Genomic DNA, 115,444 nt, shown 5'->3' with positions numbered 1-115,444 from the left:
TTTCAGCAAAGGAAGGAAAAGAGTTAAGGACTTTGCAAAAGAGTGGAGTTTAGGTGTAATGTAAATGCATCAGAGTTTTGATGGGCTCAAAGCAAAGTAGTGCTATCTGTAAAGAGGCCAAAATCAGTCCAGAACTAAAATGGACCTTTCTTGGAAACATTTTAAAATAGTTGTCAGATGTTATGTGCAGAGACCCACTATCTGAAACTCTACAGATGGCCTGGAAATCAAGGCTGCTTTGCTGCCTCACAACTTAACTCTTCCAGACAAGAGTGGGATGTTTTTTCCTACTGAAATCATTTCAAACAAAAGTGTTTCTGATAATCTGTGATTTTAGAGAAGATTTCTCGGTAAGAAATCAGGAGATACTCTAAGAATTGGGCTTATGGTTGCATCGTGTATTTGGGAGAAATATTATTTTCCGATAAAGTTGCATTTGACTTTATGGCAGAGAAGATTTTTGTGTTATTTTACTTTCTTAGCTGACATTATTAAAAGTTCCTAGAGCTTAAAATATTGATGCACAAGGCGTGGTCTCCTCCTGGGTAATCTTGTTCAAGACACTTAGTTTGTACCTAATAAGGAAGTTGGAAAAAATCCTCACCAGTCTTCGTATATAAAATTAAACCTCTTTTATTTTTAATACCCAGATTACAGTGTCTCCCACACTATGTTTACAAGACCTCAGCATCCAAGAGTCTTGCAGTTTTGTCTGCCAATCTCCAAAGGGAGCCTCCCAGGTGTTCACACTCCCAGTGTGACATCTTTCTTATTTCTCCTTTCTTGTTCTAGCTTCCCCAGGCTAGCCACCAAGTAGTCTAAAAAAGATCTCCTGTTGCTGTGACTGATGAGTATGTGGCACCATAGCCATGTTCTCATAGCTATAGCTCACCAAGGGAGCAGAGTGTTGTTGGTTCTAAAAGGACCTCAGAGGATGTCTCTTCTCTATGATATGGGTGTTGGAGTATTCTGTTCATGCTATCTTCTAGGAAAGCTACTTCTGTCTTCTGTGACTCATCTCTTACAAGTAGTCCTCAAAAATGATAATAAACAATCCCCCCCAAAAAAACAAAACAAAGAAACAAGTCAACCAGTAATAATAATAATGATATTAAAACTAATAAAAAAATGAAATCCATATTCTCACAGATCTAGCTCTGATTCTACCTTACATACTGACTGATCGAACCACAACACTTGACTTTGGCCTATAGGTCATCACAATTTTGTTAAGAACAAAGGACATGCCTTAAATTTGTATCATTGGAGGGCTCACCTGTTGATTATCTAAAAATAAGGGAACAGTTTATCTAGGTAATTTAAAGTCTACATCTTTAGATGATGAACAACTTATTACAGTGCCACATTCAATTAAAAGTTTTTACTTAGCTTTACTCATCAAAAATGTAGTATCTCTTGAGCCCGATCTTAGCCAGGATATCCTTTTGCATAAATCATCTTTAACATGTCCTCCAATGAACATGTATGGCCTCTCATACCTTGATGGTTGGCATGACCATGCGATTTTTCTCAATAATATCTCACAGTCAACGTAATACTTACAGTGGAATGCCAAATGAGAAGTGTTATTGGGGGTGTGGATGAAAGTCACAGAAAGGAAATGAAAAACTGCATGATCTCACTTTATATGGAATCTAAAAAAATCAAACTCAAGGAAGCAGTGTAGAATGGTGGTTGCCAGGACCTGGGGGAAATGTTGGTCAAAGAGTATAACCTTTCAGTTATAAGATGAGTAAATTCTGGTGATGTAATGTACAGTGTGGTGACTAGTTAATAATACTGACTTGTAAATTTGAAATTTGCTACCGAGACTTTAAGCATACTCACCACACACACTCACAAAAAGATACTGTATGTATGGTGATGGATATGTTAACTAGCTAGATTGTGGTAATCATTTCACAATGTGTATGTATATCAAATCATCACGTAACCAGAAATATATGCAATATTTATTTGTCAATGATACCTCAATAAACCTGGAAAAAATATAATAAAAAGAACCCATGAAGGTGAAAAACTTAACACAGGCAACAAATCCAATATGAGAATAAATGTAGTTCCTTTAGTTTTGTCCTTACTAGATTTGATTTTTTCTCTCCACTGCTGATAAGAAGGAAAACCTTAACTTTGATTTAAATCTTAGTCTGATTGTTCATTTAAACAGAAGCTTTATCTAATACTCAGTCCCTCTTAGCAAAATAAAAGCCATACCAATAGTGCTCAGTTGATCAAATAACCTCCCCAAACCTGATTTTCTCTCTCCCATGGTGTCTCTGTAGATGGGGGACGTGTCACCTTATAGGACATCATGAATATGGATAAGTCCAAGTCCTAAGATGTTACATCCTATGCATCCTCTGGTTTCCAGAACTGTGTCCCATTTAATTTCAGTCTTTTCTCCTGGCATCCATGGCTAAAGTGTTACTTTCGTCTTTTGCTTCCATCATTTAATGGAAACTGTCAAAATCACCAATGGCAGCCCCATTGCTAAATCCAACAATTACTTCTCTGTCATTATTTATGTGACCCTTCAGCAGGATCTGTCACAGCTGATTTTCCCCTTCTATTTGATGTTTCTCATTGATGTGGCTCCCAGAACACCACATTCTCCCAGTTTTTCTCCATCCTCTAAAGACTCCTTCATCAATCTGGTTTCTCATTTCATCCCTGACCCTCAATATTGGAACACCCAGATTGCTCTTCTGAAATCCAATAACTTTTTGAATAGCTTACCTGACATATCCACTTAAATATCTGAGATAAAACTCAAACTTACCCCAACTCTGCTCTACTCACAATCTTTCCTTTCTTGGTCAATAGCAATCTCATTATTCCAGTTGTTCAGACCAAAAAGCTTGGGGTCCCAGGGCTTTGTTAGGTCATGACCTTGTGTCTTGGTCTCTTGCCCAAGAGAGCAGAGACATAGATAAGGATGTTTTGCTCCTAAGGTCTTTCCTTTCTGATTCCCAACCTTTTCTCTTCTCCTACCTCACAATGCCACTATAGCACATAACCGTATTAAATTGTGCATGCTTGTCTTGAACACTGAAATTCTAGATAATCTTAGGGTAAAATTATACATAAGTTATAGTTTAAATTTGCAATTTATAGTCTGAAGGGATCTGTTTCATCAGAATCAATGATATCCAGACATTGTCCCTGATAGACCTGATTGGTAATTTTAACAGGCCATACTTCCTTGGTCACCTTTTGGCCCTGCACAGGCCCCAAATTCAATGTGTTTAAAACAACATCTTCCAGTAAGGGACACTGATAGCTTTATTTGTCCTTCTTCTGGGAGTACTACTTCTTGGGATTGTTCCTGTGCCTCCCCTTAAGCTTCCCTGAGTGTTGCTATTTTCTTACAGGAATTTGCCCCATTGGCCTCATTTGATTGGTTCAGGGATGTCAGCCTCGCCCATATTAAGTCAAACAGAATATTTCAAAACCCTAGTTACCACTGATTGATCTATTATTCTATGACCTGAAGTGGGTCAATTAGAATCCTTTCTTAGAATTTTTGAACTTGGAAGCACAGAGACTAAAAGGCAGAGAGTAAGACTGCATGTAAGTGGGCATGTAAGATATCCCCATTTTTGAACTTGGAAGCACAGAGACTAAAAGGCAGAGAGTAAGACTGCCTTTTAGTCTCTGTGCTTCCAAGTTCAAAAATGGGGATAAAACCTATTTAAAAATAGAGATAGAACTAAGTTCAAAAATAGATAGAACCTATGTAAAGTAAAACTAGGGAGCCATTGTGGTCACATTTCTAACGATGTAAATGAAAGTGGTCTGTAGTGAGAGAGAATGAAACCAATGTCCAGAGAAAGGCAGGTGAAAGGTGTAGGACTAATGATATTTCAGTCCCTGGATGTAGTTTTCCTGAGGCCTAGTTGTATTTCTAGGCTTTTGGAGGTCTTAACGGAGAATCTTACACTTTATATCACAGAGACCCATTGCTAACTAGCTTAGGGGAGAAAAAAGAATTTTTTATCTTATATGATGTCCACTTACATGTCCATATAAAGTGATATTTATCTTACATGCCCACTTATATGGTTGGGAGAGAGATTAAAGTAGCTAACATGATCATTTAAATAACTGCATTAACCAGGCCTCTGTTTATGCCTGGAAGTGACACTTCAGAACTGCTGGACCTCTCTCTCTCTCTCTTTTTTATATTATTGTTTTATTTGAAAGAGAGAGAGAGAATGAGAGCGAGCACAAGTAGGCAGAAAAGCAGAGGGAGAGGGAGAAGCAGACTCCCTGCCGAGCAGAGAGTCCAACGCGGGGCTTGCCTGGATCTCTTTTTAATCCATCTCTCATCTCTGCTTGTTTCAGCGTTTCAGTTAGTCTCAATTGAACTTCATGCAATTAGGCAATTTCTAGGTTGCTGAGAATGAGAGTTGCAAGCTGCCCCAGTCTTTCATCCTTCCTACACAGTGACCCCAAAGACAAAAGCTCTCTGCTAATTTTAATAAAAAGTCTCATGAGGGCCCTTGATTGGCTCAGCTCATGTCTTATGAGCTACCACTTCTGAGCTAATCACTCTGGCCAAAAGCATGGGGTACTCTAATTGGCCAGACCCAGTTCACATGGTACATCTGTGTGCATGGGTAGGTCAGATAGGGCTGTGCTCAAAAACCTGAGAACCTTATTAGAAGGGATATTAAAATATGTCCTAAGAAGACAACACTGTAGCTATCATAGTTCACTACACTATTGTCGTACACTACTACACTATTAATCCTTTCTTAGATTTCATGCAGCAAGAAAAACCACTTTTTCCCCTAAGCCAATTGAGTTATTTTCTCTCATTTGCAATCAAGATTCCTAATGAATATACACTTCCTCATCTCTTTTTCTTCTTAGGTGCCCATCCCCCTGTTTGCTGAATCACCTTTTTTGGACATGTGGCAATCTTCTTCAATTTCTGCCTATTTCTCCCTCTCCATATTCAATCAAATACTCTATATGACTTCTAACTCTAAAATATTTCTAAAACCAACCTCACTATCCCACCTTATTGTCACAGCCATTGCTCATGCCTTTATCGGCATCTGCTTCATTTGCTCCCTTACTTTTCTGCCTTTCAGTCTTGTTTCTTTGCATTCTATCCTCCACTCTATTTTGCAAGTAGAATGGTGGTGTCATTTCCCTGTATAAAATTTTCTCTTGGCACTCACTGCCATGAAGCTGAAAACTTCTTGGTGATGTGTACGGGAGTTTTTATGTAGTTTTGCTAAGTGTCCCTTATGTGTCTCTTAGTGTTCAGGTCTCAGTGTCAGTTCTTGTGTATCACATTTACTTGGCTGCCATATTATCTTTGCTCCATTCTTTTCAGGTATTGCTATCCTGGTCCTAAACTCTAATCTCATAATTAGGTGTCTTTTATTTTGTCTTGGAAAGCCTTGATAACCTGAGTCCTCTTGCCTTTATTGTTTACCAGGTTAAAGCTAGTTATATATATATATATATATATATATATATATATATATATATATAAGTTTTTAGGAAGGTCCTTACCCAACCCAGACACATTGCATCATAAAGATCTTTTAAAATGCCTTTTGGAGATTCAAAAGCAAATGGTTTGGAGAAACACTCATTTGACAAACACTATGCTTGAGCCTCTTTTGCTACTGCCTGCTCTTGAAGTTTTCTGATTCCTCTCTGCTACATTGACTGCATTCCTCTAATTACTCTTGAGACTTCTGACTGGCTGAATCCTGCATCCTAGTCATCTCTGCTCTGGACCCTTCTTCCATCAACCAGGAATCAGCTATTTCAACCGCTGACCTCTCCTATAGTTATATAACCCCTTCATTATTCCACATTCTTGATTTTTTTCTGTCTATTCTTGCTTTATCATCTACACTTCAACTTCTAGTTCAAATGAAATCTTGCCATTTGCGACAATATGGATGGAACTAGAGCGTATCATGCTTAGCGAAATAAGTCAAGCGGAGAAAGACAACTATCATATGATCTCCCTGATATGAGGAAGTGGTGATGCAACATGGGGGCTTAAGTGGGTACGAGAAGAATAAATGAAACAAGATGGGATTGGGAGGGAGACAAACCATAAGTGACTCTTAATCTCACAAAACAAACTGAGGGTTGCTGGGGGGAGGGGGTTTGGGAGAAGGGGGTGGGATTATGGACATTGGGGAGGGTATGTGTTTTGGTGAGTGCTGTGAAGTGTGTAAACCTGGTGATTCACAGACCTGTACCCCTGGGGATAAAAATATATGTTTATAAAAAATAAAAAATTATATTAAAAAAAATGTAAATTATTTTTCCCAGCTAGTTTGGTTATGTCTCCAATCATAAATTCTCCTAATTTGAGAGCCCTGAATTACCATTGCTAGATATTCACTAGCATTTAAAAATCATTATAAAGGTTCCAATTAGTGGTGTGCTATAGCTGAGGGCAAACTGTGTAATCTCTTCTAAACTTCATATTCAACAAAACTATGTTGTTTGAAATGGGCTATGGTGAGGATATTTGCATCACAGAAATCAACAAATGCTCAGAAAATGCTACTCTCTTCCCCACCGAAGGACTGGTAAATGTTCCCAGCATGCCACTATTTCCAGTGGAAGCTGAAGCTGTGGGAGTCCTGGTGCCAACCTAGAGTAGCTGGTTTAACCCTTGTAGGTAAAAAATGCATATACCATGAACTAATAGCAGCTAAAGGCAAATGTGGGCTGAGTCTGGATGGTTAGTGATCTCTAGACCTTAAAAAGTAGAAAGATAAGCTTCTAATGCTGTTCCAAATTCATCCCACTCCTACACTGATCCATCTGAGTTAATAGCAACAACATTCACAAGGACCTTGCACAAGTTATGTAAGCAATCTGCATAGCAACTTCCTTATCTATAAAATGAGGATTCTAATAACATCTGTCTCAAAGGGTTATGAGGATTAAGTGAATTGTGATTGGCAAAAGGCTTAGGATAATGCCTGACACAATCATGATTTCCTGAAATAGTATGTAAGTGTTTAAATATTTGTTCAGTTCAAAACCTATAGAATCAGCCTTCCTTCCATTCTTTCTCTCATACCCTATATTCAAACTGTCAGGAAATTCTTTCAGCTTGACTACATATATTTGGATCTGACCTCATCCTATCACCTCTATTGTGACTGGTGTGGGAAACAAAGACAAAAGAAAAATTCAATTTCCTTACTATTTACCACCCATTGACAAGTCCTTGAAATGGGCAGAGTGACATTCCTCTAGCAACTCAGCTGCCTTGACATTACTACTTTGCTAAGGGCAAGAGGAAATCTTAGCCCAACCCCAAGGATCCTGTAAGTCTACTTCAACATATAAAAATTCCTTTGGAAACTTACTTTATCTCTACCCCTCAAGATGCATGTTGGCAATCAACCTTCAAGCATATGGCCCACTGATATACATCTGAAGAGTCTCATGACTAAGTGTTTACTAAACAGTAATAAATCACCTTTCCTAACAATAGATAGCTCCCTCAGGATCCTGGAAACCATGTTTTTAATCAACCTGGGAGGCTTATGCTATCCCTAACCCCCTCCCAACTTGAAAGTATATGATGGGCCACTCCTCATGACCTGATTGCAGCTCTTTCTGCCCACAGGTCCTATTACCATGCTTTGATAAAACCAGCTTTTTACACCAAAGACATATCAAGAATTCTTTCTTTGCCATCAGCTTAGAACCCTGACATCTTTTCTACATCATTACTACCTTGGATGGAGACTCCATCATTTCAATCTGAATTATTTTGGTGGCTTACAGATCGTTTTCTGGATTTCACTCTTGTGGCCCCACAATCCCTCAGACTGTTCCTAAAATAACAACCAGAGTGATTCTTTTCCATCATTTTTAGATCATGTCTACTCTTTATCTGAAAAATTTTCAGTAGCTTCCCATTTCCTTAGGAGTAAAAGCCAAAGTCTTTACAATGGCCCATAAGATCTTGAGTTGTCCTCTGACATCTCCTTCTACTACATTTCCTCACTTAATCCAGTCTAGCCCCCCCCCCCCCAGCCATTATATAATGGACTAAGAGAAGGGAGTAGAGTAGGATTGTGAGAATAAGAATGGGTGAGAAGGCAAGAATGGACATAGTGAATGAAGTGGTGGCATGTGTGGGGGGTTGGGTTTAAGTAGTATAGGGCAAAAAAGAAAGGAGTAGAGAAGGAGCAGGTCAACAATTCTGTCCAAAGCAAATCAAGTAAGAACAAGATCTGTACCCAGCCACCTGGAAATGGGCCTAGTATGAAGGAGCCAAGAAAACAACCCCAACTAATACCCTGCAGAGAACCTGGCAAACCTTAATGCCCCTGAGTCCTAGATAGAAACGGGCCAAGTGTGGGCTGGCTTTGTAGTAGACGTATTCAGTGTGAGAAAGCCTATGCATGTCTTGACAAAAAATATTTCCAAACCTGGTGCTATGTAGAAAACACTCCACTAATAATATTGACCTCCTTCTTTCCAGAAAAATGATGGGAACTGAATGTTTCTTGGGAGCAGCTGGGAGGGGGCTGGGATAAGGGCAAGTGTTTACACAGTAAAGAACAAAACTGTGGTGAACAGGGCAGTGGGAGAATGAGGCTTGATCTAGCTCATGGTTAGACTTCCCTTTTGAAAGAGACAGGGAAGGCACAAACCAAGAACAGACAACACTGAGTGTCATCTTTAAAAAATCATTTTGGGGGGCGCTTGGGTGGCTCAGTGGGTTAAAGCCTCTACCTTCGGCTTGGGTCATGATCCCAGGGTCCTGGGATTGAGCCCCACGTTGGGCTCTCTGCTCAGCAGGGACCCTGCTTTCTCCTCTCTCTCTACCTACTTCTCTGCCTACTTGTGATCCCTGTCTATCAAATAAATAAATGAAGTCTTTAAAAAAAAAATCATTTTGGTAGGGCCAGGACTGTAAACCAAAGAAGCAGACAGTTAAAAACAAAACAAATTCTAAAAACAAATCTTTTGCTTCTCCAACTTAAAAATATGACATAAAGGAATCTATTGGAATCCTACAACAGAATCGTGGGTATCCTGACTATTGTCTTACAGTCCAAACTCACTCCCTGGCTCTTCTTTTCTGGTGCTGATTTCAGTCTATATACCCCATTCCAGTTGGTATGTGTATTTTTTTGTTTTGTTTCTCATCCATGTCCTCATTGTTATCTCTTCATTTCTAAAAGATTCAATGCCCCTTAGGATTAGTAGGCTGTGCCTTGTCTATTCACAACCCACTTTGCTTAGGTCACTGCACTTTAGATACTGTCGATATCATTGCATCTAATATTTTAATCTTTCTCTCACAGCCTTGTCATCACCTGCATCTTCCCCATTTTGGCTTCTTCTGTTCCATGTCCTTGAGTTAAGCCAGGTTACCCACAGATATATACCCGTAGAGATAGACTATGTAAACATGTATCTCATGGAAGGATGGAAAATTCCATCATAACAAATATGTCCACCAAATAAAAGATCCTGTAGTGCTGACAGGTCAAAGCTTCATTTTACACTATGAAGATCAGTTCCAGCCGAGAGCTTAGGACCTGGTAATTAACCATTTCTGCTCATATACAGTCAATGTTGTTGGTTCCCCACCTAGCTTCCACCATAGCCAATGTATCCTTCTCCCAGGTGCCGAGAGTACTAAAGCTAAAGCTTAGATCTATAAATTGTTCAGAGAAAAGATCTTGGCTGATGGGAGTTGCCTCAGCAAGATATACTTGGGAAATTACACTTCTCTTCCTCTATCAGTCTACCTGGATTTGATTCTAAACCTCACTTTTTGTGTAGGGTGGAGATGGGAAAGAAGCATCCCACGTAATCACCACACTTGGTTCTCCGACAAAGGTTATGTGTCTGTGACCTTGTGCTGAATGAGTGGTGCCAATGAAAATGATCCTTCCTCCTATCTTGAAATAAAATTTACCTTGTGACTTGGAATTTTTAGTCAATTCAAGTATGAAAACCTTTTTCCAGCTCTGATTAGGGGATTATTTCCAGATGAGAGCTCTGATACATCTCTTGGACAAGCTGTCAAGCCCATACTTTATTGAGTATGCCTTACCCCAGTAATGACTTACATCTTTTGAGGTATTATATCTCCAGACTTATAAAATACAGGTAGGAGGTAGTATGTTAGTCCCCCACATCAAATTGCATTGATGTGAGGCTCTAGAGAGAGGTATTGGATTCCGTTTCCATGGCAACTGCTTCACTGCTCAAGGGGAAAACAGGACAGGAATTGAAGTCTGTGTTAATAGCAGCTCTAAAAATAATCGGTAATGTGTTGAAACAAAGTGAAACACCCAGAAAGCAATAGGTAAAAATTATAACCATGCAGGGTGGGATTGAACAATATGGTGTTGTGCAAATATTATTACAACTGCAATACGTTATAAGAATTCTGAGATTGTTGATGACAAATACATTTCTGAGAAGAATTAGTTATTAGTTATTTTAGTTGTTCATTCATTCAGGTGACTATTGAATACTGATTATATATGCCAGCTCTGAAGTAGGACCTGAAGATACAGAGATATTTCAGTACTGTCTCTATCTTCCAGGTTGTCATGGTTTTACAGAGACAATAGAAAAAACAAAATCCACCACAGTTATGATGGATGTTTTGCATGTCTATCTAATGCCATTTTGTTTCCCATTGTGTAGCAGCGAGGAGATTAAGGATTTGTGTGGGATGAATATCACACCCAGCTCTAGAGGCAATTCAGTATCATTTACAATGGTTATCATTTCAATAATAAGCATGTAACCAAGGTGTAAACCTATATGACATTCTTTTATCTATAGTGATTGTTTTCTGTACAGACCTGAGAGATCTTGTTTGATGGCTGTGAGATGCTTGTTCTTTTTTACCTAGATGTGAAAGAGGGATCAGACAGAGTCCATTGCTTCATGAAGCCACCCTGTGATAAGGAGGAAAGTCAGCCAAGGATGTAGCCAAAAGGACTACAGAGAAACTTAGCCAGACCTGAACGAACTGCATGGAAGCCTACTTTACCTCTGGATGTTTGAGTGAAACTAGTCAATAACATTTCTTTTTGTGGAAACTTCAGTAGGGTTTCTGGGTTTTCTGTTGCCTGAAACCAAGAAGAGCAACCAACTAATTTCAAATGACAATACCAGTGGTATTAGTGAAAATAATGGAAATAAGTAGAGGGAATTACTGAATTTACAGAGGAAGAATATATCAAGGGAGGAAGAGGAGGTAATCTTTAATCGTGGAGAAAAGAGTGCAAAAAAAATCAATTTTTCTGTATTGTGCGGTAGACAGTTCAACTTTTCTGTCAGCATAGTGCCTGATTATCTAACTTTCTAAGATTGCTAACTACTGGTGAAATGGGTCTCTTCTAAACCATGAACCTAAAGAAGCTTCAGCTCAAGTGCCCGTCACTTACACTTGCCCCTTTAGGCTTGGGGTCAGAGTAGCAGTCCCAGCTGCGCATTAATGATCTGACTGCTCTAACTTAAAGATCACCCTTTAAAATCTGGCAGTGTCTCTGGGCTGTGGAAAGAGCCTAGAAGTCCATTAAGAGTTGAATGGATAAAAAAGATGTGAGATATATATGTCTCTCTCTCTCTCACACACACACGTGCGCATGTGCACACACACACACACCACACACACACACACACAGGAATATTATGCAGCTATCAAAAATGAAATCTTGCCATTTACAATGACGTGGATGAAACTAGAGGGTATTATGCTAAGAGTAAAAGTCAATCTGAGAAAGATAATTATCATATGATCTCACTTAATATGAGGAATTTGAGAGTCAGGGTGGGGGATCATGGGGCAATGGAGGGAAAAATGAAGCAAGATGGGACCGGGGAGGGAGACAAAACACAAGAGACTCTTAATCTCAGGAAACAAACCGAGGGTTGCTTGAAGGTAGGGGGTGGGAGGGATAGGGTGGCTGGAAGATAGACATAGGAGAAGGTATAGGCTATGGTGAGCTCTGCGAATTGTGTAAGACTGATGAATCACAGACCTGTACCCCTGAAACAAATAATACATTTATGTTAAAAAAAAAAAAGACACAGTGCACCACTGATATTAAAAACCAGCAACATCAACAAGCTGGATGTGAAAAATGCTCTGTGATTGGAAGTTCAATCTTCTGAATTTCTGTCCCCATTCTACCTTTAACACAAAGCAGCCTGAGGGAGTGATGGACTTTGAATTACTTTTTTACATTACAATCTGTTTGGCAATATGGAAGTCAGCAAGAAAGATTTAAAAATAGTTTAGTTAACAAAGTATAATTTTAAAATGATAGGAGGATCAATATCTTTGGATAATGCTGCTGACATACAAAGTTAAATAAAAGAGAAAGTCTTGTATAGTGAAAACATCACCTAATCTAAATTCAAGAATTCTGATTCTGGCTGTGCCTTATCTGTGCCGTTCCTTAGGTCATTTGCTTGTGCAGTTGTTGATCTGCTTCCTCAAATCCATGTGTTATAATAGTTTATCTCTCAGACCTCTCCCAGTTTTAAGATTCCACTGTAAAGTACAACTATGCTTCAACTGTTCAAACTTTATAGTGATTCCTTTATATAAAATGTTTGTCTGTAATAATCCTTCCTGAGGTTTGTAGCGTTTCTTAAATATGAAAAATCATAGCCATTTTATTTTCAAATACTGCTTTAGTCAGATTCTATCTCCTTTCTTTTACACCTCAGGTTATTCTTGTTTTAAATCTTGTCTCATCCCTCTGTCTACTGTGTCTCATATCCTCCTTTCTAGATTTCCCATCCTTTTAGCTCTTTGTGCTTCTGTCCATCGGTCGTTGACCCCCCCTTTCCATTTACAAATTCTCAGCGCCATCTGGTCTCATTTTTGGTAAGTCAACTCTGAGGTGTTTATTGAGTTTTCTTTGACATATCTTTTCTTGATCTCAGTGCATTTTTTTTGGAGCTTTGAATTGATGTCTTTTGCCAGTTTGAAAGTTCTCTGTCATTATCTCGTCCAGTATTGTTTCTGCCACATTGTTTTTCTCTTTTCTTCTGGACATCTAGCTATACATTAAATCTTTGAAGTTTGTCCAATGTATCTCTTAAACACTGTTTTTATTTTTTCCCGTTTTCCTCTCTGACACTTAGTTTTTTTATATTTCCTAGGGACCTCTTTCTGATTTTAGAAACCTTGCATTTATTTTATTTAGGACCAAATAAATTTTTATTGGATATATATATATCATATATATTTATCATAATTATACATGATACATGCATATATGTATATATATGTGTATATATGTATGATATATGTATATATAATATATATATAAATTTCAGATTAAGAATGTCCATTTGATTTCTTTTTATAGGTCCCAATTTCCTGTCGAAATTTTCTCACTCCTCATTTTTTGCTTTTTTAACTTACCAATCCTACCTAATATTTTAAAGACTGAGTCACTTGTGGATTCTTTATTTCTCTCTCTCGCTCTTTTAAAAATCATTATCTCTGTTTTATAGCTTAGGAAAATAAGACATGTCATGAAAAATGAAATCTGCTGCATAAGTAATATAGTCACAGGTCTTGATATAGAATTTGGTTCCTAACCATTGTTTCCCACACTTTTAAAGAGAATTTATTTATTCATTTTAGGGAGAGAGGTGGGGCTGAGGGAGAGGGAATCTTAAGCAGACTCTGGCTGAGCATGGGGCCTGATGCAGAGCTCTATCCCATGACCCTGAGATCAAGACCTGAACCAAAATCAGGAGTCAGCCACTCTTGGGACCCCTTTCATTTCCCACATTAAATCAAAACATTATTCCTCTTCCTAAAATGTTATCCATATTAAATATACTGAAATAAACATTAAATACTATTAAATGATGAATATCTCTAAATCTCTCTAACCTATTTGTATTCATTAACTAGCACTCCAGAGTAAAAATAATCACAGTTTCCTATTTCCTTAAAATATTGACTGAAAAAGATTTCCAATTCTGGAAGCAAATTAAAAACTAATGGCATGTGGTTTTAAACAGAAATATTCCTTACTTATCAAGCTAAAGCCATGACAAAAAAAAAATGACATTGTCACTTGATGTTTGTTTAGCATCAAATCAGACCCTCCTAAATTAATTCCAGCAGAAATTCTGCTAGTTCATGGATTTGCCCACAGCACATCAGGGAACCACTAATATGCTGGACGGGTAGAAAGAACAATAGTAGCAGAACATCTTATTTTATACAGAAGCGGGAATTGTTTTGAAAATTTTTTCTTGTTTCAGCAACAAGATTATAATCCTTCATAATATGGCATATTTTATTGTTTAAAAAACAAAAGAAGCAAGTGAGCCCCATATTACAGTTGAAATAAGAAAGATTGCTATAACTTTCAGAGGAACCAAGTTCCCATTTCAAGCACATCTAGTAACTCTCATTATTCATTAGGACTATTTCATATACGTCAGCTTACAAATAAAAGGCTCTTACTTACTACATAGATCTCAGGATAAATGTGTTTATACTTTGAACAGTCATGTGGATACCATAAAAACTATAGCACATTATAGCATTATAGTCATGTGAATACTATAAAGATTCCTATACGTGGTGAGATTTCTTGCCTTACCTCATAATTTCTTTAGTCTCTTTTTACAGTGAACAAGTAATTCTAAAAAGTCTGAATCCTGTAAATATAGGTCAGTGAACAAGTAATTCTAAAAAGTCTGAATCCTGTAAATATAGGTCATCTCCTGGTTAAAGCTGGAGCACCTCTCAGCAATTAAAAATGTGATGGACAGCCATTTTCCCCCTGCCTTCTAATGTATGGTCCAAACAAAATTTATATAAGTCTTATTGTATAGGACAAGGTTTTCAAGTCTTATTTTACAGAACTTATTTATGCTGGCCAAATTTCTTCTGACAAGAATTTTCCGTTGCTTTTGGGGTTGATGACCACTGGCAGCCTACCATTGGGGCCGTTTTGGTGCAGGAGGGCCCTGACTTGCACAGGCACATGGGAAGAAGACTGGCCAAGAAGTAGCCTGGGCTAAGGGAAGTCCAGTGTGTAGTGAGGTGCCCTCCCAGATGCTGAATGTGGCCAAATAGCATTGGACTGGCCTTCTGCAGGTGGCTAGGGCAGTAACACACCTGCTCTTGTGGTGACCATATAGATGGCACCTATATCTCTTTATTTCTTGCCTTTTCTCTTTGGTCATTTGCTTTTGTTTTTAGTATGCTTATAATTTTCAGTTGCTTTTCAGATTATGGATGATAAACTGTAGAGACCTTAGATGACATTCTTCCAACAAGTGTTAAGATTTTTAGTCAAAGCGTTGTAGTGAATGACCTTGATTCAGTCAAAACTTGTTTTTCAGCTTTGTTATGCCTTTTCCTGTTCTGCATTTTCTCACAGGGGTAGGTCTCAGGCCTGAAGTCTCCTCTATCTTTAATAGCAATCTTTTAACACCCCTGTGCTGTCTGGTTGCTGAAATCCACCTCTGTTCTTGAGCTTCCAGTCTGCCGTTTACTACAGTTCCCCAGGATTGCCTTGCACATTCACAACTCAGAAGCTGACCATCCAATTGAGGGCATTTTTGAATGCAGTTTTGGGGATTCCTTATGAAGTTCTAAAAATTTTATCCAATAATTTTTAAAAATTTTATTTATTTGTCAGAAAGAGAGAGCACAAGCAGGGGGGAGAGGCAGGCAGAGGGGGCAATCCACTCCCCGTTGAGCAAGGATCCCATTGTGGAGCTCCATCCCAGGACCCCAGGATCATGACCTGAGCTGAAGGCGGATGTTTAACTGACTGAACCACCCGGGTGCCTCTATCCATTAAATTTTAATTTCGACAGTCTGTTTTATCCTCTCTGAGTGTTATTTTTTAAAATTTCTCTTTAATATGTCTCATTTAATTTTTTTTTGTTGCATACTCACTTTGTCTTCCTTTAAACATTTTGTATATACACTAAATTTGTATTTAGATTCTGATAATTTAAAAATTTCTGTTTTCTTTTTTTCTTCTTCTTTGCATGCTTATATTCACTTCATACAAAGTGATAACAATTTGTGAAAGCTATAAATTGGAGAGTCCTTTCTTTTTAGAAAACTTGTAAACAGTGGGTTATGTATTTTTTTTTCCTTATTTATCCTGGGTTTAGGTTTAAAGGAAGAAGGCCTTTGAGAGTATCTAGCCTGACATACTGTTGAGGCCGAAGTTATATATTTTGATCTTGAATTATGTTCTCCATGGAAAACTTAAGGAAGCAATACAAACGTTTTGTGATATACTTAGATTCAGCAACTTCTTGGACATTTAAAAGCTTTAGCTGCAGAAATTCTAAACCCATCTTATTAAACTTATTTATTTAAAAATATGTATTTGAGAGGGAAAGTTACCTACTTGTTAACTGTAATTCAACTAATTTTAAAGGATTCTTTTCTTACTTAAGGAAAGGAAAAAATGCATTTTTTTCCCCAGGATCCAATAAGGGAATAAGTGAAAATAAGCTTTGGTTCAGTTTGAAATTTATGATGGATGGTGGGTGAATTATTCATTAAATGAAAATGAATAATTTATAAAACGCATCAACCCAGTCTAGTACCATTACTTGGCAGATGACAGATTTGGTCAGATTAGAATTGTCATATTTGATGCTGTGTGTAGGCATGCTCTACAAGACAATGGGGAGACTTGAAATCTGAAGGTAGACGCTGTGTCTGTTGGGTGTGGGCAGGTTCTAAGGGTGGTAAGTGGGCAAGAAGTTTTAGAAGACAATCCAGTCTGGAAGGTTGGATCCTGTATATTCCTTGACTGCTAGCCCACTGAGTATCTTTTTTGGTGCTATACCCAAAGTGACTTGATAATGCTTGTCACATAGTAGTTGCACCAAAAGGTTTTAAATAAAAAGCCCCCAAAAGAATAGAAGTCTAAAGATAATTAGACTCAGTCTCTGAAAATTAGAAGTTTCTCCATAATAGGGAGATACCTGGCAGAAGAACTGGCGAGATAAAGTGAGCCAATAATTGAATGACCTCTTCCCAGATCAGTACGTAAATGGGCACAATGAACTCTGAATGTCTCTTTGTCCATAAAAGGTGAATATTTCTAAGGTCTATTTTCCCTATCACATGTCCCAGTAGTGGAAAAGTTAACATTTTATTGTTGCATGATAATGGCTTTTATTTATGGATTCATCTAATCCTCATACCAACTCTATGAAGTGCTGTTATTAAACTATTGTGCTACTATTATCATAAGTTATTATTGTTCTGGGAATACTGTTAGAGACCTAGAGGGGGTACGCCTAACCAGGCTGAAAGTGTCAAATTGCCTGAGGTCAAATCTTCAAAGTATGATCTACACTAAATACCTTGTATGACAAATGTCCCATGATTTCAATTACATTGTCAAGGACCCACCTTACTAGAGCCTCACCATGGTTACCATAAACTCATTCTCAATACCAATGGCAAAAATGACCAAAGATTTTAATCCAAGGTAGCATGCCAAATATGCTCCTGATTAATTTTAAGTACTTTGTCAAGAATAGAAGGAGATAATAAGCAAATTCTGGATAATATGTTGCATTGGTAACTTGGTAAGATGACAACTATTTTTTAAACCTGAAATTATGTATTGATCAATGTTTTATCCATCAGCGTTTTCTTGGGATCTCTTTAGAGAGATCTTAATCATTGGCATCATCTTGCAAGAAGAAAAGAGCAAGTGAATGAGCCATTACTTCTTTCTGTGTACAAGAACTGTGTTAAGTGCTTTATGTATAACAGATTTTAGAATAACCCTATGAGCTGGATATAATTTTTCATAAGGTGAAACTGAGCAAAATAAAATATTTTGGTGTTTTAGTTTGGACTGCAATAACAAATTACCCTGGACTGGATGGGTTAAAGAACAGAAATTTATTTCTCACAGTTCTGAAGGTTGGGAAGTCTGAGATCAAAGTGCTAATATGGTTGGCTTCTGGTGAGGATCCTCCTTCTGGTTCCCAGATGGTTACCTTCTTGCTGTGTCCTCACAAGGCAGAGACCAGAGAGAGGAAGCAAGCTCTCTTTCGTCTCTTCTTACCGGGGCAGTTTCCATCATGAGGGCTCTACCTTCATGACCTGGTTACTTTCCGGAGGCCCTGTCTCCATTTACCTCACATTTACCTCAGGTTGGTAATTAGAATTCCAACATACTAATTTTGACAAACATTCAGTTCATAACACTTGCCAAAAGCACCCAGCTAAGAATATTTGTTTACAAATTCCTTAAATCAATAGAATTAAATGTAGATTTATTGTCATAAACTGTATTTTTGGATATTTCTATACTATGAAAAACTAGTACAAAGATTTAAAAGAAAGAAAAAAGAGTGTTGTTTCCAAGCTGGTGACTACTCAATAGTTTACTTTATTACCCAACACAAAGAGCTGCAAAATAATGTGCATTATTAACCGAAGCCTTGGTTACTTCCTGGGAAAAAATGGTTGAGGTGTGTTATATATAAGGAAGCAACTTGTTAATTCTTATGCAAATATCTAATTTTCTTCTATGTGTGATACTGTTTTATATTTGCTCACTTTTCACAATTCAGAACCCATTCCAGGCTCCTTACCAAAGCTTTTTGGCTTATAATTGCTGTCTATGCTACATATTATGTGGCCCTGGGAACCCTATGACTACGTTTTGGAAAACAGTGTGATTTTTCTATCAAAGGTTTCTTTATGGGTCCAGAGCTGGTGATGGCTTGTAGAGGATTTCATTTCCTCCTGTAATTTTCCATAGAAAGTTCCTCCATACCCAGGAGTGTTCCTGGTTTCCATTCTATGGTTTGTGATTGTTGTCTCCCAGACTCCTTCTTTTCCCAGTATCTACATGCTATAACCCTGCTTTGAGAAAGAGGCTAGAATCAATGGGGCTGGGTAGGTGGGGTGCCTGGCTGGCAGAACATGGGGTATTAGTGTATTCTGTCTTTTCTCAACCAACGGATGAGGTATCAAGGAGGAAATGAACTCTCGTAAAGAAGGAAAAGGTAGAGAATAACTTCACATAAATTACAAATGCTGTTTCCAATCTTCTTACAACTTTTTGCTTTATTCTATCATTTTTCTTTTGGCATTTTCCTGTCTTCTTCCTGGCCTGCCCCATTCTTTTTGGGGTTCCTCGACCAGAGTGATGGTTCTCAAACTTCAGAACACCTTGGATTACCTGGAGGGGTTGTCACAATACACATTGCAGAGCCTCTCCTCCAGAGTCTCGAGGCCAATAGGTTTGGGGTGGGGTTTAAGTATTTGCATTTCTAATAAATTCCCAGGGGAAGTTGATGCTGATGGTCTGGGGCCACACTTTGAGAAACTGTGTGGTCTAGAGACTGTGTTTTATTATCTTAATAGTTTCAGTTTCATTCATTCATTCACTATTTCATCCATTCACTCACTAATTCATTCATTCATTCAATATTCATTGGGACTTTACTGGCATTTAGTGGGTCTTTAATAAATGTTAAGTGGCTGTGCCTTTCCCTGAGTCTCAGAAGCATGTGGGTCCCAAGCACTCTTTAGTGGGAGTGACTCAAATTGCACTGACTCTTACCCTCTCCTGCATAAAATACGATCTCCAGCACCTCTCAGACAAGTATGCAGCTGTGTCACAGGATGCCAGGGCTTCTCACTTAAGTGCTTATCACCCAGTCAGTTCTGGTTACCATATTCCAGCTCCTCCTCTATGTTTCCTGTCTGTGCAGCTACTTAAGGCTGCCGCACCACTGAGCCTGCTGCCGCCTTCCATGGGAAGCCTGAGGTCCATGTGCTGCCCGACAGTGTGCCTGAAATTGGAAGGGTGGGGACAATGGCATGCTCCCAGACTCCACATCACATTTCCTTGCTTGGAAACAAAAGCAGCCTGCTGATGCCTTGATATCTTCCAGAACAAGATGTGAAAAATATCTCCATTTGTGTTTGCCTGTAGTTATTTCCCAGGGCTTGAATCTCTAGATCTGGGAAGGTGACAATAGGTGGATGGGCAAGGAATGTGACAACACTTTCTTTTTGAATCCAGCTAGTCTCAAAAGTTCATGAAAAATGCATGTGCAGTTTTCACAGTCCAACATCTTCTCAGATACGCCACACGTGCCTGAATCCCAGTGGAGACACAGCTGAGTCTCAAAACTACTAGTGCAGATGAAAATAGGACCCCAAATTTCTCCTTCCCTTCTCTTCCTCTTTGAAGGTGTTTGTTTATAACCCCATTGCATTTCTAATAGGCCAAATTTAGTCTAGCCAGGGAGACTTCCTTCCTCTTGACTCTGCAACTCATTTCTTTCAGGCAAATGATGCCTTAGATGAAGAGAAAAGAAATCATTTGTAGCCCTGCGTAATTTTCTGCAAGGAGCCTAAGGATTAAGACAGCTTTACCCAATCTTTACGCTTTATAGAAGTCCCAAACCACTGCTGCTTTGGTTTCCGATCCTAAGCCAAGAACGATTGAGGGCCGCTGCATCTGGCCTCGTTTCTGTGTGTGTGGCCTGGGAGTGGAGGTGGGAGGCAGAGCGTGGGGGCTTTCAGCACTCACTGCTGCAGAAGAGGAGCTCCATTGTTTAGATTGTCTAAGGGGATTTTAGAGGGAACTCAGGGGCCTCTGATTTACCTGTCTTCTCTTATTCCATGAAGAATCTATGCATTCTTGGGTTTCAGAACTATGGAAAAATGCTGGTTATTAAAACATGCAGAAATGATCCAATTATCCAGAAATGAAAGAACAATATAACAATATAATAATATAAATACACTATTTCAAACATATGTCAGACATATGTCAAATCGGCTATCAGACATTTTATTTGTTTCCTGTATTACGCTCATTTCATACAAACGTTGCACTGTTTCTCGTCCTGTGGCAGAAACATCCTGGCCCAAACAAAACTTTATATAAGTGCAACAAACACTCCCAGGGAAGAGAAGCTAAATGGGTGATTGCAGATTTCCACACTGGCACGGAGGCTTGTGTTTCTCTTTTCCAGGTATAACAGGGATACAGGGGAGAACACCCAAAGCAATAAAATATCAAGCACTGCGACCCCTGGAGCTATGCTTATTTGGTGCCCGTCTAGTCACACAGGAGAGATCAAGAGATGGCATGCAGCGTCACTTCACAGATTTGAAAGGCTAGCTCTGAGAAGACAGCTAGTTCTTTTTCAAAGTGCTTCTCCTACGTATGGTAAGTAGATGTAGTGGTGTAGGTCAACCGGGAAGATGTCCTTTGGAGTGACCAAATAATCAGGTGTCCGATGAAGGGGCACACTTTTTTTTAATACAGCAGAACACTGTGATTTCTTTTGCATAAGTTCTGAAGACCTATATAATATAGAGCACTATTTAAGGAACTACAAAATTCTTGGTACCAATCAAACATCTTTTTTTTTTTTTTTTTAAGATTTTATTTATCTTGAGAGAGAGAGCCTGCAAGCACGGGGTGGGGCAGAGGCAGAAGGAGAGGGAGAATCTCAAGCAGACTCCACCCTCAGTGCAGAGCCCGACGTGAGGCTCGATCTCATGACCCTGAGATCATGACCTGAGCTGAAATCAAGAGCTAGATGCTCAACAGATTGAGTCGCCCAGGCACCCCAGTCAAACACCTTTATGACAACATTTCACTGAGAATTCTTCAGTGTCTGGACAGGCCAGGTTGGGACTGCCCAGGCCTGGTGTTAGAATGGATAGCAAAAATATTGCAAATTTCATATCACAAGCAAGACAGAGGTGTTACCTAAGAACCTAGGCTCAAACCAGGATTATAGTTCTAGAACAGCTATAGGTCCTAGAGAGTGGGGAAGGCTGTGAGCAAGGGTTAGGGACCCTGGGAAAAGGTCTGGTCAGCACAGAGCTAGGAATAAGGTGTTCCTCTGTAGGTCTGTAATCTATGTAACAAACATGAGTCCACAAAAGCAAGGAAAAGCGTGATACTTAGTTTCTCTGTGACTGGAGCCCTTAGATATTTTTCCTCTTCATTTTCTGAATGGCTCTGAGAAGGTGGCTGAGCTTGAGCCCACAGTAGGCACCAAAGGTACACCTGACAGGAGTGGAGAAATGAGAAATGTGAGTAATGTGAATGACAGATCTGGAGCCCTATGCACTGTCCAATCTTATCCTGGAGTTCTCCTAGTCTGAAGGAGAAGCAGTCTTGACCGCACTCAGTGCTTACAACTGGAAGCCTTGGAGGATTTAAAGATTATTTTACTGCCAGTGAAACCTTAGACTTATCACCTGATGGCAAGAAGGTGATAATTTCCTTCTGAAACTAACCATTTAGCTTTTAGAAAAGTGAATTATAACCCCACACACTGGAAGTCTTTCCAAGTTTGGATTGCTGGGTTCTACCTCAGATCAATTAAATTAAAATCTCTGTGGAGGTGGATGGGGCCTAGGTATCTATATATTTTTAAAAATTTCAATGATTTTATTTTGCTTTAGCTTCTTTAATTTTAAATGTTGAAGATATCATGAACTCTTCATTGTAAATAAAAATATGTAAAAAATTATTACTTCTGGGTGTGGTGCATAAACAATGAATCCTGGAACACTGAAAAAATAAAATAAAATTAAAAAAATTATATGAGATCTAAAAAAATTATTACTTCTACCCCTTTTCTATATAGACGTAGAACATAAGCAAGATACAAAGTATATAAGAAGAATATTTATTTACCTACCACCTGTTTCATAAATTGTAAGTGTATAGCCAACAAAAGGTCTCAAAATAAACATCTTTTCCTAAATACCATATAGGTGGAGAAATCGAACACCACCAGAGGCTCTGGACCCTGCTCCCATTGCTTCTTGTTACCCTCTCTTGCCTCCATAAAGGTACAAAAAGTTTCCCTGGTAATTTTAATGAGCCATATCATTGTCTTGCTGTCTACCTTTCTGCTTTGTTTTCCTCATGGATTTTTTTTTTTTTTAATGAAGAGAAAGTACTTTATGTATGAGGATATGATCTCTCTGATCCAATATTAATACCAACAACAAACATTTGCAGTGTTATATGTGAACACATATATATGTGTTACATGTGAATGTTATATTGTGACAACAAACTTTTGAGCCATTATGCATTCAAGGAATTTAGGTTTATTTTTCTTTCTTTCTTTTTTTTTTTTTTAAGATTTTATTTATTTATTTGACAGACAGACAGTACAAGTAGGCCAGAGAGGCAGGCAGAGAGAGAGGAAGGGAAGCAGGCTCCCTGCTGAACAGAGAGCCCGACTCGAAGCTTGATCCTAGGACCCTGGGATCATGACCTGAGCCGAAGGCAGAGGCTTTAACCCACTGAGCCACCCAGGCATCCCGGTTTATTTTTCTAAAATGAAATTAAACTTCTCTCTTGAGCTTGGGGGTAGAAAATACCTTTCGGTTCAGTTTCAACCTGGACCATGAGCAATAGATGGCAGTTGCTTCCCCATCCCAAAATGAGGGTCCACCATGCCAAGGGAAATAGATAGCCTAATGTCACTGAGGCAAAGGATGGTGACTCTGTGTATCAGACCACTTGTGGGTGATGCAGACAGGCCCACATGAGAAAGCCACCCCACTGGCCATTTTAAAAGCTGTCCAAGAGAACGGTCTGAAGAGAGAATGTGACCTCAACAGGGCAGAGAGTTGCCGGAACCCAAAAGGCTGAGGAGAGACAGTCACAGTGGTATTTTTGAAGAAACTGCAAAATGCTCACCAGATGGTCAGCTTTATATACCTATGCTAAGCCCGGAGAGCTTATAAACCAATTCATGACAATATAAGGGAGTGGCAAGAATCTTTCCACTGTAGTTACTACTTTTACATCTCCACTACCCTTTAAGTCTGGAATAGCCAGAGACAGACACAGAGTGGGGTAAGTGGGTATGTAGGTGAGGTAGAAGGTCTAGACAGTAAAAACAAAGAAACAAACAGTGCATGGGGGATTTCCTCTCCCCCTTTTCAGTAGGCTTCTGCTATGCTTTTTGAGGGACAGCTAATTTCTGGAAAAGGAAAATACTTAAAACTTAAGAGAAATTTAAAAATTTTGACTATGTTTAGATCAAACATTTGTTTAGTTTTCATGCAGTTTGTGTGTGTGTGTGTGTGTGTGTGTGTGTGACTAAAATAAATGGAGACATTTTAAAAAATCTTAGTATGACTAGAAAAACCACGTCTGCATTTTTATGCAAGGAAGTTGGAAAGTGCTACTAGGACACAATTCAAGTTTGAATAGGTAGTGGGGAGAATGAGGAAAATGGGTTTTTTTTTCTTTTCTTTATTTTTTTAGAGAAGGGGAGAGACAGGAAGTGAGTGAGTCGGGGGTGTGGGGATGGGGAAGGGGCAGAGGCAGAAGGAGAGGGAGAGAGAATCCTAAGCAGATTCACCACTGAGAGCAGAGCCAGACACAGGGGCTCAATCTCGAGATCCCGAGACATTGACCTGAGCCTAAATCAAATCAAGAGTCCAACCCTTAACTAGCGGAGCTACCCAGGCGCCCCAGTGAGAATTTTTTCTGGTAACATCTGATGAATATTCTTGTCCACTATATTGGTTATATCCATATATTGACTATTCCAATGATTCAGTGAGCATGTTCCTAATTATATGATGATAGCTTGCCCTTTGATGAGGTGGTGATTCCCTGTCAAGCTGCCTGGGCTGGGAGAAGGGTCTCTGAGAAGTTCAGTAAGGTGCTGGGGAAATAAAAAATATTGACTAATCTTTCAAATGATCATTCTGTCACCGTTACCTCATTTAACCATCACAAGAAACTTGTGCGGTAAGTGCTATTATTAGTCTTCTCTTAGGGAAACTGAGGCTAGAGAGGTAAGGCTATTTGTCATAAGGGACTACAGTTAGAAAGCCAAAGATGATTAGGAGCCAGTCTTTTTCCCTCTAGAGCCCATTCTTTAAATAGCCTACCCTTTAGCCTCTACTACTCATTTTTTAGGCTGTAAGAGGAGGCAGTGTGCTGGTCTTCTAAAAAAAAAAAAAAAAGACTTCTGTTGGTGTGAGGGTCAGTCAAGCAAATTTACCAACTCATACAACTCTCGTCTATTTCCGAAACATTTCTTTACTAAAGAAGTTGATTTAGAAATAGCCAATGAGGCTTTTGCCTGTTATAACTTGGCTTCTGCCTTTAATTTAAGAAGCACTTTTAATTTTTGGAATCAGGCCAGTTATTCTTCTTGGTATGTGAGAATAATATCATTGCAATATAATTTTTAAAAGATTGTACTTGTGTATTTGAGAGAGAGAAAGTGAGTGAGAGAGAGAGAGAGCATGAGCAGAGGGAGGTGCAGAGAGAGAAGCCAACTCCCCGCTGAGCAGGAAGCCTGACGTGGGACTCGATCCAAGGACCCTGGGATCATGACCTGGATGGAAGGCAGAGTCTTAACTGGTTGAGCCACCCAGGCACCCCTAATATCATTATAATAAAACAACTCTCTCATGGTTTCCTTTCAAGAAGTTAACAGTTACTACCTAGAAAATAACTTAAATGAGCTTTAAGAGTTTTGGAACACAAAGAAAAATGCTTCTGGAAAAATGCTTACAGTCTCATGAAGTTTAGCCAGAATCCACAGGTACTTCTAGACCATTGTCAATATTGGAATTTTTCCTCTCTTTTCTCCATGTGGCAGAACTTTTAAAAAAGAAGACGGGAGAGAGTTCTAGTGTTAAAGTAACAGCTGTATTACACTTTTTGAGTATTTTAATCACTTGGAAGCTTATTCTTTCCTTCTCTCTATGTTTCAATCCCCTTGATCTGTTTTTTTTTTTTTTTTTTTTTTGCATTATAAAATGTAGTATTTTTCCGATTCTACACCATATGCTGATCTCTTACTGGCCTCCCAGTATCACAAACTTCTTTTCCAGTGAGACCCACAATCCCTGTCACCTTCCTACCTTCTGATTCTATCTGCCTTTGAAGCAAAAAGAATGAGCTTAAGTGAGACCCAGAGGTCATCAACCCTGCGTTTGTGTCAGGACATGCAAACTCCCCAAGCCAATTACTAACCTGTTTTTAAAGACAACCTCCAATCAGAGGGAATCCATGACTTCTTTTTGTGAGCTGTTGCACCGTGTAAGAGCACTCTATAAATGTCTTCCTCTATCTGGGTGCACTCTTATCTCACCGGTCTATTTTTTTCCTCATTTAAGTTAACCCTTTCTTACCTTTTTATGAGCCTCTAGGCCTTCTCAGAAGTGGTGGGAGACAAATGTTCTGTGAACAGTCAAGATGGTAAGATGAGTCGTAGTCGCTGGGAACTTTGGTGTTCTATTCCCCCGCTACCCGGGATGGACAGCAGGGTTATGGCATTCCTCCTTTTATAAGGTATTTATCCTGCTGCTGCTTAGCAAACACTTTCAATCCTTTTTAACACCGTGAGACTGAAATTTCTGAGTCTGTTTCCAAACAGGACACTAGAGGGCTCCCAGGGGTTAAAAATAAGTGGAAAATTATTTGAATGAACACTGCTTCTGTACGGCTTTGGCTTTTGTTTTTCCAGATCTTAAAATTAAAGTTTATTTTTTAAATTATATATAAAAAAAAAAAAAACTTGCGTGTCTTAAAACTGGGCTACTAACAGCCAGTTGACAAGTAACCGTTTTGCTTTGCAATCAGGAGTTTTCAAGAGAGCTTTTAAAGCTGAGCTGAGATATTTGAAATGTGGAACACTCTTGACCATGAAATATGTTCTACTTACATGCCTCAGCCTTTAAAAGTTCTTTGCATTACAGTCAGGGATTGCATTCTTCCTGGAGCCAAGCACGGGGCCAGCTGTGTAAGTAAGGTTGCTTATGAGTTCTTCTTTTTAGTAATGTAAAAAAAAAAGAGAGAGAGAAAGCTAGAGATCCCTTTATTTTCTTTCAGCTGACTTTTGTGGGAAGAAAAGGAATGAAAGGCAGTTGGATTTGTGTTTTGTGTTTCTGTGTGTGTGACTGAAAAAATGTAACTTCTTCTGAGATATATGGACATTTGGCTTTATATTGAGATCATTCTTTATGTAGAGATGATGAAACTTACAGTGAGGAAAAAGTTGTACCATCAGATTAAGAGAACCTGTTTCTGAATTTGAATGTTAATACTTGGTGCTTCTGCCCAATCTGTAATGCAGAACTTTAAAAAATAAAAATGGGATGCCTATAGATTGTTTTTAAACACCGTCTATCCCTTGTCTGAAATCATTTCTAAATTCCAAAAAGGGTTTGTCAGATTTTAATGTTTTTCTTTCAGAGTCAAATTAAACTACTCTAGCTACAAGTTATAAAATATTCTTGGATTTTCGTGGTTTGTTTTCACTTGTTTAAACTGAATATTGACTCTATATTGGCCTGTTTCTCTTTTTAAACATAATTTTAAAAAAATTCATGGTGGTGGTATTTATGAAAGGAAAGGGTTACTCTTTTTCTTTACTGTTGAAGAGGAACTGAACTAGTTTGAGATTGTGACTCAGTTAACTCTGTTTCCATTCATTCCCAGAAACAAGCCACACTTCTCCTTGGGGAAGCTGATAGGAGTTTAAAAGGTTTGCTGCCGCGAGTGTCAGAAACATTCCCAACTTTGTCACCAACCCTTTACTTCCACCTCTACCCCACCCACTGGAGATCACTTATATACCTAAGAGGAGACGACAGCTGAATTCAGGAAACCATGCATCATGTCAGCAAGAACCAACTGCAGACTTTAAACTCTGTTCAACATGTGGATGCAGCAGAGAAATGACCTGTCCAGACAAGCCAGGGCAACTCATAAACTGGTTCATCTGCTCCCTGTGTGTCCCGCGGGTGCGTAAACTCTGGAGCGGCCGGCGCCCAAGGACCCGGAGGAACCTCCTGCTGGGCACTGCCTGCGCCATCTACCTGGGCTTTCTGGTGAGCCAGGTGGGACGTGCCTCTCTCCAGCAAGGAAGGGCAGCAGAAAAGGGGCCGCACCAGAACCACGACACCGTCGAGGCACCCGTTCCTGAGATACCCTTGGATGGTACCTTGGCCCCTCCAGAGTCCCAGGGCAATGGGACAACGCTGCAGCTCAATGTGGTGTACATTACGCTACGCTCCAAGCGCAGCAAGCCTGCCAATATCCGAGGCACAGTGAAACCCAAGCGCAGGAAGAAGTACGCAGTGGCCTCGCCAGCCTTGGGACAGGAGGCTTTGGTCGGACCATCCCTTCAGCCACAGGATGCTGATGCTGAAGTGCCTGGGTACGTCCAGGGAGGAAACCTGGCCAAGGTTGGGGAACGGCCCTGGCGGTTGATACGGGGCTCGGGAGTGCAAGTTGGGGGCTCAGATTTTCAGCGGCCCAAGACCCAGGAAAGCAACATTAGGATCTACAGTGAGAGCGCCCCCTCGTGGCTGAGCAAAGAAGACATCCTCCGAATGCGCCTGTTGGCGGATGGTGCAGTGGCAGGTCTTCAGCCGGTGTCCTCTAAAAGTGGAGCGCACTTGCTGGTGCTGGAGGGGAGCTCTGCTGGCTCTGTGCCCCGCTGTGGCCCCAGTCCCTGTGGACTACTCAAGCAGCCTTTGGACATGAGTGAGGTGTTTGCCTTCCACCTGGACAGGATCCTTGGGCTCAACAGGACCCTGCCGTCTGTGAGCAGGAAATCAGAGTTCATCCAAGGTAACAGCTTCACATGCTTCGTGATTTGCAGCTGTTGGGGATTTGGGTTGATTTTCCTCTTTTCCCTCAGTCTCTCTTTCGAAATGATTTTCTCCACCCACGTCTCACATTTGGACAGCAGCAGCATGTCTTTCCATAGGTTTGGCGTTCTTTGTTTTCCCAACTTTGGGAGGATATGAACGTTCCCGGGAAATGCTGTATTCAACATGCAAGGGTAAGCCCACACTGTGTAATCTTTGCTCTCCTTTTCCCTCACTGCACTTCCCAGTGGCTTATTAAATCTAATTAAAGCCAGTGGCAATTTGCATGATGAGAAGAAGAAGCCGGGTGGAGGCAAAGAACTTGCTGACAGTCAGGCATATTATTAGAGAGGTTACTATGGAAGTAAGTAGAATTTCATTCCTTAGGAGTTTTTAAAAGTAAAAGGGAGAGGGGGTTATCTTTCTCCAGCAGATGGAAACTTTTTAAAAGGCCCAGAGTCAGACCATGTTAGATTTGACCCTTTAATTTTTTTTTTTTTAAGATTTTATTTATTTGGGAGAGAGAAAATGAGAGAGACCACAAAAGTGGGAGAGGGTCAGAGGGAGAAGCAGATTGGAGCCTGAGGCCAGACCAGATCTAGGGACTCTGGGATCATGACCTGAGCTTAAGGCAGTTGCTTGGACCAACTGAGTCACCCTGGTGACCAGACCCTTTGTTTCTTTTACAATTGATTTAACTCCCTTAGTTTTACAAAGAAAATGAAATGAAACTAGGTAATTTGTTCAGTATATACTAACTAGGTATATGGTTTCTTCGAGCCCATGACTAAAATTTATTGAGCTTGATTTCGAAGACTCTGTCAGGTGACATTTTGGCAGGTTCTGGGTTATATAGCCAGTCACTTGGGTGTCAGGGAAAGGGGGTGGTCTGTGGCTGTGCTCACACTGTATGAAGGATATTTTCTGAATCCTGAGGCTGTTCCAGGCTTTGAATACAGTGTGGGTCAGCGGTTTGTGTTTGAAAGCAGAATAAGCCCAGAATTTGCTGGTATGAATCGAGACTGGCCCAAGAGATTAGAAAGGACCACAAGGGAATTATAAGCTCAAAGAATATTTTATTTTTTTGTCATGATAAAATTTTGCATTTTATGGAATCCAGAATGGAATGGATTAAAATTCTTGGGAGTGGCCAAGAACTAATCTGTATTTTCAACGGCTTTAGGGTTTTAATTTAGTCTTACAATGGGTACTTCTAGAAGTACCAGTGATTTACTTACAAAGACTTGACATTCCTTACTTATCCTGGTCCATGTCTAGGTGCTTCAGTCTCACAGTTATGTTTTGATGTCTCAAGTTCACAAAATAGTCCACCATGATTAGGCAGATGTGGAATACCCTCCCAAACATTTAATAAAAGATTGGTTGAAACTCATTTTTCTTGAGTGCTCACTATTTGCTAGGCATTATACTAATTGATTCATATAGCTGATACATGCCTATATTTCTCACAACTAAGCTATAAGGTAGATTCTGCTTAAGCAGAACTTAAGCTCTAAACCACTGGGTTTAGGTGACTGTATAACTTATCATCCAAAGCAGACCACCCTGGAGTAAAAGAAGATACTGGTGTGCATGGAGATAACAGGCATCTACCAAGTCTGTCTTGGCAAAGTAGGTCATAGCATAGGGTCACTCTTATTACCCATTCACTATCATGTCATAAAGGCCCCTGGGTAGAGAAGGTGAATAGATCCTGAGGTATGATACTCCAATATGGTACTTCCTTGGGATACTCTTGGGTGGAAGTTGGGAGAATGAAATAATGGGTAGGAACTTGGAACCGTTCTGACTGAGTTTGAATTTACCAACCATGTGAGCCAGAAGTGTTACAGTATCTCTAAATGCCTCAGTCTCCTCAGCTATAAAAGGACAATAGTACTTACCTGATGAAGTTATTGTTAGTTAATACATGAAAAACAAGTGGAATGAGTGATTTTCACCTAGTAGATCTTCAATAAATATTGTCTGTTTATGTTACTACACTATATACATGAGGTACCAAATTCACTGAGTTACTTACATGGCCTCCAAGCCTCACATGTCTTTATATGACATAACCAGGTCTAGAACACTGGTCTCTTGATTGTTGAATTAAACTTTTCAATATTGGGATTCCTTATATATATTTTTTGCTCTTAATATCCAGGATTTTTAAAAAATATGTATTTTATACACACACACACACATTTATTTATTTGTTTTAGAGCGAATGAGATAGAGAGGTGGGATGTGGGGCAGAGGCAGAGGGAGAGAGAGAATCTCAAGCAGACTCCCTGCTGAGCATGGAGCCTGACACAGGACTTGATCCTATAACCCCCAAATCATGATCTGAACTGAAATTGAGAATTAGTTGCTTAACCCTCTGAGCCTCCCAGGCACCCCTGAATATTCAGCATTTGTCAGGATCAAGAGGGCAGTTGTATTCAATTTAAAGGACTGGTTTTATAATCCCAATATATCTTGGTATTATTCTCTCATTTTTGGACCTAAGCGGTGATGAAAAGAAACAAAGTTGTATCAATATGACTCTCAGTGTGATGAGTTACCTAAGATTATTTCTCAAACAATACTAAATCTCTCTTTGTTTTTTTTTTTGTTTTGTTTATTTATTTTTTTTGATACCTTCTATGTAGTTATTTAGAGACATAAAATCAGGCAAATTTCCTCAGGAATCTGTGACATGATTTAAATATAGTTACGAACACTCTACACAATATAATTCTACTCATGTAGGCTATTATATTGGTGTAAAGTGCATAAATAGATCAGTGCTGGTCATGGTAGGAGATATATAGACAGTCTTAGGTTCTTGGTATCTCTCTCTATCCACCGATTTCTAGGGTTTTCTTGACATGTCTTTCCTCTCCTGATTTCCACAGAAGGGTATATTTTCCTCTAACGTTCTCTTATTCTTCTTTTGGTCCAAGCTTAGATTTATTTCAGGCTCCCTGTCTACCTAAGGAGATGATAGATCTTACCTAGTTGCCCAGGACCTATTTTTGGTTCATTTATTTTTTTAAAGATTTTATTTATTTATTTGACAGACAAAGATGATAAGTAGGCAGAGAGGCAGGCAGAGAGGGGGGGAAGCAGGCTCCACACCGGCGGGGGGGGGGCGGAAAGCAGGCTCCGCACTGAGCAGGGAGCCTGATGCAGGGCTCAATCCCAGGACACGAAGTTCACGACCTGAGCTGAAGGCAGAGGCTTAACCCACTGAGCTACCCAGGTGCCCCACTGGTTCATTTTATATCATCTCTTTGTATTTTAGTTACTTGTTTAATCATCTTTTCATTTCCACTAGTCTCTAGGTTTGTGAAGGCAGAAACATTTCCTGTCTTGTTTATTATTTCTAGATCCTAGTGGAGAATCTGGCACATAGTAGGTGTTCAATAAATAATTTTGAATGAATGCAGAAATACATCTTGGCTTGTTCTACTGATTTTTTAAAAAAATATTTTATTTATTTATTTGATCGATAGAGATCACAAGTAGACAGAAAGGCAGGCAGAAAGGTGGGGGGTAAGCCGGCTCTCCACTGAGCAAAGAGCCCGATGTGGGGCTTGATTCCAGGACCCTGAGACCATGACCTGAGCCGAAGGCAGAGGCTTAACCCTCTGAGTCACAGACGCTCCCGGTGTTCTACTGATTCTTAACAGTACATCTGTATTTGCTTCCACTTCCAATACTCAGGAGACAAGTACGACCATTTTTAGACTTAAAGTCATGCTGAGATTTCTTTCTCCTGGAGGATCTTATAAAGAGCTCACTATAGAGGTAATGAAAAATGTCTTTGGCAACCTCTGTGTTATGCAAATAATGAGATTTATAGAGCTTATTCTTGTGAGGACCATCAATGTGGTCTGCGGGTCTTACACTGTAATGTAATTTGATAGTGGGTTTTCTGTAGGAGGAACTCTTGGATTATTTTAGGTATGTATTTCCTCTGATGATCTGGCTTGGTCTAAGAATAAATTTTTTAATACATGGGAGATTGAGTGGCCAGAAAATCCTATAAGTAATCCTGCCCTAAGTGTTGTTTCTGTTCTCTGAATTTTGATTAATGTTTGTGAAAATAAATTCAAGCCCAGAACCAAGAACATAGCTGGTCTGTATTATGAATCAAATACAGATATTTGGCTTATCTCAGTAAATCTTTTTAAGAAACCTTTGCAGTAGAAAATTTTTTTAATGAGAAAATCCAATGCTACAATTAAATGGTCTACCTGCCCCCAACCTCTCAGGTGAATCTTTCTGTTGATTGAGTCTGAAGTCTCAGCTATAAAGCTCATCTTCAGGTTTTGTTTGTTTGTTTTTTTAATTAATAAAACTGTTGTGGGTGATCCTACCAGCAGAGATCCACTAGCTCAGGTTAGCTTAGGACAGGTTTTTGTTGTATAACTTGATGAATTGTATCTGATTCTCTTTGAATACAAAAAGTATGCATGTGAAATCCATGGACTCACTGACCTGGTGCTCTATATCAGACCATGTTCTGCGACTCCAAAGATAACCCAGAAAATGAGAATGGTGTCCTTAGGGAAAAGCAAGGTTGTAATTAGATAGGGAGTACCAGTGGTGTACCATGCTACAAAATGTAGCAATTGTCACTGGAACAGAGTCTCCTTCTTGTGCATATCTACGTGGGAAATGCAAAATTGAATGGAAAGACAGCATCAAAGGACTTTTTAAAAAAATCAATTTCTGCAACAATGATATCTTCTTGAACTGTGAATTTGTAAGGAATCTACTGCTATACATCACCCAGTTCCTACAACACATTTGGTATTATAAGCCAATGCATCACTTTATCATTCTGTAAAGAAGATACTATTGATACTTTACATATGAGAATACTGAGATTCAGAAAGATTATGAAATTTGCCCAAGGACAATAGTGAGCAATGAAACTGAAATGTGTAACCATTCTGTCTGATACCTAGAACCTCCTTAAGTTGATTCTTTTAACCCACATCACCTCTAAGATATAACTTGGTATAGTTATGGGATAGTGGCAAAAATGGGCAAATTTTAGCCTGGTTATTTCTGATTTATCACTACTGTTTCTACTCAATTTCTGTTTTCAATTCAACAACTGAACATGGGTGATATTTTGTTAAATTAAGTATGACATACCACTCTGAATACTTTTGCAAGAATTTTTTTCTTTTTTTTTTTTTTAAATGCAAGCCAATGCTTACTAGATTTTCTTGTTTTACCATAAATGATTATACAAACATGACTGAACATATTGGTGTGTTTTCTGCCAAACTATCCTTGCAAAAGTTTCAAGGGTCACCAGATACTCTATGGTGCTGATACATTTAATTTTTTAACAAAGTATTTTTAACTGTTTACCTAAGATTAGAAAAGCAGACTACATCCACATAAAAGTCAAGATCACAGCACCCCTCTGTGATCTTCGCTTGAGCAGCTTTGCCAAAGCTTCCCTCAAAGTCTGCTCAGTAATGTGAATGGATCCCAAGGGACACCATTTTGGTAGCATTTAAGCATTGTACTATTTTTCATGCCCAGTATGGGAGATACATTATGTATGCTTTATTTTTAAGATGCTGCTTTATTGCCACAGAGATGTCACACCGAATTAAGGTAGCCCAGTTCCAGGAATTCTGTATGTCAAGGCTGCTTCCATGACTAACTGCAGGCGCCCCATCCACTTCCATTTAAATTCATTGTAGATCCCAAGTTGCTCACTGTTTTCCAACTGGCATCTCCTCATTTTATGATAGAGTAGGAGAAATCCAGTGCATATTTTCCACTCTCTTTTTGAGGCCATGTGGGTAGAACTGCATTTGCTGGGTAATGGGGCGGTAGCCAGAGCAGGGAGATGGCACCTGCCAATTTCATGTTGTTTCAGGCTCTCAGGTAAGGACAGAAACCTTTTGCAGAGAGTTATGAAAATAATCCAGATGCCCCCACAATCTGGAGCTACAATGACTCAAAATCCTAAAGCCTTGGACATTTGTACAAACGTTCTTCAAAGATTTCTTTGGGAGTCTAGGAATCATGTTTCATTGTTAAAATCTGGATTGAAAGCACATTGCGTTACCAGGAAAGTCCTAAGAGTATTTCATTAGCAATCAAATTGAGCTGGTGAGCTTAATACTTTTCATTCACTGGTGAACAAAAGTTTGCTGAGCATCCACTCAGGGTGGCACTGTGTTCCAGGATCCTCTTGTTTGTTTACTACATACTTTCCTAAACAAGTGAGGGGACCTGGTAACCTTCTCTGCCATGTTTCTGCGGCTTGTCCCTTGATCCCACACATGGCCCAGACAGAAAGTACAATGAATAGTTACCATGGCGTGAAGAATGCATGTGCTTCTCAGTTCTGTGCAATCTGCGCCCTTCTCCAGTATCATAGTCATCTTTTCTTCTTTTAGGAAATATATTATTGAGCACCTGCTCTGTGCCAGCTGCTCTTCTGGTCACTGCGGGCTACACCAGTGAACACAAAAGTCAAGGATCTCTGCCTTTTTAGAGCTGACACCAGTGGGCCGTGTGGCAGTTGGGTGGCCGGAAGGGAATCTTCATCCACTACCAATGCCAGGACCTACTTAGAACCTTCCTGAGCTCAAAGTTATGATCTTTCCATTAGGACTGAATCTGTTATTGTTTCTGGATCGGTCTAAGGACCATGAAGGTGCAGAGGGACTAGACAGCCTCACTCCGATTTCATTGAATAGGTGAATATTGCAGTCGTATCCCATTGTAGTTGATAACATTTACTTTCTGTGTGTGTGAGGCACTGTTCTAAACATGGAGAAGAAGCCGCACACTCTGATTCAAATAGTTGTGTCGTTCAGGACATGGATTGTCATATTAGGTTTCTAGGGTTGCCATCACAAAATACCATAGGAGGAGTGGCTGAAACCACATAGTTTTATTTTCTCACAGTCCTGGAGGCTGGAAATCTAAGATCAAGGTGTCCACAGGTTTGTTTTTTTCTGAGACCTCTCTCCTTGGCTTGCTGATGGCTGCCTTCTCTCTTTGCCCTCACATGGCCTTTCCTCTGTAAGTGCCCTCATCCGTGTCTCTCTGTGTTTCAATCTCTTTTTATGGCAACACCAGACATTTGGGATTAGGGCCCACCATAATGGCCTCATTTTAACGTAACTGCCTCTCTAAAGTCCCTGTCTTCAAATACCATCACATTCTGACGTATTGAGGGCTTTCACATATAAATTTTGGGGGAACACAATTCAGTTCATGCAACTGACAATCCAGAGTAACTGAGTTTGAATCCCGATACTGTAGTCATTTGTGATCAAGTGGCTGTGTTACCTGGGATAAATTAACTTAATTTCTGTGCACCTTATTTCTTCATTAGTATATCGGGGATGATGACAATAAAAATAATGATGGTAACAGAACTTACCTCATGAAGTTGTGAAAATTAAGTGAGTTGATATAAAAAAACCCATTTTTTTCATATTAGCACTTGGGTGGCTCAGTGGGTTAAGCATATGCCTTCATCTCAGGTCATGATTCTGGGGTCCTGGGATCAAGCCCCACATCAGGGTCCCTGCTCTGCGGGGAGTCTGTTTCTCCCTCTCCCTCTGCCCCTCCCCCTGCTCATGCTCTCTCTCACTATTCCCCTTCTCAAGACAGTGATCTGGGGTCTGGAGGAGAGAGACAGGTTTCCACCACCCTCATTTTCATTATTCCAGTGACTCACAGGGTTATGGAGACCTGGGAATGGACTGTTGAGCACAAACTAGATAGAACCAAGTTATGGAAGCTTCTACATATCCTCGCCTTTGTTTATGAAGTTTCTTTCTGATCTTTCTTAACTCAACTGGGAGTGAGGGCACTTCAGTCACAGCTTAATGTGAATGGATGTCCCATTAACCAAACTTCGATTCTGAGCCCATTGACCATTCCTTGGAACTTCAGGGCTATAGATGAAAATTGAGGGATTCTGAAAAATTCATTCATTCATTCTCCAACATTTTTTAAAAAGATTTATTTATTTGACAGAGAAAGAGAGAGAGAGAGAGAGAGAGAGAGAGCGAGCACAAGCAGGGGGAGTGGCAGAGGAAGAGGGAGAAGCAGGCACCCTGCTGAGCCGAGAGCCAGACATGGGGCTTGATCCCAGGACCCTGGGATATGACCGAGCTAAATGCAGACACTTAGCCAACTGAGCCACCCAGGTGCCCCCATTCTCCAATATTTTTGAGTGCTTGCTTTGGTGCAGATATCATGTCAGGAGTTGGAGGTCCAAAGGTAATAATGAAATAGTCCCTGTTCTCATAGAATGCTCAGCTTGGAGGGTAGAAGACAGCTAAGCAACTGCACCATACATAAAGGGTATGACAAAGACCTCAATGGAGATATTTTGAGGAGATCTTGCAGTCACAGAGGAGGAAAATTTAGCTCAGAATGTGTGCGTAGGGGGGTGGGTGGGGCATTATAAAAATGTCTCGAAGAGCTAGCGTCAGAACTTGATCTAAAGTCACTGTGGGTGGAGTGAGAGATGGGGTGGGTGTCGGAAGGGTAGAGAGAATAGATGTGTGAAAAACTTGTGAAGACAGAGGTGCTTAGGAAATCTCAGAGCTCTGAAGGAGATAGGGTTTGGGAGGATTGTGGGGGGGATGAAGTGAGATAAAACTGTGGTACTCCAGAGTGACTGGGTTTGATGTCATGTAAGGACATAGACTTTATCTTGCAGATAATAGGGAATCATTGAAGGGTTTGAAGAAGAGGAGTGATATAATGAGTTTTGCATTGTAGGAAGGTCACCCTGGGCAAGAATTCATGGCTCCTTTATCTACATTAATAAAATGAAATGGCCCAGGACTGGGTCACCCTAATGTGACCAGGACATTGTTCATAAAATATGACTGTTTTTTTGGAGCCTGGCACAGTGACCACATCCTCACATATGTGACACAGATGTGACACTCTCAGAAGTCACATTTGATTTCTGTTTTTCTAAATGGAATATTGAGACAGGAATTTTCTGGGAAATTTCATTTACATATATAGCAGAAGTCCAGGGCAGACCTAGAAAGCAGAAGTTCCTGTCCATTAGTCAAAGGTTCAGAAAAGAGAAGCACGCTGTGTTTTTAAAGTAGAACTGATGATTTAAATTGTTAAGTAGTTTGTGATGGCAGAAGTCACAGGACATTCTCCTTTCCTGTTTCCTCAGCTTCTCACTTAGCTAACTCTTAAGGAGATATGGAAATTATTTTAACTCAGTCCAATCTAGAGAAAACAAGTTATAAACTGAAAAACAGTTATGTAAGTAAATAAAGGTTTTTTCTTTGTTGTTTGAAGAAATGTCATCTAAATTAGCCAGAAATCTATTCTGAGATAGGACTTGGTTGACTATAGAAAACATATACATATGGAATCTATAGAATTCTGCTTCTCTTCTGCCTCTCCTTTCTTTAAATCATAAAAATCTAAGTTTGGTTCTTTTAAATATTTGACAGGGCTATATTTCCAGTATTTCACTGGATTCTCACACAAACATGAGATAGATTTGGAAGGTACTCTTCTCATACCTTGGGGAACTCAGTGCTTTAATCAAGGTGGTTGAGGGACTTGACTCATGTTCTGTGGAGATGAGTGATCAGTCAGGAGTAGAGTCAGCATTTGTGATTTCTTTTTCTACAACACTGCATGTTCTTAGCTCTTTTTCAGCGAAGTTTCTTTTCCTTATTAACTGCGACATTTTGGCACATAGCTATTCTAGGGCACAGTATTCCTCCGATTCTTAACTTTGCACTGACAACTCAATCTTTACCTTAGTCCTTCACTTGTTCCCTTCAAACCCTTGTTCGACTGGCAGATAGTTTTGTCTGATCATCATTAGGTGTGCAACTTCTCTGTTTCTGAGGCTAGGGCTTACCAGGGATAGGGATCTTGTGAGGCTTCTGTTTGCTGTGTCTCACTGAATTCTTTCCGTCTAAAACCCAGGCACTAATAGGTCCACTTGAGAACAATGTAAAAATTTGTTTGAATAAGTAAATTAACAATATCTAAAACCCTGAGCGGAATTAAAATTTTATCAACTCTTTCAAATTGTCTTCTCCCTCAGGGCTGTCCCGGAATCTTCTCCCGCATTCTCTGACTTGCTCACATTTACCAGCTCTAAGCCAAGAGATCTTACCTGCTTCTTCACTTCAGTCTAATACTTTTAATTGCCAAAATCCTACTGGGAGAGGCACTCTAGAAAAATAGAACAGACAGTACTTAAGGGATCATTAACAGCTAGACACTTGCTACACTATCATTGGAGTTACAGCAACACCAATAATTGCCTTTAGCAATTAGAGATCCAAGGCTTTAAGGTTTCCCTCCAATGCACTGTTGATAGTTGTGGAACCTGACAGAATTCATTTCCTATAACAAAGATGAGTCTAAAATTTTGATTGGCTTTTGTTTTCTTGAATAGATTTTGGAGAGTTTTTTTTTTTTTTCTTTTTAAAGATTTTATTTATTTATTCGACAGACAGAGATCACAAGCAGGCAGAGAAACAGGCAGAGAGAGAGAGAGGAGGAAGTAGGGGACCATGACATGAGCTGAAGGCAGAGGTTTTAACCCACTGAGCCACCCAGGCGCCCTGGAGAGTTGTTTTTAAGGAAGGGCTCTGAGCTGAGCTGCCACTTTTCTTTTTGTCTTGTTCACAAGGAGTCTTGAAACAGTCTCGGAACTTGGCCCATATGATAGAAAGGACCTTTGATTTTAGAACTCCAGAATGTTTTTACTTATTTTTGTTCAGTGACAAATGCAGACAGACACTGAGAACTCCAGCCAGCATGATTAGCGTTCACCTGCAGTTCAACACAACCAGGCAGCCGGTGTTCAAAGGGAAGGGTGTTTAAAAATTCCAGACAAAGGAGATCGTGTAGAGGACTCATTCTTAGTGAATGTTCATGTTCATCTTCTCAAAAGGATGTCTTCTTTGTGCTTTTGGGTAGAGAATGACTTGGGAGAACATAAATAATCAGAGGAAATATTCAAATTTTGGGGAAAAAAAACCAACTTATGCTGGCAAGTTGCATTTTTTAAAGCAGCTGTATAACCTTTAATTCACACGAACACCCACATATCTTTTAAAACCTGCTTTCTCACCACTCTGACAGTTAGAATTTTATCTCTTCACTCTTCAGATTTCTCTGGAGAGTGAAGTACTGCATCATTTTGACAAACCTGAATGTGAAGAGATGAATGCTCCTCATCTCTGAAACACTTCAGGGTAAGTTGCTTTAACCAGTTTCCTGTTTTCAGAGGCTATTTTTCTGTCATCCCTTCAGATCTACCAAAGTTCATTTCATTCTTCTAACAGTCATATTTTATAAAAAGTGGAATTCTTCCACACTCATACTCATGGCTCTGAGATCTGGAGCCATTCTGACTATGACTATCATCTGGAGGGCCGGCCATATGCACTGAGATGCAGGAAGGAAACCAGTGTGTGCGAAGGACCCACCCCACCCACGCTCAGCCTGAGAATTACTACTTGCCCTGCTTTCTTCTTGCTTTCTGGAAATCTCCCTTGCCTGAGGGACACAGACTTCCAGCAGGGCAGGATGGAATATCTTTGTGTTATGGTCAGCATTCAAAATATTTTGCTGAGGGGACATGGATGGATGTGGAGAAAACCCCAGAATATTAACTGAAAACCAATTACTCCTAGCAGCTGAAAGCTCCTTTGGCAGTTTGGGAACAACTTTTTAAATAATAGTATAGAAAATGTATCATTCAGAAAATTCGATGTGCTGAAATAGAGAAATGGCAAATGAAATTCAATATCCTTAAAGACTAGATCAGGGGCTGACTGACAACAGTCTGCGGGCCAAAGATGGCCCCTTCCCTCTTTCTGAGTGGCTTGTGAGCTACAGATGCTTTCCCCAATTTGAAATCGTTGAAAAAAATAAAAAGAACAACAGCATTTCTTATGACACTTGAAAATGATATGAAATGCAAATTTCATGTCTATAATAAAGTTTTATTGGAACAGTCACATCCATCTGCTGATCTATTGTTTTTGACTGCTTTCATGCCACAGCAGAGTTAAGCATTTTCTGGGTCAATAGTTGCGATGGAGATGAGGCGGCCTTCAAAACCTAAAATGTTTACTACCTACCTTTGACAGGGTGTGCTGACCACTGGGTTAGGTTATTATATGACAGTTGAACTGATGCCATTTAAAAATATTTAATTGTAAGAGAAATATTAGTGGTAAAATATTTAGTCAAGCAGTCAAACTGTATATATGACTAACTGTATAATACAAGGCAGTCCCACATAGTTTACTTTCCTCACATAATTTTTGCCTCTTCCCCCAGTTGCAATGTAAACGCCAGGAAAATAAATAGAAATTGGCATTTATTGATTGATTGATTTAGGTTCAGTTCCTAGTACTATGCTTCACATAGTAGATGCTCCATATACAAATGAAGGCAGTCAAAGACTGATGAATTGTGTCATTGCATCATGTCTCTATAGAGTAATACTTATAGCAGAAGTTTCTGGGATATGCATATACATTAGGCATCAGGTTGAGGACTTCAAATGTAAGAATTCATTTGATCCTAAAAACCAATTTGGGAAGGTACATTCTCACTCCCATTTTACAGAGGATGAAGGCAAGGCTTAGAGAGATTGCTTAACTTGTCTAATGTTACAAAGCTAAGAAGTAAGGTGACCAGATTTCCAAAGATCTGTAGGATTCCAGAGGCTAAGGTCTCACCAGAAGTTCTACTTCTTAAGTTTCTAAAAACTGTACATTTTGAGGTGAGAAAGAAAAGGATGGGAAAATACCAGAAGTCAGTATATAAATCACAGAACCAATTATTAAGCTCCTACCCGGGGCTTATAGATGATTTTTGTTTTCTTAATTTTACATGCTAATGTTTTTCCACATTTTCTGAAATGAGTAGATTTGTTTTTAATTGCTTTAAAAATAAGAAACAAATGTCTTAAAGGAAAGAAAAACAGCCCAAAAGGTTAACTGTTTCAATTGTTTATGTAAATCATTTCCCTATTTCTCTGTGGGCCTCATGTGAATTGCTGAGGAAATGGCCCGCCTGTCTGTCTCCTGTACTGATGTGTGTTGTTGAGGTTCAGGATTAGGTTTCAACTCCCTTTGAATACTTCCTAGCCCTGCGAATCTAAAGTGCCATCTGTGTATAACTTTAGTCCAGAGACATCGATGGGTAGAACTTCTTGGTGTTTATCTTTTGAAGTCTGAAGTACACATATCTTTGCAAGTGATGTTTGTCTTCCACTCATATTTGGACTCATATTTGGTAGAGACATTGGTCTCTACCTGTCTCCCACTCATGATGGACTGCGTTTGCCTGGGCTTTACTATTATTATTATTTGTTAAACTGATGTCGTATTTGGAGTCTACTCATTTAAAATTATATTTATCTTCTACCTAAGAAAACAATTAGTTTTAAGCAGCCCCAAAACCATTTAGGAAAGTCAAAAGAAAGAAAAGGGGTGATGGTGTTAAAAAAAAAGTGAAGTTCTTTAGTTTAGATCTATGTTCTTTCTCTATTTTTTTTCTTAATTGTGTCAGTCACTGTGGCAGGCTTCCCCAAATCTAAAGGACTTCTTGCATGAAAGTCCTAGGCTGAAATTCCAAGGCTAAAAGGAAGAAGATTTTTCTTTCGAATAAAACTGGAATGCACGTGATCTGTGAACACTACCAAAGTTATTGAGGTCACTGTAACAGCAAATTCAAAAGAGGTTAGAGAAGACAGCAGTTTCCTGTAGTAAAGACCAGACAGAGATAAGAACTCTACAAAAGGCAAACAAGCAAGATGGGAAAATAAATGTCTTTAACCAAAGGAATACAGTCATAGATCAAGAGCCTCTCAGGTTATTTAAAAGGACTTTTAAAAATTCCTGTGATGTGTCTTAGACATTCCAGTCATAATTTCAGAGGCTTCTGTTGTCCAGGCCTGTTAAGAATGAGTTAAGTGGGTTTTTCCAGATCTTTGTGACATTTTTTCTCCCCAAGAGCATCATTCTGATTTTTAACTTAGAAGCAAAGCTGCTTAACATCATCTGTCAGTGACTTTATTTGGCAGAAATGGGGGCTGGAAAGTGATGTCATTTGTTTTAAGCTTGAAGTATCATTTAATGGACCTTCGTGATCTTCCCTGTTTATGACTTTGCAGGGTTCATCATTCTTGTACAGTCTACCAGTGGCCTTTCTAAACTCTCAAGAGTGAGACAAAAACAATTAGAATTATATATATATATATATATATATATATATATATATTTTAACATATCGTCTGTGTGCATGCAGTTGAAGAAATACATTTGCGTAAATGCACTTCGTGAGGTTATGTGTGAATACATGATCCATTACCAAGAGCACTACTGTTTCCACCAAAAGAGAAAAAATGTTTCCATCTTTCTTCTTTTTTATTTCTTTGGAAATTCTGGTGGTGCCTGGTGTGAGCCGTGCAATTTCACTTTTAAATTTGTGACTTCCAAAAATTCTTTTTCTGTAGCCCCAGAAAATCAGACAGTTGTTACATATAGAGAGCAGCTCCACTCAGACATTGAATAGATGATTATAAACACCTGGATTCTTTCTCTTTTCGTGGTGTTTGTTTTTAGAAGTGGAATAAAACCACATTAACCAGAGGATGTTGTTATTGGTAATTAGTGGCTTATTCCTGTGCCACATCAATAAAACATCTTGTCTCAAAAATCTTTCCTTTCATTGCCTAACAGGGATCTTGAAATATCATCTAATCAAACTCTTGCATTTGGAAGGTGAGAGGGCAAAGCTATGAGTGACTGTCTAAAATCTCACACTGAGTCATGCTGAACATGCTAAAGCAAATTTGTTTGTTTGTTTGGATTTTATAGATGGCCGACCATGCCCTCTCATTCTCTGGGACTCATCTTTATCTCCAACAAGTAATGAGACCCACTCTTCTGTTAAGCTCACCTGGGGAACTTACCAACAGTTGTTGAAACAGAAGTGTTGGCAGAATGGCCGAATACCTAAGCCTGAATGGGGTTGTACTGAAATACATCATCACGAGTGGTCCAAGCTGGCACTCTTCGATTTTTTGTTACAGGTAAGCTTATCAGATCAAGTAAGGGGTGATCTAAGCCTGACACTGAGTTATGTAAGGCTAACACTAAGAATTTTCTATACCTTGAATTTTCATGAAGCCAAAGTAGAAGTTCTATAGTGGCATTTGGTTATATAGCTTACAGCCACCATTTCTATTGTTTTCTTTCTAGTAATTTTTTTGCAAATATTTAATTAAGATTGGACATTGGAGAATAATAGAATGATAAATATTGACCTGTATAAGTGAGTGACACGGAATATCACAGATGTCTTATAACTCTTGTCCCCTTTTGATAAAGATCTCGTGACTCTCTTCTTCCCCTCATTCTGATTACTGCTTTTCCTTTCCTCCATTTTAGAAAAACCTGTTGGCTGCTATTGTTGTGTCACTAATTAATATTTTGTAGAATTTAGAACTGTCTTAAGACATTTGCAAAACACTCTCCTTTTGTAAATTACTCTGTATGTGTGTGTGAGTGTGACATTTTGGGAAGGAACTAGAGAGAGGTAAAAATGTAAGAAGGAAACCAGAGTCACAGACTTTCAAGGGATTAGGAACTTTCAAGAAGAGGATGATTTATGGTGTCAGCATTGCAAAACCACCAGTGAGAACAGAGTTGGAGAGCAGGGCATTTGACAAGCAGGCAGTCTGAAGTCACCAAAAACTGTTATAGAGTCCAGGTATGAGGTTCAGACTGGTCTAAAGCATTGTATATATATTATCTCATTTTTTCCCCATTTAATTAACATGCTAACTCTGAGATAGGCATATTCTTTCCATTTTTTGGGTTGGTAAAAGGGAAACTGAAGTGTAAAGAGGTTTTTATCAAGAACTGTGGAAAGTTGGAGATCTTACCTTTCTCGCAAGCTAACAGATTAGCCAGCCACATGTTCATAGATGGTAGCAGAGGACAGAGACAGACAGATGACTTCATTACTCTTGGTATAACAAATGGAACGAGCTTCATGCTCCTTTGCCCCTAGAGTCACATTGGGATGATACAAAGTAGCCTGGTGAATGTTCCATGTAGGGGTTTGTTACTATAGAGAAACTGTAAGTTTAAGAAACCCCCAATCTTATAAGAGATTGCTAGCAAACCTGTCCAACATTGCCCCAGAAGGAGACATTATCTTTATTATCTTCGTTAGCTGATAAATAAAATCTGACTTCCACATTAGTGGGAAACAATCTTTGTATTTTCCAAGGCTGTTTGCTATAATAACATCCTTGAAGAGACAGTGCAAAGTAAAACCTGATCTAAGATGTGCAGAAATGCCATGGAGAATTGTTTCTAAAGAGTTACCTAACTTGTTCAGTATTACAGAGCTGGTAAGTCCCCAAATAGAGATTTCGTCAGTTTTGGCTAACACTAGATTCCATATTTTTGACCATTATTGTATGGCAACTCCCAAGGTATCTTTAGGTTAATAAAGGGGGTTGGTGTGGTAAAATTTTTTATCAATAAAATGAAAAATGAGGGCTAAGTAGGTAAACGTACTTACTATGAGGCCAGGTGTTTAGGGGAGTGGTTGTAGAGAGGTTGAAGCTCCTGAAAATGATGACTAGAGGCAGGAGGGATAGGAGAGTCTTGAATGTGGCAGTGAAGTCTATAAGAAAGGAATGACCTTGAGGTTTGTAGTTGAGGAACATAAGAGCTAACCTAGACTGAATTAGAGGGAAAACCCTCTTAGAAGTTGTCTCCAGTGACGTTTGTTTTAATTATGGAAACTTCAACTAAATCTCCACCTACCTTCTGTCTTTGTTATTCTCCTTTCTGTTGAGGAAAACTACAACCATAATTCAACAAATGATGAAGTGTTTATGCAGCACCTACTGTGCATTACGCTGAAGAAAATTGACACAGGGGTAGCAAAATAGTAAAGACAGTTATCCCCTCTCCCTATCCCACATTTGGGTTTTTTTTTTTTTTTAAAGAATTTATTTATTTGAAAGAGAGTGAGAAAAGGAGAGAGAGCACAAGTGGGGGGAGCTGCAGAGGGAGAGGGGGAAGCAGGTTCCCCGCTGAGCAGGGAGCCCGATGCGGGATTCCATCCCAGGATCCTGAGATCATAACCCGAGCTAAGGCAGAGGCTCAACCCACTGAGCCACCCAGGTGCCCCCCACATTTGTGTTTTTAGAAAATTACATAAGAAAGTATAGTATGAAACAAAAATAGATCCATGTAAGAAGGGCTGGATGGGATAATACAAAATTTCTTACTGGTACGAGGTTAAAAAAGAGAGAGAGTGCTTTGCCATAAAATAATAAAGGAGGGAGAGTTTGAGTAAGATTGCAGGCTACAAATGATGAAGAGGATAGGCACAAATGTAAGGAAGGACATGGGGTTGGCAATGTTCATAGGATATTTAGGGCATCCTAAATATACCATTTATCTGAAGGAGAGTCATTTGGGGGAGTAGTGATGCACCCTATCTATAAGAGATATGATAGAAAACAGAGGAAGAAAGCTTTTTTTTCACAAGAGGTGTGTTCGCATTGTAACCTTTGTGTTCATTATCTTGATTGAGCAAGAATGAATTCAAACTGATGCACAGTCTCCTGAGAGCATCAGCGGCCTTTGTCATTGTGCCCATTGTCTGTGGTCTTGAGGATGAATGTAGACACATCACTCTTATATAAGTTTTCAAAGAAGACAAATATTTTAAGAACTTAAACTAATACTGTTAATATTCTAACAATTATGTGACACTTGCTATGTGCTTGGCACAGTTCTAAGCACTCTCTCTGTCCTGAGCACTAAGATACTAATTTATTTAATCCTCATAACAGTCCCATGAAGTGGATCTTATTATTATTCATATTTTGGAAATGAGGAAATCAAGGCAAGGAGAAATTAACTAATTTGGCTAGAGTCACAGAGCTGGTATCCAAGAATTTGTAGTCCAACTGAGGAATTCTGGCTTAAGAGACAAACTTAGAAGCAAAGCTTCCTCCTATTCATTTTATAGGGCAATGGTGCCATCATCCTCCTATTTCTCAAGTCAAAAATTTGGGAGTCATTTATATGCCTCTTGATACTTACCCTCATTTCCATACAGTGACCAAGTCCTTGAAATATCTCCCCAAGTGACCAAGTCCCTGAAATATCTCCCCAATCCACCTTCTTGTATGGCTTGTGCTCGTATCTGAGTTCAGGCTTTGTCATTTCCTAACAGGATGAATTCCTCCAGTCCACTCAAACTATATAATCCAAAATCACCTTTGGCTTGAAATACTGGGCATCAGGTTGCTGTTAACTCTGCAGCAATGGATTCTATTGGTAGATCAGTTAGTTCTATTTGTAATCTCCTCCCTTGTCCATTCTGCCCTCAGGAGCTTGTGAAGGTGTCTTTCATATTCCTCATAATCCATGAGGATGTGATCTCTGCAAGGCTTTACTGGAACCTAAGTTATGACACCAGTGGGAGTTCCCAGTTTTGGCTCTGCCTAAAGCATTGAATCTAAAAGTCAGAAGTTAATTCGATTGTTAAGAGTTAATTTGGTTGGTATCTATCAAAGTATATCAAATTATATATATGAGGATGGCATCTGAGAGAATAGACTTAAATTCTTTCATTCATCCAACATTTACTTGCTTCCCACAGTACAACAAACAAAATACTGATTTCCTCTAGATGCTGCAGCATTTTATAATTTTATCAGTAAGATAGAAGAGCAAGTGTTTTCTTCTTTCTTGCCAACCTTGGGAAGTGGAAAACTGATTAATATTTTTACTGATTTTATGGAGGGTAGTAAGGTCTTGCTTATATTTCCAGTTTTTTCATTATGAGTGAGATTGAGGATCTCATACTTTCAAATATGCATTATTTATAGTTCATTTTTTGTGAGTTGCCTGTTCATATAATTCCCTTTTTTTTTTGCATTCCATAGCTTTTCCTTATTTATAAAAACATTTTGATTATCATGAAAATTATTATCAATCCTATATATCTCAAATAATTTTTTATTTTGTTGTTTTTCATTTGACTTTGCTCATAGTAGATATTACTCCAGAGAAATTTTACATTTTTTATATGGTGATATCTTTTAAAAATTTTTTTTATTTTTTATTTTCAGCATAATAGTATTCATTGTTTTTGCACCACACCCAGTGCTCCATGCAATGCGTGTCCTCTCCAATACCCACCACCTGGTTCCTCCAACCTCGCACCCCCTGCCCCTTCAAACCCCTCAGATTGTTTTTCAGAGTCCATAGTCTCTCATGGTTCACCTTCCCTTCCAATTTCCCTCAACTCCCTTCTCCTCTCTAACTCCCCTTGTCCTCCATGCTATTTGTTATGCTTCACAAATAAGTGAAACCATATGATAATTGACTCTCTCTGCTTGACTTATTTCACTCAGCATAATCTCTTCCAGTCCTGTCCATGTTGCTACAAAAGTTGGGTATTCACCCTTTCTGATGGAGTCATAATACTCCATAGTATATATGGACCACATCTTCCTTATCCATTCATCTGTTGAAGGGCATCTGGGTTCTTTCCACAGTTTGGCGACTGTGGCCATTGCTGCTATAAACATTGGGGTACAGATGGCCCTTCTTTTCACTACATCTGTATCTTTGGGGTAAATACCCAGTAGTGCAATGACAGGGTCATAGGGAAGCTCTATTTTTAATTTCTTGAGGAATCTCCACACTGTTCTCGAAAGAGGCTGCACCAACTTGCATTCCCACCAACAGTGTAAGAGGGTCCCCCTTTCTCCACATCCTCTCCAACACATGTTGTTTCCTGTCTTGCTAATTTTGGCCATTCTAGCTGGTGTGAGGTGATATCTCAATGTGGTTTTGATTTGAATCTCCCTGATGGCTAGTGATGATGAACATTTTTTCATGTGTCTGATAGCCATTTGTATGTCTTGATTGGAGAAGTGTCTGTTCATATCTTCTGCCCATTTTTTTTTATATGATTATCTGTTTTGTGTGTGTTGAGTTTGAGGAGTTCTTTATAGATCCTGGATATCAACCTTTTGTCTATACTGTCATTTGCAAATATCTTCTCCCATTCTGTGGGTTGCCTCTTTGTTTTCTTGACTGTTTCCTTTGCTGGGCAGAAGCTTTTGATTTTGATGAAGTCCCAAAAGTTCATTTTCGCCTTTGTTTCCTTTGCCTTTGGAGACATATCTTGAAAGAAGTTGCTGTGGCTGATATCAAAGAGGTTACTGCCTATGTTCGCCTCTAAGATTCTGATGGACTCCTGTCTCATGCTGAGGTCTTTTATCCATTTTGAGTTTATTTTTGTGTACGGTGTAAGAGAATGGTTGAGTTTCATTCTTCTACATATAGCTGTCCAGTTTTCCCAGCACCATTTATTGAAGAGACTGTCTTTTTCCACTGTATATTTCTTCCTGTTTTGTCAAAGATTATTTGACCATAGAGTTAGGGTCCATATCTGGGCTCTCTACTCTGTTCCACTGGTCTATGGGTCTGTTTTTATGCCAGTACCATGCGTCTTGGTGATCACAACTTTGCAGTAAAGCTTGAAATCAGGTAACGTGATGTCCCCAGTTTTATTTTTGTTTTTCAGCATTTCCTTAACCATTCGGGGTCTCTTCTGGTTCCATACAAATTTTTGGATTATTTGCTCCAGCTCTTTGAAAAATACCGGTGGAATTTTGATCGGAATGGTATTAAAAGTATAGATTGCTCTAGGCAGTATAGACATTTTAACAATGTTTATTCTTTCCATCCAAGAGCATGGAATGGTCTTCCATATTTTTGTGTCTTCTTCAGTTTCTTTCATGAGTGTTCTGTAGTTCCTTGAGTACAGATCCTTTACCTCTTTGGTTAGGTTTATTCCCAGGTATCTTATGGTTCTTGGTGCTATAGTAAATGGAATCGATTCTCTAATTTCTCTTTCTGTATTTTCATTGTTAGTGTATAAGAGAGCCACTGATTTCTGTACATTGACTTTGTATCCTGCCACATTACTGAATTGCTGTATGAGTTCTAGTAGTTTGGGGGTGGAGTCTTTTGGGTTTTCCATATAAAGGATCATGTCATCTGCGAAGAGAGAGAATTTGGCTTCTTCATCGCCAATTTGGATACCTTTTATTTCTTTTTGTTGTCTGATCACTATTGCTAGGACTTCTAATGCTATGTTGAACAAGAGTGGTGAGAGTCAGCATCCTGGTCATGTTCCTGATCTCAACGGGAAGGCTGTGAGCTTTTTCCCATTGAGGATGGTATTTGCTGTGGGTCTTTCATAGATACATTTTATGAAGTTCAGGAATGTTCCCTCTATCCCTATACTTTGAAGTGTTTTAATCAGGAACGGATGCTGGATTTTGTCAAATGCTTTTTCTGCATCAACTGAGAGGACCATATGGTTCTTCTCTCTTCTCATATTAATTTTTCTATCACATTGATTGATTTGCATATGTTGAACCATCCTTGTAGCCCAGGAATGAATCCCACCTGCTTATGGTGGATAATCTTTTTAATGTGCTGTTGGATCCTGTTTGCTAGGATCTTGTTGAGAATTTTAGCATCCATATTCATCAGTGATATTAGTATGAAATTCTCCTTTTTGTTAGGGTCTTTGCCTGGTTTGGGGATCATGGTAATGCTAGCTTCATAGAAAGAGTCTGGAAGTTTTCCTTCTGCTTCAATTTTTTGGAATAGCTTCAGGAGAATAGGTGTTATTTCTTCTTTGAAAGTTTGGTAGAATTCCCCAGGGAATCCATCGGGTCCTGGGCTCTTTTTTTTGGGAGGTTTTTGATCACTGTTTCAATCTTGTTACTAGATATCAGTCTATTCAGGTTGCCAATTTCTTCCTGGTTCAATTTTGGGAGTTTATAGTTTCAGAGGAATGCATCCATTTCATCTAGGTTGTTTAGCTTATTGGCATATAACTGTTGCTAATAACTTCTGATGATTGTTTCTACTTCTTTGGTGTTAGTTGTGATCTCTCCCTTTTCATTCATAATTTTATTAATTTGGGTATAAGGTGATATCTTAATTGACCTTTTTACTTTCTGTATTTAGGATCATACAATTTTTATAGAGAGGTGTTTGTTAAAATATTTGCTGAACAAATAAATGAATAAATGAACATATGTAGGCCATTTTTCATGAGTACTATAGTAGTTATCTTTTATTCAATAATCCTCATCAGTTACACTGAGATGTTTATTTTAAAGTCAAATATATGTCTTATTTAAATGGTGATTGTGAATGTGTTGGGAATGCATTGAGTAGAGTTTGTTAACAATTTTAGAAAAGTTCTGTCTGAAGTAAACTAAAATCACTTGTTCTATGATGCTACAACAAGGCAAGAGAATACAGAACCCAGTTGTTAATTTTCTGTACACAACATTCTTTTTGTTTTACCCAATTAACAAATCTACATTCATAAAAGCTATGCCATTTTACTGGGTCTGTAAATGTGATAGAGGCACAAGTAACCTTTTATTCTTGAAGCGTGGGGGTATGAACTGCAGAGACAAAAATTCACCTCCGTTAGGATGCCAAAGAAGAGTATTCTAGAGAAAATCTGAGTTTCTAAGACTTGGGAAGTTTCTATCAAAAGGTCAAATAAAATAATAGGAAAAGATTTAGGATGTATAAAACTTGCTTTTTGAGCTTGTAGATAGTCTATATAATGGTTAGGAACTGAGATTCTGGAACCAGTCTGCTACAGTTCAATCCAAATGTCTAATACTAATTTTTTAACATTGAGAAGTTATTTAACCTCTCTCTACCTTGGTTCCATCAGGAATAATAACAATGTTTATAGAGAAGGTTATTGAGAGAATTCAATACATTTACACACATGAAGAATTTAGTATAATGTCTGTTACATAATAGGTTCAGTGAATATTACATGTTAAGAAATTTATTATTCGGAAATAATAGTAGAGATTAATACCAATAAAATAAAGTATTTTACCATTATTTTATTCATTAAATTGTAAGTCATTCCCAAGTTGTTATATTTTCTATTCTTATATACTTATATTAAGACCTTAGCCCATTAAGTTTTAATTGTTTTTGACTAGTCTGTCTTTTTTAATAGCTGTGAATTTCTTAAGGGCAAGCCCCTGTCTTATCCAACTCTGTAACCTTTCAATTAGTAGCAGAGTAGCTGAGAATGTCACACTCAGGGTGTTATTTTTTTGATCAAAGAAAAGTACCTAGTTATATTATTGAAATATTAAATCAAAAGTGTCCAATTAAAAATGTTAAAAGTTGAAGCAACAAAAGTGTAATTGTAATTAAGAAATAAATTTTGTTAAAATAAGAGAATTAGAAGGTTAGAAAATGAAAAATCAAATGAATAAAAAATATTTAATATTTTTCCTATTTAATGGAGTTCTTTGTGTACTTATATTTTCTAAGAATAGTTTATTTGATGAGCAATTAAGGAGTGTTTAGATAGAGGAGTACTAACAGAGATGTGTTTTGGGAGATGTTTTCTTCCACCTTCAACAAAACAAATTACATATATTTCTTTCCACTTGGACTTGACAGACTTTTTTGGGCCCTTTTCTATCCTAGACACTTGGCAGGTTTAGTGCTGGTGATAGAATAGCTGAGATCCCGTCCCTGACCTCGAGTTATGCAGTCTAACAGCAGAGACAGATAATCATAACAAAATGAATCAGGTGTCATAATTAAGTTTAACATCCTTTTGAAACAAATAAGATGCTACTAGTTCTTTGAGATTTGTAGTGTGTAAACAGAGAATATGACATTTAATCTAGAAACTGAAGACCTTGCAGAAATCAAGTGAGTCCAGGAGACAGGAAGAGGGTTTCAGAGAGAGGGATTCTAACAAAGGGCAGAGTGGGAAAATCCATTAAGTAGTTTTCCCCAGGTGGCTGTGAGTAATAAACTTATGTTCATAAATTCAACGAACAACAATAATATGAATTGGTATGCCTTGTCACCCTAGAGTTGTCTTTTATCAGTCAACTCTCCTAGCTCTTACCTGGCTTCTAATGATTTAGCTCCTGAATATAATGCATTAAATTAATAGGTGTTAACCTTTGACCTATTCTCTTCCACTCTCCTTTCTATGCATCATTTTTTTCACTTAATGATATGATAATAGTAAAAGTAAAAATTCCAATCAACTATCATCAAACCAGAGAAAATATAACTTTTCATTAAAAAAATATTTGTATCTGTGGGAATATCCAATGCTAGGCAAAGAAAGATTCCAACTGTGGCCTCCATGGTAGATTATGAAGGTCTTCCAAGCATCGCCTCCTTTTATCCCTACTACTAAGTGACCAAGGGTTTTGCCTCCAACTTTCAGAGATCACTCACAGTAGGTGCTCTGACAGCAAGAGGCATAACAATCCAGGGTCTTGGACACTGGGATTTCTAATAGTTTGGTTCAGTTTTATTGTTTTGCAGAAGTAACACATTGCCGATCCAAATAAGCTGTAGCCTTGTATTTATTGTTCAGTCCAAGCAAGCAAATAATATAGGTTTTTGTTCATTTGCTAGCAAACAATGAGACGTGATGTAAGTCACATACTATCTTGTCTTCAAGTAGCGATGAAAATGATTAGCTTGGGCAATATTAATTGCTGAGCTGACTGGGATTGAGGGAGCAAAGATGGCCAAGGATGAGAGGGTTTTGAGAAGACATATTATTGCTTCTAATTATTGAAAACCTTCACAATTTGTTTTTATGATGAGAATCACAATGGTTCACTTGATTACAGAGAGTCATTTCCTAAGATAAAGGACATGGGAGTGTGATATTCTAGACATTAAAATTGACCAACTCTAAACTTCAAAGGTATGGATGTGCTAAGAACTAAAATATATCGCAGTTTCTACAGATTTTTAATTGTATAAAGTGTGCTCTTTCTTACAAATGAAATTCAAATGTCTGACTTTGACATAGTTTTTACTATACACATGTCCATGATTTTTCACTAGGAGAAATTATTTTCAGTATTATTGATGCTATAATACGAGGAGGGCCTCAGAACACTTATTTTAAAAGGCCTCAGAACACTTACCAAATTATTTTGTGACATTATAATTTTATTCTTCTAAGTATTACTTATCATATGTGAGCAAATTGGCCAGAAAAGCTGGTGTTTACTGGGCAGCTATGTTTAGATAGAGACAGAGGAGGTGATGTAAAAGAAGTTTACAGATTTGCTTCTGTATCAGAGAACACAAGAGATTTTTGCAGAGAAAAGGATATAGAAGAAATGGCTAACCTATGCCAAGAAAGTATGTTTATTAAGGAAGATTTTGGGTCATTTTCCTTGTTTGAGGAGGTCTGACATACATTTTTATTCATTTATTTGATTATACAACTTTAATTCATGACTGGTTTTAAATAATTCATCATGATTGGAGAGGGCACAAAACATTTTTATGCGTATGTGGCAAAACAATACTTCTCTTTAAATGACAAATGGTCATGTCAGTCTCTCATACTTGATGTCTAGAAGCAAATTTGTCACCTCATGCCCCGACAATTTGCCCCCTTGACTTACCTGTTCCTTCTCATGATATTACTATTTTAAAAATTGGTCAGGTCAGATATTTTTGAATCATCTTTGAATCTTTGACTCTTCTTTGAGATACACTAAACTTTGTAGTTCCTCAGGATTACTCCACTTCTGTTTCCCTTTTCTTCCCTATTAATGCTATCCTAATCAAACTCTTATCAATATAGGTACAGATGTTGTAAGAGACTTCTGGCTGATCTCTTTGTCTCTATCTTCCCCAACTCAACTTATTGTGTAAACTATGGCTGAATTTATTTTTCCTACTTTCCTTTAAATTTTTTTAATTGCTTCTTGCAAAAAACAAAAACAAAAAACAAACAAACAAAAAACTCTGAAAAGTTCCATTTGATTGGAAAATATTTTTTCTAATTTTAATTTTAATTTTTTTAAAGAATTTATTTATTCACTTGAGAGAGAATTAGTCATAGGGGTGAGAAGCGCAGGGAGAGAAAGAAGCAGAGTCCCCACTGAGCAAAGAGCCAGCTGCTGGCTCAATTCCAAGACCCAAACATAAAGACCTGAGCCAAAAGCAGACGTTTAACTATCCAAATCACCCAGGTACCCCTGGAAAATAAATTTTAAGTGCCTTAGTGCATTAGGGACACCTGGATGGCTCAATCAGTTAAGCGTATGCCTTTGGCTCATGCTATGATCACCAGAAAATAAAACATAAGCATGTAACTATTATACCACCCAAAAGAAAAATTTGCTATAATTCCAGTAACATGTCCAGTAACTGGTCTAATTTTTAATTGTCTAATAAATGCTTTATTTATTTATTTGCTTGCTTGCTTATTTATTATTTCAGTTTGTTTATTGGAACCAGGATTAAAATAAAGCCTGCACTTCGTGATCAGTTGATATGTCTTTTAATGTATAGACTCTGCGCCCACCTTCCCCCCCCCCCCCTTACCAGTTTACTTATTGAAGAAAGCATTCGCCTTGTTTTCTAGAGTTCTAGATTCTGGAGTTTGCTGGTTTTACTTCCATGATGTCTTTATTTGTCTTCCTGTCACCTATATTCAATAGACATTGGTGTGGAGTTTAGAGACTTGATACAATTTAGATTTAACTTGTTTTTTCAAAACTTTTACGTAGATGGTGGTATATTTCTCTACTAGGAGAGATAATGTATGGTTGGTCTTTCATTTTTGTGACAGTAGTAGCTATGGATGCTCAATGTTGATCCATCCATTCACTAGGCATTGAGAAATGGGGGGTATTCCTACTCTCATCACTTCTTCATTTATTATTTGGAATACTTCTCTAAGGAGTAGCTTACCTTCATCTCTTACCTGGTTCTTTCATGGTAGATTTGATATAAAACCTGGTTGTCTAGTGGTACAACTTATATAGAGAAATGTTACCATTGAAGAAACACCATAACGTGACCTTGTAACTTCCTTTCTGTCCTCATCTGCTCATCAGCCATGATCTTTTGTGGTATTTTAGTACTGTAGACTGAGAACCCTGTAGTTAGCAAACACATAAGGAGGTATGTGCTTGTTAACTTCAGGGTTGTGTATGCCTCTTTGTGTGTGTGCTGTGGTTACTCACTGCCTGTTGCACCCTCCACCCCCACTTTTCCCACAGATTACTCACCACTGCTTCTACTTCCCCATCTAATGTGTAGCCTGGCCCTCAAACTCCAGTCAATTCTACTTCCCCATCTAATGTGCAGCCTGGCCCTCAAACTCCAGTCAAATCCTTTCTCTGCAAAGTCTTCTGGAACCAAGTCAATCATATTAAGCTCCCTCTTTCCTCTGAATATCTAACATAATTTAAAAAATGTTCACAATTTTTCAATACATTAAAATCAGAGGGCAACAACACAGAATCATAGGGATATGCAACAGAAATAAAACAACAGCATTGATTGTTGTAAGGCTCGATTCATATCCCAGCTTCTTCAATAGTCCAGTCTGTAATCTAGGACAAGTTCATAATCTCTGAGCTTTGATTTCTTTATTACTGAAATGGAGAATGATCTCACTTCACTTGGAGATTGATATGAAATAAAATCTTTATCACGTGAAATGTTTATCATGATATCTGGCTGCCTATGGTCTGAATGTTTGTGTCTCACCAAAATTCATACATTGAATTTTAGCCCCCAAGGTGGGGTATGGGAGGGTGGCTTTAAGAGGTGACTAGCTCCTGAAGACAAAGCTTTCATGAGTGGGATTAGTACCTTGTCAAAGAGGCCTGACAGAGTTCCCTAGTTTCATCTACCAGGTAGGGACAGAGTGAGATGTTGCCAGTTTGCTATTGGGAAGGGGGCCTTTACGAAAAACAGACTGTGTTGGCACCTTGATCTCATACTTCCAGCCTCCAGAACCATGAGAAATAAATATTGTTTATAAATTACCCAGTCTATGTTATTTTATTTATTTATTTATTTATTTTAATTTTTTTTTTTTTTTTTTAAGGAGAGAGGGTGGTGGTTGTTGAAGACACTGGATCCTAACCTCACAGCACAGACCATGATGTATTTTTTGTTTGTATTTATTTATTTATTTGACAGAGAGAGAGAGAGATCACAAGTAGGCAGAGAGTCAGATCAGGCAGAGAGAGAAGGGGAAGCAGGCTCTCTGCTCAGCAGGAATGCTGAGGCAGATGCGGGGCTTGATCCCAGGACCCTGAGACCATGACCTGAGCCGAAGGCAGTGGCTTAATCCACTGAGCCACCCAGGCGCCCTTGTTATTTTATTTTTAATTGTATAATTGTAGCAGTCCAAATGGACCAAGGTACTGGCAGATGGAAAGTACTCAATAGATCAGCAGAGATCTCATCTAGAATCACCCTATTTACAAGAATTTGAATGTATATATGCACACATAGCTGTGATTTTTTGAATCTCCAAATCTGCAGGTCCTTAGAGTAGGGTTCATGTCTGTTTCTCTGTGAATTTTCTGCAGTAAAGAGCTACTCATTATAGCGTATTGTACTATGTAGGGAATCATGAGATCATATAATGTTGTTTCTATGGACCAGCCATTCAGGTCAAATTGGGATAAAGGGCTGTCATTTTTGCAGAGATGAGGGCATTTCAGAGAATACATTCTTATATGTTTGTTAACTGCAGGGTTCTTACCATACAGAATCTGGGAAGCTAGTTGGGATTATATTCTGAGATTCTGTTCCTCAAGATCTCTAGTTCCTTTGTTGAAACATAAAACAATAACAAATCCCCCAAAACTTAAAGAACAAAGACTAACATAACAAATACCATGTTTCTACGTTCTAGGATTATACTGTTAATTTTTTGTTGTTGTTATTTTTGCGTATTTGCTTTTATAATTTACTTTAGAAACCCTAACACATTAAAAATCAGTTAAACTCCCCTTTGACCATCTCTTCAAGTCCCCTTCCTGCACTTTCTCGAATAAATGGTCACTGTCATAAGTGATTCATTCACCCAATTTTAAAGGAATCTTATGTGCATAGTAAGTAGATATTTGTGTGTTTTTAAAAACTTAAATACATAAGTGCCATTGGCCACATGCTACTCCTGTCCTTTTACCAGTTAGAGAGAAGCAGGGTTTAGGCAGGCTGTGGTTTTATGATGCCAGTAAAAGGGATGTTGTAGGAGGTAGATATTAGGGAGGTTCTATTCCTGAGAACATAGGTCTGCAAGGCAATAGCCAAGAAAGTTTTCCTTAGATTGAAACAGCATCTTAATATAACAAATACCTTAGAGCATTTATTTATTGCTTCTGGCTACTTTGACACCATATGAAAGACTTTGCTTGGCCTCGTAGGTGTTTTATTTAGATAGTTTACTTTATAATCTTTTGTTCTTTTTCCTGTTCTCATAGCTTAGTACTTTTTATTATAATTTATAAACAAAAATCAGGATTTATAAGCAAACAGTACACTGCTCATGGGATTCAGTTAAATTGAACTAACTTGAAGAATTGCTGTGTTCTGTCTAGACAATTCCAAATCAATCTGTGAGGCTCAGTCATCATGTGAGATTTTGTGACTTGGCTTTGAGTCTGACACGATGTCATTTCTATGCCTGGGAACTATTGTACTCTTGTTTCTCAGTGTGATTCCTTTCCAGATGTCCTCTTGGTTAATCCACACAGCCAATTCCCCTTTGATTATTCATGGAATACATCCCATTTACACATGTTTGCTCCTTCAGAATCCTCTCTTCCAAAGAGAGTCTGATGTAGGAAGTCTGTGAAACCCCCCCTTCTGTGAAGAAACTGACCTGCTAGATTGTACCTTGTTCCCTTAACAGTTAGGCCTTCTCAAAACCTTGGGGAGATTAGGAAACCAACAGTAGAATTATATTGGCCTGTATTTCAAAAGGCAAATAGTTTCGCTTTTTATGGCCGTTAAGTGGAATGTACGTCTGCTGCTAAAAATTTTCTACAAGAATATGATAGGATTGAGAAAGTAAACACAAAGGCAGTGGCCTGTGAGCCTCTGTTCTGGGCTTTGACATCATGGCTCTCGTGGAGGTCTGACTTTTAGAAACTACATTCTCTTCACAGCATCAAAGCTATTTATTTGATTTTTCATGGAGGCAACATCAAAGAAAAACAATTGTCTAGCCATACTGACCCTGGTTTATCACAGAGGCATGGCTTTTTGGCCTTTACAACAAGAATGTGTTTCTCTGTACACTGATCCACTTCTCGTTAAGACTTCCCTGTGTCTCAAAGCACATCGCTCCTGTAAGGAGCATATAAGTTCCTCAGACATTGGCTTCTAACTTAGAAGCTTTTAGAACCTACTCTCTAGTATTTATTCTCAGAGATTTCTGGCATTGATTATACTAAAGCCTTATTTGCATAAAACATGGACTAGGAAATTGGTTCACATAATCTTTGCTCTTTTATCATTCTGAATCAAAGGGGGAAAATGGTCAAATAAGTTATATTCATGAACTTCATATTGCTAAGTGACAACCTAATGAGCATTCATGGGTCAATTCTAATTTAATTATTAATCAAAAACACAGTATATGTTATTTAAGGATACACATTTTAGCTTATTTCAGTACTTGCCATGGAATTTATAAACTCTGCTGAAATTGAGTAGTGCATAGTTACTATGTCTCAGTCCTAAATCTTGATGTATAGATAGCTGGGGGAGAAAGATCAGGGATTTGAGGAAGTCTGTGTGATTCCCTAACCACCTTTTGATATTCAGAGATTGTTTAATGTATCCTTTGAGCTAGCTGTGGGATTGGCTTCCCCATTAATCCTATGCCATTGAACCACAGACAGTTTGAAACCAACCTTAAATGCTATGTTCGAAAACAGGAGATCTAAGCCTCAGACTTCGATAAATCCTCCAGGAAGCAAATAAAAAACCATGGATAACTTAATACACTAGTATTTTCATAGGAGTACCTGAGAGGGCAGGCATATATTCATCTGGCCTCAATATAGATATTTTTTGATATAATTATTTTTAGAAGATTTACTTTAAAAATAATTTTGCCCGACAAAGTAGACTCAGAGAGGATTAAGTGAGAGGTGGTTCATAAAGATTCTATTGGTTCCATCTTCTTGTCAACCATATTCAAGTTATTTAATGAACATAGATAACTAAGAGAAAATGGAGCTCAAAAAATTATTACTGAATAGGACTGTTTGGGGTGATGTCTTTTTTTTTTTTTTTTTTTTTTTGCCATTTCAGAGGATCCATGAGGTCACCACTATTCCCATAATGATGTTAAGCCAGTTTTTGCTTTTTTACCCCTCTATGTTGATGTTTGCAGTAGTGGGGTAAACTTGTTGGTGCCTTAGCATGAATCAAAGCTGGCGTTACATTATACCAATACCTGTCCTACCTTTCATTGCCACTGTGCTCATGTGAAAAAGTACATGTAAAATATGCCTGATTCACTAAGAATGTCCTTGATAAAGTAGTAAAACTATTAATTTTCTTAAATCTGTACCTGTAAGTATGCATCTTTTAAAAATTCTGTTTGAGGGGCGCCTGGGTGGCTCAGTGGGTTTAAGCCTCTGCCTTCGGCTCAGGTCATGATCTCAGGGTTGTGGGATCGAGCCTGCATCGGCTTCTCTGCTCAGCAGGGAGCCTGCTTCCCCCTCTCTGCCTGCCTCTCTGCCTACTTGTGATCTTTCTCTCTCTCTGTCAAATACATAAATAAAATCTTTTAAAAAATTCTGCTTGAGGGGAACCTTGGTGGTACAGTCAGTTAAGTGTCTGACTCTTGGTTTCAGATCTGGTCACGATCTCAGGGTTGTGAGATTGAGCTCTGTGTCAGCTTGAGATTCTCTCTCCCTCTCTCTCTGCTCCTCCTGTTTCTCTCTCTTGAATAAATAAATTAAATTATTATTAAATAAATAAAATAAAAAAATTTAAAAATGGAAAAAATAAAAATTCTGTGTGATAACACAGAAAGAATGCCAAAGGCACTCCTAATGCCTCCCATAGTGTGGTAGTTGCCTGGAGGAGAACTACTTAGGCAGTAGTTTGACTTGTGAGCTGAACCAGCTGCTTTTTTTCATTAAACATCATTTTTACTTGGAAGAACAATTTCATTTCTCTTATTATTTTGTTGGAAAGTACATCAATTTCTTTAAAAGTATGTTAACGTTTAATGGATGGGTCAGTGTTATTTTTAAATATACGTAACAAGTTATTTTTTCAGGTTTAATTTCTATATAATAACTAGCTCACATGAATTCATCCTTTTTGGTGTCTTCAATAACTCTATGTGTCAGAGATACTTAAAAAACATTTGAGAAGCAGGGCCTGGGTGATTTTTCTGAAAAAAACTTCCCTTTGTCCAAATAGTAGCTCATAACGTCAAAGGTATCACATCTCTGTGATTCTAAGATTCTGTGATTTTGATTTGAAGATTCTGAGCTTCTTACAAGAAAACGGGTAATAGAAAACATGGAGGTCTGGCCTAATGAGAGGTCTTTTGGCAGTTAGCTCTCTGCATTAGATAGGTTTGAGTGGGTGAGCTGAGCGATGCCCATATTCATTCTTTCATTTTTTCAACAGACAGTTTTTGAGTACGTGCACTCTGTAAAACATGATGGATCAGGCACAGTGCATCATACTTAGAAGCATCAGACTGTGATCTTCATGAAAGCAAAAAGCTTGTCTTTTCTACCCTGGAAGGCATTGTGATGAGTCAGGCAGAAGTTGGTAGAAGTTCGCATCATACACTAGTTTTGTCTCCTTGGGCAAGTTACTTACCATCTTTGAATTTTTTCCTTACTTGTAATGTGGGAAAAGATGATGTATGTCCCTTTGGGTTATTTTGATAATTAGAAACTTTATAATGTAAAGTGAGTTAGCAGTATCCTGGGATTTTTGTATCGAAGCTGCATAAAGGGCTTACTTTATAGCTACTTGCTATCCTAAAGAGAATTAAAACAAATCTGTCTTCAAATGGGAACTTCTGTAAGTATGTAAGTGCATGTAGCAGTAATCTTTGAAAAAGGTCGAAACTCAACTTTATTTAGTTTTATTTCCAGTTCTATTGAAGTATACTTGACAAACACAACTGTATATACTTAAAGTGTAGAGTGTGGTGATCTGATGTTTGTATACATGTGAAATATTTACCACAATCAAGGTAACTAAATGCCTGTCACCTCACATAGTTACCTTTTGTATGTGTGTGGGAGAGAATGCTTAAGATCTTCTCTGCAAATTTAAAGTATACAATACAATATTATTAACCATGGTCTGATCCTCAGATTTTACCCAACTGGCAACTAAAAGCTTGTACCCTTTTACCAACATCTGTTCATTTCCTCACTTCCCAGCCCCTGGAAACCACCATTCTACTCTCAAGTATTACTTATTTTTCAATAACCAGAGAATAATCAGTCTGTCAGAATTAGTTAGCTTTTTATAAAGAGAACCAATTTCCATTGAAAGATATAAGTTTAAATAGCTTTTTTTTTTTTAAAGATTTTATTTATTTATTTGACAGGCAGAGATTACAAGTAGGCTGAGAGGTAGGCAGAGAAAGAGGAGGAAGCAGGGTCCCTGCTGAGCAGAGAGCCCCATGCGGGGCTCGATCCCAGAACCCTGGGATCATGACCTGAGCAGAAGGCAGAGGCTTTAACCCACTGAGCCACCCAGGCACCCCAAGTTTAAATAGCTTTTAGATATGTTATATTAGATTTTGTTAATCATTGTTGAAGAAATAGTCAGTGACATTGGTAAAGACAGTCAAAGAAGACTTTATTGGTGATAATGGTTGTAGGTATAGGGACCACTGTAATGGGATATTCCAGTGGGAGAGAGAGACTGGGCTCCGCCCTGAATACAGCATGGGGTCAGTGGGAAGGGAAATTATGAAGAGGAAGTGCCAGGATTAAGAGGAGGTCTGGTTTAACTGGTCTAACCAGATTCTTGCTGAAGACCGACCAGGGCAATCAGACATATCCCTGGGGGCCAGTGGAAGATGAATGCGATCATATATCAATGGTGGCAGGGTTCTGGTTAAACTGACTTGCTAAAACTGGATTGTATATGGAAGTGCCTAGATGGGCCTAGGAGAAAGGTTCAGGAGCCTGACAAAAGTGACATCAAGCGAAGGAACTTTGTCACTATAATCACAATTGCGTTTTTGCCTAGTCATTTAGATTATCTTATTTTTGCCAATATCCTTATAGTAAAATACTACATTTAGGGGAAAATAAGAGTGATAGAAATTTCATGAGAATACTGAAAGTTAATATAGTCAAGTCAAGGAAAGAAAGTTTTTAGTGACAGTATTTACCTCAGCTATAAGTATATGTAATCTTAAGTGTTTACAACCCTATTTAATATTAAATTGTTAAAAATGGTGTTTCATATCCTCAAAAGAAGGCACTTTTTAAACATTTTACTTATATTATTCTTGTTTTAATTTTCTTTGTTTAATATAAACCCATTTCATAAATCAGAACTTTATAAAATGTAAAAATTATTTCTCTTAGTTTTCTTTATAAGTTTTTACAGGAAAATGGGTGTGCCTTTGGCAGAGTCTATTTCCATGCAGCTCTACTTGTGCAAATTACAGATTGTGGATTTTCTTTCTCTAAAAATAGATTATCATTTGTCTGGTGACTCTCTTTAGTCTTTCTGGGGCAGAATGATGTTTGACTTTTGGTACTTATTCAGAGGTACAGTATCTGGGTTCTAAACATTGCATTTATAGAAATAGATCCAAATATATCATAGCATTAAACATGTTTTTACTTCTGCATAAAGAAATACTATTCCATCTTAACTTACGATTCAGTAACTTGGAAGAAACTAGACATGCTGCATTGAATTGGTTCATATTGATAGATATTTTTAAATGTGGAATTCTAGAGACTGAGTAGTATAGAGCAAATGACTCTTCTTTCCAGAGGCAGAGGCAAAAGTGAGCCTACGGCCATTGTTAGGTATATATATTGAGAACTATTTTTACTTTTCTTAGTGTTCATCAGATATTTTGCTAGTCACATTTACATGCAGAGTAATTTAATGGGCACCCGTTGCCATGGCAGCAAAGAACAAAAATGAAATCTGTTATTTTATGAGGTGAGAGTTCCCAAGTGATACAGGTACAGGCTGCTGAGAACACTTTTGCTTTTGCTTGTATAGAGCAAGGTAAGACACTAAGTCTGTATTAACAAGTACCCTGGGGACTATGGGATTTGTTTGAGGTTGCTCTTCTCTATGATCTGGTCTACCTTTATACATTCATTAGACTACAGGGATCCATCTAGTTTCGCTGGTAACATGGTAACAGTACACAAATTCACATCAAGACACATTCACATACAAGGCTTTTCTAATTATGTGTTATTAGCATATAAATAAGTAAGTCTATATGTTTCCGTGTTTTTCTGTACCTAGGGTAGGGCTGATACTAGTTGTGATCCTCACTGTCTTTATGCCTTTTTGAAATAAGTTAATTGTTGAAAATGAGACAATAAGACTTCCCCTCCTCCATGCATTTCCTAAAAACAAATGATAATTTGACAAAATGACAAAACAAGCTTTCTTTTTTTTTTTAAATCTTTTTTTTTTTTTTTTTAAGATTTTATTTATTTATTTGACAGAGAGAAATCACAAGTAGATAGAGAGGCAGGCAGAGAGAGAGAGAGAGGGAAGCAGGCTCCCTGCTGAGAGCCCGATGCGGGACTCGATCCCAGGACTCTGAGATCATGACCTGAGCCGAAAGCAGCGGCCCAACCCACTGAGCCACCCAGGCGCCCGACAGTGAGATAACTGGGAATCAAAGGAATATTCCAGGAAACTGTTAATTATACAAAAGGATGCCCTATTGCTTTTCTGTCCCATCTGCTTGTTATGTATTTATGAAATGCCTAGTACTGGCAAGGTGTTAGGGCAGACTGTCTGTGGGATATAGCAGTTTCTGGTCCATGGTTAGTGAAATTAAATCCAAATAAGGGAGCCAACCAAGAGAAATGGCAAGCACAGGCAGTTCCATCTTTTGCTCCCTTTCAATTTTTTTTTCCCCCTTCATTCACTGGATGCTACTTTAAAAAAGACCCATGTCTTCCTTTGCCACCATTATTTTGTATTTGATTCTTCCCAGTAGAAAACAGGGTTTTGAAGGAGTTTTGCAAATAGCGAAATTCACAGTGAATACCAACTCTCCGGGGTTCTTTTTATAATACACACTTATCAAGTGCCTACTATGTGCCAAGTATTGGATGAGTTGCTATGGTAAACTGTTAACTTCTACTTACTACATGTTATTACATTCTTTAAACTTTCTCTTTAAAAATACAGTTTTCTTTTAAAAGTACGAATTTTAAGTGGATAAAAACAAATGGCCTGAAAAGAGATGGTGAGATCTTAAGATATTGACTCACCAACCAGAAATGCACACATACCTACACACATATGCTCACTGAGACCTTTAAAGAGGTGTACAAAAACGGTAGTAGAAAAAATCTACAGGGTTATGTAATTTAACTAAAAGAGTTGAATGAGAAAAATATTTGGATCGGGGGAATTTCTAATCTATGTGAGGAGGAACATCTTCATTTTCCTCTCTCTTCAGCTTCCAACTACACTCTGTCTTGATTACCTTCAGTTTTTGTTCTTTTTAACATTTCCCTCTGATGCCCTGCTCCCTTGTTTTTACCTTCCTTCCAGCTCTATTTGAGAAAATGATAGTGAAAATTGAAGACCCTTCAGAAATTTGGCTTTCCCTATTGGGTACAATACTTTTATCCACCTTTTGCTCTGCTACTTGCCTTCATGTTCCCCTAATCCTCGACAGAACTGTCCTGCATTATCCTACTTAAAATGTGACTCATTTTGAGTGACTCAACCTGCCAATTTATTAGTCCATGACAAGTACAAAAATTGCAAATAAGCACTTAGAAACTTTGATGGCCATTTGGTAGGGGAATTTCATCTGTTGATTCAAATATTTGGCTGGTATTTTGTATTTTATTTCTCTAGTAATAAATTATTATTATAATTATTATTACTATAATTATCAGTATCATTTAACAAACAACAATCCATATAGATTGTGGGGCTGAAGGAAAGAAAAAAACAAAAACCCCTGGTCTTTCACTACAGACATTCTGAGAAGCACTGGTCTCATGTACTCTCAGTTTCTAAAGATGTCTTTTGATTGCCTACCTTCATGCTTTTGTCTATTTTTTAGTTAATACTTCCTGTCCCTCAAAACACAACCGTAACATCCTCTCCTTCATGTGTTTTTACCTGAACTGCAGTTTTTTGTATTTCTGCTGAAACTTTATAACCAGTATTTACTGAATGTAGTGACATTCAGTAATTTAGTATTCTATACAAGTGCACTTGCTTTTTTTTTTTTTCCCCCCACCACATTGGCTGCATGTGAGAGAGATTATCAGAATGGAGAAGGGCATGAATATCTGGGTTAGAATCCCAAGTTCTATCTTTTATGAAATGAGGGACCTTGGGTCAGTCAACCAGCCTCCTTGTTCTTCACTTGCTTCATTCAGACAGGACTGTTGGCAGGCATGCAATGATACATGTAAAGCATTAAGTGTACAGTTCCTGGCACATACTAAACACTCAGTAGATGACTGCTCTTGTGTTTTTCATTAATATTAGCAGCACTCTTAGAATATTTTTTTCTTGCTTTTGTTTAGACATTGCCTGAAATTAGTTATTTAATTTCATTGCTTTGAGGAAAAAGAAGCTATGAAGCCATTGCTTTGATAGACCCACTTTTTGAAGACACAGCTAGAATGGGTGGTGTGCAAAAGGGTGGAAAGTCATTGGATTTCTATAGATTCTTATGGGGCTTTGGAGAGCTGGTCAGTGCAGCAGAGGCATCCTTGTTTAGTGACTTAACTGAGTCACTCAAAAGATACTTTTTTCATGCAGGCAAAAGTTACACCCCCAAAAGGAAAAATAGAATTAAAAAAAGGAATTTTAGAAGAAGGCAGTGTATCTAAAAATATTCCCAACAACAACAACAAAAAATTTGGCTGGAACACCTGGATTTTTCTGAGTATAATTTTAGTTAGGTAAACATTGAAAATATATATTTTCCTAAAAGAGGAAAGAGCAATTTTATGGAAAATGATGATTGGTAGTAATCTAGAAGATTACTTCTGTAAAAGATTTTCCTTGTTTTAAAGAGTGAGAGGTTGTGAATTTGAATAAGTTGCAATAATGATGATCAATACTCACAATCGCTTAACTGGTAAGATTTACCCCCAATGAGTCTTCTTTGTAGGAGAATTATCTAAGTATATAGACCCATAGATGTGAACAATAGTGATTAATTATGTGGTAGTTAAATGAAATGATAGTTTTACTATGTGAGCCAAAAAATATATATTAAAACCATATTATAGATTTACAGCTATCTAGGATATGCTTTATTAGGCTTTAAAAAAATTGATAAACTCCCTTGGAAGTAAGCAGAAATAAATTCAATATATAACTAAATTAAATGCCTAGCAATATGGCACTGAATTTAAGGGAGTGGATTATGGTTTTGTGGTCAAATTATTTTTGGTATAGTGAATGTGAATTCAAAAGGAAGACTACAAACAAAATTCTGAGAAAAGCTAGGGAATAAGATTTAAGAGCTACTTAAGCCCCTGCTAGACAAGGACAATAATACAAAGACATAATTTACTTTACTTAAAGGATAAGAAAAATGAAGAGAAACCCAGATTATTTGAAGCCTTGCAACCTGATTCTATATTTGTAGGTGTACACACTCACACCACCCCACACACACTCAACATGTATTAACATACACCTACCAACTTCACATGTACGTCCAAATAAAAGGGGGCGGTGAACATTTTCTGGACAAGAAGTTGAGCCGAACACACACCCATTTTTAATAATAAGGTCTGTTAGACTTGAATAGCATAACAGTCTGTCAGGGAAGTGGTGAAATCATCACAGACTGTTGAGTGATTCAAAATTAGATCAGACAAAGCACTTTAAAAATACACTGTAGGAAACAATCTAATGCTGGGAAGGCAATAAAAAAAATGACCTAAATCGGTCTTTTCCACCTCTAACTTTTAATGTTTTCTTGTAGTTTAAAAATAGAAAAGTATAATATTTATAGGAGTACTGAGAGTTGATATCTGGACTCTGAAGAGCTTATTATTTAACATTAATATTTTTGACTCATGGCTTTTTTGTAGAAACAACAGAAATGTAGCTATAATTCTTAGTCTTTTCTTCACTGATATGAAATCAACAATGAAGAAAAAGCTCAGGGTTCGGGGTACCATTTATTAAGCGGTTGATAGATTAATCATTAAAACTAAAATGCCTACCATTTATCCTTTGTAACAGACCTTGAATGTTGTGGTCAAAATTAAATAGGATTTATGTTTTTTTTTTCTATTATATAATGCCATTATGACAGGTTATAAGCATATGATGATGTTGGAGCATGGTATAGAGATTCTTTGGGAATTATAAAAGAGGGGAAATTGGATGAGAAGCAGCTTCTAGAAGGATTATTTTTCATGTTCTCCCTGACTCCCTGATCTTAAATAATTGGCAATCAGATGCAATCTCTTTACGTCACTTGATTTCTCTTATATTCAAAGGAAGTCAAGGTACTACACAAAGTGGATCAAATTGTTTGAAGTGAAGAGATTCAATAATTTTTTCTTATAGTTCTCATTTGTGCTTTTTTTCATTTAACCTATAGTGATTTGCTTGGGTCACTCTTGCTTACCTTTGGGCAACCCCTGTGCTCATGTCAGACAAAGACACTTTAACCAGAGTGGGAACTTACTGTTCTCTGCAGTCAGCCTAAGTGACATTTTGGATAAATCATTGCTTAGACTTATAGCCCCATGGATCAGTTGTCTGGAACCAATCCAGACAGTCCTCCCTTTATCTGTAGGTTGCTTGTAGATCAGCAATGTATCCTCTGCATTATCCAAATGCTTCTTGGCTCACTAACCACCCTTGTCCCATGTGACTGGTTTTATATAAATGTCACAGAAAATTGGCTTAGGCTGACCTCTTTTATAATCCCTGTTTCTCAAGATATGCTATTTGATACAAAGTTCACTTATGTGCAGAAAACAGAGACAAAGGTCATTTGTCCAGTTCTTAAAGTTTGCTGTGGTAGGAAGGCAAAATTAAATGACCACTTCATTTTCCTCTGGGAGTAGTGATGGTGTGGTGGTACTGAGCATGGGCAATATTTGTCTTGGTGCCTTACCCCACTGATGGATGGGAGACGGTCAAAAAATTTGTTGGATGAATGAATGAATGAATGAATCATCATTTCAAAGTAGGCTAAATTTTGGTACTACACTTTCTTTTATCTTTTTGGTACTACACTTTCTGCATTCCTTATTGAGCAGTTGACCTCTTAAGTGTGGCTAGCTCCACAAGATCTGTAAAAACAGAGAAAGAGAAATAATTGAAATTTAGTGTCAAAGGAATAAAAGTGACAGTGTTATGTCCAGCCATCTTTTGAATCATGAGCATATGTATTTTCTTTGATTAGCCTTAAACTATTCGACATGATGTATTGGGAGGAAAATCTTGGAATTTTGGAGACAAATATACCTGTGCCTACACTTGATCTTAGCCAAAAGGCCGAGAAACGATAGCTGTGTCTAAATCTTAACTTTGCTACTTACTTCTATCCTACTCAGAGTGGATTTTTTTTTTAAGATTTTTATTTATTTGACAGACAGAGATCACAAGTAGGCAGAGAGGCAGGCACAGGCTCCCTGCCTGGCAGAGAGCCCGATGCGGGGCTTGATCCCAGGACCCTGGGATGGTGACCTGAGCTGAAGACAGAGGCTTTACCCCACTGAGCCACCCAGGTGCCCCCAGAGAGGATTTTTTAACCTCTCTGAAGCTCAATTTTTCTTCATAAATATGGAGAAATTGCCTTTTGTCTTGGAAGCTTGTTTTGAGGTAAATCAATTCATACAGTGTGTATGTGTGGGTTTCAAAAATAATAACTTTCCATCTTTTGGAGTATATTCTAGATGCCTGGGTGAGGGCTGGATGGTGTATAAACATTTTCATTACTATCCTCACTAATTGTACAATGTACAGTGCCATAGTATCATTCCTATTACATAGGTAATTAAATTGAAAGTCAGTGATGTAAAGGAATCTACACAAGGTCATAGAGATTGGACTTGAAACTTATCTAATTCCTAGCTTGAGGCTTTAATTTACCCTGATTAATAAATATCATTTCTTTTGTGCCTAAAGGAAATGGAAATAACACAGGTCTCCCTTTCTAATTAATTTGTTTACTTCTTCTATAGGATAGGAACCCTATCCCCGTAATAAACCCCACTGGGCCCAATAATTTTGTTCATCTTGCTCACTTATTTAGAATCTAGCTGTGGGCTCCATATAGGTAGTGCTTCTTGTTATGATTGCTGGATGTCACATCTTTTCAAAAGATTTATTCCATGTTACTTATTTCAGGTTAGTGTAATTCTAAAGTCCAAAAAGGTTAGAGGATGCAGTTAACTTTTAGAGCCACTGAGATAAGTTAGGTTTTCTATAATCCAGCTAGAGGAAAAAAAAAATGAGCTATAGCCTTTAGGTATATAAAAGTGCAGTGGTAGGGGTGTCTGGGTGGCTCAGTTGTTAAGCATCTGCCTTTGGGATCATGATCCCAGGGTCCTGGGATTGAGCCCCTCATCAGACTCCCTGCTATATGGGTGCCTGCTTCTCCCTCTCCCACTTCCTCTGCTGTGTTCTCTCTCTTGCTGTGTCCCTCTCTGTCAAATAAATAAATAAAATCTTTAAAAAAAAAAAAGTGCCGTGGTTTCTATCTTCTGCCATGAATAGAGTCAGAGATTCTTCTGGCCATGTGTCTACATATGATGTCAGTGGGAACTTTGAATATTAAGGGTGGAGATGTCTAACTTGGATGATCTGACTTTGGAGCTGTTAGAAGCTGGAAATGCTTTTAACCATGGCTGAGTCAGAGGGATATGAACCTTGGACTTCCTCTGACAGTTGCCTCTAATTAAATGAGCCTGGCCTTATTAGATTCTGGCAAGTCAGCTATTTAGAAAGCACTAATTCTTCAGAAATCTTATTTTCCCAAGTTGTGTTTTCACTCAGCATCTTAGATTTTGTTTTCGCTTTCCATTTTCAGATTTATAATCGCTTAGATACAAATTGCTGTGGATTCCGACCTCGAAAGGAAGATGTCTGTGTACAGAATGGTCTGAGGCCAAAATGTGACAACCAAGATTCTGTGGCTCTAGCACATATTATCCAGCGAAAGCATGACCCAAGGCATTTGGTCTTCATAGACAACAAGGGTTTCTTTGACAGAAGTGAAGATAACTTAAACTTCAAATTGTTAGAAGGCATCAAAGAGTAAGTTTTAAGATGTAGTAACATCTATGGGACATCACATTTCTATTAAATAAGTGGTAAAGTTTTGAGAAAACTCAAATGCTATGTGTGACTGATCTAACCCTTGAAAAAGAATTGTGGATGTGGAATCTGGGGATGGAGGCCCAGAAATGGGAAACAGACCTAAGCAGAACAGAACAAGACTGCAGCCATGGTGTCACTTTCACCAACCCATGCAACCTACAAAATTCCTGCTAGGTTTCCTTGGCCCTTACTGTGAAAATCCATGTGGGTAAAGTTGGAAGCATGCAGGGATCTCTGGAATAGGAGCTGGCAACGTAGGGATACGGAGGTGGCCAGAAGCTCCATTATCAGGATATGGGGCAGGGGGACTAACAGACACAGTTACTGATGTGGTGGGATGTCTAAAGGTATAATAAACTCAAGATATTTTTCTGAATGTGGCGGGGAATTGGAGCTAATCTGCTGATTAGGACACAGTATCAAAGGACAGCAGCTGTTTGAGTTCAGGTGGGAAGGTTTTGAACATTTGGAAATCTTTCTCATAGACATAGACTAGGGACAAAAGTGTCGAGCTTATCTATTTGGAAATAAAGGAAACTAATGCATTTAATAGTGGCAGGAACCCACTGTAGAGTCTGGGCCATTCAATTTTAGCTATAGGGATCAAGGCTGGATTTCAGGCCCCAGATCATAGCCACTCTTTCATAGCCTTCCTACCTTAGAAATCAGAGTGACCAAGACACGGGTATGTTTGAGACTTGGAAATAGAGGGGTGCATTAGTGAGAGAGCGAACCAGCTGTGTGAAGCTAAGTGACTCCTGGAGAGCACATGAAGGAGTCTAAAATTGAGAGTAGAACCGGAATCTTTCAAATCCAAGTCCAATCATTTTTCTACAGTAACTTGTGTTATTCAAGCTGTTCCTTTTATTTTTGTTAACAACACTCTAAAGCATGTTTCATTATTTCTTCCTAGCACTCCGCATTAGGTAGTGTGGTTTTTGTGTACTTCCAGGACTAGAGACAATACTATTCCCATGAGAGTTTCGCGAGCCCCAGTTTCCTGAGTTTTTGCCATGTCTTGCCCATTAATACTCATTCTCACATCTCTTTGTGGATTGAAAGTAGAATGTATGACAGATTCTTTCTTTAAAGTGGCTAAACTAAGGGAATTTTATGTGTGGAAAAATTGACCGAAGGCATCACTTACTGAGTTGATATTGTGGGGTCTTCTTAAGTCTTTAAATTTTCTCTTGGAATTAGGAGTGCCTGAGAATATGGTTCATCTATTCAGTACATCCATATTATTATGAATACTGTTTTATTTATCCTTTGAAAGAAGTTAACTTTAAATGCAATATGAGGAGTAATGAGTGGAGTCAAAAAAATTTTTTTGAATAAGTAAGTCACACATTGAAAAGCGAAAATGAAGACTTTGCTAGCCCAGATTTATGCATAGAATATTCCTATTAATCAGTGTAATGCACAGACAAGTACTTTTAAAATTTTCTTTTGTGAAAAGGATTAGTCACTAAAGAGATCCATGGTTTTCACGGTTTCATCTCATACATTCTGGTACAGCTAAATTAGTTGAAGGGTCATAGAATTTATAAATCATGGATTATAAATATTTCATAGAGCAAAAATGCTTACTTAATTAATACCATAGCCACTAAATTATATAGTACATGTCTTCAGGGAGCTCAGAGCATCTTATCAGCATTAATTAATTCCACACCTACTCAGAGTCATTAAGCACGTCCAGCTCTGTGCCCTTTGGTCTTTCTGCAGCATCACAGCACTTGGGTTCCTTGCATTCATGTCCCCTGAATGCCATCCTTAGCTCACTCCACTGAAATTTGGAAAAGGCATTTAGGAGGACTGAAACTTCCAGCAAACTGTATTCTTCAAACAAGGATATATTCTTGGTTTAGTTGTTAAGGAGCAACTACATTTGCATGAAATTTACTGTGCAACCCCAGTATTTTTACTGTGCTTTCATCAGTATTTCAATGAAAGCTGGATGGGGTCAATTGGAGATTCAGCAAAACACTCCTTATGAAACTTGAACCTTGATAAAGTTCTTCAGATAATGTAAATGGTAGGCAGCTTGTTTTTACTTTCTAAATGAAAAGCAAGAAGCACAAACCACTCTCTTAAGGTAATTCAACAAGGACCCTTCCATATTGGCCTCAGGTGTTCCAGAGGTGGGTCACGGTGAAATGCCTGCTTCTAAAACACGAGTTTTGTTAAATTTATGAAAACACTTTAGTATTCCAATTTAGTAAAATGCTCCCAGATTCTCAGAATTCCTAAAGTATAATCTGAATCAGAAGTAATTCTTTATTTAATTGAGCATTATGGAATGATTCCTTTCTCTTCTTACCACCTACATTTCGGATTATTTCACATTAAATTCAGTCATGCATTTGTCAGCATTTTGCTTCTCATATCTTCTTGCATAAAAACCCCACGTTGACGCTTATGAGGATACTATTCTACTTGACAGATTAAAGTGGTTTCTATGGGTGAAATGGAGCTTAAGATTGAGGGAAGTATTTTTGCCAGGCTAACAGAACTCTTTAATTCCACGCCTCTCTTTGCCTGCAGATAATGACTTTAAGTAAGATGTTAGTATGTCAGGTTCTCAGTGGAAAGTTCAACATAGAAAATTCAGTTCCCTTGAAACATATTCTTCTAGTATATTATTAGTAAGAGAAGTGTCAGCTTGACAGTGACAAAAATATTTTCATTCTCCAGGTACTATTTGAGAGTGTGATTTATGCCAGATTAATGAAAGGCAAAGCATTTGGGTAAGGCATAATATTTCTAAGCAATTACTAAGAATGAAATATCATTTTATCTTCTCAGGTTTCCCGAATCTGCAGTTTCTGTTTTGAAGAGCCAGCACTTACGGCAGAAACTCCTTCAGTCCCTGTTTCTTGATAAAGTTTATTGGGAAAGTCAAGGAGGCAGACAAGGAATAGAAAAGCTTATTGATGTCGTAGAGCAGAGAGCCAAAATCCTTCTTACCTACATCAATGCACATGGGGCCAGGGTATTACCTATGAATGAATAAAAGGATCTTCTGGTTAGATTACTAGATAAAGTTATGCATTTTTAGTTTTTGTTTTTTTAAATAGGTACACAAGCCTCAAGTCTTTATAGGAATGAGGCAGTGTAGATGAATATATAAAGTAAATAAATTTAACCAAGTGTTTATGATGGGTCTGAAGATGATAAGCAGGCTTAAAACCTTTTAAGAAATATATTGCTCAAAAAACGTTTGTTCACATTTTTCTCTAACATCATGTCACGTGAGTCTCTACATCTGATTTTACAGGATGGTTGCAATTATTATTCCAGCTAGCTTTGTTAAAACATTTGTCATGCATTTAAAAGAACAGTGTAAGACAGAGGTACTGATCCTTCAACAAAGCATATTTTATGCCACATTGACTGGTCTGCCCAAGTACTGATGGGAAGGGCTCTTAACACTCTTCAGTCTGATTGTTGAAACAGAGCTGTCCGAGTACGATCCAGAGGCAGGTCCGCATTGGAAAACTGAGGCATGTGATTTGCAAAAACATCAGGTTGTACGATAATTCTGCACAGAAATGGTGGGTTATTTGCAAAAAAGCGCCACTATATATTCTACTGTATCTATAAAATGATTGGCCATCCCTGTGAATCTGAGAAGAATCATAGTTTCCTTTTTTTTAAAAGATATTTATTTTCTCTTCAGTATTGAAACTATCCAAATCTGACAATTTATGCATTCAGTAGTTTTGTTTTCTTAGTTTTGGTCCAGCTGATGTCTAGTGGCTTAGACCTTGAATAATTTTAAGTTATGTTACCTATTTGAAATTATACTTACAGAGTGCCTTTTTTTAATAGATGCTTTTTAAACAAATTTTGTCATTTTTACAAATGATATATTCTAGTTTTTGTATATTTTCTTAATAATAGTGGTGTTCTTCAGATTTAAATGATATTGCCCAGATACGGACAATAGAACCAGGTATGGAGTGCATTTAAATATATTGTTTAGCTTATTCTAATAGGAGAAATATGAACAAAATAAACTAAAACCTGACTCTCCTCAGTGAAAGCACATGACTAGAATCAAAATGGTGAATTTGGACAATGTTGAGCTTCAGATAATTTTCCCCAAACACCCTCTACCAACTTCCTAATTAGGCATAAGACATGGACATACAGTATTCACATGTTGGGTCTTTGTGTCCTGGGAAGATATGCCTGTCATCACATATGATAAATATTCATACAGAGGTTTTAAATCTCAAACAAGTCATCATCCCTGCCCCCCACCTCACCCACTCCTTATGTAAAAACTGTTATACTGACTTCTTTTTCCCCTGAAAGCTGAAGAATACAATTTAAGAGTATTGTAATGCTTTCTAGTCTCTGTTTTCTAAGTTCTGTATGTTATTGCTAAAACATTGCGTTTTCTATGTTCCAATCAAGGGTCATTTAACACCACTGTAAAGTAGAACTATTTAAAACATTACAATAAAGACTAGTCTTTTTAAAAAATATATACCTATGGATTCTAATTTATGCAAATATATAGGGGCAAAATGTCAAAACAACACATGGTAACTAGAAGAGAAGATGGCTAATGAGAGAGGGATCATTTGACCATCTAATCGTAACTTTCCTAGACTCATATTAAAGAACTACATTGTAGCATCCGTATTTGCTGTGCTGACCTTTGGAGAAGTGGTTTTCAGACCATTCTACTGTTCCATTATCCCTCTGAGGTCCTTTCTCTGGTTTCACACTTTCTGTGCACTCTTTAGTTTGCCCAAGTCTCCACTTTGACTTGCTGTCTTTGAGTTTTTTAAGATCTCCCTTTTCTCTCATTAATCAGCATTTTAATAAAAAATTGGACTACCAAAACCTTGGAGACCAAGGTTTTATTTTGAGCCACTGACTTGAAAGAACTTTGTCAGGTTGCCTTATACCTTGTCTTATCGAGATGGCATATTTGCATTTTAATAAGCTTTTTATGGAATAGGTCATCTTTATCCAAATTTGTGAAATTAGTGATGAGAATCCAGTCTCTCTAGAAATCAGCTTTCATGTTGTGTACCAAGCTACACAGCCTTTGGGTGGCTTGGTTCTCCCTAATGTGGGTCTGGCTTTGCTTATTTGCCTCCAGTGATTCTGACATGCTTAATATTAAATGAAAGGTCCTGGAACACATGTTTATTTTAGTCACCTTTGCTTTTTAACAATGTGTTTTGTTTTATAATCAGTTGAATAATTCATGCCGTATTATTGTTGAATAATGAATAGCTACGGGGCCAGGCTTTTAATTCTAAGTAATGCTCTTCTTTTCTCTTACTGAAACAATGAGAGTATTCTGTACCTTTCTAGTGCACTCAGATTATACTGTGGTTTCATTCACATAAGCATATTATGTGGTTTATTTATAACTTGATAAATTTGAAATAGAACAATTTACCTTGGCAGAAGTACAAAAGTTTATTCTTATGTGATTTATTTTCTTTAAGCTGATAATATGAAAATAAATACATATCTTAAAAATCTGTAATAAAAATATTAGAAATTAAAGATGCGTGGTTTTTATTTTTTAGATGGGTTTTTTTTTTTGTACATGCATTACTTCACAGAAGTTAAGTACAGAAGACTGTCTGCTACCACTGTCCATGACAAAAGAAACAAACAGAGTTTTATTGGATTGTGTTTGTATATACATTTATTTGATATTGATACTAGTGATCATTTGCTTTCCCTGGTGTACATAGAGCATTGTCTTAGATGGTATGCAAATTAGTTAACAGATATGACAATTTTTGTTTTTCTTTGTTGGAGGTGAGTTTTAGAATTATATAGTTAAGGTTATCTTTGTAAAATTCATATTTATTAAGTTTATTAGGCATTCTGGGGAATTTATCAAAATATAAAATGCTTTAGACTTATACTTAAAACATTTATAATCTCTGAACTTGTATAATAACATGTTTATTCCATTGTACCTTTAAATATATATTACATTATATCTAATGAATAAAATAACCTAGATGTAGATTTATATACACAGTATCATAGGAAATTCTAATGTTTATCTCAGCACAGAACAAAGGAAGGCACTCTTAGGGCACCAGTCAAAAAATGATATGGAAATTGTACGTGGGTCCAAGAAAGAGGATAAAGACTGTTCTCTAAAAACTGGTATCATCAAGAATTAAGAACTTTCCTTCATAAAAGATAATTTAATTTATTGGAAAAGTTATCTGACACTTGGAAACAGCCAGAAGAGATTTTTTGAGTGTTCTTTCAGTGCAATGCTGGCCTTGCTTTTGTATTGAATGGTCTACTTAACAATGTTGTAGGGCAGAGGTTAATGTGTAGATTTTTATCCCATAGAGATGCAAATAATTTCTGCCTGGTGGAAAAGACTACGCTAATGGTTTTACAGTTTATTATCTGTTGGACATTAACCAGTTTTATATCTAGTCTAACAATCTTATCCTGACTTTGCCTTTAAATACTTAGCTTTTGAAGTACTCTTTGAAATGATTTTACCATCCTAGTGGTTTCCTTGCTAATGAATTATTAAATAAAATCTTTGCCATATGTTCATTTCACATTTGCATAAGAAATGGGGTTTTACCTTTTTTGAAAATTTTGCTTTTATAAACTTTTGACTACAGAGTCATATTTTATTTGCTTGAGAGTCATGTTGTTAAATTTTTGAAAAATTTACTTTAGCAATCTTTCGAAAGACAGTTATTAAAGAACTGAATGGTACCATGTGATTAACATTTGGAGCTTATTTTCATTTAACTTTTAAATTTTTTAATGGCTATCAGTTGATTATTTAGTTCAAAGGTCTGACTCAGAAGGGCTTGTTGGCAGACTCTGTTTTGCAACCTACAAAAATGCCCAGGGTAAGTGAATGAAGTCACAGAGAACTTTTCTTACAACAGCACTGCATATGATTAAATTAGTTCAACTTTTTTTTTTATCTTAGAAAGTTACCTTTTTACCATCATGATTCCAAAGTACATTAAGTTTCTTGATAAAAATGTGCACAATCACATATTAAGAAATCTTTATGCATCTCCTTTCTAAAAAAGTAATCTGTATTTCTTAGCAGTACTTGTCAAGATTTCTAAAGCTTTTGAGACAAAGAGCTAAAAAATAAAACCTCCCTTGTCAGTGGCTTTAATCACATGCTGCAGCATAGCTAGCTGTGCCATATTTCAAAAGGCAAACTGGGCTGCAGAGAGTGGGACCAGTCACTAAATGAGACTGAAACAGCTGTGATTTTGCAAGATGTGCCAACATTTTCTTTAGCTCCAGGACACCAGACATTATTTGGCTCATAAAGTACCCTATGTTATTGGCTCAACTTCTGTTTAGGAGAACAAGAGATCTTGTTCTGTATCCTTGTTTGAGGCCTCAGGGGTATTAAAATGGAGGTCAACATTCATTTTTTTTTTTTACCTCTTAGTAACTTAAAAAAAAATCAACTGTGATTCGGATACCCTTTCCAACTTTGTGAGAATTAAAATTTGCAAGATTCAGGTCTTTCTTAAGTGAATGAGGAAATAATTTACAGCCTCTCTTAAGAGTCAGCCTTCCAAATTTAATCAGGTTACAAGTGAGAGTTATAATATAGGACTATGTTTTGGTGACTCTTAGGACAATGATATTTGTTACTGATATTATGTCATTCATTTCCTTTGTCTTATGGTTGGTTGCATGTAGAGATAGCATGTTGTGTTAAAAGAGGAGTGACATGGCAGCCTCTGGAGTAGCAAATTCCTAATTAAAGACACAAATTCTTAATAAAGTCTTGACTTTAGCCTGGGCTACCTACTAGATAGATGTCAGTAGTAGCATGCCTTCAAGTTGTGGCAACCAAAAATGTCTCCTGGTAACTGCAAGATGTCTATGGCAAAGTCATTCCCTGGTTGAGACCCGTTAGTTCTTCATGTTTTAGTACATTCATTGATAGAAAGTCTTCCATTAAAAAGTAAAGCTTTTATTTTATTTTACTTTTTTTTAGTCCTTTCACATTCAGCTTATAAAGGAAAGTCCTTGTATAGACTATATTGCCACACTGTATGACATTACACAGAGCTCTTTGATGTCTGATGGTTTGGAGAAAGAGATCAATAAAAGAAGCCACATGATAGGAACAAGAGACATATTAAGCTTTGCAAAAAATTTAGAAAAGTGAAGCATAAATCTAAGAGCCTATGACAAATTAAATATCAGGGTAAAAATTTTGGAATAGATGCTGGTTGAAGTAAAAGTGCTTGAAAATCTGTGCTCTTTCTCTGTCCCAGTGTCCAGTATCTGTAGTCTTTGAGAAGATGCCTGGAATATAAAGAAGCCATACTCTTTCCAGGGACTCTATAGCCCTGTGGGAACCTCCTCTGACAGAAGGTCAAAATAAGTGGAGGGTGTTACCTTACCAGCAGGAGGGGAAGAAGAGTAGCAAATTGCATTAGAGGGGACTTGGTCCTTTGTGATACAGTTAGCAGCCAACGGGCAGTGAAAAAGGATAAATAGAAGAAAGGAATGGAATATCAACGGGGTAGGCTATGTGATGCTGTAATAACAAAATGCCATCAAATCTCAGTGGCTTAAAGCGATAAAGGTCGGTTTCTCACAGCATTGGTCCACCACAGCTTGGCAGGAGAGCTTTGCTTCCCATAAACACCTAGAAAACCAACCTGTTGAGGCAGCCTGGATGTTTCTATTTCTGTACCTGAGGGAAAAAACATTCTCAAGGGCTTTGCACTTTGCACTTTTGTCCAGGACAAAAGCAGGGAATTTGAACTGTTTGGTAAGTAACGCTGGTAACTACGGCAGATGGTGACAACTGCAGTAGTGGCTCTGAGTATATTTGAGGCCAAACACGACCTAAATTTATTACTATCAACTAACCCTCTCCTTCGGGAATAACCTTGTGCTCCTGACACCACCTCAACTGACCTCTGCTTGGGCTTCCAGGACATAGTTGATAGGTTCAGGGATGTACATGTGACTTAACCCTGGGCCAATCACATCTCTTTATTCAGCTCTGTTTCCTGTCATAATTGGTTGGTTCAAACTGAACACCGGACCTAAGTAGGTTACTCAGAAAACTTGCCTGAGAATTTTGGAATGGATAAACAGAAAAAGAAACCAAGACCCAAGACTAAAGCAATAATGGGTAATGTTCTGGAGATCTTAGTCAGACGTTTCCTCTATGTGAGTGCAGAAAATTTAACGTAGGTGGAGTGAAACCCTGAGAGGTGTTGGCAGCTGAGATGGGGAAGTCTGGTATCTTGACTCCTTGGTGTTAGCTGTTCTGGAGGTCTGTTCCAATTTCTGGTTTCCTCAGAGTCCTTTCTTAATTCACCTTTTTGCTTCAGTTTAATCTAGGTTGATAGCTTTTCTGATAATTGCAACCAATGGTAAATCTACAATTAGTTTCTAAGATAATTAGGTCTTTTTCTAATGTATCAATTTTAGAAAGTGTGTCATGAGTTCTTCCTATGACAGGTAAAGATGTTCATGTTCTTAAATTTCTCCTCCCTCTTCGCTTCTGTCCTTCACAAACCAACTTCTAACATATTTATCATCGTGCTTACATGTTCATCTTCTTAATATTTACCTTCTGGTTTCCACTTTGTTACAGGAACATTAATTTTTATATTTTAATGGATTTTCTGCCCACCATCAATTACAGTCTCTCCATTCCCGAGGAGAATGTTTGTTTGTTTTCCTCATTCATCTCTTTGCTGACTGGCTTCATCAAATGATTTTTTTACAGACTTACTCATGAGTTCCATATTCAGTGAGCTTTGCTCATTTGTGGAAACATTCTGTTTGTTTAGGTATGTAACAGCCTGGTGTTATAGAACTTGGGTTCCACACTTAAAAAAAAAAAAAATTTTTTTTTTTTTTTTTCAAAACAAAATGCCCTTGGAAGTCTGTAGACATTTTAACATTTGGCACTGAACATGGTAGATAATATTTCAGAGGCCAGACTGTGTTTTTATTTTATTTTGTTTGGCTTTTTTGTTTTTCTCTGACTTGTAGGTGATTTGCTTTTCTGATTTTGATGCATGTTGAATTTTTTTTTTTAATCTTTTAATTTTAATACATCCTCAGGATGTGTCAATGTTGGTTATTCTGCATCATATTTTCCTGGAACACAACATAGAATCAACATATTTATATTTTCTTTCATTTCAAGAAGAATTTTATAGTATATATTTGAATTTTGGGGGGTTCTATTCTATTTGTTCTGTCCTTAGAAGACCGATTTATTATGTGTGTGTGGAATCTGCCACTGAATCAACTGGTTTTTCCTTATTTGCTTACTTCTCTGTATTTTTTTCACAAAATGTACTATTTTATCAAGGATTTCGTTTATGTCCCTGACTTTATTTCAGCCACATCTATTCTGCTTCTTCCTGCTTCCTATTAGTCTTAATTTCTCCTAATGATTTTATTATCTTAAAATTTCTTTTTAGAGAACTCAGCTTTTATCTTTGGTGGCTTTATTAACTCTTGATTGACCTTTATTTTTCATTCTTTTTATTTGAAATAGTTTTTCAAAGATGTTTTAAAAATATTCTTTGGGACTGCAGGGGATAGTTTTCGGAACTACTAATATTAAAATTAAATTGGGGTGCCTGGGTTGCTTAGTTGGTTAAGCATCTGCCTTCAGCTCAGGTCATGAACCCAGAGTCCTGGGATCCAGTCCTGCATTGCTCCCTGCTCAGCGGTGAGTCTGCTTCTCCCTCTGACTCTCCCTATCTCATGCTTTGTTTCACTCTCTCCCTCAAGTGAATAAATAAAATCTTTTTAAAAATTAAATTAAATTAAATTAAAATTTCAGTCTCACTCAGTATTTCAAATGTTCAGGAGCCATGTATGCTTCATGGATATTGCATTATCTATTAGCACAGATATAGAACATTTCCGTCATTGCCAATATTGTTGTAGAACACAGGTCTTTGTATTTTCTTGTGTCGTGGGGTTTATATTTTCTGTTCTCGGCAGCAATTGCTTGTTCCCTCCATTCTTCTCTTTTACCTTATCTGCCAGACAGCATACCTAGTTTAGGGTTTAGGTCTCCATCTTAGTTATTTTGGGTTGTCATAACAAATGCCACAGACTAGATGGCTTTAACCACAGGAACTATTTTTCACAGTACTGGAGAGTGGAATTCAAGATCTAGATGCCAGCAGAGCCAGTGTTTGGAAAAGCCTCTCTCTTTAGGTTGTAGATGGCCACCTTTTTATTGTGTCTTCACATGGCCTTTCCTTGGTGTATGGGGGTGGAGAGAGAGGGGAGTAAGCTCTCAGGTGTCTCTCTTTATAGGTGTAGTAATCCCATCCTGAAGTCTCATCTCTCATGACCTCATCTAAACCTCCTAAATTCTCCATTTCCAAATATCATCACTTTGAGGATAGGCCTTCAACATATGAATTTTGGAGTGACACAATTCAGTCCATAGTACTAGCCATCACAAATTCATGTCCTCACATACTAAATAACATTAATTCCATGCAAACAATCTAAAATGTCTTAAATTGTTCCATCATCAACTTTAAAATCTGTCCAAAGTCTCATCTCAATATCATCTAAATTACATATGGTGCATGGGCGAGACTTGAGCTATGATTCATCCTGAAGCAAAATTCTTCTCCAGTTACGAACATGTAAAACCAGACAAGTTATATACTTCCAAAATACAGTGGTGGGACAAGCTTGGGAGAAACATTTTCATTCCAAAAGGAACAAATAGGAAAAGAAAGGGTTGATGGTCCCATGTAAGTCCAAACATAGAAAGGCAAATTTTGACCTTTAAGTGTCGAGAATTATCCCCTCTGACTCGATGTCCTATCTCCCAGGCCCACTGGGGTGGCAGCATCACCCTCACAGCTGCAAGACTTTATCTTGCTCCTTTACTTTGCCATTACTCCCATGACTCTCTGCAAGGGACCTGCCCACAGGGCTTGGGAGGGCAGCCTTACCCAGAGGCACGTGGTGGCCACATCCTGGCCCACTGAAACCAGCAGAAGCCAGTTCTGTCCCAGGGTCTGTGGTGAAAATAACAGCTCTGATGATCTCTGAATCACCTTCTGCGTCATTCTTCCCTTTTCTTTCTGAGGAATAGTGTACATTCACAGCCCAATAGCTTTCCAGTCTCATCGTGTTGATTATGCAGTTATGGAAGCTGAGATGTTTCAAGATCTGTAGTCAGCCAGCTTGACAGTCTTGCCTCTTCTAAGAGTCCTGCTTTCTCTTGCTCCTTTTTGTCCAATCTGGCAGTGTTTTGCTGGTATTATTTTCATTTTCTTTTAATTATGTCTTTTAGAACCCTATTACTTATTTTCAAAGAAATCTACACAGGTTTTCTGGTTTTGATAATAGTCATCTTATAGCTTTATACTAGATAAATCATTCTTTCCTAAGAATAAGGGCTTCCTAAGAATAATCTTAAAGCCATTTTCCCTTGCCATATTTCACTGAGAGGCCATTATAAGTTCTTGAGTTAGGGAGCCATGTTTTAGAGTGGATTGGAGCATGTGTTGGGGGAGAGGGTAGGGAAGCTGCAGAGAAGCAATTTAGGAAGTTCTTGAAATTACCTAGGCATAAGATAATCAAGGTATGAAGTAGGATAGGTCTAATTTTGAAGTATTTTTCATACATAATTGTGGACCCTTATATATCTTAAGATTCAAAGGGAATTAACTAACAATTCTGAGAAAAATACCCTTGTTATTGGAGATGACTTGAAAGGATATTCTGGAATACTATGTAAACCAGGCTGCTTAGGGCTTTAGATTTATTTTCTTCTGCTAGGGTCACCACACCAGTATTACCTAAAGATGCTTGTCTAAACCAGACAAGGTGACAGAGTTTGTATCATTGAAAATTTTAGAAGGACGAATATATGCATCACACACATGACCGCATGGACCATATACATGAAACAATAAATCTAGATAAGGAGCTAGATTGTTTCCTTTTATTTTTTCATAATGAAAAAGCTGATTTTCTCTTCTCCGTGGAGTATAAAACAAGATACTTGCTATTAAGATTGAGACTCTGCACTCAGGTTGGGATGCCCTAAACCATGAGATTAAATTTATATCTCAGGATGTTCTGGCCCAGTTAACTCTCAGCTGGTGATGATTGCAGAGTTTATTTGCTAATTTGATTTCTCTGAGGATTTATTTATTCATTCATGTAACAAATATTTGTCAAGTGCGAGCTAGGTGCCAGTCCCTGCTTTAGGTCTTGAAATGTAGCAGAGAAAAATAAGTGAGCACATGCATTTTTAGCAACTTCCTTTCTTCAAATCTTTGAAAGTTAAGCTGCAATGTTAATATAACAAAAATTAGAGGCATTGACCAAATTTTTCTCATACATAAGAATAATTGATTTTATAGTGTTCCCTTAACATTCCCTTTCTGTTCTTCAAATGTTCCTATTAGAAACAGAAACAGTATTTTTCAGATATATTTGTGTACATAATCAGAATTTCTTGAGTAATATCTCAAATATCCTTCACAAGATCTCCAGCCAGTGCATTTTATTTTCAAGAATAGCATGTATTGTGCAGTTTACATTCTGTTCTTTTCCCATTTTGTCTTGGTAGGAAGAACTACCCATATAAATCATGGCAAAGACTACAGAAAGAAATAGTTTGGATTTTTGCCAGTCTTGGTAGTATACTTTCAAATCAAGGAAGTGTTTCTACAATCAATATTTAAATAGCATATTTGGCAAGACGTTCTGCTCTGAAAGAAATGGATGACATTTTTCGAAGTGTAAGAGTAATGGGAAGACAGCAAAGTTCAAGAAGCCATCCTCTATAAGTCTGTTTTCCTTTGTTGTAACATAATCCCCTCAAGGGCCTTCAGTATCTCAGATCCCTCTCTTTTCTTTCCTTCGTCTTCTTTTCTTTTCTTTTTTCTTTACATTTCACATTTCTTTACATTTTTAAGTGTATTGCAGAATTGTTACTTCTATTTTTTCTTTTCTAGAAACCTCTTCAATGTAATTTATGACCATTGGGATAACTTTTCCGCAATACACAACCAGATGATTTTTGCAGTCTCCAGCCATTCTTTCTTCTTTTCTTTAGTGCTGATATCTCCCCTCTTTTTCTAGGATACAGAGATGCAGACTTCAGAATTTTTTCCTATTCTCAAGCTTTCATCACATCCTCTTAGACTCTATCTACTCTTGCCGTATTTTTGCTCCCCCAAAATTCAGAGCCTTGTTTCTGCTGCTTAGACAAATGGCAGTTAAATTTGCCTGAATACCTTACAAACCTCTTGATTTTCTTATCTTTTAACACTTAAAAGTGGCTTATGTAAGTATTGGACACCATTTAAATCAACCCAAAGAGTGTGAGATAAAGTGAGAGGCAAATAAGGGATAGTACAGATACGGCTAAAGATCTAGTTGTTATTTAGGCTCATTTGGTACACATATTTCATTTGTATTTTGAAAATGATTGCATTTGAGTTCCAGAGAGTTGTGGCATGAAACGGTATGGAGGTTCTCCTTACTTAATAGCAACTACCCATATCAGGTTACTACTGTGAAGTTGGCACAGTGTGATGCACTTCAAAAATACTATTCATCCAAGTTAGTGCTCATGACACTATCTGACAATGAGAAAATGGAAGAATGAAGTTAATAACTTTTCCAGGAACAAAGAGCTAGGAAGTGACCAAACTGAGATTCATATCCAAATCTACTTGACTTCACAACTTATGCTTATGACAATTAGGCCACACCCCCTTCCCAATTCCATCCAGTGTTCTCTCTACTCTTCAAAGTGACTTAGTGCCCAGAGAGAATTTTATTTCTTATGCACACTGAGATAAATTGCAGGAACTATGGCCAGTGTTTAAGTGGAAAAATTGACTAATAGACATCTGATAGAGATAAGAAGCAGAAGCCACTCAAGTTTGCCATATCTCTCACATGTCTGGTTCTACTTATGTATGTAACATGGTGATCTTTAATGTTTCCCACTATCAGTAATTAATATTTCAAAGTGTTATGTTGGGCCATGTGTTTTGGCTTTATGATTCATAGGAGACAAAGAGAATTTCAACTCTCAATTGCAATCTGAACTCATTTGTTGTAATGTTGAGTTACGCAGAACTTGGGCACATGTAAAACAAATACCTCTTTCTGTTCCAAGCCTTGATGAGCATTTTTCTTGATGCATTTGGATTCCTCGGGTAAGAAAATCACAATGTAAAGCCATTCTTTACATTTGATGTTGAATTTGAACAAAGAGCTGTGAGACTGCTGTGGTGTGAAAGCCAGTAAAGTTCACAGAACAAAGGAGGGCAAAGCCCCCTTAAAATCACAGCATTCCACTTCATTTTACTTTGTGTTGTTATGTTGAAAATTGAATTTGCTAGTTTGCAAGTAGATATAATAGCCAGTAGAGCTTTGGTCAACGGATTAGTGTGTTTTAAAGCAAGAGATTGAAAAAATAAAGAACACATTTAAACTCATATAAAATCAGCTCTGTGCTGGGAAAGAATTCTTACTTTCACTTAGAGTCATATGAAAAAAGCTGATTTTCATGACCAAACAGTAGTACTTTACACAATTTTATACTGCTGTGATTGAAACACTCTTTTGCATTCTTCTCTCCAGTTGTGTAAGTGACAACACTCTTAAAAAAAAGTAATAAGTCACCAATATACGCTCAACAATTAAGTATCTATTTGGTTGTCTTATATAAGCCTTTGGACCTTTATATTGAGGATTGTGGAAGACTGGGAGGCAAAAATATACACATCTCCTTTTATAAACAGTCAGGCACAGTTATTCAAGAACACTGGGATTCTGTATGCAGCCATCTCATCATGAGCATGAAGCAGCATTAAAGTTGATAGCCAGTGGGATATCTGAGACCATGACACACAAAATACTATGAAATTCATGGCTTCAGTACATTTTTGGGGGGATGGTCATGAGGTGCTTTTTGAGAATGTCATATTCTTTCTTATGAAATCAAGATAGTCTCTCAAAACAATTTTGCTGCCATAATGTAGAAATGAGGGAGAGAAGCCATTCCCAAATATCTAGTTAGTAAATCCATTTTGTAAAATGCTAATGTTGGAAAACAAAGCTCTATAAATTGTATCTATCAACACACACACTTTATGGTAATTCATTTACTTTTATTCATGCATTTCTCTATGTCATTCTAAAAAGGACTTGGAGCACTTTGTTTCCAGGTAGAAATAGCAAAACACTCAAAACTATACACATATAAATGATGAACGCTGAAAACCTAAATTTTGGAAAATAGAAAAGAAAGAGACTGGGAAATAAAGTGATTATTTTGAAGATGTCGGTATTGGATATAGGATTTCATGAAACAGGAAAAATCTGATCAAGTTCTTTAGGGACCAGGACAATCAAAATTTTAGGGATTTATGAATATATAGGAAAGAAATATCTTTAATGTCAAAACCATATAAAAGTTTCATTAGTTATAGCACTAGCTTTGAAGATTAGAACCAAAGAATAATATGTAAAATATTTTGTTATATAATAACTATAAATATTAATTTAACTCATTATGTTAGAAATATTTTTATACATATATTATGTATATATTATATACATATATGCATATATTTAATGCACATATATGCCCATAATATATATGTCTTATATGCATATGTGTGCCTATATATATACATAAGCATGTATATTGTATCCATATATGTATCTATATTATATAACACTGTAACTATTTAGCAGCTGAATATAGTTTACTTCATAGTATGTATTTAGTCATACACCTAAATCTCAATGTCCTTATAAATTCAAGATTCACAGAATCTCTTCAACTGGTGTTAGCCTAGTGATAATTCCTGTTAAATTTCTGGTACACATTAATTATTTCAACAAATATTTCTTGAATGCCTGTCATATTCCAACCTAATAAAAAGTGGTAAACTGAGCAGACATGGTTCTTGATTATTTGAAACTTACATTTAGGGGAGAATATGAACAATAACATTAAAACTTGCATAAATGTGAGAAATAACAAGGAAGATGGGTTGCAGATTGGGGAACAAGTTAAGGCCTTCAGGAGGAGGGGTGATTAAACTGAGATCTGAATGGAGATTGAGTAGCAGTCACCCTGAAAAGTGGAGAAAGAACATTCCAGGCAGAAAGAGGAGCATGGAGGTAGAAAAATGTTCATATATATATATATATGTATATACATATATATATGTATATATTTTCTAAAGCGTGATGAATGAAGGAGCAGCACAAAAGGTGGTTAATGAGACCAGCAGGACCCAGATCATGAACACCTGACTTGAAGGCCCTGCTGAGGATTTTGATTTGTGCTAGAAGTGCAATGAGATTACCCTGATATCGTGTAGAAAAGAACTAGAGACAGAGAAGTTTGCAAGGGAGACAGTTTAAAGACCGTTTTGTGGCTCTTGTGAGAGATGGCCGACTGTAATGAGGATAGAGTGTAATGAGGATGGTGTAGATGAAATCTGGTGGCATCAGATATATTTGGGAGGACAAAATCAACCAGATTGGCAGTAAAGGTTTCAAGAAGGACCACCAGGTTTCTAACCTGAGTAATTAGGTTCATTATGGTACCCTTAACTGAAATGGAAAAGATCAGTGAGAAATAAATTTGTGAATAAAAGTAAAAAAAAAAAATGTTTGACACATGTCAATATACATTCAAGTGGAGATGTTGAAAATGAGACATATGGACTAGGCAAGGGTCTCTTAACATTGGCCCTAATGACATTTTGGGCTAAGATAAGGACCTGGGTATTACAGGATATTTAACAGCATCTCTGACCTCTACCCATTAGATGCCAACAGCACTGTCCTCTTGTTATGGCAATCGCGAACATCTCCAGACTTTGCCAAATGTCCTTGTGGGGTAAAACCACCATTAATTCAGAATGACTATCTTTGAAATATACTTTTGGAATTGATGGAATATAGATGAAATTCAAAATCCATGAAAGAAGAAGAAATCATCCGTTTAGGAGTTTAGGTTTCAGCAAAATGGTGTATCAAGTATATGCAGCAACTCTCCCACTCTGGAATGTTTGATAAAGAATGTTTGACAAACTTAACACTGAAAACATAGAAAGAAAGAAAAGACCTAGGCAAGAGAATAATAATAATAATAAAGGATAAAACTTTAAATAAACATGGAGCTAATGCTGCTGTAGCTTTGATACTGGAGTTGAAGGGGTTCCTCACTACTCATAAAAATAGCACAGGACTGGATTTTCAGTTACTATATATGGACTATGCAAGGCAAAGAGTCAGAACTCTATGAAAAATACTCTTTCATAAAGTCTGAACCATAGAAATGAAAAGTGTACATAAATATCTGCCCCATGACCCAGCAGTTGATGAGGAAACTCATATTTGTTTAGTGTCTGGGAACTGGGCTCCTCCAAGCAATCAGAAGCCTGAGGCTATGTCCCATTTTGGTTTGGAGTTGAACTTCACAGTATCTGAGAAGGCCAGAGTCACCCAGCTGAGAAATTAATATAAGAGCTGGTCCTTACAATACCCAAGGGATAAATAGAAGAGTGATGCAAAACTTCCTCTGAGGATCATTCCCATAACCACTCAGCAAACAGACTCCAGCCAAAACTAAATCCCTCTCAAAGAAGTGCAGAATTAAAATGAAACTATAAAGAAATCATTGATCATGAAACAAAGTTGACAGACACAATACATAGGAGAATTATTGCTCTAATCACATGAAACAATGAATAACATAAAGCTGACTATAATCAGTAATGTGGAAGATAATTAAAAATATTAAAACAGGGGCACCTGTGTGGTTCAGTGGGTTGAAGCCTCTGCCTTCGGCTCAGGTCATGATCCCAAGGTTCTGGGATCAAGCCCCGCATTGGACACTCTCTGCTCAGTGGGGAGCCTGCTTTCCCCATTCTCTCTGCCTATTTGTGATCTCTGTCAAATAAATAAATAAAATCTTTTAGGAAATTACAAATAAAGTGGAAGTTAAATAGTAGGTTCTTTACAAAACTTAAGATATGGAAGGTAGAGCTGAGGAAATATCACAGATTATAATTGTTGGTGACAATCGAAGGTCTTAAAGATAACTTCTTTATGGAAGATAGCATGAATTGGACAAACACATATCTATTAGGAGTTCCAAAAGCCTAGGATTGGAAAGAGAGAAAAGTGGCAATAATCAAAAAGACAATGCCTATGAATTTCCAAAATTGAAGGGGAAAAAAACCATAAAATAATGAATTCATATGAAGTATTTTAAAAAGAGTGATCATCTAAGTAAAGGAGACAGAGACAGATGAGAAGAGAGTCTCGGACAATTTCCTGAGGAACCTCAAAAGATAAAGAAGGCAAATCAAGTTTAAGAGAATGTTTTGATGTTAAATAAATTTGAATAAGTTTGTCCCTATGTAGTTTTGTTACTTACTACATACAAGTGAAAAGAGAGAAAAAAATTTGCATACCTGTATATCACTCTTTTCCTCCTGGGCACATGGACTATTTATCTAACAGAAGGACTACGGTTATTCTGCTTCTTCATATATTAGTTTGATCTTGTGACTCTCTGCCTGCTTTAACACACAACAAACAAAGAGCCTCAACTTCAACCCAAAACTTTCACATGGTGTATTAAGAAATGCAAATAGTCTTGAACTTTAACTTCCCCCTTTTTTAAATTAAAGTGATGAGGAATCAACTCTGTTACATGAATAAAATAACTGTTTGGTTTTATTATGATAATCAAGGATAGCCTTTAGATTTATTTATGATTTTTATTTGAGATGTTCTTTATATCTTACTACATTTGGTAAATATTGCCTGAGTAGTTGCAGTGGGTATATTCTTTGAATTTTAAAAAATTTGTATATATGTTAATGTTATCTTTACAATTAAAAAAATATCAAATGACTTCCTATCATAGACTGATAATATTTAGGTAGAAATTTCCTCTTTAATATTATTGTTGAGTTTTTCTTTAGTCTCACATAGACTTTAAGTACTTTTTCTGTGCCCTGTATTTGTAACATAAATATGTTATTTTTATATTCACTATATTCTTATTTTTTGTTTCTGTATTATTTGAATTATGAATGTATCTCTACAAGTAACACTTTAATTTTGCTTTTAAGCAAGTCAATTTTAATCATTTTATTTTATTGTCAAGATCATTATTCTTGGTATAACTTTGATTTTGTAACTTAGTTTACATATTTCTGTTTTGTCATGTGTCAAGGAAACTTGCTCTATTTACCTATATTAGTAATTAGAATTTGTAGTTGCTTGATGTTTTTATGTAATACAAATAATAGCTCAGTTTTATCTGGCACTTTCTATGTGACAAATGTTTTGTGAAGATTTTCTCTTTCAAGTCTCCTAACAATCTGTGAGGGATGTACTATCATTATTTCTGACATACAAGTGAGAAGTCTGAGCCTGAGAGAAATTGGAAGCTCACCCAAGATCATAACACATAAGGAGCAGTTGAATTTAAACCAAGTGTTGGACTCTAGAGCTAGTGCTCTTAACTGCTAGGCTGGGTTTCCCCATATATTAAGTTGGCTAATTTTCTCATTATTATCATAAATTTACCAATGAAGTAAACAGTATCCAAAGCATGAAAGTTTGTTGCACACAGCTGGTGGGAAGTAAACTGGGGATTCCAATCCCCAAGTCTGACTGGGAAGATTATAGGCTCCCTGGTTCCTTGGGAAAAGACTGGGGAATCAGATGTTTTAATTGTTTAGTAATTTTGCAAGAGACAGCAAGTATAGTAGATAAGAATCCAATACTGGGGGTTAGACAAAGCTTGACACTGAATTCCAGTTGGGCTACTTTCTTGCCCTGTGTCCTTGGACAAATTGCCAAGCTCTACTGAAGTCCAGGTTCTTCATCTGTGAGGTAAGACTGGAAATTGTAGTGTCTGCCTGATAGAGGTGTCATTGAGGATTAAATAAGATCCTGCATTTGGTATGCCTACTAGTGCTGTGCCTGCTGTAGAGTAAGCGCTGTAAGTTGTTCTAGAATAAATGTTATGTTTTAAAATTTTAAGGCATTTAATTAATAGGAGGAATGGATGCTATTTGCAAAAGATTAGAGGACTTTGGAAGCAAATGGAAAATATTTTTATATTCAAATACCTGAAGGGTCTTCATGTGGAAGAGTAAAAATAATTATTCAGGCCTTTCCTCAAAAACAATAACTGAACCTGTGGTTGTAAGTGAAAGGGAGACTGATTGTGTTCCAATTTAAGAAATTGTCTCACAGTCAAAGCTATTCCTAAGTTTTCTGCTTCTGAAGAAGTTTGAGTAGAGGTTAGTGAATCCCTTCTTGGGTGGGGTGGGTCTGACTCTAGTTTTTAGAACAGCGATCTTAAACTACAGATACATGCCTTGTCAGGCACTCATCTGGAAGGAGATATTGAGACAATTGGGGAGGAGGAAAGAAACAATTTATATAGAGAGATCAGGACAACTATAGGGTACTAAATCCTAGTCTTTCATGAGAAAATAGTGTGGTGTTGTTGCAAAATGAATCATTTATTAATTAAAAGAATTTACTGAGATTATAATTGATAAATAACAATTTATAAATCCCTGCCCTCCTAGAGTTAACATTCTAGAAGAAGAGGCAGATGATAAAAGAATTAATGATGTGGAATGTTGAAGGGTTGTAAATAGGATGGAAAAAGACAACTAGAATTACTTAAAGGAGACCAGGGCTGCCAAGGTGAGGGTTGTAATTTTAAAATGAGTGATTTAGAAAACCTCCATAAGCAGGCGACATTTAGGAAATGTTTGAAAGCAGGGAGGGACGGAGTTACACGATTTGGAAGAAGAGCACTGCAAACTGAGAGAACATTCATTTAAAGGTACCGAAGTAATAACTGTCTCATGTGTTCTGGGAAGAACAAGAAGGCCAGCATGACTGGAGCAAAGGAAGCCATGAGAAGACTTGCAAGGGATAGTATTAGAGAAGTAACAAAGGGTTGAACCATGGAAGGACTTGTATACCATTGTATATACTTTGACTTTTATACACATTGAAGAATTTCAAGGGTGATAACTTTCCTTTTAATAGGCTCTGTTGATGTGTGAAGTATATAGTACAGGGGTGAGAGTAGAAGCACAGAGGCCAATTAGGAGGTGATTGTTGTGATCTGGGTGAGCCATGATGATGGCTTGGACCATGGGGTGAGCAGCGACTGTGAAGGAAGGTGATCAGATGCTGAACGCATTTTGAAGTTAGAACTAGCAGATTGCTTGTGGGTATGAGACATATAGAAGCATCAGTGAGGACCAAGATGAAGAAGACTTCAGGTTGGACAGGTTTTAAGGTGCAGAGAGGTTCACATTTGGAAATTTTAAGACTGAAGGGTTTATTAGGCATGAGGAGCCTGAAAGGGAGGGACCAGCAAGAAAGATGGAAAACCAAACTATTTTAGTGTCCTGGAACCAAGACACTAAAAACAAAATATAGCAAAGAGAAAGGCATAAGAAACTTGAGTCTGAAGACTGAGAATTGACAGGTCATTAGTGACCTTAAAAACAGTTTCATTGGAATAGTGGTGGTCCAAGTGGAGTGGTTTAAAAAAAAAAAAAGTAGGGAGAGAAATTGGAGATGGCAAGTATATACTGAAACACAGTCTAAGAAAAAAAAAGATTAACTTGAAATTCACATTACTTGGGAAATCTAATTTTCTTAAAGCATTCTTTGGGTTTTTCTTTTTCTTTTTTAAATTTTTTTCTCCTTTTAAAGATTTTATTTATTTATTTGACAGACAGAGATCACAAGTAGGCAGAGAGACAGGCAGAGAGAGTGAGAGGGGGAAGCAGGCTCCCTGCTGAGCAGAGAGCCCAATGTGGGCTCCATCCCAGGACCCTGGGATCACGACCTGAGCTGAAGGCAGAAGCTTTAACCCACTGAGCCACCCAGGCGCCCCATTCTTTGGACTTTTCAATACTCCATGAGGTTTTTTCTTCTCTCTCTCTCAATCCAGCCCTAGGAAACAATCTTTACATGACAAGAAAGAATAATTAATACTCAAAGACTTTATTGCATGTAATATGATCTAATCAATAGGATATTAAGTCAAGCTTGGCTTGAACTCCTCTCTTAGCATATTTTATGGAATGATCCATTAGAGAAGTTATACATTTTCAGATACCTATCATCATGGTATAGACTTTTGATATGAACAGTTATATTTAATAACTCAAATATAAACAAATTGATTTATAATTTTCCTAATAAGACTTCCTGGCCTAATGTTTGATTCTAAAGTTTTTTCTTTTCTTTTTTTTTTTTTTTTAATCTTCCACAAAACCTAACAGGCTGATTTTCCAATTTGTTCTATGGAAGAATATCCTAATTTGGCAATGAGAAGAATCAAATTTGAAAAATCCCCTTTTTAAATTTTTGACCTTAAAAACAGAAGCTCCTGGGACTTTAATGAGGAAACTACTCCCATGTCAGGGAGGATATTTTAGTGAACATCCCAACAGAGAGCCTCAGGCTGCTCTCTTCTCAATAACTAGTGTCTGTAAAGAACACAAATGATGGCAGGTTCTGACTCTGGGAACATAAAGATCAAACTGTACAGTAAATTTTAGATTATCATGTTTTATATCAGAAATTCTTGTTCTATGTTTAGTGGGTGATCAAACATACCTGAAGCACCAGTTTGGGTTGTATTTTACATACCTTTTTCCTCCTGCCATACCTTTCTTGACTTATCTCATTATGCCTTTCCTGGTGACTTTCAATCAATCCAATGACATATATGTGTTAATGACCTTCCATACCTGCGTCTTCTGTTACCTGCTTAACCACTCCATGGCAATAGCATTGACAAAAAGACAACAAAAAACAAAGAAGAAAACAAAACCCCCAAAATAGAGCTGGAGCAAATGGGTGAAGTTGGGGGTTAAAAGAAAATCAGTGCGTCTTGGACATGGAATCTATGGAATAAGCTATGTAACACTCGGTGGCTATAGGATCTACCTTCCATATCATAAGAAGTAAGAAAATACCAGTGAAATGTGGTGCTCATCCCTTATTATAGTAATAAGCATTTGTTTATGACACTGTGTTGGGCAAACATTGCAGAGATTACATAGATGAATGCAATGAAATATTCACTTTCAAAATTCTAGGATCTAGTACTTTGTGGTATCTTTGAAAAAACAAAAAACAAAACAGAAATAAACTATCGAGTGAATCTCTAATAAAAGCAATTAGGGACTAGATATTACATAAGCTAAATAATCCATATGAGCCAAAATATTAGTTAAATTTAGGTCAATATTTTTCTTAATGAAATGTCTTCTCATTAAAGATGTAATTTTCTTTAGTATTTTGGAATATTTGCAATAATTTTTCAGCCACACTGGAGAAAATAAGGCTCTCCTTCAGTCCAGGTGGGTATTGCTTCAATAACCACCTCCCATTTCTGCCCCTGGGCCATGTGTTTCTAGCACCCTCCAACTCCCATCCCCCTGAAGGAGAAATAAAGGAACAAGACAGTTGTGAAAACTGGAACTTCTAGCTTAGGAACCAATGGTAACAAGTACTTCCTGGAACTCTTAAATCTGGGTCAAGATATTTGCCTGCCTGAACTTACTAGCAGGAAATAAAAATTGTGCTTCTCTTTTGACTAATCGACATTTCCAACTTGACTCCAACGTATGTTTTTTCCTACCCCATCTCCAAACACACAGCATATACTCTTCTCTATGTTATCTTCAAACACAGACATTTGGTGTGAAACCTGGAAACTGAATGGGAAACTCATAATCAATCTGTTATAAGCAATATCAGACAAGCATAAGGGAATATTAGCAAGTACTGATATCACAGTTAAATCACATGCAACAGTTAGGGAACATTTATTTGCCATTTTTACAGACCATGGGATTTCCAAATGCTTCTGCAGAATTACAATTAATTAGAGCAAATTAATCACTTGTTAGATTTTAGCTTTGATTCTCAATAACCTTGAGATGATGTTAGTTTTTTCTTTTGCTGAGGATTAACCCATTCCCTAAATCCAGGTAGGTAGTAGAAATATCTAAACAAACTTGCAAAAGAGTACCCTTGGTGTGGCATTTCCTTTGTTTGTGTGGCTATGAAATAATTTTCACAGTTCCTTTCAAAGATATCTGTCATAATAGCAGGTATCCCTTTTAATTCCAAAATTCAGTATTGGATGAATTTCTGTTTTTCCTTATTCCTCAGGGTAAATGGTCTCTTTTACAGATTGGAGCTGATATTTAATCATAGTTTACAAAAAATTATTTTATCTGAACGAATAGTAGCAAAAACTAAAACGTTTCACAAAGCTAGAATTGTGATAACTTGAACCTAATTACAAAGCTCTTAGCTAATATTTTATAATTTCAGGTGAGGAACCCATAATAAGAATGAATTATAATGAATGCTACTAGACTGTCTGCTTTCCACCTGTGGTGAATGGGTACTACCAAATTCCACATGATTCAAGTAATGGGATCACTGGTTCCTGACATTCTTATTTATCCCGCATTCTCTGTTATTTTATTCATCTCTCATTTATGGGATATTGTCAGATAGCTCTAAATATATATATAATATATTAAATATATAATATTTAATATATAAAGTACATATTATATATCTTTATTTTAGTAAATATACATATATTTACGTCTGGACAACAGTGTGGACAAGCATTTGCTTCTGCAGTTGGTCGAGTTTATTTGCCAAGAACAAAACGCAGGTTTCTTAGCATATTACAAAGAAAAAAGTCCTTAAAAAAAGATTTAATGGGAATAAGAATATTTTGCAGTTAAAGATAATGGAAGATAGGTGCACTGTTTTTGGTGATGAAAAATATTTACAAATTATACATTTGCTTATTGCATGGGCACAAAATCTCTGACTCTCACCTTTCTTATTTGGAGATGTCTGCATCTGATCTTGTAAAAATTTCAAGACGAATAGCCTAAACAATATTTCAAATGCTTTCTTGCTTAGGTTGGTAATCACAAATCTCTGTAGGAGGTAAATAGCCCTTTATTTGTTCATACTTTTTCATTTTCATATCACTTGTTTTTTCATACATTTCATTTCATTAATCACTTGTGCCTCCAGGGTTACTCATACTTTGAACTGATGTGTGTAATATTGAGAATAACATATTTCAGGGATATAAATAAGCAGGTAGCCCTTATCTATAGGTGAAAAAAAAAGTCATTGTGTGCAGCCAGTGCATAAAACTCCACTTATCATCTTTAAGAGGCAACTATGGCTAGTCCTTCTTACAGACTGTGAAAGATTGAAGACGGGCAAAGGAAAAGGAGTTGCGGATTGCTAGATTTTATTTATGACTTGTCACTTCATGGTATCTTTGATACTTATTTCTTACCTAATTTCTCCTGTACAAAATGTTGGTAGGGGTCACACTCTGTGTTTGTCTGTCTTCTCTATTCATGTATCTCCAGAGAAGGTGAGTCCAATAGTATGCTGATATTTTACATTTTTAAATTCCAAGGGAGAAAATGAGCCACTTTCTTAGAAATACTACCAGGGGAAAGAAAGGAAATCAGTTCAGATTAAATTGAATGGGTCATGGCCAAATTCTCATCTTTTGTAACCTTATTAAGAAATGTTATGGGGCACCTGGGTGGCTCAGTGGGTTGGGCCTCTGCCTTCGGCCCAGGTCATGATCTCAGGGTCCTGGGATCGAGCCCCGCGTTGGGCTCTCTGCTTGGTGGGGAGCCTGCTTCCCCCTCTCTCTTTGCCTGCCTCTCTGCCTACTTTTGATCTCTCTCTCTCTGTATCAAATAAATTTAAAAAAAAAAGAAAGAAAGAAATGTTATGAAAAGGGGCACCTGGGTGGCTCAGTGAGTTAAGCCTCTGCCTTCGGCTCGGGTCATGGTCTCTGGGTCCTGGGATCAAGCCATGCATCGGGCTTTCTGCTTAGCAGAGAGCTTGCTTCCCCCCTCTCTCTGCCTTTCTCTTGTGCTCTCTCTGTCAAATAAATAAATAAAATCTTAAAAAAAATATGAAAAGCTTCTTGCCTATCTTTATGTATAAACTTTCTGTTCTTTTTACAAAATATTGTTTCAAAATTCATGTAAGAAATCAAATAATCAGTTTTAACATGGTAATTATGTATGACTTCTGAGCACTTTTAAAGTGAGTTATTCATAAATCTACTAATTGTTTCTAAGGAAGTTTCTTTTGTATGGACATAGTTTTTTTCACTAAATGTGTTTGTGTAAGTTGCCTTTAATTACTTTTTAATTTCTTATTGTTAAGAAATAAGTGGGTAGATTTTCCCCACCCTCCACCTGAAGTCACATATTTTTTTACTTAGATTTTCAGATATCAAAATTGACATGAATAATCTTGATGTCAAAAAAGTCATCCCCAAAATTAAATGAATATCTATTTACCCCAGTTCCTTAACACAATACTCAGTTAGTAGCAGTTAAATTTAGTAAGATCAGATTTGGACAGTATATTACAAAGAAATGTTTAATGCAGATCCAGCATTTGATATAACAGCAATACATATCTTATACAAATAAGTAAGCTCTATTTCCCTTGAATTCTTCAGAACATGAGTTTCTAATCCTAGGAATGTTTTTAAAGCAGAACTTGTAATTAATTGTAAGGGGCTGGTTGAATCAATGTCAAGCAGTGAGTTCTCTGAATGTGCCGTGTGGGGTTTAGGCAGTGGTAAAGCCTCATCTCGGAGTGAGAAGTGTATGTGTTGACTGGAAGTTGTTTATTTCTAGAAATTAAAGATTCCATACATAGAAAAATATTAAGAATAACAAAGTTTTCTGTTGTAACATATTTCCTCTAATGACTTTCATAAAATCATATTCTGTTTTAAATACAATATAAGTGGATTTAAAAAAGGAAAAAAGAAAAATAATCACAATTGCACTACTTTGATGTTAACCACTGCTCACATTTTGCTGCATTTTCTTTCCATTATTTTTCATTTTCCATTATTTTATGTTCCAGGCACCTTATTAACAAAGCTTTTGCAGGCAGGTAATAACAGATAAGCTGTGGAACACTTACTACAAGTACTTTATGTGCACTATCTCATTACATTTGCACAAAAATACCTTTGAGGTAGGTACTATTTATCATCTTTGTTTGATATACAAGAAAATTGAGGAAGGCTTATTAAGCCCAATTCATTTGCTCAAGGTAATATGGCAAGTACTTTATGATGTCTAGCCTTGAATCCAGGAAATCTAATGTCAGAGTTCTTGATTTGAATGTTATGTCACATTGTGTCTCTGTAGAGTTATTTTTGTAGATTGAAGTTAATGAATTAATGTAGCTTGAAAATGAAATTATCTGTTTTTCTTCCAGAAATAACTCAACCATTTCTCTATTAAAGATATGAGTTATGGGCTCTAAGCTACTTTATATAGATGATTTTTTTGTTCAAATTATTGGTCTATCAAATAATAATAATTATACTCTTTTTAAAGATTTTGTTTATTTTAGAGAGAGAGTACATGCACTCGTGGGGAGGGGCAGAGTGAGAGGGAGAGGAAGAATCTCAAGCAGACTCCATACTGAATGCAGAGCCCAAGGAGAGGCTCAATCCTACAACCCTGATCATGACCTGAGCCAAAATCAAGAGTTGATTCAACTGACTGAGCCTCCCACGCACATCAAGTAGTTTTGATATAATAATAGCAGTAATTATAAAAATTATATACCAATATTCTTAATAAATATTTGGCTTAGTAACTAAGTCAAAATATTTTTAATTGGATTGCTTTACCTTTATTTATTTATTTATTTATTTTAGATTTTATTTATTTATTTGACAGACAGAGATCACAAGTAGGCAAAGAGGCAGGCAGAGAGAGAGGGAAGCAGGCTCCCTGCTGAGCAGAAAACCTGATACAGGGCTTGATCCCAGAGTGACCTGAGCTGAAGGCAGAAGCATTAACCCACTGAGCCACTCAGGTGCCCCACTTTACCTTTATTTTTGACTAAATTTTCCTTTCTCCTTTATAGTCTCTCAATCCTTCCTATTTCTTTGACTATGGATACCTAGCTTGATAAATGAACATATTTAGTGCTGCAAAGATACTTGCATACTGTGAAATATTTCCTCTTTGATTTTAAAAAAGAGATTGAGGCAAAATTAATCAAGTTCCCTCTTAAAATTTATTCCTGAAAGTATAAAGCCACAATAGTGCTTGAGATTTCTGATTGTACAGAAAATGAAAATTGGAGATAGCATAAGTGAATTGCAGTGAAGAAGGTGTAACTTACAAGAAGTCAATCTGAATTTTTGTTGCCCAGTTTTAGGGACATAAATCATTATTTGATCAAGAATGTGATTGTTCTATGGATAACTATCTTTTTTATATTCAGAGCTAGACATTAGCACCAGCCCATGCAAACCCTTCAGTGCTTTTTTGAGCAAACTGAAATGTTGAGAACTATAAGAGTGGTGTGAAGAAAGCCGACTTTGAGAGAGTTCAGCAGCTGCATAGAACCCAAAAGAAGTTTTGGCTTTTCCCACATGTTTATTTATTAGACAGAGTACAGAGTGATAATAACACACATTTGCCATATTAGCAAATTACAATGTACTTCTAGGTCCTTAGAGTGAAATGCAGAGGGGAGGATTCCTCTCTTGGCAATGAAATTGGGAGGCTTCTCCTCCACGTTGACTGTAATCAGGGATGGAGAGCAAATATTGAAATGATACTACCCCACACATATTTTTGTGAGTTATACTGGCATTACAGTGTAATAGTCAAATGAGCAAAAACAGTAAGCAAGACACAACTGATACCTAGGGATATCTGACTCTGTCACCAACTAAAGGGTTAACTTAAGAAACAACTAACCTCTTTGGTCTTAGTTTCCTCCTCTGAGCACAGTAGGAAGATTAGATTGTTTGATGTCTTCTAATATCACATTTACAGCATTTCCAGTTCCTCCTAGCTCTTCAGTATGGTGCTGAGCTCACAGGAAGACATGAAACAGCCATTGATGAAGTAATTGTTAAATCAGGTGTAGGGGAACCTGGGGGTACCCAGATAACACAGAAGGGTAAAGAATATAAGTTTTACATGGTTGATGAGATTATAATAATATATAGATGAGATCTAGGAAAGAATTATACATCTAATATTTTAATAGCCAATGTCTGACTTGAACATTTTCCTTGATTTCTACCAGGAAGGTCTTTGATGCATGAGGTAATAGTATTCACAGTGAAGTCAAATCACTAAATTTTATAAAGTGTCCAGAAAGTGAGGCCTAAGTGAATTCTTGGCTTAAGTGGTTCCTAACATAACTTTAAATTCTTCGACAGGTAGGGTAGTGTTATGATTGTATGTCCCCTCTGCCCAAAGATATGTTGAAATCCTCACCCCCAGTAGCTGTGAATTTGATCCTATTTTGAAACAGAATCTTTGTAGATTTCATCAAGTTAGGATGAGGTCATTAATCTAATGTGCTTGACGTCCTTACAAGAAGAAGGAAATTTGGACACAGCTGCAGTTACACAAGAAAAGGCCATGTGAAGATGGAAGATGCTACAAGCCAAGGACCTCCACAGACTGATGACTGTCATCAGAAGATAGGACACAGGCAAAGGACAGATTCTCCCACAGATCTCTAAAAAGAAACCAACCCTTCTAATTTCTTCCTTTGCAAGTCCCAGCCTCCAAAATTCTGAGAGAATAAATTTCTGTGGTTTTAACCTAACCAGTTTGAGATAATTCGTTATGGCAGCTCTAGGAACTTAGTATAGGTAGGCAACTTCTTCCAAGTCATTTTGTGTTGGATAATGGACCTAAAATACATCCAAGTAATAGAAATAAGCCTGGCTAATCAGCTATTTCCTTTCTAACTGAGGGAAACAGAGTTGTGAGAAACCAGAAGAGTGTGGTCTTGAGCTCAATATTCTCACCAATGACTAGAGAGAGAGTTCTTTATTTCCACCTGTGTTTAGAAGCTGTTCCCAGCAACTGCCCACAATGTCAACAGTTGGTAAAATCTGCAAGACTTTCCTGCTTTTATTTTAGTAAAAGCAATTTCAAAATTTAACTATTTAAAGATTTAAAGAATCTTGCCTAGTATTCAAGATTCAAGTATTCAGGTATACATATATGTGTGTTTATGAAAGTAAACAACAAAAAACCCTCAATGAGCTAAAATGAGGCTTCCCAAGGTGGCTAACAACCATTTGCAGCAATAATATTACACTATTTTTCTCCAGTGTCTAATGGTAGGTATATGTATATATTTTAAGATTTTATTTATTTATTTGACAGAGAGAGACACAGCAAGAGAAGGAGCACAAGCAGGGTGAGTGGGAGAGGGAGAAGCAGGCTTCCCGTGGAGCAGGAAGCCCAGGATTCTGGGATCATGACCCAAACCAGGTCACAAAAAAAAAGTGAATTTGGGGTGTGATTAAGTTGAGAATCTTTAAGTGGCTGAGAGTACAGTGAATTATCTAAGTGGACACAATCTAATGACATATGTCCTTAAAAACAGAGTTTCTTTCTGTGCTGTAGTCAGAGGGATGTGTGACTACAGAAGAATGGTCAGATAGGTGTGAATTTCCTGGATTTGAAGATGAAATGAGGAAGCCATGAGTAGAGGAATGTGGGTGGTCTTTAGAAGCTAGAAAATGCAAGAAAATGGATTGTCTCTTAAAGCCCCCAGAAAGAAATGCAGCCCTGTTGACATCTTGAATTTAGACCTCTGAGACCTGTGTCAGACTCCTGACCTACAAAACTGTAAATAATAAATCTGTATTGTTTTAAGCCACTAAATTGTAGTAATTTGTAACAGCAGCAATGGAAAACTAATCTATCAGCTACGGCGCATCATCATAACAAACTAGGAAAAAGAATTCTTCCATGTTCTCTTTTTATCTACTGCTTTTTCATTTGCTTCTTTAGTTGTTTTTTTAAAAGATAGGGGGGAAAGTTCCTTTTCTGCACAAGATATAGTAGCAGGTACTGAAAATACCCTCTTGCTTATCAAACAAAAAATGAACACACACACACACACACACACACACACACGAAAAATAAAACTGGTATATCAAAATTGTTTTCAAGACACTGGGCATCAGGTTTCAAAACAGTGATTCCTGAAGGACACAGATAAAGTAAGGCTCATTTCCCCAATTTACTACCCCAGGTTGCAACACAGGGTGGGGACTCTGTGTTAGACTCCTCAAGTTAGGAAGTTGGATCTCAGAGAGTTGAATCTGAGAAGAACAGAATGTTAGAGTTCTTAGAGTACTGGAGAAAAGAGACTCCAGTGCGAGATCCCTGGAGTTCATAAGATGGTCCCCGTGAATATTCAGCAGAGCACTGATCAGTGCGTGCAAGCAAAGAAGAAACTATCCAAGGATGAGAAAAGAACTAACCAAAAGGATTAGAGAGAACAGTGTTTGGCACTCACATGGGCCTGGGAATGATTCCCGTTTCTACTAGCCAGCATGGAAAAACTCATAATTCAAGAAAGGTCTTGCCCAAGTACTAGGAAATTATTAGCCCTAGAATGAGCACCCCTCTGCTACTGCCTAAAAAATTCAGGAAGGCAAGATCCAAAAAGCTTAAATTATTTCTAAGTTCCTTAATTGCATCTCAGAATAAAGCAACAATCCAGGCAAAATTCATGATGTTTGTTATTAAACAAGATTATTGGCATCCAAAGAAGTAGGAAAACATAATGCATAATGAGGAGACTACTCAGAAAATCAAAATTGACTGATGACTGCCACAGTGTTAGAATTAGCAAAAAAGGACATTGAAACAGTTGTAACTATTTTGTATGTTCAATGTGTTCAGTAGGGACATAGAAAAATATTTAGTTCAATTCAAAATTTTAGAGGTGAAACCTGCAATGTATGACATGAAAAATATCTTTATAGAATTAACCACAGATGAACATTGAAGAAAACATTAGGGAACTTGAAGACATAATAATAGAAATTATATAATTTAAAAAGCAGAGGAAAGGATTTTAAAATATAAAGCATCAGTGAGTTGTAGGAAATTTCAAGATGTCTCATGTACTTGTAATTCAAGCTCTTGATGAAGAGATTTGGAGGAGCAGAAAAAATATTTGAAGAAATAATGTTCAAAATTTCTCCAAACTTGATGAAAACCTTTTTCCACAGATAGAAATCAGTTTTTCAAAATCATATAAGAAATCTAAACATTTATGCCTCAAGTAGAACTTCAAAATACATGAAACTGAATAGATAAAACTGCAAGGAGAAATGGAAATATTCTCAGCAATAGTCAGAAATTTCAATATTCCTGTCTTAGTAAATGATAGAACAAGTACAGAGAAAATCAGCAAGAATTTACTAGACTTATCGGCCTTATTAGCCAACCTGAACTACTTGGTATTCATAGAATACTGTAGCCAACAAGAGAATACTATGCTCTCTTTTCAATTGTGCATGGAATACGTACCAAGATAAACCGTATTTCCAGCTATAAAACATGTTCCAATCAAAATCCCAGCAGGAGTTTTATAAAAATTGACAAGCTGATTCTAAAATTTTTTTAGAAGTACAAAAAAGTTTAGAACAGACAAAACAACTTTGAAAAAGAACAATTTAAAAGACTAGTACTAACTGGTTTCAAGCCCTTCAATAAGGCTATAGCCTTATTATCATATAGTGTGGTATTACCATAAAGATACACAAATAGAAGGCTCCCTGCTCAGTGGTGAGCCTACTTCTCCCTCTGCCTTTCCTCTTGCTCTTGTGCGCTCTCTCTCTCTCAAATAAATAGATAAAGTCTTTAAAAAAAGGAGAGAGACAAATAGTTTTATGAAAGAAGAGAGGATCCAAAAATAGATCCATACATACATGGAAAATGAATTTTTGACAAAGATGAAAGAGCAATTTCATGGAAAAAATAGTCCTTTCAACAACCAGTGCTAGAATAATTGAACAACCATATGCAAAAATAAAAGAACAGAATACTTTGAGCTATACTATCTTACAGTATAAAAAAATAACTTAAATTGGATTATAGACCTAAATGTCAAAACTAAAATGGTAATAAGTCTAGCGGTAAACATGGGAGAAGACCTTTGTGACCCTGTGTTAAGGAAAGATATCTTACATACATTAGCAAAGGCATAATCTATAAAGGAGTAAATTGATAAATTGGATTTCATCAAAACTTTAAAAATCTGCACTTCAAAATCAGTCATAAAAATTGAAAAGTAAGCCATATACCAGGAGAAAATTCAAGGACTTGTGACCAGAATGTATAAGGAACTCTCACAGCTGAATAAATTTAAGGAAAAACATAAACCCATAAAAAATAGGCAAAAGATGTGGAGAGACAGCTCACAAAGAAAGATTTATGGATGACAGATAAGCATACAAAAAGATGTTCACTTATCAGTAATAATTAAAACCACAATGTGGTATCAGTGTACACAATGTAAAAATGATTAAAATTTAAAAGACTGACCATGCCAAATGTGGACAAGGATACAGAGGTAGTAGAGCGCCCATTAACTCATGGCAAGAATGTAAAATGATGCAACTGCTTTGGAAAACTGTTTGGCAATATGTTTGGGAATTAAATACACAACTACCACATGATCTAGCCATTTCATTCCTAGGCATTTACCCAAGAGAATTACCAAAAGTCTTGTACACAAATGTTCATAGCAGCTTGATTTGTAATAACCAGAAACTGGAAACAACGCAAACGTGTATCACCATGTGAAGAGATAAACAAGTGGTGTTATATCCATACAATAGAGCACTACTGAGTAATGAAAAGTGATGAACTATTCATACATGCATCAAGATGGATGAATTCCAAAATAACTATTCTGAAGAGGAGCCAGACAGAAAAGGAGAACATGCTTTATGATTCCATTTATGTGTAAGTCTGGTTACATCTATGGTAACTAATACTAGTCTATAGTAATGTGATCTATACTAGTCTATAGTAACATAAAGCAGATCAATGTTTACCTGGGCAGGGGGAAGGGAGAGAGAAAAGACAAGTTTGGGGGTGATGGATGTATACATTATTTTTTGGTTGCGGTGATGGACTTCCTAATACGTCACTAATATGCCACTCAGTATAATCTGTGAGAATTAAATGAATTTATACAGGAAAGGCCCTAAAAAGTATGATAAGTAAATGTTTACAATTATCAAATATTAAGGTATTCTGAATTAACTGATTTCCTGTGCCAGAATTTTATCATTTTCTACTCAATTTCTAACACAACCATTCTAACTTTCAATGATTTTTGTTTTTCATCCTCTTTCTTTTATGAGTTTTTTGTTTGTTTTTACTTCTTTTACTTTCATTCTAATAAAGCAGCTCTACTGCCATGGATGTCTTCTTTTGTTACCGCTGGGTTTCTTTGTCAGTGAAAACAATGGATAATGAAATAGTCTCTGGATTAAAAAATTAATCCAATAAATATCTTTTGGATGAAGAAATTTGTCACAAAACAGATGAAAAAATGTGCCTGCTTCCCACAAACTCTTTTAAAGTTGTTTTATATGATTGATCAGCTTTTATATTAAGAACCAAAATTTAAAGTGTACAAAGTAATAATGGCACTGAACTCACTGTTTTTTTAATTAATAAAAATAATTAGGGATAAGGAGATTTCTGATTATGTCTAGCACTATAAAATAATGACAGGGGAAAAGGTAAGCTATTTTATAATTTGAATTTTTGTTTTTATTCACTCTAGGCTATGGCAAGAGTGAAATAAACTACTAGATCCTATCTGTTCATAGACAGTATAACTGGGACTCTGATTAAGAAATAAAAAAAGTATTTTAGTTCTTTTAATTTATACAGGGGTTTTAGAGATGGAATGGGGAGTAAAGAGAACTACACAGTGTACCAACTCAAATTATCCAATACTTTATGTTTTGTCTTTTCTTTCCAATATAGAAAGGGGATACAGACTGGAGAAATCCAAAGATGAAAGAAAATAATTGTAGCAACTCTTCCATCTAGGAAGGACTACGTTGGTGGCATGAAATAGCCCAGCAATTTTCTTTCCACTAAATGAAAGAGGAGGGAAGTCTCAAAAACAATAGTGATTATTGAATACACGCTAAGGATAGTTAGAGTCAAATAGCATTTCATTGGTGCCCTGTAATAGTACTTTATGTTCCTTGTGTGGATAGACAAACATGTAAATAAAAATATCTTCATATAAATTCAGTTTCATAAACCATTTTTTGGGGAATGTGCACCAAATACATAAATGCTATAGCAACAGTTTATGTTGGTTTTATTCAACCACAGAGGGTCATATGAAATATATTGAAGGAAAGGAATAGACTCAATTTTATCAATATAGTCTACACTTAAAAGAAACATGGAAGTGTTATTTTGTATAGCAATTCATGAAGGTTTTAGTAGTTGTGGTCTATTGCTTTAAATATTGGATTTATTATTTCTTTATTGTTAATAAAATGCTTTTCTATGGAAATATTTGTGACCAATAATAACCCCTATTTAAGGCAGTTTTGGTCATTATTTGGGTTAAGAATCAACACAAATTATTTCCATTTTGGACTTTATCACCATGGAAACTATCCATGAGTTAAATGTTTGTGAATTATTTGTGTTCCTTGATGAAGCAAACTTGGATGAAATAAATCCCTTTATGACCCATTTTTTTGAGTATGAAAATTTTAGAAATTTTCCCCTTAAGATTAAGTGCCCAATTTAGTTTTGTTAGTTTTAGTTTCTTTGGTTTAGTTACCTGTGTGCTTCTAATCTTCGTTTTGTTGACTACACTTGCTTTTTGCAAATTCCTCTGCTTCTTTCTTTTATGTGGTGGTAATTACTGAATGTTATGTCTGTCTTGGAGAGACCATTCTTAATATGACATTTTATTCAGTGCAGAGATGCATATAGACAAACATGTTTTCAATATCACATCTGGCTTAGATGCTTCCTTATTTCTTAAATGATTTTTGAAATGAAATTAATTTTTTCCATTTTTTTCTATAGCAAACTTTTTTTTTTAAAGGTTTTATTTATTTATTTGACAGAGAGAGACACAGTGACAGAAGGAACACAAGCAGGGAGAGTGAGAGAGGGAGAAGCTTCCCTCAGAGAGGCTTCCCTCAGAGCAGGGAGCCTGACATGGGGGCTGAATCCCAGGACTCTGAGATCCTGACCTGAGCCGAAGGCAGAAGCTTAACGACTGAGCCACCCAGGCACCCCAATATAGCAAACTTAGTGAAGCTAAGTCAACAATTATCCTTATTTATGAGGCCTAATCAAAGTATTTCAATCAATATTTAAACACATTAACTTTTCTAATTCACACTATTTTTATTAAGATATTTATTTTAGGATATATCATTTGTTACAGAAAAAAAAACAACATATATTTAGAGTTTTACCCAGGACTCTGAGTGTATTCTAATACTTTTGATAACAGTATTCTAATTGCAACACCTTCATAGTAATATTAGAGAATAGATACACTAAAAATGTAATACTTGAATACAAAAATTTTAAAAATTCATAGAGAACTCTAGTAATAGAAATAATACTATATGAAAATGTGTGTCAAATCTGGCTTAGATTAATAATTATTTCATGATTCTGAGAAAAAATTCAGATAAAAAATTAGTAATGTAAAAATCTCAGGAAATGTTTGTTATTTAAGGAAAAAATTATTTTTAGGTTTTCTAACAGAATAGTTTCTATTCAATAAGTATGTCAATTATAAATGAATTCATATTTTTTTTAAAAAGATTTTATTTATTTATTTGACAGACAGAGATCACAAATAGGCAGAGAGGCAGGCAGAGAGAGAGGGGGAAGCTGAGCAGAGAGCCCAGTATGGGGCTTGATCCCAGGACTCTGGGATTACAACCTGAACTGACTGCAGAGGCTCAACCCACTGAGCCACCCAGAAGCCCTTCCTTTATAAGTTTTTGTGTGGACATTTGTTTTCATTTCTTATGGATCTATCCCAGGAGTTGAGGTGCTGGTCATATGGTAACTTAATGTTTAACCTTCTAAGAACTACTAGACTGTTTTCCAAAGTCATTGCAACATTTTACATTCACCAAAGTTTTATGAGAGTTCCAATTTCTCCAAATCCTTGCCAATCTTTGTTACAGTCTTTTGGATTATACTCATCCTAATAAGGACTGGGGAGTGGTATGTCCCAGTTTTGATTTGTATTTCCCTCTGGCTAATGAGGTGAACATCTTTTCATGAGTTTATCGACCATTGTGTTTCTCCTTTGGAGAAATGCCTATTCAAATTCTTTGCCTGGTTTTTAATTGGGTTGTCAATTTATGGTTGGTTATAGACTTTTTTTAATTAATGAGGGTAGACTCTCTAAAGCTGTTTTTTAATTGGTGAGTTTTAATTGACTGTATAAAAAATGACTTCCACTTTTAGTGTAGAATCTGTTCTACTTAAGTATAATACATAACACTGACTTTATATTAAAATATCAACACAATATCAATACAAAAATTCAATATAATTTTATACTTTAAGAATCAATAATACAGAATAATTTTATTAAGCAATACTTTAAAAATAATCTTCCAAGATAAATTTTTTTAAAGATAACATTTTTGGGGAAGAAACACATCAAGAATATTTTAGAAAACAAGAACTACTCATTGGCTAATAAACAGTTGGGTTTGATATCATGAAAACTTTTACAGTTCCAAAAGGACCTTGGCATTTAGACAATGACAATATTGTTTGAGGAGAAGTCATTTTTTTTAATGATGCTAACTTTTCCCTATCCCGCTTTGGTAATTTTCTCCTGAATGTCTGCATAGGAAGATTAACAATGTTCACACCAGTTACATGTCTGAATCTTATACCCTTGAAGTCGGCTGGATATCATAGCAGGAAATAAAAATATTTTCTGCCAAACATTAATATTTTAACACACTGATCTTGTATCCCTGGAAATATATGTTGGATTTTTTTCCAGATTTCATTTATTTATTAGACAGAGAGAGAGGGAGAGAGCACAAGCAGGGGGAATGGGATATGGAGAAGCAGGCTCCCTGCTCAGAAGGGAGCCTGGTGTGGGACTTGATCCCAAGACCCCGAGATCAATACCTGAGCTGAAGGCAGATGCTTAACATGACTAAGCCACCCAGGTGCCCTTGTATGTTTGATTTTTTAACATGCTAGTTCTTTGTAGAGTGGCAAGGTAAATTGAAATACATATGAAAATACTAAAAAAATGGTTTAGAAGAAAGCATCATCATTAATATATTTCCTGAAACTATTCTCAAAGGGTCTCAAAGAATAATGTCGCTTGTTTTTTGTAATTTTTAAATTATATTCCTGACATTTTCATAATTTATGCTCATATCTCTTTACTAATAAAAACTCCAGATTAATACCTTTTTGGTATCTATCTATGTATCTATTTATTTATTTTAAAGATTTTATTTATTTATTTGACAAAGAGGGAGAGACAGCAAGAGAGGGCATACAAGCAGGGGGAGTGCAAGAGGGAGACACAGGCTTCCTGCTGAGCAGGGAGCCCAATGCAGGGCTCAATCCCAGGACCCTGGGATCATGACCTGAGCCAAAGGGAGATGCTCAACTGACTGAGCCACCCAGGTGTCCCTCTTTTTGCTTTTCAAATATCCATACAAAAACATATTTTTTTCTTAAAATTTTTCCTATATGTTTCCTGAGAGCAGAGAACCTGGTCTTCTGGTCCATAGAACCTGGCATATAATACGTGCTTAATTCATGTTTACTGAATGAGTGAATTAAAGATATTTTTTAATTGGTGTTTAACTGACTTAAAAAAAAAAGGATCACGTTCAACTTTAGTCCAATATATAATATTGAGTTTATTTAAAAGCATCAATATGGGGCACCTGGGTGGCTCAGTGGGTTAAGCCTTTGCCTTTAGCTCAGGTCATGATCTCAGGGTCCTGGGATCTAGCCCGGCATCAGGCTCTTTGCTCAGTGGGGATACTTCTTCCCCCTCTCTCACTGCCTGCCTACTTGTCATCTCTCTCTCTCTCTCTCCTCTCTGTGTCAAATTAATAAACAAAATCTTTTTTAAAAAATAAAAGCATCATTATAGTTTTCTACTAAATAAAATACGGTTTCTCCCACCATCCTCTGCTAAATTGAGGTCACTGGGGGCAACTTGGTCTGCCTCGATCCAAGAGTAATCAGGAGATTAAAAGCAGTTTGGGAAGGCCAGAACTGTCTGGGATTTAGGGAGGAGGAGATCCCCAGGGGAGGGGTTGCCTTCCACTTGCTGGCATCCTCTTAGCAGCCCCACCCCCACCCCCTCAACCCACACAGGAAGATCAGCTGTGAAATGCTCTAGGCAGGTGGACTGGAAAAAGACCCATACAGGCTTGATCTCCAAAGAATAGGATCCTGTCCTGCAGCCTTTCTGCCAGGGTGTGGTGATCTTTGACTTCTGCCTCAGAGTTTGTTTTTAATTCAAGTTTGATCACGGCTCAGCTTCTTGATGGTGTCCTTGGAAGTGGCATAGACTGCTTTGTTCTTAAGGGGTGCAGGCTCAGGGACCTAGAGGATAAACAGCAGGTCCTCCTTCTGAGTCTCTTTATTAAATTTTTACACATTAACTTTTTTCCTAAGGTGGGTGCCTTTTTATAACGTAGGGTGTCTGGAAGAGTTATTGATGAAAATGGGACTCAAACCCTTATCTATGCATTTTTCCAGCAGGGTTGCAGCTATTGGAGACGTGGTCTGCGAGCCTCTTGCCATCTAACTTCTCAGGTCCTGCGAAGTCCATCTGGACACGCTGTCTGTTACAGGTTACAGCCCTGCTTCACAAACAACTTCTTAGTGGCTTTTGGATCAGTTCTTGTCAGATCCTCCCTGGGGAAAAAAGGGAAAAGGAAATACATTTGCTTTTTACATTATGTAGCTGATGATTTATAAAACAAATAAACACTGATTATCACTGGAAAGATTGTAGACAACTACAAAGCATTTGTTCTGCACACCATTCCTTCATGATTCTGAATATTTTTGGCAAATGCCAAATTAGCACAGTGGCAAAGCTGCATAACAATGACTCTACAAGCCAGGGCTGAGAAATAATAGAAACTGAAAACATCTGACTGGCCACAAATCAATGATTTCAACAATTTTCTTTTACTTGTAAAAATGCAAGCAATCTCAGGCATGAGTTAGTATTTTTAGAGTCCTAGTTATAATAAGATCCTTTCATTTCTAGACTCAATTAAGAGATTAAAATTATGTAGAAAGGAGCAAGCATGACAATGAACCTAACTTCACCTTGATCATGAACACGAGTAATTGATTTTTTTCCTCCCTAGTGATATAAAAATACTGGGGGTGAGATAATTAAAATTCTTCTGCATTAAAAAAGAATAGAGAAAGTAAAATATAAAAGAGATTTTTGGGGGGAGAAAGGACCTTAGATATCTAATCTAGTGTTTATTCAACTGTTCTTATCCTGCAGAGGAAGAAATTTATGCTCAGAAAATCAAGAACAAACTTGAGAGAGGAGGCTATAATCTCAAAATAGATTACAGTAAGAATTAATTATCTGCAACACATCTACCAAAGGGAAAATATGCAAAACATAGCCCCTTACTAAACACATGCTCTAAACCCGTGGCCAAGGATGAACTTCAAATAAACACTGCCCACCTTTTCTGCTACAGAATTATTAGCAAATTATCAGAGTTCCAAGTCTATTAGTGATGCAAAATAAATATTAGGACTGGAGGAATGTCTTTTAGTTGGTCCTTAGTGGGAAAAGAAATGATAAATGTTATGTCAGGGAAAAGAATGACTTATACAACTTGACTGACCAATTTTTAACACCTTGGAAAATTAGCTTTATCATTCTCTTTCTCTTTCTGTCTTGTCTGTCTCTCACACGTTCACCATTATGTTTTTTTTTTTTTTTTATCTGAACTATTTGAGAGTAGGCTGCTTATATCAGGTCCCTTAGCAAGCAAATTGAGGAAAGTTAGTATTTCCGTCTAATCTACATCTTCCCCTTGTACATAACTAATTAACATTAGTATCTAGTTTATTCATTCTTTGGTTGTTTTTGCAAAAATAAGCAGATTTGCATATGTTTTTTACTTTCTGAAATAGAATTGCTTATACAATAAGTCAATTAAACATAAACAAATAAAATGCAAAGCTAATTTTGATAAAATTATTTTTTATAATTTTCTTTTGCTCTTTCCTATGTCTTCTATCTTTACTTCTTTCCTTCTTTCTTTCCCCATTATTTGGCACAAGGCAAAGCTAATTTTACAAGGAAATGGTGCTGTACAAAATAAGGAATTGATGAAAGGTTCCAAACGGAGAATTAAAAATGATCAAATCTGAGATTAAGGAAGCTAACTGTGGCTGTTGTGTGAAGGAGATAATAAAATGGGGAGACATTAGAAGTTGGGGAGGCCAAGTTAAGAGGCTATTGAGATTTTTCAGATAAGAGATATTGAGAGCCTGAATTAGGGTCTGCCTGGAGGAATAGAAAGTGGTGAAAGTACCCAGCATCTGAATTTGGAGAATGAACAGGAGAAGGAAGTTGGAGATTCTACAGGGTTTTATAGTCTCGAAGGATATTACTGTCATTGTCTGAATTGGGAAACAGGGAAGGCATAGATTTGGGAGAGTGGGGAGAAGATGAATGGTTTTGTTGTGAAACTGATCAGTTTGAGGTATTGGTGTTCCATCCACATGGAGAGTTCCAGGACATGAAGTGATGCCATAAAACCACATAGGGAAAACACAGGGCACTATAGACTGGGTGTTAAGAGAATGGCTTGCTCTGTGGTTTCATTTCATTGTTTTCATGCAGAGCCATCTTCTTTCCTTTGAGCCCTGACACAGGTGGGCCTTCAGTGAACAAGTGCTGATGACTATAGGCTTCTTCATGATTAAACTGGGAACCAAAGCTGGAACATTACAGTCTTGATTTTATTTCACATAGTTGCATGAACTATGTGAGTTCATGCAACTCACATATCAAGAGTAGTCTTGATAAAGGTGATGCTCTGTCACGGGCATTTTGTAATAATGCATCATGGTATCTGTAAAGAACTCTGACTGTTGAATTTTTTTCATATTCTCCTGGGAAGATCTGAGTGAGATCTGAGAATATATGTGGGAATGAGCACAATTCAATGTCCAGCCCCACACCTGTTCATGGGGAAAACACGTCACACATGTTTTTTGGAAAGAAGTCAAACTTCTATTGTTTTTAAAATTCTTTCCATGGAGAATAGATTTTATTTTTCTCTACATATAATTTTCTGTTGTACATGGAAAGGAAATGTTTTCTCTTGTTTCTAGTAAACAGTCATGCATAGAAAATGGAAAACCTTGTTTGAAAGAGAAATGAGTCTCTATTTTACCCTCTCTATAGCTAAGAGAAAGGACAGCTTTTGTGAGAATTCTCCATGCCCTGACCCTGCTCTCCCCTCTCTCCTCTACGGGTGTGGTATCTGTGACTTGTCAGTGCCTAGATAGGCCATAAATACATAGGAATAATCCCAGCACAGAATGTATCAGAGGGATGAAAGATACTGAAGTAAGAATGGTGATAATAATCTGTCTTCTAGATATGTTGATGAAGGCAAACACATTCTTGTGACAGCCTTGCTATCCTCCCTTTGGCCAACACTAGGAGTAAAATTGTTAAGAACTCAGAGGTCCCAGAAGCCCTGTACTCACTAAGGAATTCTGACTCTAGCCCTAATCTCTTACCAGCAGTTTCCTATTTTTAAGGAGGGAAGAGGCAAAGGAAGAGAGAATCTTAGGTGGGTTCTACACCCAGTATAGAACCTGGCAGGGGCCTCGATAGAGGTCTTGATCTCACAACCCCGACAGATCATGACCTGAGCAGAAATCAAGAGTCACATGCTCAACTGACTGAGCCAGCCAACTACCCACATATTTGCCAGTTTTAACTCCCACCTTACAACTTGACTTGAGTTCAGTTGATGCCACAGCATAGTCCATTATGATAATATTTGCTTCAATTCTTATACTGTGCAACTTTTACACTAGCCTGGGACCTGTCAATTCTCTTCTTTGTTCTTATCTAAGAAGAATTTGTGATTTTCTGGATTCTCACAAGAGAAACACATGTATTCTAAGTAGTAAGGCACATCATCTTTACTGTGATAGGAGAACTATGGTCATATTCATTCATATATATTTTAGTATTGTGTGAGTCT

General features: G+C 37.2%; 1 protein-coding gene and 1 long non-coding RNA gene across 4 annotated transcripts; one reads left to right on the top strand and one right to left on the bottom strand.

The window, feature by feature from the left end:
• Window positions 1–21,575: 21,575 nt before the first annotated feature.
• On the bottom strand, window positions 21,576–26,154 carry LOC101680682. The gene is made up of 3 exons (XR_001177057.2): window positions 26,052–26,154; window positions 25,588–25,676; window positions 21,576–22,091 (listed from the first exon to the last, which is right to left on the bottom strand). It is a non-coding gene; the product is annotated as an uncharacterized LOC101680682 (long non-coding RNA).
• Window positions 26,155–26,204: 50 nt separating this feature from the next.
• GASK1B (golgi associated kinase 1B) lies at window positions 26,205–76,704 on the top strand. 3 transcript variants are annotated; one of them, XM_004777311.3, is made up of 5 exons: window positions 26,205–26,369; window positions 27,519–28,655; window positions 43,564–43,778; window positions 70,877–71,103; window positions 73,975–76,704. In XM_004777311.3, the coding sequence occupies exons 2-5, from the start codon at window positions 27,758–27,760 to the stop codon at window positions 74,180–74,182; spliced, it is 1,548 nt and encodes a 515-aa protein (XP_004777368.1). In that variant the 5' UTR covers window positions 26,205–26,369; window positions 27,519–27,757; the 3' UTR covers window positions 74,183–76,704. The 3 variants fall into 3 exon arrangements, with proteins under 3 accessions (XP_004777368.1, XP_004777367.1, XP_004777369.1); XM_004777310.3 differs by lacking the exon at window positions 26,205–26,369 and adding an exon at window positions 26,617–26,820; XM_004777312.3 differs by lacking the exon at window positions 26,205–26,369 and adding an exon at window positions 26,617–26,824.
• Window positions 76,705–115,444: the final 38,740 nt, after the last annotated feature.

This window comes from Mustela putorius, unplaced genomic scaffold (genome assembly GCF_011764305.1).
Source record: "Mustela putorius furo isolate JIRA1106 unplaced genomic scaffold, ASM1176430v1.1 tig00000056_pilon_pilon_pilon, whole genome shotgun sequence".
Taxonomy (NCBI): Eukaryota; Metazoa; Chordata; class Mammalia; order Carnivora; family Mustelidae; genus Mustela; species Mustela putorius.
The sequence above is the reverse complement of the archived record's forward strand: the minus strand, read 5'-3'. Positions and strand labels throughout refer to the sequence as shown.

Excerpts from the sequence above, each read along its gene's own strand:
- GASK1B (XM_004777311.3), top strand. The coding sequence starts at position 27,758 with ATGACCTGTCCAGACAAGCCAGGGCAACTCATAAACTGGTTCATCTGC. Across the intron at positions 43,779-70,876 it reads TCTTCGATTTTTTGTTACAG|ATTTATAATCGCTTAGATAC; the intron begins GTAAGCTTATCA and ends TTCCATTTTCAG. Across the intron at positions 71,104-73,974 it reads TTGTTAGAAGGCATCAAAGA|GTTTCCCGAATCTGCAGTTT; the intron begins GTAAGTTTTAAG and ends TTATCTTCTCAG.